This window comes from Arvicola amphibius, chromosome 9 (genome assembly GCF_903992535.2).
Source record: "Arvicola amphibius chromosome 9, mArvAmp1.2, whole genome shotgun sequence".
Classification (NCBI taxonomy): domain Eukaryota; kingdom Metazoa; phylum Chordata; class Mammalia; order Rodentia; family Cricetidae; genus Arvicola; species Arvicola amphibius.
The window spans coordinates 62,129,796-62,269,054 of NC_052055.2; the positions used below are offsets into that span (position 1 = coordinate 62,129,796).

Consider the following 139,259-nt stretch of genomic DNA (forward strand, 5'->3'; position numbering starts at 1 on the left):
GCGCACACACACACTGTGGTGAATGTAATCACTTTTCTTTTTTCATAAAAGGCAGAAATTCCAGGAGAGACTAGAAGAAAGAAAATAAGAGAGGCCAGTTCTGAGATAGATAGATAGATAGATAGAGCAAAAAGAAAAGAAACAGTGGGTTTTTGAAGCCCATACTAAAAATCTGTACTGACAAAGTCTTTGAATTTGGATTGAAAAGAACCACCAGCTGAGCAGCATAGTCTTCAAATTCCAAAAAACGTTCTGAGGGGCAGCTTGGGGATCCCTACATAGGAGCCTCTCAGCCCCGAAACAAAGCAATGACATAACATTGTTCTTATTTGCTCTTCATAGATGCTGATTAGATTCCGAGGTACAAATTGTTTGGTGAAGGTGATCTGGAAGAACACTAGGGCAGGGACATTGGACGACTAATAGCCAAGTTCTCATTCTACACAATGTAGACACAACTCCAAGTCTAAGCTACCAGATGCTCTCACATCTGTAGAGCCCACTTCCTGTCTAGCCAAAATAGCAGACAATGAAAGATGCTCCTTGGAGGAAAAAAGGCAGGAGCTGTTTCCCCAGGGGCAAAGCCACCCTGCTGCTCTGTCTGACTCATGAAAACTTGGTGAAGTCAATCTTTCAATCCAATAGAGAAACTATAATGGATAATGATGATGATGATGATAATAATAATAATAAAATTTAGAGGCAGTTATCTACCTTTTAATCAGATTTTTAGGGTTGTGTTGATTAAACTTCATTAGAAATTGAGAGTTGATGTTAGGGAGCTACAGAAAGTAAAGTTTCAAAAATCAGGACAATGAACTGGTTCTGTTGAGAACAAAATCCCACCTGTATTTTACTTTTCCCTCAACAAACGGGATCTACCATGTTTCTATTTCTATGTGAACTCTTACTGTGGCTTTATGTGAAGAGTCAGAAGAGCCTAGATCTAGTTCTGTCATTTAAGTCATTTTCTCTGCTCTTAGCCTCTGATTTCTGATCTTGCAAAATGTGTTTAACAAATACAACTAAGAAATGTTCTGAGGGGGAAAACCTTTATGTTTACCACTACTCAATCCTCTTCACTTTTATTCTTATCCCAGAATCATCAGTTTTTCAAACCATGATTTCATCTGTAAGGGTAAACAATTGAAGATGCATCCTTTAAATTTTAAATCCCTTTTAACAGATCATACTGCTAAACTGAAGTTGCTTTTTTCATATTAAAGAAATATTGGCTTGCACAGTGGCAGAGAAACATTTGATAAGTTGAATAGATAATTTTTATGAGAAATTATCACCATGAAAATAACCTGAGCAGACCATTTGGAACCCCTTTCCCATTTTCTTCCTGGACTCTTTATTTCTCTCTGCATTCATTATAACCCCCTACTTCCCCTTTCTGTATAGTGGTCCATGAGTCTCAGAGAGAGAAAGAGAAGAAAGAGACAGAGAGAGAGAGAGAGAGAGAGAGAGGAGAGAGAGAGAGGAGAGATCTAGGAATGACAGGAAGTGTAGGGAGCTGCTTAGACAGCAAGTGGGATGCTCAGCTCTCAGCTCTCTGCCTTGGAATGTTTCCTCTGTCTAACAATTCCAAAGATCCATAGAATGAAGGAGAAACCCCAGATACTCAGTCATCAGTGTCACCTGAAGTCCAACAATGACAAGGAAAACGATGGGGGGCTGAACTATTCACAGAATCTCCCTCTCACTGCAAGAGCCCGGCTGGAGAGTGACACACTATTTTGAATTCCTGTGGATGCTCCAAGCCTGAAGAAACTAAACAAGCTTAGGGTACCAGGGTGTAGATTTCTTTCAGTCTTGGAAGAACAGAAAGAGGAAGGTTGGAACCGAATTTGTTCTTTTTGGTGAGATTTGGGTATTGACCTCTTCTTTTGGGAGATCTGATTCCCTGCATCGAGGCAGGACCTCCTTCCTTGGTTCACAACACTGGTCCCACATTTCCAAATGACTTGATCCCAAGCAGTTCTGGAATCATCTGATAGATTCTTCTCGACATTGGTGAGTCAGGTCCATAGTGCAAGGCTAGGTTAGTTCTGTTTTAACCCCTCAGCCTAAGGGCCCACTCAATGGTCTGTCCCCTGTGCTGACCCTGCCTGCATGCTCTCCTCAAAACACCAAAACAACCTAAGTCCCTCCCTGACAAGAGGGAATACAGGGGTGTAGGGGACTTGTTGTGCTAACTGGATGAAGGGAATTTTCTGAACACTAAACACTCCCACTAAGCATGACCAGAGGAGGACTTGGAGTTACCATCTAAGGAAGGGTCCAGGCTTCCAATAAAGGTGGTGTGCAGAGCCATGGTGGGAGACTGAGGCAATAGGAAAAATCAGTAAATACAGATCTTCAGGTTACTTTTAGTGACATTTATCGTGACTTTTTTTTCATTGTTTTGATTTTCTTTTTTTATTAAAAATTTCCGCCTCCTCCCGCCTCCATTTAACCCACTCCCCGCTCCACTGCCCCCTCCCTCTCCTGTCCAAAGAACTCTTTTTTCTTTTTCAGTGTCTTAAAATATTACCCTTGATTACTGAGGTTTAAAACCCCCTTCTCTTAAAGTTTGTATATAAAAGGAGGCTTTGTACCCAGTGGCTTCATTTACTTCGTGGCCTTACTAACAACGGAGGTACTTAAGATTAGGGAGGCCTCACCACACAGTACAATCTGGCGTCCCAGTTTGCCCCCTAGCATCCCCGGTGATCCCTGGCCACCCACCTCACTGCCTGCTTCTCTCTTCCCACCCGCCTAGATGTGGTTCCCTACAGCTGAAGTAAGCAGCTACGGCGCGGGCGCAAGAAAACGCGTGCCCTACACCAAGGTGCAGCTTGAAGGAGCTAGAAAAGGAGTACGCAGCCAGCAATGTCATCACCAAAGAGAAGCGCCGGCGCATCTCAGCCACCACGAACCTCTCGGAGCGCCAGGTCACCATCTGGTTCCAGAACCGGCGGGTGAAGGAGAAGAAGGTGGTCAGCAATCTAAAGCGCCTCATCTCCACTCCACCTGACCGTCACCAGCCCGTCCGTCTATTTATGTCGCCTCTTTGTACCATAAAAGAATCCACCCAAGGACGCTGCAGCACTCGGTGCAGACCACTATTTAATCTTACCGAGAAAGAAAAAATAGCGCGCCGCGCTCTGCCTTACCCTACTCCCATCCTACCCCCCTAACCTCAACCCCCTCAAACTGTAATCCCCTCAGGCATCTGCAACTGTAGAGGTGGGTTCGGATGGGTTGGATGGGTGGCGGGAGGAAGACCTTCTGCCTCTACACCCCTGGCTTTCATGGTTTGTCCCACTAGAAAGCTGAGTGGCCAGGAGATCCCAGTCATTCCTATCAAAGCAGGGCTGGGGGATTCCAAAAGACTCAGTTCTTGGCCTTTTCCTGAGCCTCGGCTTGTGGAAGAACCTCCTTCAGGCACATGGCTGCGGGGGGGTGGGGGGGGGGGGCTGGATGAGAAGTCTGCTTTCTTCCTGTTCCTCCATTTACTATCGCTTCCCGCACTTCTATAGGCAAAGTTTTCCCACTTAGGATTTTTTTTTCTGTGCATCTTTTAAAAGTCGTCTTAATATTGATTATAATCTTAGGGCCTAGCAGCGTGACTGGAATTGAGACGAAGCTGGGAGCTTGTAGCTTTTCTTTTTTGTTTCCATCGGTCTCAACATAAGCTGGACTTGGTGCAGCCCCTGGCCATATCCTGACCCAGAAATGATTTCCCAGGAGGTGCCTTTGACCCCACTGCCTCCTCTGCCTTGCACTCTCAGTCCTTTGGAAACCTAAGGAGGACAAAAAATCTCCAGCTACCAATACTAAGTGCATCTGCTATCTCTCTTTCTCTCTCATGGTAAAGTTGGGAGCTAGGCCAGGGCTTAAAATCAGAACTTATTAAACTTGAAAAGAGCTGAAGGATGAGTCCCTTAGAAGGTCCTCAGTCCTGTCTTCACATAAGCAGTAGAAGAATATCTATATTGGAGAGACCACCATACTTTCATTTTCACTGATTTCCCAAGGGTAGCTTGAGGAGTTGACTGAGGAGGTTGAAATCACTGGCTCTGGAATAAATGTAGATGCTGCCTAATTTCTCCCTACTCAAAGGCCAACTTGGTGCTGTGGGGCCCCCTCACCTCCTCCCTTTCGACTGGCTCATTACAAAACAGTGTTCTTTTGAAATGCCCATACGAAATAGGCTCTTTTTTTTTTAAATGTTGTGTATCTGTATATAGTATTGTGATGTCTGGCAATGTAATTGAATGCAAGAAGAAAAACTCCAAAAACTTGTTTTTAAAATAAAATATCCTTTTGTTTTTGGCCTTGATTTTATTGCTCGGGTTCCTCTGAAACCTTTGTTTCCTGACTCTTCAGAGCGGACTATAATGACCCAACCCAGTCTTTCAGGGACAGAGAAGAATACAGACAGCGCAACAGTAGATCCCTAACCTGGATTTCTCTCCAGGGAAGTTTTGGAGCCATTTATTTTTTTTCTATTCTGTTTAGATATGAGAACATCACATCTTATTACCCAGCCTTATATTAGGAGTGGGAAAGACATGACCTGCCACTAAAAACGTCTGAAAGCAGGTAAATGGGAAAGTTCATTGGTGAATAGTTTGTAGTTAGCTTGGTGGTAGAGCTCTTATCCAGCATGCTTGAGGCCCTGGATTTGCTCTCTAATAATGGGGGGTCTGTTTCTAGAGTGTTCAGAAGGCAGAAGAATTACTGGAGACCTGGTAGTGACTGTGGAGTGGTTGGTTGGAGTTCAGTTCTCGGCTGTACTCCTTTCTTTGTTCCATGGACCTAAACTGAGAAGTCTGAATGCCAGGATCCTTGGTCCTTTGGTTTGTCAGGCCAGCTCCATTTTTAGTCTCTAGAATTCCTGAGAACCCATCTTCCAGGAGGTCTGGAGCCTGTGTAAATGCTGCCACTAATTTGTTTCCTTGTCGTGTCTGTGCCTATCTTCCTATCTGGTGCAGTTAATGAGATCATTAAGTTGTCAGGTTAAGAGACTTTTAAAAAGCAATATAGCCTAAAACAATGTTATCTCAGATTAAATCTTTACTGCAACAATTTTTATTTATATATAATATTTTTATCTCCTGAGACACAGAAAGACTGGAGGCATTATGTTGGAAATTAGAGTCCATCTAGATCCCTTTGCCTGGTGAAACTGAAGCTTTTAAATTTTAATGTAAATAAATGTTTTTTGGGGGGAACACTCTCATGCGTGCTCACACACCACACACACACACACACACACACACACACACACACACAAACCACACTGGAGTCTGAGAGACAACGACCTGTGAAGAATTCACCTTCCCTGGAGTCTATGCTACTGAAAGTGACTGCCAGTCCCTATTCTACCACACCAACTCTGTGCGACTATAGGACAACCCACACTCCGCAAGTGGAGATTTGAAAGGGAAGAATAAAGTGGAATATCTCCCATGGACAAGAAAGAGTCACTTGTTAATTCTTATTTCCCTTCTTCTCCCCACCAACCAACCTGAATCTCTCTTCAAAAGCCCCTAGACCACCTCTCCCTAAGAACAAAAAGAGTTATTTAGACAAAGGAAGCCACCTGGAGAAGAAACTTAGGCTCTTCTTTATGGGCTGGCAGCTCTCTTAGACATCCTGATACTTGTTAACACTTTGTAGACAAATGAAAGACAATTTTAGTAGTTCTCCAAGATAGCTTCACTTCTGCACACAAACCTACATTTAATCGAAGGGTCAAGTCTTAGCTGGTGAGGGTGGCACACCTGAAGTCTACCCTGGGGTTGAGGTAGGAGGATTGATTGAGCCTTGGAGTTCAGGGTCCACCTAGGTAACATAACCAGATGACCCTTTCATGCAGGAAAATAAGATATTCCTATGATGAAGGAAACCCTCCTAAGCTCCCAGCAGGTGATGAAGAGGAGAAGCTTTGTGTGGGCTCCTGAGCACTGGGAAGGCAAGCAAGGTTTGCAGGCATTCCCTGTGTCCCAGAGTGTTCAGGGGTTCTTTGTATTTTCAAGCACTCAAACGAATATATCAGCTTGAGTTTTGAGGATGATTATACCTGGGTCAATTTTGGAGATGCACCTCTAATCAGAGTGAATAATACTGGTATAAAGGCTGTGTGACCTTGGACTCTAGGGAGGCAAAGGTGGGGAAATGTATTCTTCCCTGGCTTGAACTGGCTCCTCTTCCTTTCTTTCCTGAGATAACAGCATCACATCATGGTAACTGGGGATGCACAGGCGCGCCGGTGCCTTTGAGCAGTGGAGACCTTCTCCTGCTTGCACGTGTGTGAGTGTTGTCAGCACACTCATCTCAAGCTGTAGAGGAATTTTGTCTTTATTTACATCCATCAAAGAAAAGCTTCCTCTTCAAGAACAGTCTCCTAAGAATTGTTTGGAGTAAGGTTTTTTGTAAGCAAACCAAACATAAGGGCACCTCGGTATGGCAGCAAAGGGCCTGTGAACACAGACGCCTCCTCCTTGGTAACAGAGGTCCAGTTCTCATAATTCCACGGAATCCACAGCTTCTCCTCCAAGTCCCAAGGCCAAAGGCTGAAGTGCCTAGGACCACTGTGGTTTCATAGTACTCTCCTTAAAGGTCACTTTGCCAAGATAACAGATCGGACTTGGGATGGTCTTTTGGTGTTAGGGGAGAAAGCTCTTCCCTGCCGACAATATTCACGTCTAGTGCTAGAAGGATGGGTCTTCCTGGCAAAAGTCTCAGAGTCAGGAACCCACCTGAAAAGGCCATGCAGATATGTCCATGACTGCTCGGAAGACCATCTTCTCCTGAGTTTAATCCACGGGCGTCTAAGTCAGCAACTGGGACGAAGCAGTGGGTAACAACCCACGTAGATGCCTGGCACTGTCATCTCTGTAAAAGGCCCTCTTGCTGGAGTGGAGGGCTCCTGTAGCAGCCCCCCTCTGAGCACCCATCGTGTTCAAATGAGAATTCTCCCACCCAGAACCTGCCTGAGTCCTGGCATGGTACACAGCCCACCTTCAAGAAAATTCCAAGAGCAAATGTGTATCTATCAGATGTGCGGGTGGTGGAGAGTTGAGGGCCCTGAGGAACGAGGGGCTCTGGAGGAGGAGGAGGGGACCAGAGCTTTTTCACAACCAACCAGACTCTTCCTCTTTTAGCCTTGACCGTGACTAGGTCTTTCTGACCTTGACATCACAGAATCACGGGTGGGAGGGGTGGTGGAGAAGGCCTTGATCCTTCCGGTGGCCAGAGAAAAGGGAGGGCCCGCTATTCCCCTAGACGCGCCATCCCTTTTTCCAGCCGGAGCCCTCCGCCCCTGTTTACACACGGAGGAGGTGTCGTCTCCAGTCTAGACAGGGGCGCTAATAACGCCCAATAAAAGGCGGCCTCTCCTGAGAGGCTCTGGTAACTCAGCTCCTGGTCGCCTGCTGCTGACTGCTCCCTCCGCCTCTGGTGCCCCGCCCCTCAGATACCTTGGCGGAGCCCGTGGGCCGCGGTGGGTGGGGGGTGGGGTTCCAGAAGGTTTCTAAAGGCTGATAACCCCCTACCCCTCGCCCTTCAGAGTCTCCTCTGTCTCCAAAGGTAAGTGGACCTCTGCGCTCCCAGCCCAGCCAGTATTTGTGTTTGGGGGTGGTAACAACATTCTCTCACCCCAACAATCTCCGGAGCTTACTGCTCCAACCTGAAGCATACACTCTCTAGGTGCATAGAAGCTGAGTTTTTTGGAAACAGCTGAGTAGCTGCATCTGGCAGAACCTAAGCATATCTCTGTCCATATAGGCCCTCTCCAGGGCTGGGGCCTAGCCAGTGGGCACTATCACGGACAAAGGGCCAGGCTGAGGAATGATGGAACAAGGAGTAATTCTCTTGCTGCCTCCCTAGCCCAGCGTTGAGGTGCATGCGACCAGGCCCGGGGCTCTCCCCCTGGCTACAGCAGCAATGGGTGTGGGCATTTATAGGCTTGTTTTTTGCTTTGATTTTTTTTTTAACTCGGTCCCCACACCTTTTCTGACACTCAGTATTCACTAGGCGAGGAGATCCTCTGCTGGTGGAGGGAGAAAATGTCAGAGGTCCGACAGTCTATTTGACCTGTTAGCACTAGAGGAAAGGCTCTGAGCAAATCAGGATGAGCTGGTCTCTCATAGAGGGGCTCATGCTGGGGGAGTCCTCCAAACGTTCACTACCAGGGCTCTCAACCTCCCGGTTTTCTGAATGAAAAGGCGAAAAAGCGAGCTGGAGCTGGGAAGTTTGGATGGGAGGGAACCCAGAGGAGGCCTGAGCTTGAACGCCTGCTCTACACGAGCTTCCAGTGGTTAGTCCAAGCCGCAAGAATCCCTAGAAAGCAAAACAGTACCAAGCAGGCGAATCTCCCCAATTTGATGCTTTGGTTTAGGGTACTTGCAGGAATGATGGAGGCCAGATGGACTCCATCCCCTAGAGGGAACCAGTGAAGAGTCCAATTAAGAGAGAGGGAGGTCCCTCCCTCTACCCTATCCCATAGTCTTATCTGAATGTGAAAAAGGTCCCATCCCAAGCCTGAATAGTCCCAAAGGGATGAGATGCGGGGGCAGGGAGTGAAGAGAGCCCTTCCAAGCCATCATTTTTCTTCTTCTTTAGCAGAGCTTGTACTTACATCCCTACAGGGGCAGGGCCCTGCCTCATTTGCATATGCTGTCAGCCCCTTTCTTCAAACTAGGCAAGTGACCTTGAACCGGTTTCCGCGGCCTCAGCTCACCAAAAGGAAAGCGCAAAATCCAACCAAATAATCTCAGTTTAGGATTAGCAGAAGAGCTCAACTTCAAGCCTCATCACAATCACTTGCCTGTGCCACTAGAGTCTGAGGAGATTTTATAATTAACTTCTTCCTTCCCACAGTAGAAGAGGCAGAGGCCAGTAAATGTAGGTGGGAGGGAGGCCCAGAGAAGGTATGAGGAGGTAGAGGGTCATCCTGATGGTAAATGAACCTGAAAGAGACTAGCTGCTCTTTCCGGGTCTTCAGGGGAAACCTTGGGCTATATCTTTATCTTCAGTTTTAGTTAACCCCTGAGATGGTGACAGAGTGGGGGGGGGGGGGGTTGAGTCTGGCCAGCTTTGATGGAAGCTAGTGGCCTAGCAGAGACATGCCACCCCTTTGAGCCCTGTGATGTTGATGAAGGCATGGAAAGAGTTTGGAAAGCATCAGTGGTTCCGCTGTTGACTTATGGTGATGATTTCGTGCGTGGGCAGCACAGTGAGGGCGGATTAAAACCAGACTAAAAGCAACTACCAGCTACCAAAAGCCTTGGAATGGCCATAACCCCACTCACTTGGCATCAGTGGGGCTCCTGGGGAACAGCTCTTGATGAGCTTGGATTTAGAGTTGAAGCTTTGCAACCCTACCCTCCCGCCGGGCCTGGAGATCCGTAGTGTTTTTGGTCCGACCCCCGGTTCAGAATTGGGCGTCTAAGCTGCGCGTGCTGCCAGGTCACCTGGAGACGTACAGAGCTATCGTGATGCTTAGTGAAACCGGACCGCTTGGATCGCCAGGGTCCCTCAGCGGGCCCGGAAAAACCCCTAAATTTACGGAGTCCGTGGAGAGTAGAATTCTGGAACAGGAATTTTGTTGAGGACAGTCGTCAATCTGATATAAATTAGCATGTGTTGGTCCCAAGGGAATAGGGTTTTTGTGCATGGGCCTGTGCCAAGTCTGAAACGGAGGAAAAGGTTTTGTCAGGGTCGAATCATGCTGGGAGAAATGGGTCTCTGAAGAAGGAACCCCTCTCATCCCATTCTTATTTTCACTGGCGCTGCATCTGCCGCCCTGTGGCCAGCGCTGAAGTGCTCTGCAGTGTGACCCAGGAGGACAGCGAGAAAAGCTCCTAGCCTGAGATTTTTTCTTTTCTTTTTCTTTTCTTTCTTTCTTTCTTTTTTTTAAATCTGTGGAAAGATGGGGAGAAGCTAAGAACTTCCTCCTGAGGTCCCTTTTCATGGAGATGGAGCTTTGTCCGAAGGGAAACTAGAATAGGGAGACGACTCCACCCCACAAATGCTAGTGGGCAAAGCCAGCTCCGCATCCCTCACTGCCACAATAGCGGCAGAGAGCCGAGGCCTGGAGAGAACCGGGGCGGAGACCACGCTGCCACAAACGCGGTGTTCTAATTGAAATCCGCAATATTGAATCACATACCCTTTATCTTTAGAACCAAAATGACCCTCAGATAATTTTTTAAAATTAGATGTTCATAGCATGCGCAATGAATCTTGAAAACGGAGAAATAAATGAAATTCGGGATGTTGTGACACTAGAGCTATGGCTAAGGGATAGACACTCTTTTGCAGCCTTACGGGCCCCTTAATCAATTAACGCACAACAAAAGACCACTGCAGCAACCCGGGTCTCTTTCTGGTTCTGAGTGAAGGTTGACTGCAGAGACTGGCATCCCACCCACTGGACCTCGGTGCTTCCAGCTTGTGGGCCAGGGCGCTGGGCGGGCTCCTGTGGACGGGTGGGGCCAAGCAGGGCGGCCAGGAAAACCGGCCAAGCGGGGCGAGTGGTGGGCGCCAAGCTGCGGGGCTCCTAGCTGCGCGGGGCAGGGAGGCGCCCGCGGGGGACACATTTCTGTCGAGGTGTGCAGCTATGGTTTGGGATATGAAATCGCTCCGGGAACAGTGGAAGTCGAAGAATCTTCGTTTCTTTCTGCCGCGTCCTGCCAGAAGAGAGGGGTGGGAGAAAGAAAAGAGGGAGATGAAACTCATCTGCAATTCGGTCTAGCGTTTTGTAGCTTGGCTAATTCCCAGATATTTCACTTTCATCTACATTCCTTCATATTCTCTCCTCTCATCTCTCTCTCTCTCTCTCTCTCTCTCTCTCTCTCTCTCTCTCTCGTCCTCTCTCCTCCATCTCTCTCTCTCTCTCTCTCTCTCTCTCTCTCTGTGTGTGTGTGTGTGTGTGTGTGTGTCCAATTCTCTGAAAAACATCGTCCTGATGTTTTTAACAACTGAAGCTCAAAATAATCAGAGATGGGAGTTTCGATGCTATAACTCTAATCAAATGCATTTGATTTGAACTTTTTTCCCTCTTGATGAGCTGTTTGGTGCCCCAGTTGAAATACCAATGTGGAATTGCGGATGGTCATTGTCATCAACCAGCACTAGCCTTCCATAAACAGAGTTTTGAATCTCCAACAGGACACTTCTCTGCGATTTTCCCTCACTCTTGTCCCACCTCAGAAGGCAACCTGGCCTCTGCACTGCTCCAGAATGGCTCCAGAAGCCAGCCTGCAGATTGTAGGGTGATCTCCTTTGCTGTAGGAATATGCAATCTTTCAAGCCATCCAGTTTCTGCTGAGTGAGGACAGCCATTCTGTCACAAAGACCAGGAGACTTCTAGAAGCTCCTCAGTCCCTAGAAGTCACACCCAAAAAGTAGTTCAAGTCACTCCCTCAGATTTTCCAGATCAGGCAAATGGGTTCATACTGAGCTCAACACTTTCGTTTGTTCTTCTCTCTGTCGTTGCTTTCTTCTTCTTCCTGTGAGTGGAAGCTAAGGTGGCCCCAGGCTGGGCTTAGGGTTACAGAAGAGATGGCATTATCAATCACCCCTAAACCTTTCTTGTGTGAGAGAACCCCAAACAGCTCTTCATATCCTAGAAAGAAAAGCGCAACGGAGAGAAGGCAGCAGCACAGCAGGGCTGAGATAACCGCAGGGAAACCTGTTTTCACCCCCACTTCGCCTCTACTGTAAATAAACCCAGAGCCAAAGGGCTCATCCGTCTCCTTAAACAGCCAGTAAACTTTATATGACACAATATCTAATAGTAATTTATTGGGGAGATATTGTAAATTACAACGGTTTTAGTTAATAAAGGAGCTAATTAAAGAGGGACGGGTTGTACTCGGCCAGCTGTTGGTGATAAGATAATACACGGTGGGGGGGGGGTTGCAGGGTGCAGAGGTGTGTATGTACGGATATTTTTGGTGTAGCATTTTGGGTTTCGCCCCGTGTCGGGCGTTAAGGTTTTATGTGATTAAAAAAAAAAAAAAACAACAACAACAACACAAAACAAAAAAACCGAGAACTAACGAATATATCTGCTTCTGCCCTTCTCTTCCCCCCCCCCAGGATTGGGGAAGGGAGAAGTTGGAGTTAGTGGGTGGAATGTGGGTGGGGGGGTTCGGTTGTCCCCACCCCTCCCCCTGCTGTAGCGCCCACGTGAGTAAGGCGGCCAATGGGTGGCTGGTGCAGGTTTAACTATGTTTAATGTCAGATAGCAATAAAGTAGAAGCTGCTGGTCGGGCCCCGCGGAAATGGGCGAGCATAATCTCCTGAATCCTGGGTTTGTGGGGCCGCTGGTGAACATCCACACGGGAGACACCTTTTACTTTCCCAACTTCCGCGCGTCAGGGGCTCAACTCCCGGGGCTGCCTTCGCTGTCCTACCCACGCCGCGACAACGTGTGTTCGCTGCCCTGGCCGTCGGCCGAGCCGTGCAATGGCTACCCGCAGCCCTATCTCGGCAGCCCGGTGTCTCTCAACCCTCCTTTCGGCCGCACGTGCGAGCTGGCTCGCGTGGAGGATAGCAAGGGGTACTACCGCGAGCCGTGCGCTGAGGGCGGCGGCGGGAGCCTAAAGCGAGAAGAGCGCGGGCGCGAACCCGGAACGGGGCCCGGAGCAGCCCTGCTGCAGCTGGAGCCGTCGGGGCCGCCTGCGCTTGGCTTCAAGTACGACTACCCGGCGGGCAGCGGTGGTGGTGATGCCGGTACGGGACCCCCTCACGACCCACCCTCGTGCCAGTCACTGGAATCTGACTCCAGTTCGTCCCTACTCAACGAGGGCAACAAGGGAGCCAGCGCGGGCGACCCTGGCCCTCTGGTATCGCCGTTGAACCCAGGCGGCGGGCTCTCAGCCAGCGGTAAGGACCCAGCCCACTAGTGCGGCTTCCTCTGACAGGACGTTTTGCCTGGGCCGGGGAGACCAGAGCTGGGGCTGCCTAGGGTGACAGAAGGTGTGGTGAACTAGAGCTTCTTTTAAAAGAAGGGGGACCCTATAAACATGTAAATATCCCCATAAAAGAACTAGAGAGATTTCCTTTTCCCGCTCCCAGTGGCTGTAGGTGTCTGGAGTTCCAGAGAACGGGGATCCTGATCGGGACTTCCCCAATCCGGAGGGGGCGGGGTAAAGAGGTGGAGGAGATTACATTTTCCAGGACGCATTCCATCCTCTTTCCTATAGCCTCCACTGCCCACATTTCTTATTTTAAGAAACACATCCAACATAATTTATTCCTTACTGCTTGTCCAAGTCTTTTCTAACTGATGGGGATCTGGTAGTCCCTGACGATTTAAGGAGACCAGGCCAGGAAAATTAAATAATAATAACAATAATAATGGAAGAAGAGAAGGGAGAAGAGATTTTGGAAGAAGTAAGGAGCTATTGAATAGCTGTAGATAATACTGCGGAAAGTAGGGTTGAGGCTTAGACGGAAAGCGGGGAAACTGATGAAGTGGCAGATTGCTGAGGATAGTCTGGGTTTCAGGATGCCTAGAGATGAGAAGGGAAAGGAGTGATCTGGTCCGGGTGTGGGGCCAGGGTCTGGGAAAGGGCCCAGGCCACTGAGTTAGTCACTCCTGATCCTCTGGCCAACCCTGCGGTTCATCTCCACCCAGGCGCGCCCTGGTACCCGATCCACAGCCGCTCGCGAAAGAAGCGTAAGCCGTATTCGAAGTTGCAGCTGGCGGAGCTGGAGGGAGAGTTTCTGGTCAACGAGTTCATCACACGACAGCGTCGGAGAGAACTCTCGGACCGCTTGAATCTTAGTGACCAGCAGGTCAAGATTTGGTTCCAGAATCGGAGAATGAAAAAGAAAAGACTTCTGCTGAGAGAGCAAGCTCTCTCCTTCTTCTAGGAGTCAGGACACGCGCTAGCCCCAGACTGAGCTTGCTTTGGTGGAGCAAGAGGGGGCGGGCGCAGCCTGGAACCCAGTCCCGCTTACAACGCCTGGCCTCTGGCAGGCTCTCCCTGGAAGTCTCTTGTCTGTTTTGTTCGTGGTTCCCTCCCATACACACACAGCCCCAGCAGGCCTTGCTGGTCCCTGAGAGAAGGGAATAAACCTAGTCAGAAGCCCAGGAGAGACAAGGGAAGGCTGGGACGCTGTGGAAGGGTAGCTAAATATTTGAGGTAGGAATGAATCTGCCGGGCCTCCCCTTGAGGTAGTGGGAAAGCAGCACACACACACACACACACACACACACACACACACACACACACCTTCCTCCACTTCCCTTTCTGGTCTTCAGCCTCTATACTTGGAGGAGCAGACAAGGTTGTGATAGTGGAATCAAGGTGCCCAAACTCATAGTCGATGGAGTTGGGAGTTGAGAGGTGAAAGCTAGAACTGAGAGATTTAGTGGAGAGAATTGGAGACAGAGAGCTGTGGTGGGCTTAAAAGAAGCTGGTGACCAAGGAGAAAATATGGTTTGAGAGAATGGTCCTGAGTCTGCCCACTTCTGAGTCCTCCAGGCCTGAGTGCAGGGTTGGCTAAAGTGCCTGCATTTGGCAGACTACCCTGAAGGAAAGGAAACTAATCAGCTTTAGATACCCTCCAGGTCGCATCTGGAATATTCTCAAGGTCCTCAGCTCACTGCTAAACTACCCCAGTTTGTCCCAGGCAAACATAGCTCGCAGGTGTGCTAGCCACTTGTCACTTATGCGGCTGCGGACAGGAAGCAGCAAACCGGGACCCGATAATCAAACTCACACACACACAGATTTAGTAGCCACCTCAGAGACTCCACCTGGCCCTCCGGGAAGCCCAAAGACGTGGCGGAAGGGATTGTGGAGAGCGGCATTGATTGGCAGGGAGTGTTTCCGGCCACTACTGCAGCGGTCCCGCTGATTCTCTCTTCCCGCTGGCGTTCACGGTCACGGCCGACCGGAGGCTGGACCGGCGTAATTTACGAGGCGGGAGGAGAATCTGCCCTTAAAGGGGCTACGACCAGCAGAGGCCCAGCTCGACCCGATTCCCAGGCTAGTAATAATGAAGGAGGGGGCGCTGCAGTTCCCCACCCAACTCCTTTCTCTCAATCCTCTACCCGCCCCCCCAACATCGGCCTTTGTCTCAGGATCCGCTGCCTCCGCCTCCCGGCCAGTCACAAAGTACAGGGGCCAGAACTGAAGAAGGAGGGGCGCATCTCTAGGTCCAGTTGGAGGGCAAAGAGGAAGGCTTTTTATGCATAGATCCTTTCAGCCTCCAACCCCAGACCCAAAGTTCTGAGACTGGCTGGCTCTGCAAAGAGCAGTCCAGATAAGCCCCAGGCCTCCTACACCCTGTTTTTACTCTTCTCTGCACGAGCCTACCAGCTTCCCATCTGTTGTCTCACTCCTGTGGAAACACAGGGTGGAGAAGCAGGAGATTGACAGAGTTAATGCAGCTTGGGCAGTGTGAAAGCTCCCATTGAGGCATCTTTCACTCTCCGAGGACAAGCCAGAGAATATTGGGCTCCCCTAGTAGCATGCCGCTTCAAGTTTGTTTCCAGGGTGGTTCAGAGACACAAGCTAATGCACATACACCCAGATGAGCCCACCAAAGCATTGGGTCCAAACCCTCTTCCTACTATACTTGCGGGCAGCCAGCTTCTTGGTCTCTGGCTCAACAGAGAGGAGATACAGTCACATCCTTTGATCCTCCATTGGGCACCTGACACATCTTGCCATCTACTAGATATGTTCACCTGTGTACAAGTTCCCAGAAAACATGTCCACTCCAGCTGTCCACACAGTCTCCTGTGGGCTGGCCATAGGAATGAAGTACCAGTCTTCCCACCCCAACTCCCACCTCCTTCACCGGTCTGTATCCCCTCCTCCAGTGACTGGTGGACTCTAGAGTGTTGAACTCAAACTCCATCACTCTGATATGATTCCTAAAGCCTGGAAGGAAAGAGACTAGAACACTCCGAAAAGAAGGGGGCAAAGTTATGCAATATCTACTTTCCTTTGCTTTAAACTTGATTTCTGTGAGCTTCTTTGTCTGTATCTGTCCTGTTGACCTTGTCTGTCTCTAGTACCTACTGTAGCTCCTGTGGTAGTCAGCATCCTCTACCTCTGTCCCCAGATCTGTGTTGTACTGTGTGTGCTTCCCCATTCAAGCATCTGTCTCTAGCACGTTTTCCCTTTATATACTCCTTGTACACAGCTGCTTCATCAAGTTAATATTAATAATTAAAACATGGATTATGATGATGCAATGTTTTGAGAACCATTTCTAAGACTGGCTTCCCCACACAGAGTCTCTTCCAAGAAAGAACAGGAACTCTGGGCCCTTAGCTATTTATTTTATTTTCTCCATTTCAGGCAAATGACAAAAATAATACATACATAATAATAAAGAAAGAGCAGTTGCATGGGCAACAAAAATATATGACCAACCAAGATCTGTTGATGAGCTGCTATAGCTAGTCCCAAGAAATTACTGGCGGAGAGAAAATTGGGGGGCGGTAGACTAAGGAAGAAGAGGAAGCTCTGAAATGTCACTGTAAAAATTAATGTGGGGGGAGGGAGTGGCTTCAGAAAAGAGGTCTGCATAGCAGGAACTGAAAGAAGCAGAGCCAGGACAAGGAGGCAGTGAGAGTGTCCTGGGGGCTGGCATTTGGTGATTGATGGGCCTAGATCCGCAACTCTGCAGTTGCAACTGGTAACTTCACTCTGGGAAGATAGTTTGTGCACTGTGAAACAAGACAAGGAACAAAAGACTCCTAGAGCTGGTAACATAGTTTCCAGTTCTTGAAGCAGGCAACCCCTCAGGGCCTTTCCAGAGCCAGAGATGCTCAAAGCTGGGGTGGAACACATTGTTCCCCTGTAGCAGCAGCACCTCAACCCAATTCTTCCTTTTCTAGGAAATGCTTTCCATCTGGCTAGACACTTGAACCTGCCTCTTGCTCTCAGTTACGCTTTCTAAATTGTCTGACTCAGATCTGGGAGTCTCCAGATTCTGCCACCTTCTTTTCCAGGCCTCTAATAGCAGGTTCCCCTGTGGAGTCAACTATGCCTCCAGTCCTGAAATCTCTCTCCTTCTCCTTCCTTACGTCCTAAACCAGAGAGAGTAACACATTTAAACCAAATCTCTTTCTCCCTTTACTCCTAATTCCCAACTCCCTTGTAGAGCCTGGACACAGGCAGGAAGGAGACTTTGGGGTGCTCATATAAAAATTGCCTCAGAGTGAAGCTGGGGGAAGGGCTGCTGACTGCTTCTGGATCTTAGTAAAGGGGAATGGACCTGAAATCCAGTAAATTCAGGCAAATGACTATTATGACATATACATAGGAAGGGTCAATGGAGGAAGAAGTTCTGGTCTAAACTGGAAAGTAAGGGTGTTAAAGAGATCATGAGTAGTAACTGGTCTTTAATTTATTCCCTTGACATATTCCCAGACACTTCCAATATGAAACAGAGATCACCTTGTTGGACGGTGTCAATGCAGGCTTCCAGATTCAATAAACTGAAGAAATTAATGAAGGAAAAAACTACAGCCCTCTTCTCAAACTAAGAAGCAATACTTGAACCTGTCTAGGTGGGGATTGTATCAATGAGAAACTGGTTGTCTAAACTCCAGTCTAATTTATTCCAATGTTAAGACAAAGCATCTTGTGCCTGTAACTGGGTCTTGATAGAATTGCTTAAATAACCGAGGTAGGAAAACGATTGCTCTGTTGCGTGTATGTAAATTTCTACCATCCCAAAAGAGGTCTGCATTGGGTCTGATCTTTCACGAAGTTTTGCGCGCTGGTCTGCATTTGCTGAAGTCACTATCTAGCAGGCAGGAGATGGACCCTGGCTGGAACCGGGCTCGTCAGTCCGGGTTCCGTGGATGTTAATGTAGCCGGAAATGCAGTTCACGCAGCTCCTTGGATCTATGACTCAAACTCAGAGTTAAGCAGGAACCGCCGGCCCAGATCCGCAAACAAAGCAAACCCCCCACCCCCGACCTTGTCTTCCGGCCAGGCAGAGTCCCCCACCCAACTCACACGCCCTCCCTTCATGTGTAGGAAAGCAGGGTACGGTTGGCAGGGCCCTGGCCGCGGGAGAAAGGCACCTTGGAGCCGCCGAACCTCTGTACAGAGTGTGCCTGGGGCCGCGGAAGGTGGTGCAGAGCGTGAGGCGGGTTACCCGGCTGCCTGCAGCGGCCGCGCACACGCCCCGCCTCGGTCTAAAGCGGACGCCTTTTTGCGGCATCGGGCGTCCAGATTTCCGCGCCAGGGACTACGTCCCGGAGCCCTTTCCCGCTAGATCAGAGCATGTTGAGCGGTTGAGCGCTGCTGGCCTACTCTTTGCCTCTCCAGAGCAGGCCTGAGACAAAGACGCGTAGCCGCTGACGGATGACACAGGCTACTAGACCTACTCATACCTCCTTAGTGCTCCGGCTTGGGGGTATTGACCAGGGAGAGGGCTCTGAGACCTCCGTCTAATCTTGTCACTGATTCACTCCTGGGAAGAAAACTGGCGCGCTCCAAGTCCTGGCTGTTGCCGGCAACTCAACACCCAACGGAGCCGGCAGCTCTGGAAGCTTCCCAGGGCTGACAAGCCCCAGGAAGGACGGGATGACCCCTGCTGGCCAGAGCTATGGAGACTGTCTCTCTGGAACCTGATGCGACCCCTGAGTTTTCAGGGGACCTTGAAGAACAGCCTGTGTCTGAGGTACTACCTGGGCTGCTGGAATTATTTAGTTTTCTTAGCCAAGCTTGTCATTAGTGGTTCTCCTAAGGTTTATATCCCAAGCTAAAGCTTGGCAAGGGAGTCAATAAATTGAACCTCAAGGAGACCCAATCTTTAGCCCGGTTCCAGTGTGTAACTTTCAAGTCAAAGTCTTCTTACTGAGAGGAATTGGGGACCAGTCTTCACATCCTGTTTCTGTGATCCCCAATGGAGAACTTCCTTCAAGGACTGGTCTGTGTGGATGGAACCTTGATTGGAGAACTGTTTGTGGGAACATAAAGTCCACTCGGGAGTATGGAAAGATGGTTCATAAAGTGCACCCTTAGCTCTGTTGTGGCCGTAACTGTTACATGTAAAGAGCCTAAAATGCACAGATATTTCCTTTTAAAATATACACACGGAGGCACTTTCATCAGCTGCATGGCAAGTAGTATACTGGAAAAAGATGAAAGATAGCCCCTCAATTTACAAGCAAAAATTTATTTACGTATATAAACAAGACACATGCATATATCCTACACAGGGAATGTACTATTCTCAGTTCATTTAGTTACATTCCGTAAAATGAAGAAGTATTGCATGAAAGTTCATCCAGATAGTAATATAGCAGTAAAACCTGAGTAAAAAAATGCATCATATTCTTATATAAATACAAAGTGTGTATCTACCCAATATATGGAGAAAACGCTGTACATTATATTGGCACATTCTTTGGACTCATTTTATTTATTTTAAACATTTTTTTAAAAAATATGAGAATCAGAGCTGAAGACCTGGGAAGGCAGGAAGCCTCTCTGCCTTAGCTGAGTGTAGAGACTAGAGCCAGGTTTAAGTGTGTCATCATCAAAGACCAGAAAGAAGTGCTGGCATTGGCAACAGCAATCTCCACAGGCTTTCTTTTTTTTCTGTCTAGTATTTCTGTCTTTGAAACAGCCATGTATGTCAACCAGGATTATTTTATAAGTGGTCCCTTTTCTGTCCGCCCCCCCCATCTCTTGTCTGAAGTGGAGTTTGTTGAGAACATATCCTGCTTAGGCAGGATCCCCCATATGGACTTGTTAGAGCTCTCTAATTAGGTCCTATCGTGTGTGTCACAAGATGCACCGTGCCTAATGCAAATCTGTCACAGCAATCCTCTATGCAGCCAGGTAGGAAGGGGTGGACAGTGTTCTGCAGAGGTGTGTAAAGGGGCCCATGGGCTCCTTTAGGTTAAGGTTTGTCCGTTTAAAAAGTATTTTCTAATCTCAAGCCTAGGCAGCACCATGAAGCAAGGCCTGAGCCTAGGCCCATTCTGCTCTCAGGCAGGGCAGAGGCTTCAGGCCTTCTCTGCTGGGCTCTGATTTTGATCCTAACACTTGGCCAGTCAGAAGCCAATCTCTGGATCTACATAAGCAGCAGAAAAAAAAACCCATCCAATAACACAAACTTTTGAAGAATCATTTTCCAACACTGAATGGTGTTGTGGCTTTTGAAAAAAAAATCTTATTTGAGTCTTTCAAACCCTGGATGGATTCTTTAAGAAACAGTGCACTCACACTCAGCAGAGACATTGTGAGTCCGCAGGTTCCGCGTAGAAGCAGCCATATTTTCCAGTCCAAAGGAATCAATTAATTAGTGCCTCCCAGTGTCGTCCTAGTCCTCCCCCCACCCTGCCACCCTGCCAGCGGCTTCAGGGTTGCATGCTTGTGCCGTGGAGATAAATGAGCCTGGCCAGCTCGCTGGTCCTGTTAACAAGCCTCATCATAAAGATGAGAATGATAAGGAGAGCAAAGAAGCTCAGGAGACCTCGAGGAGGGCTTCTAGTTCCTAGTCTCCTGAAACGACTGCCTTGGCTCCCACTCAGGTTTGTTAAAAGTTCTTCCTTCTGGATCGATCACATTGTGAGCTAGGGCTAGGATAACTCTTCCTGTCCTCTGGCCTGAATTTTGACTTTTCTTCATTGAGCTCTAATTAAAAATTTAAAAGACACCACACACACACACACACACACACACAGAGAGATGAGAGAGAGAGAGATGAGAGAGAGAGATGAGAGAGAGAGAGAGAGAGAGAGAGAGAGAGAGAGAGAGAATGCATGAACCTTTCTCCAAACCCATCTATTTTTCTTCTGTCGGTGCTGGGGACTTCCACCGGCTCCTTTTCTCACTTTTCTGGGTGGTATCCTTTGGTCTATGCCTGGTACTCTCTTTGCTTCTTCAGCTCAGCTCTTGTTCTCTCTGCCCTTTGCAGTTGCTTTCTGCTGGGTTGGTGTGGACTCTGGCTCCAACGCGCTTGTAAAAAACATAAATATAAAAGTATGCCCCGGTTACCTTGCATGAGAATGGAGAATGAGCACCTCCATGAAACCAGACCCAAGAAAGAAAACAAAACAAAACAAAACAAAAACATCTTGGGTGTAATTGCTGGTTTGGGTTGTAGCATTTAATTCTATTTATTCTCACTGGTGTGCATACTTAACAGAGAGATATTGATATTAAAGGACAAGGGGGAATTAATTTTACTTTTATAGTTATCTATTAAGAGCAGAAGATGATCTGAGTCTCCTTTAAAGGGACCAGAAAAAGGGGGGAGAGAAAGGGAGGAGGAAGGGAGAAATATGGCTGAAAGGGAACAAAGATCTTTGCCTGAAGAAACAATGTAACACTAGACAGAACTATAAAGTCTGGGAATGTAAGAACCGGGGACTCTCTCAGCTCCCCCTCCTTGTGTGGAATCCAGTCCTCTCTACTTTCCCCTGAAACCACTGCCCTAACTACACAGTGGTGTTCAAGGAAGAATTCATGCAATTATCCGGATAATTGTTGGTAGAGAGAAGAGAATTTCCTTTTTATTGTCTGACCCTCTCTGGAGTCTGTGTAAAAGAGAGAGAGGAGGGGGCAGGTGGTGTGGGGAATATAGAAAGGGGGAAGGAGAAGGCAGAATCTCTAAATATACCCTAAGTCCTGCAAAATAGTTACTCTTAAATCAAGGAGGTCCCAGGCAAGGGCTTGCAGGTCTGAAACACGGTAGAGAAATGATAAGATCTGGTTCAAGTTCTCGGATCCAGTTTCATTTTCATTTTGGATATTAACTTGGATTCACTTTGTCTGCATAGATCTGCCTCCTCTAATACTGTAATCATCACAAGTAAGCGGATAATAGATAATTATAGGGTGTTGATAATATTATTTTATAACCATACAAGATATGATTAGAGTTAACGTTGGAACCTTTGTTGGAAGCTGGAGGCAAGGCAGAGAGGCCCTAGGAATCTTTCTCTTTCTTATTTTTACATGTAAAGGAATCTCCAGAAGTCTCTAAGACTCTAAATTTCTGTCTGGATTTTTAAAGGGAAATCTCTAGGATTTTAGAGGATATAAAGTCATAAAACAAGATGGGGAAACAATAATTTGATACTCAGCCCCTCTTACATAGTCTAGGGACGATGGGTGTTGCTCTCACCTCAGTGGAAAGCATGGTTCTCAGTACAAGGCCACTAGGGTTATGGAGACTTGGTGGGTGAGGTCCATTAAACAAGACAGGAAAGGAGTTTATAAGAATCAAGTTCATTGTCAACCCCAAATGAGAACTAGGCCCAGAGTGGAACCTTCTTTTATCCCCAGTTTGTCTTTCCTGGAGTCCACTCCTCAGCAACACTTGAGCAGAGGTAAATGCCCAGCTGGAGCTAGGGAGGCCAGTTAAAGGCAGGAATCAGGGAAGATAGTAAATTTTTTGCTGTTTCAAAAGTTGAGCAATCTGGAGACTGTAAGAGAAAGGACGGACGAATGAGATGGCCACAGAAACAGAAACAGAGAGGGAACCATAGTGCTGAGAGCAGTTATGAACAAGGTATAAACAAAGAGGAGCAGCGAAAAGAACCAGGAAATAAAAGATGAAAGGTTAGAAAATGGGAAGAAAAATGCTAGAAGAGAGAGAGGCACAAAAAACATAGAGGCTCCGGTCAGTATCTGTTCTGACTCCGCAGCAGTCTGGGTGGGCGGGAGTACCAAGACAAAGTGAAGGTCAAGTTAGCATTGTACCTTATAAGGAAGGCGTCGGTCCTCTGTTTCAGCTTCTCTCTCTAGAAGGACTTAGCACTGGCATTTCTGGTCTTGTAAACACAAGACTTAAAAAAAAATAAAGCTCCCCTCCTCCCTTTGTTGGGGGTAAATTTTACAGACTCAGGAAGCTATGGACAGGGAAGTCAACTAATGAATAGTCCAGGAAACTTTTCCCTTGTTTTCTGCCTCTGGCTCCGCTCTCTGCCAGCTGGGTCTGCCCCCAACGTCTGCCTGTCTTCTGTATCTTCCACCATTATTTCTAATCCTGGGCATGACTTCTTTCCTCCCCATCGCCCCTACAGACTTGTAAAAACCTTTTCACTCTACAACAGCCAAGTGGAGAAGAATTCTAGAGAAAATTAAGCGTCATAAAGGAAACTTCATTTACAGCTTAAATGTCTGTCTGGATATTATGGTTTTCTTCTGAAAACAAAGTGAAATATTTGGTAAGCAAGAATGGGGTCACAGGGAGGGGAAGGGCTGGTATAGTGGTAAGCTTGGATTTCCTTATTTCTCAGATCATGAGGTAGAAAGGAAGGGAGAGGAGAGAAGTGAGAAAGACGCATTTAAATTATCAAAGAAGGGTGCAGCTGAGGAGTCTGGAAGCAAAGACCTGGTACTCACCCCATCCCGACCTTCCGTGTGGAGAAACAAGCTTATTTGGTCCTTCCTGGTTTCAGAGAGCTAGGAATCAGGAACGGAGGAAGGGCAGGCTCGGGAGAGTGAGGCAGAGCCTGAGACCAGCTTTGAGATACTGAGAAGCCGCAATGCAATGTGATCCGCAGGCACTCGGTAGGCAATCCGTGATGGGTACAGCTGGGAGGAAGGAGAAAGGATTCTTTCCTTCCTTCCAGGGCATAGCAAAGATGAGGAGTGGGGTGAAGTTAGATGGGGATTGGTGTAGGGTACCTATGAAGAATTTACCTCTTTCCCCTGAATCTCACTGCTTGTTTCTGGCTGCTCTGTGCTCATGCAGTCATCCTAAGGCCTAATTATTTCTTTTGAAATTGGAATTCTATAGTAAGTGGAGGGAAGGTGCTTGGATGCTTGAAGAGTGTTGGTGGCTAACCCAACGCTGTAACACTCCTCCCTTGTTTGTTGTCACCTCTACTTTACCAACAGAACAACTGACCTCTAAAGCTCCACTCCACTCCACCTACCTGGTCGGAAATGTCTCCAGATACCTGAAGTGGGGCTGAGGTCTGGGTGGCAGCATCCAGGAACTGCAGACAGGGTCAGCAGATAGAAGGATCAGGCCCGCTATCTTGATGCCTTCCTACCCAGTGTCTTATATGAAAAACAAAAGGGCTCGATATCATTGTTTCTGGTGGTGGTAGGGATCCTGGGTTTTCCACAGATGTCTGTTTCTGGGCTCTGAAGAGATAAGTGTTTTACCCATAGGCAAGGTGCCACTGTGTCTCAAAGTGCCTGAATTCTTTGGATAGGAGCTGAGGGTAGCCACATAGGGGACCTCTGCCGTCAGGAATCCTCACAGAGGGAGTGGCAGACCTTCTTTGGCAGGGCCTAGAATTCTACTCAAAGTATTCCAAATGTTTGAAATGGACTGAGAAGGTCCTTTCTTCAACTTGTGAAGGGGACCCTCAGGAAGTCAGGGGGTTCTTAGTTGAGATGCTTCCCCTTTGGTGTGAAAAAGACAGCCATACCCAGACCTCAACCCACAGCAGTGTTTTCCATGCCTGTAACAGAAAACTGGCAGGCTCTTCGGAGAGTTGGGAGACTGGAAAAGAGTGAGGAAGAGCCAGACACCCTGTGAAGGTTGTGACTGTGGTGGGAAGGAGAACCTGAGGGGGCTGAGAAGGGATCACCCCAAACCATTTCCCCAGAGAAGCCAAACATACACAATAGACTCTCTCTGATACTGAAAAACAGCAGACCGATCTGCTTGGAAGGGGACATAAACCAGCAAGCGGATGCAGGTTAATAAAACCCGAAAAAGCCCAGACAGGAACACTTAAAATGCCCAGAACAAAGCACACCATGACCAATTCTCACCCAACACACAAGTACACGCACCAGAATATTCCCAGGCCAAGAGAAAAAGAGACCTTTCTCCCGTGAATACTTAGATATACCTGCACAGCTCCAAGAACAAATTTGTTCATGCTTCTAAACTGACCCAAACAAACCCCCAGTGATCGCCCGCCGGCAGGCACCGGCTGCACTGCACACACCACGGAGACAGTCGGTATCCCCAGAGCCTCACTAATGCAAGATCCAGATCCATACCCAGAGATAAAAGTCTAGACAATAGACGGCTGTTTATGACAAGGAGGCTCTCCAAGTCTGGGGCCAGGCGATAAATCTCTGGCGAATCTTCCTGTAACTCAACTTCTGGCTTTAGTAAAGAGAGAACCACGGAGAACGAGCAAGCGCGGAGGAGAGGAGCAAGAGGGGGGATACTTAAAGCGTGAACAGAAGGCGGCTTCCTTGTGCAGTTCTAGGCCGTAACCCTGCCCACGTGAGGCGGTTCCACTGTGGGAGCTTCGGATGGAGTTTCCTAGCGCAGGCGAGTCAGGGCTCCTCTCTGTCTGCCCTGGCATTAGTACTCAGAAGTCGGGCCAGTGTGCTGGCAGAAGGCATGGCCTGGAGGCTGGGACAGACCCACAAACCATTGTTGCTGGAGGCAAGGGGTCTTTTTGGTGGGTGACTGGGATCTTCTGTGTCAACTTATTTTTTATCCTCCCCCCCTTTCCCCTCGCTCTCTCCCTCTCCCTTCCTCCCTCCTTTTCCATTTTGGATTGAGGAGCTGTTCCCTTTTGCATTTTCGACCCAGGCGTCTGATTACAAGTAAGGAGCCACTGAAGTTGATCTCATAAAAATGCCGCGAGCTCACTTTGATCAGCGGGGACTGGGTCCGAGCCTAAGTAGGCTCTAAAGCCAGGGAATGGCCCCTCCAGCCAACCCAACTTCCGCGGCTTGTGCTGCAACAGCAGCGAGGCAGGAGATCCCGATGGCCTAAGAGGGCAATCTGCCACAGAAAATACCTTTTCTGTGGAATCGCAACAAGCTTTGGAAACTAAGGCCCAATGGCAACAGCTTCATCTCCAGTCTGCTTTTTAGAGAGGTTTTTCATTTTAGAGCGGGAGTGGGGTTGGGGGTGGGAGCGGTGAAGCTGCCTCACAAAATGGGGCTTTTATGGGAGAAATGGGGTCGCATTGCTAGCCTCAGGGGGACAACTTCTCCGGGGAGGAAGCTGGATGGGGCGGCGGGTCGGAAGAGCCTCTGACTTTGCTCTTTGCTCCCCTACTTTGTCCATGGACCCAGGGCTCCTCCAGCAAAGGATTACCCGCTTTGGGGGCCTAACCTGAAACCATGGGCTTGCAATGCTGACCTGGGCTGAGGGGAAAACAGTCCTAGGCTTTCTAAATCTCTGAGAACTGGGTGAGGTGTGGATGTTCCGGGTTCAAAATAAACCTCTTGCTTGAAAAATCCCAAAGCACGCTAAAGGTTTATACTCCTCCTTGTAGCTCCTAAGTGAAAGAAAAATGAGCCAGGAGATGCAATCTCTTCTAAGAGCTCTTCTTCGCCAGTCCAGCCTGGGAAGAAGTGAGGGTGCCCATTTGTAGGACTTCCTTCTTTTTACTGACTACAGGAGAGGTTGAATTTAAGGCCTCCTTTTTCCTCCCAGAGTTTTCTTCCTGGCTCATGGTCTGTGGGGTGGTCCCTTTTTCTTATCAAGGGGAAGGGCAAGGAGGAAAGGCTCCCTTGAGTTGTTTGCCGGAGGCTACTCTAGGAACCTCCCAGGACAGAATTCTGTGGACAGTGCCCCCTTCTGAATTTGACCCTGTTGTTCCCTATATGGGAGGGAAGGCTTCTGGAGTCTATCCCAGTTCTACCCAGACCACCGAGGCAGCAGCAGCCCTGACCACAGAGGCCTGTTAATGGCCAAGCTAACAGCAACTGAGCCCACCAAAACCCTCAAGGAGGTAGGGTGGTCATCACACAGAGGATTTAGGTGAAAGCTGGGGTTCTAAGTGGATGAAGGGATGGCTGGCACCAACCAGATGAGGAATTAAAACAAAAATAAACAACAAAAACAGCTGCCTTTAGTAGTAGTGCCTGCAAGTGATGGAGTTAGGGACCATAGTCATGTGTCCCTTCAACCAAATGCAGAGGATGCTGCTACCAGACACCCCAGACTGAGAGGGCACAAACCCAGTGGGAGCTTCCAGGTAGTCTGGACCCAAAGCCAGCCAGGTAGGCCACTACCCCCACTCTAAGCATTCTTGCTAATCAACAGCTAACTAACCACAGGAATCAGGGCCTTCTCTCCTTGGCCCCAGCAGTTATTATCAGTTGCTGAAGGTTTTTAAAGTTGTTTTAAACGATTTGAAATACCAACACCAGAAAAAAGAAAAGCTTCATACTTTGCTTTTATGGAGCAGCATATTCCTTTCCACAGTCTGTGGGAGCACCCTCAAGGCTCCTAGCCTCGTCTCCTTGACACCCTTCTTGCCTTCTTTCCTTTGGTTTCAAGAAAATATGACTGCTCTTTGCAGCCGCCTGTCTCACTTTTATGGTGGCCCAGGAATAAACTTTGGTGGTCAAATTCAAGTGCTCAGGCCCACAGCTGTCTTCTCACAGGAAGCAGTAACACCCCCCCCCCCACCTCTCTCCTAGGCTGTACAAAACGGGACTTAGGGGATTGGGCCCCATACTGCCCAGGAAATTAAGAGGAAGAAGGAAGCAGAACCTAGTAGAAACATTGGGAAAGCTGGAGCTGAGATTGCCCTCATCCCTGCAAAAGATGGGGTACCTCTGACCTCCCTTTTTCTGACTTCTATCACTGTTTGGGGAGCATTTTGCCTCCAGTAAACTCAAGTTTATGAGGTCAGCCACAAACCCCATAAAAGCCACAGTCCGTAGTTCCCTATCATTATAATTAAAAATGTTGCCTCCAGCTCCTCCCATAAAAAAGGGAAAACGCAACAGATTCTTCTGTTTCTGGTCCCCTTCTCTACAGAGATACTCCTGTCTAGTTGTTTTCCTGCAGTTAAGATCGCCCAAGACTAAAATGTACACGAAACCTTGCCTAGCACTAAGTGTATAGACATTGGAGGTCTCTTCTGCAGTATTTCAGGACAGTGTGACCCTCCCAACACAGAGACACACACATACACACACCAGAATGGAGACCCATTGTGGTGGAGGCAGATTCCATCAAGTGTTGTTCTAAAGGCGGAGTAAAATTGGACAGGTAGAAGAGTTGAGGAGGAATGGGTTTGGGGGGCTGTATTTGGAATATATTTGTACCTTCCCTGTCTGGTTAAGGATTTCAGTGCCTCACCCTTCAACAAAGAAGATCAAATCAAGCACACTTTTAAAAGGAAAACCATTTTGAAGCTGGCCTTAAGGATGCTAAGATGATTTGAACTCCCTTTAGTTTTTCCTTAAGAGTACAGGGCTGAGTTGTTGGGGACATCGCTCTTCTTCTTTAGCACACTCTGTCCTGATAGCTCCTGCTTAGGACCAAGGTTACTGTTACTTTCTGCTCCTGCCAATTGTTCTGGCCCCTTGGACTCAGTCCAGAAGCTTTCAATAAATTTATTTTCAGCTGCCCAGATGTGTGCTGTAATGGCCAAAGGGATGGGAGGCTAGGGAGGGCAGAATCACTGAGTACTCCCCTCTGGATACAGCAGTCCAAGAAGGCTTACAGATTTGGGAGAGGGCAAGGCTGGACTGAGGAAGGAGGCAGAAAAAAGAGCAGTTAGAGAGGGACTTCTGGCCCCACCTTGCCCACCTTGAGATCAGTTTATTTCACTGTCCTGTGATTGATACTGGAGATAGACACCTTGCCTCTACTCACCTAAGCTCCCAAAGTCATTACAGAAAACAGGACCCCCTAATTTGGTTCCCTTAGCAGTGGACCCCACTGCAAAGCTTCTTTTCAGTCCTTTAGTTGAATCTGAGCTACCAACTTGAAAGGCCTCAGATAAGGAAGACAGATGATTCTTATTCTAATCTTTTTCTTTGAGGTTTGGGATTTTAAAATCCACAGTGGTTGTAGCTTTCTGCACATTGATTGACAATAAAGGCAGGCATGAAATATTCACCCAGGGCCACTCTCTCATACTAAATATTTAACACAACATTAGAGAAGGTTTTTCCCAGACTTCGCCAGGCACCGACTGGGCGGCTGGCATGCAGCTCACCACTGGTTTATGACTAATAGGAGTCCCTAGCCAGTGGCAGCACAGCCAGCTAGGCAAAGTTGAGACATCGGCTCATAGCTAGGCTGCCTCACCTTTGGAAAACTTCAGATACTCTTCTTGCAACCCTGTCCTATAAGGGAGTTCACCCGGCTTTGGCCAGGAAAATAATCTAAAAGACTTCTTCAAACTCTGTAAACAGGCTTCTTCAGGTAGAAGGGTAAGAGTTCCTGAGACTTGAAGAGAAGGATTCAATATTCCTAGGGGAATCAGGTAGGAAAAAGTCCTTCCTCTCACTCCAGCAGATCCAGACCCCCTAAACGGAAAGCTCTCCTCCTTTCCATCAATCCTTGGGGGGGGGGAAGCAGACGCTAGGAAAAAATACAATTACCCCCTCCCAGCCACCGCCCCCGCCCATCCCACCGCCCACCCCAACCCAATTCTCTCTCTCCTCCTTTGCTTGCCCTGTGGAATGGAGAGGAGGGGAGTGACGAGAGAAAAACGAATACAAATCTGCAATTGATTTTCATAATGTTTCTGCGGTGTTTGCAAACCAATCGCCTGAACGTCCCCGATCTTACCTAAGAGAGAACCCCTCCTACGTCTGCGAAGTGCTCCGAACTGATATATGACAATATCTACTTTGGATCACGTGCTCGGAGAGAGAGACTAAGACGGATAACGCGTCATCTCGCCTTCCCAAAATTTCCCCCCTCGCTAGACCGGGTCCAAAATCTCCATCCGGAGCAGGCAGGAGAAGAGAACGATGTTTAACTCGGTCAACCTGGGCAACTTCTGCTCGCCTTCGCGCAAGGAGAGGGGTGCTGACTTCGGCGAGCGAGGGAGCTGCGCCTCCAACCTCTATCTGCCCAGTTGCACTTACTACGTGCCTGAGTTTTCCACCGTCTCCTCCTTCCTGCCCCAGGCCCCCTCTCGTCAGATCTCCTATCCCTACTCCGCCCAGGTGCCCCCCGTCCGGGAGGTCTCCTATGGCCTGGAGCCGTCCGGCAAGTGGCACCATCGAAACAGCTACTCGTCTTGCTATGCGGCCGCCGACGAGCTTATGCACCGAGAGTGCCTGCCTCCTTCCACAGTCACTGAGATCCTCATGAAAAATGAAGGCTCCTACGGCGGCCACCACCACCCCAGCGCCCCGCACGCGGCCCCCGCCGGCTTCTACTCCTCAGTCAACAAGAACAGCGTCTTGCCCCAAGCCTTCGACCGCTTCTTCGACAACGCCTACTGCGGTGGCGGAGAGGCGCCTTCCGAGCCCCCCTGCTCAGGCAAGGGCGAGGCCAAAGGGGAGCCTGAGGCGCCCCCGGCCTCGGGACTAGCGTCCCGGGCAGAGGCTGGTGCTGAGGCCGAGGCCGAGGAGGAGAACACAAATCCCAGCTCGTCTGGTTCTGCCCACTCAGCCACCAAGGAACCGGCCAAGGGAGCCGCCCCCAGTAGGTAGCAGCGGCCGGGAACCCGAGGGCAGCGAGTTAGGGAGCAGAGAGGGAGGGCTGGAGTAGAAGGTGGCGGGGGTTGGGGGAGGCCAACGGAGCGCGGACAGAATCGTGTTTTGGGTCAGTCCGATTTTATGTGGAGTTTTATAAGCATTCAAAGGATTTTATTATAACCTACAAAGCCCTCTCTCCCAACGACTCGACTTTTTACGATAGAGAAGGGGTGGGGAGGGAAGGAAAGGGGCTCTTTGGAAAAGCCGGGTGAGCCCCCCTCCGTTATCTCCCTAGGTCTGTGAAATTTTTTAAAGTGCCACCATTTCGGGCGATATTAACTTTGATCATGAACTTAGAGGAGAGTTTAAGAAAGGATGGGGAAACTGGCTGCGCGGGGGGGGGGGGGAGGGTAGAAGGGAGGGGAGGGGTGATGGGGGAGAAAAGGGAGGGCGAGGGAAAGACAGGGAGAAACCCAGAGAGGGAGAGAGGTAAGGGACAGAAGCGAGGTGGCAGAACTGGAACCCACAGAGGCGCTCCAAGGTCCGCTCCGCTTCCGCTTCTTTTTAAAACGACTTTTAAAACAAAACATGTTCAAATTACATGCTCTTATGGGTCTTTGAGTAGAAATCCGGGCAAGCCGGGATTTGGTGGTGATGGGAGAGTGTGGAAAAGATCAAAGCTCCCTGCGCAGAGGGTGTGGATAGCTCTCCAGGGTCTACGGTCTCTGGGCAGGCCCTGCCAGGCTGTGTGCGTAGCCTGGCAGGCAAACGGCGGGGCGTCCCGGGGCGCCAGGGCCTGACAGGAGGCTTGGGATGTCTAGCTACTTCTGCACGCTGGTTTCCTCCCTGATTCCCCACTACTACCGCCTAAACTCACTCCTTCGCGCCGGTTCTCCGTGGTTCCCTCCGGTTTCTGGAGGAAGGGGTGGCGGATCGGTGGGCTTGGAGAAGCTTTGGGAGGGCCACTCGGAAGGTGCAAGAGCGGCGAGGAGTAGCAGGCAGGGCACCCCAGGGAACGCACGTGGCCCAGACAGGCTTTTCTCCAAACGCAGGCCCTGTCAGCTAGGGCTCTGATCTGAGGGGCAGGGGACACCAGGTTTCGGTGAACCAAGCTAGACCTGGCAGTAGGATCCGCTACGGAAGAGCCGCCTGCCTAGAGGGAGGGCTGCCGGCGGCGGCGGGACTGGGATCTGCAACGCGGCCGAGCGTTCAGTGGCTGGGGTCCGCTGGGGTCGCCTGGGGTCTCACATGTCTCTCTCCCCTCTCCTCGCACTTGCCCCCTCCCCTCCCTCCAGACGCCCCCCGCACCCGCAAGAAGCGCTGCCCTTATTCGAAATTCCAGATCCGGGAACTGGAGCGAGAGTTTTTCTTCAACGTGTACATCAACAAAGAGAAGAGACTGCAGCTGTCCCGGATGCTGAACCTGACTGATCGACAAGTGAAAATTTGGTTTCAGAACCGAAGGATGAAAGAAAAAAAACTGAGCAGAGACCGGCTGCAGTATTTTTCCGGAAATCCGCTGCTGTAACTGCAGGCGGGGGAGGGAAAGAGGGAAATTTATTTTATTTTATTTTATTTTTATTTTATAACTCGTCTTTTTCCGCGGGTGGAAAACTGGACTGTGGCCAGGGCTGGCCCCCCACTGCCGTTACTGGCACTTCCTTCCAGAATCTCCTTCGCCTCGGGTCTAATTCACTGTAGGGACAGAGACCCGGCCTGGAAAAAGGAGTGAGGGGAGTGTCTGACCCGTGACTAGTGGACCTTGTTGGCGCCAAGGCCCCAAGACTGTTTATTTAAAAGAAAATACACCTTGCAACAAAGTCTTGCTGCTGGGATCGGGTGAGGGGGAGGGGCGAGCACAGTGGGCGCCAGAGCCGAACAATCCTTGAACTCGAAACCTTCCCTAGCCCGAGTGAAAAGAACCGCTGAGCCACCTTGTCTGCAAGTCCTCCCGGGCTCCCCACCCCCACCCCATCTTCCCCACGCTTGGACTGCTAACTGTGATCCTGCCTTGCTGTGAAATTCCTGTACTTTTGACTTGGTGTTAGGTGTGCAAAGTCCAAATCCTACCTCCGGCTGCGCCTGGACCCGCCTCAGCCTAGTAGTTCTCGCCCTAAATGTGTAGAGCCCTCTTTTGAAAACTCCTGACTGATGCATTGAGGTGTCCTAACCTTTTCCAAAGCAGTGCCCCCCCGAGATTGTTACCTCCTTAAAAAGAAACAGGATTGGGGAGGAGGAGGCATAGGAAAATGGGACTGGGCCCCTCCCTCTAGCGGAGGCTGAATTGTAAATATTTCATAACCCTCTTTGCCTGTAGAGGAAAGGGGGAGGCTGAACCGGAGTAAGATTCTAATCACCCATCTCTGTCCATGTGCGTGAGTGCGTGTGTCCATGTGCAATCCCCACTCTACTTCTGTCTCAGAGGGATTGCTGTGAATTTTTTTGGTGGCAAATAAAGATATTTCATTCTGTTCAATATTATTTTATTTGACCTTTTTATTAACCCCTCTCCTCTTAAAACCCCCTGCGTTCCCAAGACAGCAGAGGAGGAGGTGATGGTGGCCCTGTAAGAGGAGGAGGAGAAGGAAGAGGAGGCTGTGGCAGTTGGGAGAGCCTGCTAGTGGGAACCAGGCCGTCTGAGGGGAAGCAGGCCAGTGCTGGGGCCACTGGTGCTCAGCTCCACGGGCTGGGGCAAGAGGTGGCCAAAGACTGCGCCAGCTCTGGAGCAGAGGGCATTCTATGTTTAGTCCTAAACTCCCTTTCCTCAGGTGCAACTCGAACTCTGTCCAAATGCCCAGCAACGCTTGTTTAAGTACATGTTTGTTGTGGAGTTAATTGTAGCCATCATCAAATTTAAATTTATAGGAATTTTCTTGGCTTCACCATGGCCCTCCTGCCAGATGTCTCCCTCTGCTGCAGTCAAATATGTAGAGTTGAGGATAGGGTTCTCTCTCTCTCTCTCTCTCTCTCTCTCTCTCTCTCTGTTGTATTGGAATTTAAATACACAGTTTTAAAGGAAGGAGGCATAAGATGGCAAACCAACCCCTCCCTGTCGTTCTCACTGCTTCTCCGGGACAGGAAGGCGAGGCCTATTCCTTTTCTCTTCCCCTTCCCCTTTGCCCAAATGGTCAAACTCATTCAGACAGAGCCAGATGCCTAGACCTGGACCACCCAGACTTTCATACATTGGATGTTCCAGTATAAAAAAGCCCCAGAGATGTGTTTTGTAGGATTAGCAAAAAGAAGGGCACTGGGAGAGAGAGAGAGAGAGAGAGAGAGAGAGAGAGAGAGAGAGAGAGAGAGAGAGAGAGAGAGGGTGACATATGGGAACATTCTTCACAGCAATCTATATTTGCTGCACGCATTTCTTCTGTGGAAAGTTAACTAATCCCTTCAGTTCTTTCAGTAAAGACATTCACTCATCTCTTCAAAATTTGTTATTTGAGGGAAGAGGTTCAGGAACAATTCTTTCATCTTTCTTCTGTCTTTCTGTCCCATTAGAATTCCAAGAAAATATTTTCATCCATGATACATTGTAGGATGAAAGGTGAAAGCATCCTGGGTCTCAAGTATAGATACTACTCTCTGTTTTGACAACAGGGATTCCTGCAGCTTAGGTATCTGCTGAATCTCTAATATTTAAGTGTGGCTCTTTGAGATTTGCCAACTTTGCTGTATTTTGGCTCACACTCTTTGATGTGCTCACCCAAGAAGATTTTATCATTCAAAGCAGTGTCTTTATGTGTGCACTTGAGGAGTAGTATGGCTTGTGCACTGCATGGAACAAGTGTGACCTGACATACACAGCTTCTGTCCTCCCTGGTGTGTAGACACTGTCAGTATTCAATGAATGTGGACAGGAATACAACCGAGGGTCCTCTGTGTGTGCATGGGAGGGGGTAATTTCTCGAGATATGATGTTTATCCACTATATCCAGCCATACCAGTGACTGTTAGCATGCGGATATATTTTCTATATAACAATGGACAACCATAAAACAAACCTATTTAAAAAATTATTAGCATCCAAGGACTCCTGATCTTAGAGAAAAATATTTAAAACTTGCAGTTATCATTTTCCCACAAATACATAGCCCAGAAAAGAACCTCTCTTCCAAAGATGAGAGGAAAGTCACCATGAAAAAACAAAGGCTTGTGTGATCTGAACCCAGGAACCTGACTTTCTGTGGTGACCTTCTTTAAAAAATAAAAAAAGGAGTGTCTCTAGCCCCTAAGCAAACCCATCTTCAAACTCCTGGGATGTCCAACCCCCCTTGCTGGCAGGGACACTCTGGGCTCAACCCCTTGGGGTAATCCCCTCCAGCCACAAGGCGGCCCTGGAACAAAAGATCGCAGTCTAGACGCCGCCATAAAGCATCCGGAGCCTCTAAACCCAGTTTCATTTCGCCCTTAACGACCCAGTCTGGCCTGTGTTAGAAAACGCTTCCGTTCTAAACAGTAAACAAACCCCCAGTGGATGGTCTTGGCTCTTCCAAAACACCCCAGACCCCTTTTCCCCACATTTCCCTTCTTTCCCTTCAGCCTTTCTCAGCTCCCAGCTCCCCACCCCCCAAGTAAATAAACCAGAGGCCGAGTTCAAAGTTTCCTGGAGCTAAAGGAGGAATGTTGGTTGTAAAAATCCAAGTTTATAGCGCACGTGGGAGTTTACAAGGGTATTAAGTGGTGTGGACTGAGAGAGCTCTCTAGGCCCCACCCCCTTTCCACTATGGGCTTTAGAGGTGCAAGGAGAGTCAGGGGTGCTTCAAATGAGAAATGGACTGGAGGTAGCTTTGGATTTGGAGTTTCTTTGTCACTCAGACCCTAGGTGACAGGTGAAATGCAAAGCAGAGCCTTGAAGGTGGGACTACCGCCCCCACTCTGAGTTCCTGATCTCCCAGACAGAAAGACTGGAAAGCTTTGCTGCAGTGGGGGCAGGGGTGGAGGTGGGGTGGAGTGGGGGACTGGAAGGTGCAGACCAGGTGGCTGAAAGTCAAGAGATCTGGAGTTATCCATAACTAGTTAACCAGAGAGCTGAAGTTCCCAAAACCAGTTAACCAGAGAGCTGCAGTTACCCATAACCAGTTAACCAGAGAGCTGGAGTTACCCATAACCAGTTAACTGGAGAGCTGGAGTTACCCTTAATCAGCTAACAGGACAGCTAGAGTTACCCATAACCAGTTGGCCAGAAGGGCAGGAACAATTTGGAGAAGGCAAACAGAAGAGAGGCCTTTTCTCAAAAAGGCAAAGGAGAACTTTGAACTTCAAGGAAGTCAAGGGCACTACCCCTTCCTCCCTCATCCCAACCCTCCCGCCCCTCTTAGGAATCTATAGGGTAGTTCTTCTTCAGGCCAGCATTCCCTGAAGTGGGGAGTGCCAAGGTTTTCCTGGTGCCCTGGGAATGGATAAGGCCCTATACTAAGCTGTTCTTGCACAGAGCTGGCCAATGTAAGTGTGCACGCGACGGCACTCTTTATTATTCATATAAACCTTTAGAAAAGGCAACGCCCTGGAAGTTTTTATAACTTTGTTTGGCATAAAAGTTTTACAAGATTCCCCCTCCTTGAAGGAAAAAAAAAAAACAGCTTAGCTCAGGTCTTGACACAGGATAGAATCCTTGAGAAGGGGGAAAGATGAGCCTTGAGGCTTCATCATATGTGGGGGGTACTTTTCTTTGTGGAAGGCAAAAGGGCTTGAAAGTCAGACCAGTCCTTTCTGAGGTCTACCCTGGACCTGGCTTTGGGGCCTTCCAGAGAACAAAAGCCACAGGCATTCAGGAGAGTTCTGTCCACCATGCTTTTGACATGTACTCTTTACAGATGCACACAGTGTGAAATAATGTCAGCCATATGACAAGCCTGACCCATTAGAGCCTGCTTTATTGTAGGCCTCTCTCTCTCTTTCTCTCTTCCTCTCTCTCTTTTCCTCTCTCTCTTCCTCTCTCTCTCTCCCCCCCCCTCGTGTCTTTCTGTAACTGTCTCTGTCTCTCTCTTTCCCACACACATCCCTTCTACCCACTTCTTGGAGAAGAGAAGTCCTATAATCCTGACTCAAAATCCTAATTTGGGGGTAGGGGCTTTGGGATTTAAGAAAAAATCCAAACTAGCAGGATATTTGTGCCTACAAGTTGCAATTGTTACAGAATCAGAGACAGCAAGGGCCCAGAGGGCTCCAGTTCTCCTGAGTCTTCTATGGACAACAACAAAAGTACTCATGTAGTGACACAGCCTTGGAATGTCAACTTGCATATAACTCCTTGGACCTGCCTTCTACTGTCATTGACAGACCTTGCCCCTCTCACTCTCCTAACCCTAGTGTTGAAAGCACAAACAAGCTCAACTTTAGTCTGTTTAGTGCTCAGTTCTGGAGTCAAGGGAACTTTCCTTTAATTATGGGTCTGGAAGACCAAGTTTCTTCAGTGTGATGGAAATGGGAATGACCTGGGACCCCTGGAGCCTGGCATTTCAAGGAGCCTTTGGCATTGGTGGGGAGGTGCCTCTGAATCGGCATTTCCTTTCCTCTAACCGCGACTCTGAGGCCTGGCCACCTCCGCTGCCTGTTGTACACTTCGCCTTGTGAGGAGCTGATCTGAGGCTGAAGGCAGAAGGTCAACTTCAAGCTGGAGCAACAGGAATGAGGAGGCACGAATCCAGCCTGTCGCTTCCCCACTCACATAGCCCAGCACAACAGAGAAAACTAAGTAAGCCACCACAAGCTGCAAGCCGGGGAGGGGCAGCAAGGAATGGAAGAAAGCAAGGATAAAGAAGAAAAAAGGAATGGTGGGAACAAGAAAACGAGTTAAAGTCTTAGGGAAAAAAATAAGGGATAATTACAGAGAAAAAATAAGGAGACAATAAAAAATAATGAAGAAAAAAGAGGAAAATGAAAGAGAAACAAGAGGAAGGAAGGAAGAAATAAACAGAATAAAATAAGCAACAAAAACCTTTGAAAAAAATTTAGTTGGCGAAGGAGGTTCCTGTTTTTTACCCTTAGGAGCAAAGCATCCCAACCAGCCTACACTGACTGGAAATCTGACCTACGGAGGCAACTCAGAAAAAAACCATTAAAGTGGGGACCAGGGCCTTCCCCCCAAGACCTCCTCCCTTTGGGCTCCTCCTCCTGACGCTTCTCTCTGAGGTCTGTGCGGTCTGGTTTCGATTCCGTAGGCAAGGTTAAATAACTGGTTTCAGAAGGGCCCGGAAGCAGTCGAGCTGAAGCCGACAGAGAACTTCAGGATTTAAGGATTGCAGGAAGCGCTTTGGGTAGAAGTGAATACATGAGGCTGTGTACGTGCAATTAACTGCAAGCTGGACGTGTGGATAGACGCTATGCCCGACAGCCTCTGGGTGCAAGTGTGCACAAAATCTAAGTGTGAGAGCGAGTCCGCGGCGGCGCTGCCTGCCCGAGGGGCTGCAAAATCCGAAGTAGAACAGAAGCCGTCCTCAGCCTCTCACCTTTTCTACCTGTTTGAAACCTTTCCCCTCTGAACCTCTGAGTGAGCATTCCACATTTTGTTTGGAGTTTCCCTGCTCTAGATTCAAGCAGAGCTTGGTGCTCTAGAAGAAAGGCGAATTGTTCCTTCAAGATTTGGGGAAAGAACGGTTAATCTCGGCCTCCAAAGCAAGAAGATAATCCCAACAGTCAATGGTGTGATCTTGTTTTACATTTTTCCTTGAGATTTCAGTATGCAATTTTAAAAGCTGTATTTATTTATTTATTTTTATTCCAAAAGAAGATATTCTCTTCCTTCTTTTTCACCATCTTCAGAATTCCCCAGATCATCCTTGACCTCTCTAAAAAACTCCGATAGTTTTCAGAGGAGAGAACTGGGTGCTTCTGGGCCTCAGTCGGAAAGAGCTCAGCCTCATTTCTATCTATTCGCAGGGACACTTAGGGTATCTGCCCCCAAAGAACTTCCGGGCCCTCCTGGAGCCAGCCAGGAGCCCCTGAACCCTCTTCTGCTCCTTTGCTCACGGACCCAAAGACCGGAGCAGGCCCAGGAGGCCCAGTCCGGTTTAACAGGACTGCCCTTCGGTGTCTGTATCGGCGGGCGGCGGGAAGAGTCAAAGAAGCCTGGGATTTACTTTTAGGGCGGGTGGGATTTGTTGAGACACAGGCACAGCCTGAGCCCCCACTTTGGCCTGCAGCCCCCGGAATTTTCACTTTCTTGTTGAGGTAAGAAAAGGGGGAGACCCAGAGTAAGACTTAGGTGCAGGGCTCTCTGCAATTGGGGAACTCTAGGAGATAGCCTTTTAAAAAGCAATGTATGGGGTTGACTAGCAACACAGACTTCCCCTGGGGCTCAATTCAGTGACCAAGGGTGGCCTTTGGGTAAGGCCAGTGGGCTCCGGACAGTGGCAGCAGACCGGGTAGCTAAGGCGGCATGCGTGCCTTTGAACGCCAGGCCCGGACAATAGGACTGAAACTGCTTTCGCTCAAGGCCTCAGGAAAGGCGAGTCCAAGGGGGCAGGGCTTGGGACCCAGACTAGACAGGACTTTTCCTCGATCCACACAAATGCTCTCTACCCGGGGCCTCGCTTTCACTTCTTTCCTTTTACCTCCATTAAGACAGATCCCAAAGTCTCGGAAAAAGCCAACAAGTTATTCACATCTGCGTCCGAGCAAGCCAGCGGGCTCTTGCTTAACAGCGCTGGGTTTTCGTTTATCTTGAGTAATTAAAGGCAAACATTTGTCCCAACGGGGGTCCCACTAAGGCTGATGAATTTGATTTCTGGTTTCATTAATGGGCCGTGTTTATCATACTTCTAATTATTTCAACTTTAAACACTACTCGTTCTTGTGAGGAGGTGGGAGTTGAAGCAGGAAGCTTTTCTCCTGAGGGTATTATTTCCACTGATAATGGTAAGAAACTTGAAGTAACTCTCTTCCCTTCATGACTGGGGTTGGAGGTGAGCTTGGAGGAGGCAGGGGGTATGGCTCGTCGGGGAGAAAGCCTGGGTGACTTTGCTTCTCTCTCTCTCTTTCTCTCTCTCTCTCTCTCTCTCTCTCTCTCTCTCTCTCTCTCTGTCTCTCTGTCTCTCTCTCTCTCTGTCTCTCTGTCTCTCTCTGTCTCTCTCTCTCTCTGTCTCTCTCTCTCTCTCTCTCTCTCTCTGGTTTTTTGAGACAGGGTTTCTCTTGATAGCTAGCCAGTTTCTGTCTGGGGGGTGTGTTGTTTGAGGATTATTCTAGAATTTGTCGACTTCAACCTCCTCTGACTCTCTCATACTGGGTTCCAATTCCACTGTCCCCTGCAAAGCTCTTCCCTCAAAACCTTCTCTCTAGCCAGCAGTTAAAGACACTGCCCCTTCCCCAGCTCCTATCACTGAGGTAAAAGTTGGGAAGAGCTAAGGTAGTCCAGCCGCACCTGGCTGTTAAAGAAAGGGCCCTCCTAGACTCCAGAACATGGGACAAGGGCAGGGTTTTGAGAGGACAGACTCCAGGGACGTGGAGGAAAATAAAAGAGATGTGAAAGAGGGGGAGGAGCCCCCCAAAGCCATATAGTTCTCTATTGCTTTGGTCTTTAATTTCATCGTCCCATAAATGAGGAAATATCAGTTCCCATACTAAATTTTTATCCCCAGATGATAAATATGACGGGGAATTTTCTTTGGGTCCTCGTAAAAGGGAACGGTTTCGATCAAACTCATGGGGAAAGACTTATGCAGATAATACAAACAGAGTGGCCATAAAGTCTCGGCTGTTTCCCGCGGGATGGGCAGTGGGACAAATGGCTCCCCAGATTGACTGCTGCTGGGAACTGTCCCAAGTCTGGTCTGGGGCCTAAACAGCCTAACCTTGCCCTGGATAACACACAGGCTGAAGCCAGGGCGACCCCTGCAAACGAAAACACAAAATTATTTCAAATCTCCCCTGCCGGCCTGCAAACAAGCCGTACATGCCACAGATTTTTCGATTTTTTTTTTTACCCTGGAATTAAGGGACCCATGGGTCTTCTTCTCCACAGCTGGTTGGGGGAATTCGGGGCAGAATTCTTTCCTTAGTCCACTTCCATTATAGCTGGTTAGGGCCTCCAGCTTCTTCACTCGCTCACACCGGTGCGCTTGACCCTGGGACCCTTTCTCAGCTCTGGTCTTTCAGAAAACGGGAAGCCTCTGCCTCTGCCCAGGAAAGAAATTCAGGACTACCAGAAAGACAAGTTATTCTCCGGATTCCGTTTCCTGAGGAAGGGGTGGAGAGTTTAGTTCTCTTTGGAAGAAAAGTGAAGGAGAAATCGAACAAACTATTTTAAACACACATTTCCCCCTACTTATTCGCTTTAGTAAACACATACACACACACACACACACACACACACACCAGAGCCGCCCCTCTTCTTTAAAAAATACTCCCAAACCAATCGCAAAAAAAAAAAGACCCTCTTCTCTGATGAGGTTTAATTGCCTCTTCCACTTCTTTCTGGCATGTATGCGCCACTCCAACCCAATTAAGGCCTGCAAGTTTGGACTTTGTCTCCAGGAATATTCCTTGTTTTAGGGACAAGGTCAAGCAGAAAAGAAGGGCTGCCAGGGCTTGGAGCAAAACACTCTACCAAACCCGCTTCAATGCCAACAAAGCCCAGAGACTGGAGATGTTCATTCAGGAGGGCCCAGACTGCAACTCCAGGGTTGGGGACAGGATACCTCTAGTCTTCACCTTCCTCCTCCAGTGATCCCTAAGTCCACTAGGATCCTCCTTTGCCCAGAATCCCTTAAATGACCGTGACCTGTTCCCAGCCCACTCCAGACACTGGAGATTCCCAGTTAATCCCCACAAGAAACTTGCAACCAACCTCCAAGACTGGTGGTCCGAAGCTTGCAGGCCCGAGGGCCAAGCTGGAAAAACCAGGAGGCAGGAGAGCAGAAACTTTAGTCCTGATTTGATTCTTTAACTTTCTCTTTAGCCCTAAGCCCACTAGAGATCTTTCCCGCCTCCCCCAAAGCATCACCCGGCACCCAGCCCAAGAAAAGAAACGGTGGTTTGGGGTGAGGAAAGTGGAAGGTGAAGAGATGGGAAGGAATACCTGAATCTTGTCTTGACCTTTTAATTTGAATTTGACTGTTTGGAGCCCTGGTTGCCTCACTCTCTCCCGCATTTTCTCCCTCTCCTCCCCCCCCTCTTCCCAGGAGTTACAGGCTGGTTCTCTAGTAAACAAGCCCCACTCTTCCCAGAACATCCCCTCGTCCCTCCACCCATCCCACCACCACTCCACCACCACCCCACCGCCCCTGCAGCCTGGGGGGCGCTTTCTTTGTTCGCCAGGAAGGGCTCCCGTGCCCCTACCCCGAGGCAGCTGCTAGGTGGCGCTGTTACTCCACGCTGCGCGCTCCGCCCGCCGACAACTTGACCCCACTGACGTCACGGCCGTCTGAATCATCAAGGCCATTTTCAAATCCCATTGGTCTAGCCGTCACATGGTGAGGACCGAATGCTCGGATAATTATGGAGCTGATATTTCCCCCTCCTCTTCTTTTTCCTCCCACCCCTCCAAACGCCCCCCCCCCCTTCCCAGATGGGGGAAAAAAGATGTCAGCTCCTTCGCTGTAGTATTGCTCCTTAAAAACCCCTCTCTCTGAAAATGACATGCCCTCGCAATGTAACTCCGAACTCGTACGCGGAGCCCTTGGCTGCGCCGGGAGGAGGAGAGCGCTATAACCGGAGCGCAGGAATGTATATGCAATCTGGGAGTGACTTCAACTGCGGGGTGATGAGGGGCTGCGGGCTCGCGCCCTCGCTTTCCAAGAGGGACGAGGGCAACAGCCCCAACCTGGCCCTCAACACCTACCCGTCCTACCTCTCGCAGCTGGACTCCTGGGGCGACCCCAAAGCCGCCTACCGCCTGGAACAACCTGTTGGCAGGCCTCTGTCCTCCTGCTCCTACCCACCTAGTGTCAAGGAGGAGAATGTATGCTGCATGTACAGTGCAGAGAAGAGGACGAAAGGTGGTCCCGAGGCAGCTCTCTACTCCCACCCCCTGCCGGAGTCCTGCCTTGGGGAGCACGAGGTACCTGTACCCAGCTATTACCGCGCCAGCCCGAGCTACTCGGCGCTGGACAAAACGCCACACTGTGCTGGGGCCAACGACTTCGAAGCCCCTTTTGAGCAGCGGGCCAGTCTCAACCCGCGCGCTGAACATCTGGAATCGCCTCAGCTTGGGGGCAAAGTGAGTTTTCCTGAGACCCCCAAGTCCGAAAGCCAGACCCCCAGTCCCAATGAGATCAAGGCGGAGCAAAGTCTGGCGGGCCCGAAAAACAGCCCCTCGGAGAACGAAAAGGAACGGGCCAAGATCGCAGACTCCAGCCCAGACACCTCGGATAACGAAGCTAAAGGTAAGGCCGTCTGGGCCCCGGGGCCGGCTAGGACGCTGGGGGCACTGGTCTTGTGTTCAGGACTAAGGTGGAGAGGGTTGAGCAGAGGCCTAGGGGACTCTGGGGTTCTGAAAATACCTGGGTTTGAGGATCCTGTTTGCCAATCGCCTGGGTGGTGGGGTGTCATTTAGCAGGGGAAGGTAAAAGGCGACTTGGAGGTGCCAGGCCAGCCCGGCCTTTGGGTGCATAAGCGGAGGACATGAGTATTACAGGCAGCCTGCGGGTACCCTGTGCTGCACCAGATCCGTGGTCATTCCTTGGCGCGTGATGGCTTTGGTTTGCTTTTTCAATGAGGGTGTCCTGGGGGCTCACTGTCCCCAGCTAAGGTCAAAGCACACAAAACGCTTAAAATGGCGATCCTTGGGCAAGGGACGAGAGAAGGCTTAGAGATGAATCATTTCTCTTCAGTGCATTTTCCTAGTTGGAAAAATGTTTCCTACGAAACACAGTTTGTTGTTTGTGGGTCAGATTTGTGCGTACAGTTTGCACCCCTGCGATTTCTGTCTCGGCAGGGGCCTTAGGCAGTGAAGCTGAGGCCGGAAGGGGTGGAGGTGGAGAGCTGCCCGCCACATCCCTCCCTCCTCCAGATGCTTGGCTTGAGGGCTTTGGATCAGGGCATTGGAAATGTTTCTTTCCTTCTTTCTTTTTTCTTTTCTTTTTTGATCTTAAAAAAAATTCTTTTTTTAAAAAAGTTATGTTTTTCCCATTGGTTTTCAAAAGCTGCTTAATAAATGAATGCTGGAAATTTTCTGTGTGCGTGGCAAGCGGTTCACTCCTGAAAAGGAGTGAGGCATTGGTTGGATTTCTTTGTGATTTTTGGTTCAAGAAAGAATGTTCAGCCAGAGTTCAAGCTCAGGGTTCAAGATTCATTTCTTCTATAGCTGGGGGCGCCAGGACCCTTCGCTGCTATCTGGTGGGAAAATACAGAGTTTGAAACAGGAACAGGATTGAGATGCTGAGGGCAATGACTTTCCCTGAAAACTTGGAGCAGAAAAAAACATTAGAAAAGTCCCAATAGGGAGGAATAAACCCGCTCCTCAAGACGCTGGCTCCTGGTGGTGGTGTGTGAGGCTGACTCCTTGGTGTAAAGGTAGATGAACTGAAAGAGCATTAGACTGGGGATGCCCTGAACCTTGTGTGCAGTGCTTTGTATATGGACACAACTGCACATTCATGTCTGCCAGCAACCTGTGCCCCCCCCTCACACACACACCTCTTGTGTTCCTCACGTACTCATTCTCACACACACATGCACTCTTTTAGCTCACGAGGGCAAAGCCTTACCCTCTGGGGTCTGCTCTGGAAAGATAGCCTTGGTAAATCAGTCCTTAGAGATTTTGGCCAGATGATGACCATGTCTGTGCTTGTGAAGACAGGGTGGGGGGGGGCGTGAGGCACTCACATCACACACATGCCATTATGGAACATATATAATGCAAAGTTTAATTTTATCCACTCACCACAAGTCCTGAGCTGGACTGGGGTAGAGGACTATGGCAGAACAAACTTCGTCCTAACCACACCAAAAAGCAAAGTCAAGGTTAATAAATCTACCGCCTAGACCCAAACGACAATCACTTTGATAGACTCCCCCTTCTCTCCTTGTCCCCCTCATACCCCAAGCTAGCACCCAGAGGTTGAACTTCCTGTTCTCCTTTTTCTTCACCCCTTTTTGGTGTTTTCACCAGGCCAGAGGGAAAGAGCTTTTGGCTAAGGTCCATTTGCAATTTCTTTCCTCCTCTTAAAACCCAACAACCCCAATAAAAAAATCAGTAGGGCAGAGTTAGATGTGGAGAGCCAGTAAACAGTTTGGCAAGAAGCTGCAGGTGCAGACTGGAGAATAATGAAAGACGCTGACATTTTTGGACTATAGCTTCAAGTTTGCCTCCCCCTTACTCCCACCCTCCACCCCGACTGTTTCCTGGTTGCACTAGGAAACTCTCCTCACCACTGATCCCTGCAAAACCCCGGACCCAGAAGCCTCACTTGACATAAGGAAAAAAGGAAGCAGGGTGCACACATAGCTGTCAGCAAAGTTATTTGCTAGGTATCAATGATTCCCTAGTCTTTAAACTCTATATTTTCCTCTTTAAAGGGTGGCTATGTTCCTTTTTGTTACCTGAAGATCAAGGTTGATCCATTTCAGCAAAAATACTTCTGTATACAGGTGTGTGTGTGTGTGTGTGTGTGAGTGAGTGTGTGTGTGTGTGTTTGAAAACATACACATCCACCTACACACAGGGGACTACAATACCTTAGGATGTATTCCTTGACCTTAAGTCCTCGCTGGTCAGAGGAAGTTTTCTGAGAATCCCTCAGTGCCTCAAAACTGTTGACCCTGCCCCCTGCTGCTCAGACAGGCTTTTCTGCCTGTGCTATACCTGAAGCAGATGGCCAGGAGAGAAGGAGGTAGCTTAAGTTCTAAGAAGACAGCAATCTTGTGGCAATTCAGGTGGGAATAAGAGTTGGGAGCCTAGTGCAGGCAGTCCTGAGATGTCTTTGGCTGCAGAGACAAGGACAGAACCCCTTCACAGAGTGAGGGATTAAAGCTCTCCAGGAAATGACTCTGAGCTTCGGGGTAGAGTGCATTGGAGATTTTTTTTTTCCTGTCTGACTGGAATTTTTGAGATCTGGAGCAGAAAAGAGCTGAAAGAAAGCCTGGAGAGGTTTAAGATAATCACCGGGATCAGGAGAGACATTCAGAATCTGTTAGGTTAAGGTGAGCTTGACTAATTTAAATTTAGTAAACACTTTGAGGGTAAGCGCCTCCCATCTTTCTTCCCTCTAAGTCTGGACTCCTAAGGATTTCCAAAAGCCCCAGAGAATCTGCCCCCAGGCCTGTATGGGTTGATTAGCATCTTCATTCACCCTCACCCCAAGCAGGCTCCCAAAATCTGCATTCCCAGGGCTTGCTCTTCCAGGGATACTTATGTAAATAATGTTATTTTTAACAGAGGAGATAAAGGCAGAAAACACCACAGGAAATTGGCTGACAGCAAAGAGCGGAAGGAAGAAGAGGTGCCCCTATACTAAACACCAGACGCTGGAATTGGAGAAAGAATTTCTGTTCAATATGTATTTGACGCGAGAGCGCCGCCTGGAGATTAGCAAGACCATTAACCTTACAGACAGACAAGTCAAAATCTGGTTTCAAAATCGCAGAATGAAACTCAAGAAAATGAACAGAGAGAATCGGATCCGGGAACTGACCTCCAATTTTAATTTCACCTGAGCCAGCGTCATCTCCTCCCCTCCCCATCTCTCCTTTCCCCGCCCCTCCTCCCTTTGTGCCTGGTGGTATTTTTTTCCCTCCCTGAGTATAAATGCAACGCGCCTGAAAAAAAAAAAAAAGGCAAAGACCTCAGACTCTCCTTCCAAGGGACCTATGGTTTGTGCTGCAAGGATGCTTCCACCTAAAGCATGAGAAATGGGGTGCTGGGTTTTGGGGTGTTGTGTGTGCCCTCAAGGATGGGGTGGGAGTGTGGCTGGTGTGTGTGTCGTGTCAATCCCCACTCACCCATGCACTCACAGTCAGTATTCTGCTCCCCATGCAAGCTAAGATAGAATCCACCCCATTATAGAGAAAAGAAAGGGGGGAAATCAACCAGAGAGGTTCTGTAACCTCAGAGAGCATAGTCAGATTGCTCCCTCCTTGCTGCACTTCCCTCCTTAGAATAATAGACAGTCTTTAAAATTTGCCTAGTATTTGTGTGTTTGTCATAGCACCCAGCTTCTACACCCAGCCCTCCCTGTGTCTTTCCCTTCCAGTGACTCTGAGAATCTGCTTGAAGTATTTGTGCTGCCTTCTGCTTTCCTTCCGCCCCTCCCAGCACCCTGTATCCCCGATTTACTAACATCTCAGAAATTCTATCAAGAACAAAAAAAATTAAAAATAGAACATAGCAGAGTAAAGACACCCCCCCCCCGGAGTTGTCCTGTCCCTATCTGGGAGTTGTGTTATTTAAAGATATTCTGTATGTTGTATCTTTTGCATGTAGCTTCCTTAATGGAGAAAAAAATCCTAATAAATTTCCGGAATCTTAATACTCAAATGGGTGGTTTTTTGTTTTTAGTGGCTTTTTTTAAGCGACACCCCCTCCCCCCAAAACACTGAGTGTGTGGATATGTGTGTGTTTTGTGTTTGACTCATCTACAGCCTTTCCAGAATGTCTCTTGGCGGGTTTAATGTAAGTGAGAGACCATAACGTTGATTTAAATATTATCCAGGTGACCACAATAAGTCAAGGTCATAAAACAGTAATGTCAGGACGGTCTTGGTGCGCGCGAGAGGTGGATTTTATGATCTGCAAATATAATGTGGTGCTGCAGTAAAAGATGCATTTAAAGGTGACTGGAGGAGGAAAGAGGCAGAGAGCAAACTGCAATCTTGAGGAGCAGATGGATCTGATTGCCTTCAGTACTGGGGCTGGGTGCACCCCACCACTGCTGGGGGGCACCTCGGAAACCCCCACCCATCTAAACAGAGGAATAAACTTAACCACCGAAGAGGCACTAGGACCTCAGCCTCCCCCCCCCCCCCCCGCCCCTCAGCAGCTAACAGAAGCGCCAGTGGCAGCAAGAGAAGGAGGATCGGCGACAAGGTAAGAGAATCGGTTTCTTGTTCTTCTCTTGACGGTGGATTGAGGACTAGTGGCGTCCCCAGGTGACTGGCGAACAGCGGGTAGAACAAGGAGGAAGGTGTTTTCGGGCATCTGTGTTTGCTGAGAGCTTCGGATTTGTCTGTGGCCGCTGTCAGTGGAGGGCAGCGGCTCTGAACTCCCTCTCCTTCTCTCCCACTGCCTCCGTGGGGTTTGGTGGTTAAAGGGGGGTAAATTGGTGGTTTTGGCTTCTTTATATTTGCAGGCACTTAGGGTTGTTTGGAAGTCCACCCATTAATTAGTTTAGGTGTTTCTCGGTCTGGTTGTATTTTGGGGAAAGTAGAAGGGTTGGAGCTTGAAGCTTAGGTTTTCTTGTTTTGGCTGGTGTAAGCGTGAGCCTTGTCTATGTTCTTGGTCCTTGTGTTTTCTAGCTGTAGGGCTGTGCCAGGCAGTGACCTGACTGGAAGGAGCTCCAGAGCACAGGCGCTGTGGTCCTGGCACCCCTGTTTGCTGAGAAGTCTGAGGCACAGGGAGTCTGAGAGGAGAGTACAGGGGAGCCAGATGGACAAGACAGGGGACCTAGCTCAAGAGTGGAAGAATGGTCCAGCTCCCTGCCCCCCCCCCCAGGACCAGGGCCAGATGCAGGGGCATAACTCTACTGCAGTACTGGGGGTGGGGCAGGTATTTAGTGGCTAGAGGCCCCATCTCACCAGATTTTCCAAATGCAATTTGCTTATACCAGAAACTAATGGAGGCAATCAGATCCTTTGCCTAGCCAGCCACCCAAAGTCTGCTCTCTAGTCCTAGGGAGATTGTAAGGGTGGAAAGGGGATCGGGCTGAATTTTTTCCTTCGCTAAGCCCCTTCCCTTCTGCTTTGGATAGATGCAAAGCCGAAACTCCGGCCCTGTTTGCTCAGCTGATCTGTGGCTTAGGTAGTTTCATGTTGTTGGGATTGAGTTTTGAACTCGGCAACAAGAAACTGCCTGAGTTACATCAGTCGGTTTTCGTCGAGGGCCCCAGTCCACCTCTCCTAACCCTGCCCTCCCCTGTGGGACTGCCCCACCATCCTCATTCCAGATAGGGCAAAGTGGGTGCAGACCGAGGAGGTCAGGCTGTGAGCGGAGGCCATGGGACAAATTCTGGACAACCCAGCTTTACAGCCGTCTCCTTCTCAGCCTGCCCCAATGTCTGCAACTGAGAGAGAGGTTTTTTCTTTCTCCCCTGTAGCTATTGTCTCCTGGGTCCAGCTGATAGACAAAGAAGGTCCAGCCAATTCCAAGGAAATACTGGAGTTTACCTTTGGCCTGTTGGGTCATTTCGGTTGGGTGTGGAAGAGTCGATAAAGGAAAGAAAAGCTCATAGAAAAAGGAGAGAGTCCCTGAAATGGTTAGTGTCTCTCCCTGCCACCTCTAGAGAGAGGGCAGGGCTCCTTAGGAAAGTGGGGGTGTTGTTCTAAGAGTTAAGGAACTCTGAGAACTGTGGCTTCCCCTAACCTCAATATCTCCATCTCCAGGGAAAAGACACATATGGGAAGTGGGTAGGTTAGTGTAGAAACATCAAGTCCAAGTAGAAGCCTTCCCAAACACACCCCATGAAGGGTGAAAGCCCAGCTCTGGTCTGTCTAGTTGCCTGTTGCCGCTAGGCCTTGGTCTGTGTGGCTGCTAGTCTGTGGCTGCTAGTCTGTGGCTGCTAAGCATTTGCCTGTCCTTGTGTTCTGTGGAAATGGCTGGGTAAACATAAGCTGCCAGCGCCCACTGTAACCATATTGTTGGGTAGGCTGATGTTAGGGGGCTGCGGGGAGAAGAATGGGGCAGGGGAGGTCTGAGCAGTGAGAAATTTAACAGGTCTCCTCCACTGTCTTCCCTCGGCTTTCTCAATTCTGGCCTTGGTTTCTACAGAGAAGGATCTCAAAGAAGGTTTCTTGGTCTTCAAAAGAAAAAATTGGAGTCTGGGGAAAAGGGAGACAGACAGCTCTGTTTCCAGAGGCTGGAAAGGAGATCTGGTCCTAGGTACTCTTTCCATAGCAATGATCATGAAAGCAGAGAATACTATGTACAATCATGTCTCTAACAAACTATCATGGAGAATTTTGTATTCTCAACATGGTGTCCAAGAAAACGATGTGACCTTACATGCATGTAGGTTTTTTCCTATCTGTACCTTCTAGGTTTTTTGGTATCTCTATCTCTCTCTGCCTGTCAGTCTCTCAAATTTATTTTGCCTTTCATGGACATTGGAGGAGAAAATGACCTAAACTCTCCCTTTTCCAGCTGAATTTTCGGTCTGTCTGTCCTCCATTCCTTTGTAGGAGGAAAAGTATTCAAATTTCTATAGCTCCCAGAGAAATAGGGAGATTTCCAGAAAAAAAAAAAGAATAGGCTAATAAGTAGTGGAAGATACATAAGGAGATCCCTTGGTTTGGGAACCAGTCTTTAGCTTCAGAGATTATTTGGGTACAGAGAACCTCAGGCTGGAGCAAGGTGTTCAAGATCACTTGGCTAACAGAAATCGCCCCGATGGGCCGAAATTCATCAATATAGGGTTTCTGTGCCTTGAGTACCTTTGACCCTATTTCCATTTCAAAGATGATGGGCTTAAGGGAGGTGGTCAAAAAGTCAGGGGTCAGAGCATCCCCTCCCTAGATCCGGAGAAAGAGAGCAAGGTCTCATAGGGCCAAGGTGAGGGCCAGTCTTATAGTCAGAGTCCACCCCGGGGGCCCTGGGGCTGTGGATCATGGCTAAGGCGATGTAATTATTTATTCGCTTCGCTGGAAGGGAGTCTTCAGAAGTAACAGCGTGAAGAGGAGGGAAAAAATTATCTCTCTCTTCTGAGGATATTAAGATGGATTTTTATTTCTTAAAGGACTCTCCCCGCCGAGAGCACATAGCGTAAACTTAATATATGCTCCACAACCCAACTCTAGAAATCGCAATAAAAGTTAAAACCTCCCCTACTGGTTTTTTTTAATTATGATATGGGAAAGGGGAGCAGGATTTATAGAGCTGAACTCTGGCGTGTGTTTGAGACTTGCGGGAGCAGGAGGAAAAGGCAAGAGCTCACCAAGGAGAGCCTTGGTCTCTGAGAAGTCTCGCCGGCTGTGGGGTCTCAGGCTCAGCCCAGCTTTGGCCTCAGTCCTCTGTGGCCTCCCTGGGACCTCACTCGTGCAATCGGCCTTGCCTCGGTTCACTCGCTGGGAGATGCAGCCCTTTTGGGGAACAGGTGACGTGAAGGCGGCAAGCAGGCATGGGGGGGGGGTATAAATGAGAAGACTAGCGTACAGAGCTTTGTGTGGGTCCCTTGTTGGGGACGAGGTTTGCCCAAGTGTAACCCAGCGGATGGCTGGATTCGGAGGGGTATCCATCCGGGCGGGTGCGAGAGCAGGGACAAGGTGGACTGTGTGTGGACATTGTCTGCAGACTAAGCAAAGCAGACTCCTGGGCTGTGGTCAGCGGCGAGCTGGGCAACCGGATGTTGAGTCTGTAGGAAGGACCTTGAGGTCTGTTGGGTGTTTAGGCTGCCGGTGGCGGCAGCCCGGAGTACCGGGGGAGCGTGCTGTGTGCCCGGCGCGGCGGTCATCCTAGGCGAGGCTGTAGGCCCTGCACACCTCTGCGGGCGGTTACTGGGCTGTGTCCCGAACAACTAAACTAAGATCGGACCAATGAGTACAGCATGAAAATAAATGTAGTTTGGGTCCTCCCCCCCCCCACCTCTTTATATAAGCGGTCCTTTCTTTTTTTCTTTCGGAGGTACCTGGATTTGGTCCAGAGCAGGTTGCCCGCGGGAGGGCCCCGCCAGCGGCAGCGTGCGAGGGAGGGAGGGAGGGCGAAGTAGGGAGGGAGGGTAGGAGGGCGGGTGGCGGCGGTTGCGGTGGTCAGGGCTTCCCTCCCTGGGCGGGAGGCGGCTGTCCTGCGTCTGGGACTGTGAGGAGCGGAGGAACAGGTAACCGAGGCTTCCCAAGGCGGGATTGGACCAAGCCTAAAGTACCAAGCCTGGGGGGCGGGCAAAGGGGGCTCTGCCTGAGGTCCTGGCAGGAGAGAAGGTAGGGAGATCGGCGCCAGTCAGGCCTGGCAAGGAGGCCTTGGGATGTTCAACCTGTGTATGATTTCAGCCTCACACTCATGTTGTGAGTCTGTCTGCCTTGGGAGACGCCGCTTGCCTGTCTGTCTGAGACTTCTCAAACCCGGACACTCCTTCCAAAGGAGAAAAATTCGTCGTCGGAATGTGTACTTTCATTCATTGGATTCTGTCAACTCGGCGGGGCCGGCACCCCCAAGTTGGGAGTTTCTTCCTGTTTTCTGGACGCGGAGTTCTCTGGCTCCCTCCGCCACGGGCTGAGTTTTCCGGTTCTAGGTTCGCGAGTCGCCCTGAGGTTTGAAGCTAGACAGCTCCTAGTCGGGCAGGGAGGGCGGGGGGTGGGGGGGGGTGGGGAGAGGCCCGCGGCTCCTTAATTGTACTTCGAGCTTGTATTGTCTCTCATTTCGCCACCTACGCTTCCTCAGTCTGGGCTCCAAAGTCACTGCAAATTTCCTTGCGATACATACATCACACAAAAGATCAGGTAACAACGTGCTCGGAGTCAATGAGAGTCTGAACACTGGGCAGCCCCGGCTCTGGGGCGGCTCCCCATCCAGCCACTCCCCAGGCTGGAAAACCGGACTGTGACGGGGGAGCCGGAAATAACACCGTTTGCTGCGGAGCGGCAGGGCGGGGGCGCCGGCGCGAAGGCAGGCCGGCAGGCCGTGGCGTTGAGAGGGCCACGTTCACAGGCCCTGGGGGTTTCATGCTTGCTGAGCTTGGGGGCCTGGCTCCTGGTGTGGTGTGCAGGGATCCCAGATACCCACCTTGAGTGGGGGTAGCACGTGGATCTCCTCGCGGCAGGCAGGAGAGCTCAGTTTCTGCTTCCAGTGCAGGCCTTAGCTAGAAGGAGTTGTGTGTGGGTGTGTTTTTCTCAACAAAGAGGGATCAGGAGAGATGGGGGGGGGGGTAGAAAGGGAACCAGGGAGGGGGCGGGGAAGGGGAGAGGGCAGCGGAGGGATGAAATGAGCCCATTTCATGGGAGAAGGAAAATGAAAGCAAACGGCCTTCTTGGTTCTGAGCGGCTGCTGAGGAGCAGTAAGCGGGCTCCCTGCCTGCGGCGGTTCGGATGACCCGCTGGGGGCACAGAGGAAAGCCTGTTTTAAATTTAATCCGAACTTGACGGTGTGAATTGAACCGGAGGGAATTTAAATCATTAAAAGGGAGACACCCGGCAGGGGGAGGGGGGGGATGATGACTCCAGCCTATCTGTTTGTCTGTCCTTCCCACGGTGCTAGCTTGATTGTGGTCTCAGTTGCTCAGGTTTGACGGGATAGAGGAAGTGTGCCCCTCCCCCCTCATGGCACTCCTCTCCTGTGCCCACTGAAATCTGTTGGATGTGTATGGTGAGCGGTAGGATCTCCAGCGAATACAGAACTGTCAACTAGACCTGGGCTTTTCCCTCCCCAACAGTTACTCCCGGCATCCTCAGGTCTCTCAGGTTGCTCCAGCTGTGCTAAGGAAAATGGAAAGGGAAGGTGTGGATGAGAGAAAGTCCTGGAATAGAATAGAAGATTCAGCAGGAGCAATTGAACCCCAAGATGAGAACTTCCTTTTGGCATCCCCACATCTTTGCAAGCCTGGATTTAGAGAAAACCACTTCCCGTCCCTGATCTGCTAGCTTTTGAATGTGACAACCCACACGCAGGACCTGGGCCTAGTGGGCGCTGGACTCCCAGTGTCTACCAGATCCCTTCCTTAAGGCTTCTTCTTTCTGAGAAGCATAGACAGAATGGGGCATTGGCAAGGAGGGGCCTGTGGGCGAGGCCTGCTTCCCAGTCTACAGCTGAGCCTGCTTCTGAGTGGGGAGGGTCTGGAGTTCTTGATCCCAAAAGGAAGGCAAGGCAACTGTCTCTCTTCTGCTCTTCTGTTTCCTGGTGGATTTGAGGGAAGCAGGGGTCCCTGAATGGTGCTCCTGAGTGCCCAGTTGCAGCAGCCTCTGCAGGGTAGGCAGGCTGCGTGTGTAGGCTGGGTGTGCAGGCTGGGTGTGCAGCCTCTGTAGGGTAAGGCAGGCTGTGTATGCAGCCTCTGCAGGGTAGGCAGGCTGGGTGTGCAGGCTGCTCAGGAGTTGAAAAAAAAGGTTGTGTGCAAAGGGAGCAGGAGAGAAGGGAGGTCTCATTACAGTCAAGATATCTAAACAGGGGCTCTCTCAAATAGGTGAGAGTTCTTAAGGACTTCTGTTTAGGAACATTGGGGTAGAGAGGGACAGGCCCTGGCGCCCTGTGAAGATGCAGAGAAGAGCAAGCATGGTGTCTCTTCCCCTTCTATTTCTTCCTCTTTGACTAGAATGTGGCTTAGCCCCCAGCAGCTGAAGTGACTGCGTCCCAACGGCCTAGTATACCCACCGGAGCAGGTCTCCCAGAGGGGGAGGAAAGGAGGCCTCTTACGCCATTGTGTCCAGACAGAAGTGGCTGCCGCGCCCGGAGCGGTCCCGCGGCAAAGCCCGGGCAAGCAAGAGAACTGCACAATGCCACGGCTGCTCCTGCGGCTGCTCTGGCTGCTCCGTCAGCCTGCGCCCAGCCCCATCCTGCCTGTGCCTCACTGCGCCTTTCCCTTCGTTGTTTTTTGAGATCCTTCCTTTCCTTTCCTTGTTCTTAGGTCTCTTCATCTTGCCTGCCTTCTTTTCCTTCTCTCTCTCTCTCTCTCTCTCTCTCTCTCTCTCTCTCTCTCTCTCTCTCTCTCTCTCTCTCTCTCTCTCTCTCTCTCCTTCCCTCATTATCCTAACCCTCCGGTTCTGTTTTTTCTTCCTCCAGTCTGGAGACCTGTTTAAATCGGTCTGTCAGGCTCTGACTTCCTTAGGCTCTGTCCCTTGATGTCCTCTTGGCCACAGTCTGTCCCGGGGCCCCACTGAAGACTAAATGCTTGTGCTCAAGGCTGCCAGCAACTACTCAAGAGTCAGGCTGGGTCCCCAGTCACCCATGTCTGGGGGAGGTGTTGACTATGCTGGGGCTTTGGAGAAAGCCTCTGCAGAGGACCTGGAACCTCCTGTGTGTTCTTGAACTAGTGAGGGAGATTTTTTTTGATTGACAGCTAACATGACTGCATCAAGGCCAAAGAGATACTCTGTTTCTTATTGTAATTTGGATTTTCCAGCCAGTCCAGCCCAAAGGAAAAGACAGTGAGTTCTGAGAAATAGTCTCAGGCTCTGAGTGCCTTTCCCTAACCAGACACTTCCTTGCACACCCACCCTGTGCCTCAAAAAAAAAAAAAAAAAAAAAAAACCAGCTCTGATATACCAAAAAGCGAAGAAGGAGAGGAGGGGGCCCACAGGTATTAGGGAGGGCTCCTGCAGCTCTTGAGTCTCTCCTAAGAGCTGCAGTTGTACCCCTCCCCAACCTTCTCACCCTCTAACACACATACCATCCTCTCTAGCACTTCCTCACCTTGAAGAGATAGAGGGAGAGAAATATAGGAGAAAACCAGCCCCCACTCCCATACTTAGAGTTTGGACTAGTCCTGGTGACTGGATAGAAGATGGTTAGGCTAGGCTGGATCTAGGAAGCCACAGAACCTGCTTCCTCCAGAACTTGCTCCCTAGCCTCAGTTCCTGTTTGTTTAATTCCCTTCCTATAGACTTTTTCCTCTGACCCTGAGACTGCACCCTGATTCTTCAGATCCTTTCTGTTCTGCCTAGGTGCACCACCTGTCCCTTCATCCCAAAGCATCCTCTTTGCCCCCTCTCCTGAACCCTTACTGAGGACTTTTCTGCCTCTCCAAAGCTTTCTATTGCTAAACCACCATGGGAGGTCTGTTGAGAAGCTGTGCATGCAACAAACCCCAAATTCAAGGGGGAGGATAGCAGTCAACTTATTGGGAGGGTGGAACCCAAGTTGTCTTATAATTGCTTTCAGCCACACAGTCACCTCCTGAATTCTTCCATCCGACCCCAAAGATATTGCCTTCTCCCATCCCTCTGTTGCTTTTTTTCTGTTCCAAAAACAGCCTACAATTTTATTTAATGAAAGACACATTTATGAACAATCAAATGATCCTCATAAAAATTTTATTGAAGGACGTAAAAACAAGCTACTTGCCCACGACCGAGGTCGCTCTCTCGCTTTGCCTGTTCTCACCCTGGCTTTCTGCAGGCAGAACCTCCGAGTGACTTCTCTTTTTGGGGTGTGTGTGAAGGTGTCACAGAGATGAACCCGGGGGGCAAAGGAGAGTGAGCAGGCAGACAGGATGGGGATGCCCCACTTAAGTTGTATAGTTCTCTCCTCCACTTCTTCAAGCTGGCAGAGAAACAGAGACAATAAATTTAAATAAAGGCTTATATATCTGTGCCAAAGCAAGAGGAGACTTGTGAAGCTGATGATAAAGGTGTGTGAGGTGGCCAAGTTCTGCTCCTCCCACCCTACAGACCACCTTCACAAGCTTCCCATACACACCCTAGATTTGGGGAGCTGAGCTGGCCAGTGGCAGAAGAACTGTCCCCTTTCCTTCCTTCCCTCCCTCTATCCCAGCTTGTTCAGTCCCCTCCCACCGTCCCTCCCTCGCCGCTGGTGCTGCTATTGCTGAAAGAAATACATACATACATACACCTTATTTTAAAAAGCATCTTTAAAAGCTACGTTCCGAACTGACAATCGCAGATCTCCGCTCACTCAGAGACTGCAGGAGCTTCGGGGCCGACAGAGATAGATTACGTCAAGAAATAGTTCCTCCACCTACCTCGTCCAGCCTCCCCGCCCCTGTGGGGCTCCCTAGCCCAGCTCAGCCCTTGGGGGTCCAAGAACCCTGGCTTCTGGAACTCGCATTTTCACCTTGGTGTTTTTTTTTTTTTTTTTTTTTTAATTCTCATGGTAGGGGGAGCCATCTGCTTTTGGCTGCACATGGTAAAAGAGGGGGGGTTCCCTGATGAGATATGAGTCGTCCGGGGTAGGGTGTCCGGCGCCTTGGGTCCAGAGCTGCAGATCGCAAGGAAAACGCAGGTCGCGGGGATCAGCAGAGAGAAGGGGGTGGTAAAGGGGGGAAAAAGCAAAGGGAAAAAAGCCCCTGCGCATTGATCCGCGCCGTATTTTTGGGTAAATACGATCACGTGGGGGCTGGGGAACCAATGAGCTGCCGGGAAAAGGCTGGAAAAATAATTACCTGCCTTGATTGTTCTGTGAGCAGATAAAAAGTACATATACAGTTCATACAATAATCTTATGTATGTAAAACCCTGTTACGATGTCGGCGACGGGGCCCATCAGTAACTATTACGTGGACTCTCTCATCTCTCACGACAATGAAGACCTCCTAGCGTCCAGGTTTCCGGCCACCGGGGCTCACCCTGCCGCCGCCAGACCCAGCGGCTTGGTGCCGGACTGTAGCGATTTTCCGTCCTGTAGCTTCGCGCCCAAGCCGGCCGTGTTCAGCACGTCGTGGGCGCCCGTGCCCTCACAGTCGTCCGTGGTCTATCACCCGTACGGCCCCCAGCCCCACCTCGGCGCCGACACGCGCTACATGCGGACTTGGCTCGAGCCGCTGTCCGGCGCCGTCTCCTTCCCCAGCTTCCCGGCCGGGGGCCGTCACTACGCCCTCAAGCCCGACGCCTACCCCGGGCGCCGCGCCGACTGCGGCCCAGGCGACGGCCGCAGCTACCCGGACTACATGTACGGTTCGCCCGGGGAGCTGCGCGACCGCGCCCCGCAGACGCTGCCCTCGCCCGAGGCGGACGCGCTGGCCGGCAGCAAGCACAAAGAGGAGAAGGCCGACCTGGACCCTAGTAAGTTGGGAGCAATTTTCCTTTACAACCGGCACAGGAGGGGAGGGGAGGCCAGGCGGGGGCAGCCGTATTACAGCCCGTCCAGCCGCGCGGGCAGCGCCGGAGAGAGGCGAAGGCGAGGGGGCGAGGACTCAATAAAAACGAATTACCTTGGGGAGCTAGCTCTCTGGGGCAGGAAGGTCTGAGAAGAGGGCCCAGGCAGCCAGGTTGGTCAGGGGAACTTCTCTTCCAGAGGCTGGATTTGAAGGAAGACCCCTGAGTCGTCCTCTTAACTCAGGCTTTTTGATTCAGTGGTCACTTTCGAAAAATAAAATGGAAGCAGGGACAGGAGCTGGGCTGAGGGCCTGTGGTTCATTTTGTTGTTTGAGAAGGGACAGGGCAGCAAAAGGAAAGAAATTATCCCTACCTCTTAGCCCGCGTGGGGGTCTTCATCCCACTAGAGGTTTATAAAATAAAAGGTCCATTGAGTTCTCCTCCCCCTAGAAGGGTCTGAGGGGTATGTAGCCTAGGAACTTAGGCCAGGACTTCCAAACAAGTGGGAGAGAAGTAACGTCCGAGTCTCCTTAAACTTGAAAACCCACTTTTAAGTATCTGCAGGAGAAAGTTGCGAATGGGGATTAGGAATATGGAATGCAATAGGTTCTACAGATTAAAGAACCACTTACGCGCGCGCCCGCGCGCACGCACACACACACACACACACACACACACACACAACGAGAGAGAGAGAGAGAGAGAGAGAGAGAGAGAGAGAGAGAGAGAGAGCCTGAGAGACTCTAGTAGTCAGGGAAAGAACATTCTGAGTGTTGCATAGAATGGGGGGGCTGACTGGGGTAGGTAAAGAGATGGGGGCAGGTGTAAGCTACAGGGTCAAAGAAAGAGGGGGGAAAAGAGGGAGAAACAGCAGGGGAGGGGTGTAGACCCCTGAGTGTGAGGAAGTGTCTGGGGGATCCCCAGGAGGAGACTTCAGGAAATCTTTTCCTCTAAGCTCCATAAGGGGCCAGGGCCTAATTATACCCTCTGAAGACTCCCTTCCTACCCTCAGCTGCTCCCATAAACCTGAAATTGGAAGCTTGGAGGCTTGTCTCCTGCAGAGTCTGTCCTGGAGCTGGCAGGAGGGGGGGCAGTGGAGACCAACAAGAGACTTAAGATGTGGGGGAGCCTTTCTCCAAGGCCAGCAGCTCTCTGAGGAGTGGGGAGGTTTAACCCTGACAATTCGCCTCAGCAGGGTTGAATTCTGAGCAAGAGATGGACCCTGGAAAGTGGTGAGGGTTTAGCGACTCTCAGGGTCAGGAAACAGCTATGAAATTTCAGGACTTGGTCGTGGGCTGTGAGGAATGGGAGGGGCAGAAGAGGAGGGAAGTGGAGAGGAGAGGGACCTTGCTATAAAAATAAAAAACAAGAGAGAAGCGTTTATGGGCCTATGAAACAGTTGGGAATTTGGACGTTTTATGAGGATATTCTCGAATTACTACTCTTGAAGCTGAAGACCAGACTGTGGGGGCTTTGGTAGCTTTAAATTTCCTACAGTTTTAGGTGCGGGGAAACAGGACAGGGAGGGCACGTGGAGAGGAGGATAGTGCAGAAGGAAAGGAGGAAAATGCCTAAAGTAAAACGTGTCCAAATTCAGGTTCAATCACTGAGCTTGGGGAGCTTGACAAAGCCTGGGGATGGGATAGCAGAGGTCCTGAGCTGGAAGGAGGCTCTACTGACCCTTGCCTATGTTTGGCCCTCCAGGCAACCCCGTGGCCAACTGGATCCATGCCCGTTCCACAAGGAAGAAGCGTTGTCCCTACACCAAGTACCAGACGCTGGAACTGGAGAAGGAGTTTCTCTTCAATATGTATTTAACCAGGGACCGACGATACGAGGTGGCCCGTGTTCTCAATCTCACTGAGCGGCAAGTCAAAATCTGGTTTCAGAATCGGAGGATGAAGATGAAAAAGATGAATAAGGAGAAAAGCGACAAGGAGCAATCCTAAGCCTGCCCCAGCCTGCTGCCAACACAGCCAAGGAAAACACAAAACCCCACAGAAATGTCCCAGCCTAGGCGGGATAAAGCACGACAAGAAAAGGGAAGAGCAAGATAGAGAAAAACCCACTGTCTTAAAAAGAAAAAAAAGGAAACTCTGGCGATGTGGGAGGGTTCAGTGCTGAGGAATTGGTGTTTAGAGGTAGTTCTATCCAGCGACCAGGAGGCAGGAGAAACCGCATTCTCTTCCCCCCAGTGCAAGCGAAATAAATGACACACACACACAAATGTGATTTTTCCCTTCTTTCTTCAAAGAAGCCAGTATTTGAATCTCTGTGTGTGTGTCTTTCTGTCTGTCTCTGTCTGTCTCTCTGTCTGTCTCTCTGTCTCTCTCTGTCTCTCTCTCTGTCTCTCTGTCTCTGTCTCTGTCTCTCTCTGTGTGTGTCTCTGTCTCTCTCTGTGTGTGTCTCTGTCTCTCTGTCTCTCTCTCTCTCTCTCTCTCTCTCTCTCTCTCTCTCTCTTGTATTTGGTCTGGGCCATTTCTTCCTGGGCCTTGGGAGCTCTGTGGGCAGATTTTGTACAAAAAGACACACACACAATGATGGTTCCCAGCCAGAGCTGAGGGATGATGAGAGCCCGATCGTACGGCTGGGTCAGACTGCACAGGCAGACTGCTTCCTCAGGCTTGTACAGAACCTTGTTCTTCTCACCCCAGGTCCCTCTCCAGTGTCTGTCCTGTAATGTGCTTCTGTTTGTTACAGTAGAGCAACTCTGTTAATATATCGAAGTCATTTAAAAAAAACCCAGAAATTCAACTGCATCTAGTTCTCGTCGTCATTATTTCTCTTCCCCAGTTGCTCTGTGGAGGAGGCAAGGGCTTAATCCTCTAAGGGAAGCTGGAGACAGAGAAGGGGGTACTTCTACCTCCAAAGGGCAAATGCCAGCAGCTTCTCTCCAGGCAGGGCAGAATGGGAGGGGGGCTCCTGGGAAGGGAAGGAGGGGAGGCTGCTGAGACAGAGGCCTAGCTTGCGCCTGCCCCGGCTGGCTGCCTATGAGTTTTCTAGTGGCTTGATGGAGCGTGTGGGGAGCACTGCTGGAATGGTTTTGCTGGCTGTAATTAATTGTCGTAATTTATGAGTACATGAGATCGAAGAGAAGAGATAGGTGAAGATGAAAGTTGGGTGCTGGGTGAAGGCCCAGGCTGGCTTCTTGCCTGGTGGCTTTGGTGCTGTGGTGCTTTCAGGGTTGGCTGAGAAAGAAGGCTAGCAGGATGCTTAGCTAGGGGGAGAGGCCATGCAGGCCTCAGGAACACTGGGGGACAGGCACTGAGTACTGAATGAGAAGGGGGGAGGAGGAGAAAGGAAAGAAGAAATAAAAATACAAGAAAAAAGACAAGAGGGGGAAGAAGAAAGGGAAGAAGGAAGGCAGGAGAAAATACTGAAGAAGGAGAGGAAAAATGAATCACAAAGTCAATATAATAAGAATTAATTTCTTTTCAGTGAATTCATTCCCAGCTCTTCTCTCCCCTTCTAACCACCCCACCATGTTTCCTTTGAATGTTGATGAGTGTTACTAAGGTCATGCTAAGTAGTTCTCCTAGGGGGTAGTGAGGCCAAGGTACAAGGGGGAGGGTTAGCAGTTACCTAGCCATGGGGTGCTCTCTGGTGACAGTTGGACCCCAAGCACAGAGGTATGGGGATATGTACATAACAGTCTGGTGGGGCTCTCTAGAACCTTCTCTCTCTGGAGCTAACAGTTTCATGGGCTAATCAGAAGCAGACAGAACTGCTGGGTCCGCCTCAACCCAGCACCCCTTTTCTCGGAAATCCCCCAATCTGGAAACTATTAAAATTGGACTGTTTGAAATATGGCCCTTTAACATCTCAGGCTGGCCACTTTGCCAAAGCATCCCCTGGCAGGACTGGTGGGCACTTGGAGTGACAGCCTTTGCCACATTATTTGCATCTTCTATCCTCTTCTTCCAATTTGGGGGATTGGAGGAAAGTGAAAAGGGTTGAAATTTTTGATTCTTTAATATTGTGGGGGGAACAGCAACCAAGTGGGCAACAACAGACTTAGCGGCCAAGCCATTAATGCATTCCCTATTCCCTACTTAGCAGACCACTCCCACTCCTGAGCATTAATTCCTTGGTCTTTTGGAAAAGGGCTTCGCCTTCTTTTTCTCACAACCTTACTCTTCCCTTTGGTCTTTTTCCTGTTCTGTAATCCTGGCCTAAATTCTGCACTTGATGGGAACCAAGACACCCTTTTCTTGCCTTAGGACTATCAAGAGGGAGGATGCCGGCTTCTCTTCCTGCCTGAGCTCAGTGCTCTTGCCGGGCTTCCACCCCACCCCTGCTCTAAGGTCTGCTTCCTGAAGCCTGCCGGCTGAAAAGGGGGCCTCAGAGCTTGTAGGAACCAGAAGAAGGTGGGATTTAGAGAAGGCCCACTCTTTAATCCCAGTTTCCAGCCTCCAGATCAGGGTTAGATTCGATTTTATTCATTACTATTTGTGAATTAAAACAACACGACACACATCTGGGGAGAGAAATGAAAGCAGACCAGGAGAGGGTCTGGCAGACGTTCTTTTCCCCTCATGTTTCCTCCCCCAACTCCTCTGCTCCTTTGTCAGAATCACAAAACCCTAAAGGTTGTCCTACTTGGGAAGGCAGAGATAGGTACATTTGCGTAGCCCAGAAATGCCACTTTTATGGCCCTGTTTGTCTCCCTGCTTTGGGTTCTGAATGGGGCCCGAACAAAACAGCAACGCAGAGCTGGCTAGACGTCTGGGCTTAATTGTTTTATGGTTTAAATAAAGTGGACACTCTTTCCTTTGAAATCGGATTATAGGAATGTTTTGTCTATAGCCCACAGAGATCAGGATCTCTCTGGCTGAGGGAGAGGTGAAGAGCGTGCACGCTAGGGAAGGGCTACAAACCAGGGGGTGGGAGCAGCCTGAAGTCCGGCAAGCAGCGGGTGGAATAGGCTGTGCAACCCGATAAGAGGGACTGAGAGTGCTGGGAGCAGAAGGTCCTGAGAACTTCGGATGGGGTGGCGCACCCACGAAGGCAAAGGCAAAGTGGTTTCTAGACTAGAAAAACGTCTGAATGGAGGAGATCACAGATATTCCTTTGCAATGTCTCTTTATTCCAGAAAGGAGAGTTACAAAGAGAGGAAAGTGTGGAACCCTTCACATGGTTTATTTCAAGAATTTAGAAAAACAAAGAATAGAGGCAACTACCTTCCTGGGAATCTCTCTCCTTTACACCGGTTTAGAGGCTTCTTCCTCTCAACTTGCTACCTTTCAGTTCAGCCTAGGACCTCTGCTGGCTTTTCCTCACTCAGATTGCATTGGAGCAAGTGGACACGAGGTGGCGCTGTTGCTCAATGTTAGAAGCGTCTCTCTCTCTCTCTCTCTCTCTCTCTCTCTCTCTCTGTCTCTCTCTGTGTCTCTCTCTCTCTCTGTGTGTGTGTCTCTCTGTGTCTCTCTGTCTCTCTCTCTGTCTCTCTCTCTGTCTCTCCCTTCCCCCTCCTCCAACCCCACCCCCACCTCCACCTCCACCTCCACCCCAGATCAGCCTGGCCTACTGACAGTTGAGGCCAAATTGGAAGCTTTGGCCAGAAAGCCCCTGGCTTCTGCCGGCTTCGGTCCCACTGCCTCTGAACAAACCAACCCTCTCACCTGCGAGGTGTAAATAATTCGTGAGTGGCAGCAAGAGATGGGCCCCCGCTCTATCCGAGAGTTCAGGAGGCAAAAGAAGGCAGGCATCAAAAATAATCGCTGATGGAGATAAGTGAGGAGCAGGTAATTAACACAAAAAGGCGGAATGACCCGAACAAACGAACATAAATCCGTGGTACCTAAGAGGGTGGTGCAGGCCTTGGGCAGAGGGAAAGAGCGGCCCGGCGAGGATGACTGCTTGCGGCTCCTTTATTTCCAGGCTCAGAGAGCAAAATAAACCAGAGACGGGTAAAAAATAAATTAATAAATAGATAAATAAAATAAAAGATGAGAAAAGCCTTCAAAGGGGAAACTAAGTCCGACCAAGGCTTATAGAACTGATGGGTTCTCCGGACCGGCGGTGGTAATGGCACGTTCAGGACAGCCGCATTCCAAGACACAAAGGCCCAGAAGAATAGCTCTCTTGCAGGTTTTTTTTTCTGGACCATAAAATCTGGAAATAGATTTCCCCACCCCTTAAAAGATAAGGCACAGGCCCCAGAGAGGATCCGGACCCTCTGAGTCTCCTCTTTCCAGTCAAAAAAGAGAAAGTATTTATGACAGCCCCCATGGTCAGATGCTAGGAATCCAGAATCCACTCTGTTCAGCTATACACTGAGCAAATTCTCTCAGATGGAAAAGGCTGGAGCCAAAGACGCAGCGGGCTATGCTGGGGTGGAGATGCTCTGGGGTTCCTTGCACTACTCTGGACCCTCGTGAGAGCCACAGCCCTGACACAGCACTTCAGGAACCTCCCCTCCTGCTGCTTCAGAGCTAGAGTTGTCTCTAAGAGTTTGGGCAGTTCCTAAGTTCAATAGCGGTGAGTTCCCTAATGCAAAGATTCTAGTATAGAGTCTCTTGCCCGAACACCAGGAATCTCCTTTAAGAATTGGGCTGAGAGTGGTCATTTCCCCAGTAATTATTTAAATAAAAAAAGGACAGGGGAGAACTGCTCTTTCTATCCTGTCTTGCCCTGCTATCCTGTCCTCTATGCCTAGAGCCAGCCCAGAGCTGGTTCCAGATTAGGGTGAGAAAGGAAGAGATCTTGCTTTCTAACCACACCCTTCCTTGCCCAACCCTGAAACCCCAGGATGAGGAAGAAAAACAGGTATATTTTTTCTTGATGCAAAAGCTTACAAATACATATTTCTCAAGCATTTATATTAATCAAGCCTTCTGTGCATGTGTCTGTTGCACTCATGTATGTACAGGTCAGAAAGGCCACTTTCAGAAATGTGTATAGCTAGTGTAAAATGAATATACACTGATATGTCTCTGAGTAAGAGAATAGTACAGCATCTATATATGTACATGTACATATATATATATACATATATATACACACTAGACACATATATAAGTATACATACTCTATATCTACATCTATATCTATATCTATAGTGTGTGTGTGTATGTGTGTGTGTGTGTTCTGAGTGTGCTCCAGGATGGCTTTGTAAGCCTCACATACTGTGGAGGAAGAAGACAGAAAAAAATCATTCTTATTCGTCTTCATTCACGAGCACAATAGCACACATTCACACACACTGCTCTCATGCTTTCTTCTCTTTTCTCCCTGCATTAAGCCCACTGTAGACACTATGGCTAGGGAAGGGGGTTGAGGGACCAAGGTTATTTTTTTCCATTAGAATTAACTTGAATTTGTCCAGTCTTGGGCATGGGGATATGTGCCCCCTCCCCGAAAGTGTGGGTAAATATTTAAAGAGTGTCTGTTGACAATTCCCATCCACATCCTGGCCTGGGAAGCCTGCCTGGAGAAGAGGGGGGTGCAGTGAAGCCTGAGGGCCCCTGTAGATGGAGCTGGCATTTCCTATGGGGTGGTGGTTTATGAGAATCAGTAAGAGGCCTACTCCTGCTGCCTTCAGCCCACTAATAGTTTCATAAACAGAAATGTCTTGGATTAGGCTAGGCAGAAGCCTGGACGCACAAGCTGTTTCTCTTGGTCCCTATAAACAGCTTTGCTCTCAGAGTCTCCCAGCCAAGCTTGTTTGGGTTTCCTACTCCTTGGAGGAACTGCTTTCTGAAAGGGTATTGTGGTCTTGCTGGGGTACATGGAGTGTCATCCCCCCACCCCCGTCTCTACCTATAGTAGTCAAGGGACAAGAGTCTCCCGGATGTAAAGAAGACAGGGCAGCTTCAGACCCTGGGGAGAGTTCAGGGACCAGAGGGTCTGCAGCCTGAAGGTCCAGGTACACGCTGTGCTTCTTCTTGAAGTCCCCAGACTTTAGGAACCCCCAGATAACTCACCTTTGCGGTTAAAGGCTCAGCCCCGACTTACTAAGACTCACCCCTGGGGTCTTCTACCTGTTGAGGTAACCTGAGTTGACCTGCTGGCTCAGGTATCTCTCAAAAAGGACAGAAAAGGGGTGCACCTTCAAACAAGAGTACATACTTTGAAAAAGCTGGCCTGGCCATTAGCTGGGGCTGGCTGGCCATCCCCTACACACACACACCACACCCCCATCCCTCCCCTCTCCTCCCTCCCTCTTCTCCAGGTCCCCCCAGCCCCGAACCCCTCAAAACCCCTCCCCCCCCCCCCCCCCCCCCCTCCCTCCCTCCCTCTCTCTCTCTCTCTCTCTCTCTCTCTCTCTCTCTCGCTCTCTCTCGCTCTCTCTCGCTCTCTCTCGCTCTCTCTCGCTCTCTCGCTCTCTCTCTCTCTCGCTCGCTCGCTCGCTCGCCTGTCTTCATGTCGTGGATTGATGAACGCGAATCGCGTGTAAGCGCCGCCACCGCCGGGAGTCTGAGGAATTCGCCTGGGCTGTTAGAGGAAAGAGCTAAGTGAGAGCGCGCGCTCTACCTACCGACAGTGAACAGAGCCGCCGCCGCCCGAGCTCTCAGCCGGCACCGCGCCCCCACCTGCCCAGCCCCCAGCCCAGCAGTCCAGCCCGGGGGAGCCGGCCAGCTTGGGGGTTCGGTCCCGGGGGGAGGGGAGTTTCGGGGATACCGGGCGGGGGAGCGTGAGCCAAGGGGAGGGGGCCGCGGGTTTTCATGTGCCCAGCATGAGCTCCTACTTCGTCAACCCCCTGTTCTCCAAATACAAAGGCGGCGAGTCCCTGGAACCGGCCTATTACGACTGCCGGTTCCCTCAGAGCGTGGGCAGGAGCCATGCTCTGGTGTACGGGCCCGGAGGCTCAGCGCCCGGCTTCCAGCATGCCTCGCACCATGTCCAAGACTTCTTCCACCACGGCACCTCCGGCATCTCCAACTCGGGCTACCAGCAGAACCCGTGCTCGTTGAGCTGCCACGGAGACGCCTCCAAATTCTATGGCTACGAGGCGCTCCCCAGACAGTCCCTTTATGGGGCTCAGCAAGAGGCGAGCGTGGTGCAATATCCCGACTGTAAATCCTCCGCCAACACTAACAGTAGCGAAGGACAAGGCCACTTAAATCAGAACTCGTCTCCCAGCCTCATGTTTCCATGGATGAGACCCCACGGTGAGAAGCTTTTTCTCTTTCCCCCTTGGTCTCCCGCGCTCCGGGGTCTTCCCCCTCCCTCGCCTCCTTTTTGTCTGTCCTTACTTCCCTTCCTAGCTTTGGGGGTCTCTCCCACCCCACTCCAGTGCCTGGGTGGGTTCCTGGAGGTTAAAAAGGTTTGGCTGGGTGTGGGGCGGGGGGGGGCACCTAAGATATTGTGAGTGTTGGGGTGAAGGTGGGTGCAAAGGGGCTAAAAAACGTTTCCTCCATTCCTTCTCTCTCTCCCTCTTCCCATCTCTAAAGTCAAAGTTGGGGAGGTGGCTGACAAGAACACCCTAAGTAAACTAGGGTTATTAGCCTTTGGGGGCGGTAGCCAGTTTTCCCAAAGACAGAAAGACAGCCATTCCAAGACAGAGGCCAGACATTGGGAGAAAGGAAGACCCTTTACTGTCTCCCTCTAGCCAGAGAGAGGGGCAAGAACCTAAGGACAGGCACTCTGACTCTTTGGGGTCTCCACTTCTTCCTCTCAAAGAAGCAACCTGAAGGCCATCACCCCAACTTTTTTTTTACTTCCTCCTGTTGGAGAGAAGACTGAACGCCTGAGCAGAAAATCAGTGCTCCAGAAGAGAGAGGGGCTATACAAAGTAGGGGCCTCTGGGGTCCAGGGACTAGTGCTATACAAAGTAGGGGCCTCTGGGGTCCAGGGGCTAGTCAGTTTTACCCCTCCCCCGTCAAGATCTATGGGGTTTCTTGGAAAGCTGCTCAGGTCATGAGCCCTTCCAAGGGTGGCCCCTCAAGGCCCAATTTCGAAGTACAGGGGGAAGCAAAAACAACAGTTCAGGCAGGGATGGCCTTTGATTTATTTCTTGGTCTCCAGTTAGCAATCAGGCAGAGCTGTGATACATTCCAGGAGATCAATTATTTCTCTTATTGGAAAAGCATTAGGCAGAGATAGGCAAGGCGGTGGCGGTGGACAGAAACCCCTCTCCTCTAACCCGGGCCCTTTTCCTTTTTCTTGGAAGCAGATTGTGTCCCTAGGCTGCCTTACTAAATGCCACTCTGTACTTGTAAACAAAGCTGTAAGGGCCAGGCTGGAGGCCTGAAGGACCCTGCAAGGTTCCCTTGTCCCCCACAAACTCCTACTTTTCAGACAGCTACCTCCCTGCCCCTCACCTTCACCCACCTCCTAAGGTGAAAAAAAAAGTCAAACGAAAACCTCTATGGAAACTTTTCCTGCCCTTGCTTGCCTTCTGCTGGCAGACTCACCGGCAAGAGGAAAAACTAAGAAGTAGTGGGGGGAGCTTTGTGGGAGGCAAAGTAGTTGTGTGGGGGGGAATGGAGCGCCCCAACCAGATATAACCAGACTGGGGTTCTATTCTGTCCAGCTCCTGGGCGGCGCAGTGGACGACAAACTTACAGCCGGTATCAGACCTTGGAACTAGAGAAGGAGTTTCTCTTTAATCCTTATTTGACACGGAAGCGCCGGATTGAAGTCTCCCACGCCCTGGGACTGACGGAGAGACAAGTGAAGATATGGTTCCAGAACCGAAGGATGAAGTGGAAAAAGGAGAACAACAAGGACAAACTGCCTGGAGCCCGAGATGAGGAGAAGGTGGAAGAAGAAGGGAATGAGGAAGAGGAGAAAGAAGAGGAGGAAAAGGAAGAAAATAAGGACTAGGAAAAAAGAGAGAGAAAATCTTCCCCCCCAGCAACTCCCTTGAAGTTTTGTTTTATGGTAGCAGATAAATTGAGAAGTTTACGACTGTCATTTGCTTTTATAGAGAATAGAATGGCACTCACTGCTCTAACTACCTGTCAGATACTTGCAGCTCTGCTTTTATTACCTTTGGACTTCCCCTGCTCTTTATCTGTTTGGGGACCAGGGGGTGGGGAGACCTAGACACAAGGAAAAGTTCTGCTCCACTTCATGCCCAGCACACACTCACTTGTCCTTGCTTCCAGCTTCTGAGCCCTTCCTGAACTTTAAGGTCTAAGCCTTCTCACACACCCCACTTCTCCCCACCCTCCCACTCATTGCTTCTCTGGTATTTATTTTAAAGGGAATCTGCCTGAAGATGTGAACGATGGTTCTTGGCTTGGCTTGTATGCTAGGAATCAGAATACTGAATTAACTTCTTTTTTTGAAAGAAAAGGAAAGAAGAAAAAAGCAGAAGAAAGGGGAATGAAAGGGGAAAACTGTTAAATAAAAGATAGCAAAGAAGATTCCCTCCCTCTCTGAGGCTCCTTCCTTAGAAAACCCTTGGCTTTCTCCAGGAACCTAAGAATCTATCCACCCCCTTACTGAGGGGTAAAGAGGGGCCTGCAATGGTCTCTAAAATCCTACCTATCCGTGCCATAGTCACTTGGGCCCAAGCCTTCCTTGCCTGTCCTTGCTGATTGATTTCTGTTCTTAGGGCCCAGCTTCCTCTGAGCTGTCTTAGTGTTTGTGCTCAGAAATCACCATAATCATGAAGATAACATACTGATAAAAAACTTTAATATACTACCTAAAGGGAACCTGCAATAATCTTGGGGGAGGGGAGAGAAAGAAAAAAAATCCTACTAAAGGAGGTAAAAAGAGAAAAAAAGAAAAAAGAAAAAAAAACAAACCTTCAATGTATTTTATCACTACCTATAGAAAGAAATCCTGCTTTGAGAGTATTTGTAATGCGGTTTTGTTGTCGTCTGTTGCTGCTTATTTCACTAAGAAAAAAACCCCAACAACTGAGACTGCCTAGCCCGCTGGTCTTGTGCGCTTTCATTGTGCTTCTAACCCCAGTAGAGTAGGACTAAACCGCACTGAATGCATAGTTACTCTGTCTTGAATTCTCTGTTTATGCAACGTGCTCGAAAGGAAAAAAATGTTAAAATATATCTATAATAATAATTTTTGGTCATTTGTCTTTATGTCCAGCTATGAATGTAGATTTTGTGTCCTGAAAGCCCTGTTCCTGGTCCAAGTACTTTGTATTGTATAAGTGAGTCATAATAAAAAAAAGAAAGAAGAAATTAAGCTGGAAAGACTTGCTGTTTCTCTGTAACTCCCCCCCTTTTTCTACTCCTCCCTCCTTATTCCCTTCCCCAGCTCTGCAAAAGGCCTACTGACTGACTTGGGTGGTGGAACTTGGAACTCACATAGAGAGAATAGGGAATAGGGTGGAGAGAGTAGGGAGATGGGAGGGCAGGTGACTGACCAGTTAAGGGGTTAAGGAAAAAGAAAAGTCTACTAGAAGGAAGATTCCTTAACTAACACTAATACCAAACCAGAAGGCTCATAGGTGCTGGGACTCCAATGGGAAGACATTAGCCCCTTCATTTCTGGGCTGGGTCCATACAAAGAGTCTGCCCCATGCTCCTCCTGTGACTATGACTTTTCTTCCAGGGGTTTGGGCTAAGGGTGAGATGGTGGGGTTCTTCTCTTGCTTGTGACCACCCCTTACCATCCAGTACTTTACACTGTAATAGTGGAGAGGATGGGGATGGGTGTATGTGAAGCTAAATGTAGCTGAGTAGTCAGGAGAGTTTGGCTGACAAATGCCAAAGTGTGGAATGAGGAAGCTTCTGCCTGGTTCAGAGGAGAAGGGAAGGACAAATGAATAGGCTGGTATACCAGTCAGGGTCTGCATCCTGGAATTCAAATTCAACACAAGACTATCACTGCCACTCAGCCCCCTTGTGTCCACTTAGCTTCTGTTCTGACTGTTTCAAGCCAGCTCCTGGCTTCACTTTTACAATTGGGCTGCTTGCCTGGCTACCACAGTGAGGACCACTGATTTGGGAAGATAGGCCTGTTGGGTGGACAGCCACCACAGCAGGGTCAAGGGAATCTTTTCGTTTTCTAAAATAAAGAGTTTACTACCAGGATCTCAGCCAGCAAAGGGATCATTCTGTAGGGTCCTAGGCAGACAAATCTGTTTATGCCCAAACCATTCCAAATTCCAGAGATAGAAGATGTCTGGTTCAGCCTGGCCAGAGGAAGAGGGGAAGAAAGGATTTCTGGTCTTCAAAAACAGAACCCTAAAGACAGATATTTTTGAGACCAGATCTCTGGGGTCAATGATTTTTAACCTAGGCCCAGGCCAAATGTTTCACCAGGTACTAATCTCTGGCTCCTATAAAAGGGGTTCAAGATTTGTCAGGCAGTTTTCCTAGGGGCTGAGAAGCTGCTGAGGGGTGGAAGGACAGGTTGGGGATAACTTTAAGTAGGAGGTGGGGGATCTGTGGAATTTGGGGTCCCTGCTGACAATTAACTGATCCCGTTTGACTTCGGAGGCATAGGCGGTTGGTCAGGGAAGCCTGAAAACAGCGTTTCACTTCCTGTCTGACTCTGTGGGATCACTGAGGGAGAGCCATTTCATTTTTAATCCTGAGGTGATGGTTGCTATTGGAAAAAAAAACCTTCCCTAAAGCAGAGCGAGATGAACCCCTTGTCAAATGGCTCTGAGGCGCCTCGCAGCTCCCCTCAACACACACCAACCCCCCATTCATCCCTGGCCTGCTCTGTAGTGTCCATGGCCCTAAACTGTCGCGTCTGAGGGCGGGTGCGTCTGACGCCCGGCTTCTCTGGAAATGTCGGGCAGCAGGAGGGTCAGACCTAAGGAGCCCCAGCGTCCCCTCGTGCATGCTGTATCCGCTCCCCGCTTCCCTTGTCCACCTCTTCTGCTTTCTCGTTTGGAAAAAAAAAGGAGCTTAAAAACCCATTTTATGGGGGAATGTAATTGCAAAAGCGGGATGTGCTCTTTAGAAATGCGTGCTCCTAAATGTTGTTGCTGCCGTCCCATTACCGAAATGGGTACCATTCGGCTGCTGCAGATACGACTTTCTCCCATTCTTTACTTTTTTATTAGCCAATCAAAGTGGCTTCCGAAAGCTATTTGTGATTTGTGAAAAATAGTATCTTTCAAAACGCTGAGTTGAAGCATCTCGCTCATTTCGCCTTGGATTTATTATTCTAATCTCAACGGTAAAGACAGGATGGTGCAGCTGTTAGACTGGGGGCAAATTCGTTTCTCGGGATTAAAAAAAATATCGCCTCATTTTCTCTTCCCACTTTTTCAGTGAATGTCCAAGGGAGATGGGGGTCTTGGAGAAATCTGGGGCGTCAAAGAAATTAGTGTGCCCCTGAGAGACTCCTAGGGGACCCCTTGACGGAGAGCATGGGTTGACCTCCACAATTTCATATTCCTGGTATGAGATGCCATTCCAGAGAATGCCTGAAGGTTGAAAAGTTATCCCTAGCCCCAATTAAAGAGGATTCAGGACAGGTTGTGTGTGCCATTATCTGGAAGGAAAATTTCCGGTGAGCTGCCCGGCAGTGCTGTCCCATTCTCCCACTGCCCATTGTGAGAAACTGGGCCAGCGCTTCCTCGCCGCCGTAATTTTTAACTACCTGTTATAAAGTTTATGGGTGGGTTTGTAAAAGAAACGAGGTCTCTGCATCCGGCTGAGGGAACTGCTTCACTGGGAAGTTTGGGGAGGGGATGAAGGGTCTCTGGTTGGCTGGTTGAGCACTCAGCCCTTGAGGTTCCCTCGCCAGCTCAATGCCGACAAGGAAAGATCTCCAGTCAGTGGGGAGTGGCTGGGCTAGAGCCTAGCAACCAGTCTCTGTGAGGTAGCCTATTCTGGCCTCCCCACTGAACTTACTATCAAAAATTGGTGGTCTGGGAAATAGGGTGCATAGATTTTTAGAGCAAAAGGCAGAATTTGAAGCAGTAAATGACTCTCTTACGGGCCTGCGAACTTTGAAATCAGATCTCAGTTGCCCAGATACTGAAGGAGAATTTTTTTTTTTTTTTTGCCTGAAAAAAGACAGGTGTTTGGGCAACCAGAGAGGGTGAAAAGGTTTCAAAAGTACCTTACTCCTCAAAAAGAAAGAAAGAAAGAAAGAAAGAAAGAAAGAAAGAAAGAAAGAAAGAGAGAGAGAGAAAGCTGGACCAAAATCTTAAACGTTAACATTTTTTTTAATTCTTTGAGTCTTGCAAGTTGCCATTAGAAACTAGGAAATGAGAGAACCTGAAATGGAACTAGGAATGGTCTCGAGGGGGTGGGAATGTCCTTCTGTCAGAGAAAGGGACCACCTGGGGAATGAAAGTCATTTTAAGGGTCCTTGAAGCTGCCCAGGAACTGTCACCCTCTGCTGCCTCAAAGGACTGCCAAACTATGGTCCAGCTCTCCGCTTTTTAGACCCCATCTACTATAGGCTTGCTTGGGAGGGCAGCTAGCGTCCGGAGACTCCAGTTCTTGTCTGATGGGTGGGGAGTGGGGGCTTGCCTGGGGCACTGCAGTAGAAAAGATGTGCTCTCTTTCTAGAAAACAAAGGTAGGAGTAGGTACCTTATTCATTTTTATTTCTTTCATCTCATCAGCCTTCATTGCCCCAAGGCTGCAAGACCTCTGCAAAGCTTTGATTTTCATCAGATCCAACATTATTACCTTCATTTATTAAGAAAAGTATTTAAAATTCCAGACAGCAAAGGAGGCAGCCGACCTTCAGCTTCTGAGCCCCCTTTTCTCCCTTCTCTGCTAGCCCTATCTGCTCTTGCTGTGTTAGTCTGCGGCAGCCGGTCCGTGGGGAGTGGGCGGTGGGTGAGGGTGGGTGGGGGTTGGGTGATGCTCCCTTTCTGAGAGAATTGGGTAAACATGGCGACCGTGGCGCCCATTTGCACACGCTACACAAATGCATCGCATTCCCGGTTGTTTGCAGAAAATTTACAGCTGAGTAATAAAAGTTTACGATCGACTCACAAGTTGGATTGGCCACAAGAAGTCATGTGGATTCCATCCATGAACGTGAACTTTTTATTGTGGTTTGTCCGTTCCGAGCGCTCTGCAGAACAGTCCTCCCTGTAAGAGCCTAACCATTGCCAGGGAAACCTGCGCTGGGCGCTCTGTTCATTAGCAGTATTTTTTTTTTTATTAATCTGATTAGTAATTTTTTTTCCTATTTAATTTTTTTCCTTCCAGGTGGAGTTGCCGGAAGCTGGGGGCACCTGGGGAGGGCGGGGTGGAAGGGGAGAGGCAGGAGTTGAGAACACCTCTCTCCCTCCCTCTACCCGACCCTCAGGCCCCCAAGGGGCAGGAGATACGAGGGTGTGGGAGCTCAGATCCAGCGCTGAAGACGCCTCCACCCCTCCCCTCACCCTCCTGCCCCGTGCAACTCTCCTTAATTTTATTTGACTTTTTTAATTATTAGGACTTTCCTTTTTTCTTTTTAAATTTATATAAAGTATATGTGTGTGTGTGTATGGAGCTGAGACAGGCTCGGCAACGGCACAGAATGAGGAAAGACAGAGAGTGGGAGAGAAAGACAGAAAGAGACAGAGAGGGAGAGAGGGAGAGTGACAGCAGCACCCGGTAAGTGTTTCCTTATTGGTTCAAATATGTAACTAATGGTCCGTAGCTGGGTGGCGGTTTCATGATAAGGACAACAACGGCTTGTCTTGGTTAGAGAGGAGAGGGGGCTGGTGAGATGGTGGGATCGTGGGTAATTAAGGGGAGGTAAAATGGGGGGACCGGGTTAACGCTGAAATACTGGTAACTGATAGTGGGGAGAAAGTGTTGTTCTGATTTCTCTGTGCGCCGAAGTTGGGGTCCAGGGTTAGAGAATCTTGGCCCTCGGGGCTCAAATCCTAGTCTGGGGCGCGGGGCCCTCTGATATCAGCCCACAGTATCATACCTGCTCTTTAGAGAGTTTAACTGATGGAAATGGGTCGTGGTGGCCTGGAAGTTCAAACTTCAAGACAGTAGAAAGAATCTGTAGCCTGGGCCCATTGCTCCCTAAGCAACGACAACCCCTCAACCCCAAACAAACTTTCCAGCGCCCCCTCCCCGTTCAGCAGCCCCCTCCTTCCCGAAGAGCTAGAAACCAGACCTCACACATGCGCAGTGTGAGCCCAGGGCCGGGCCGCGGAGCAGGAAGCGGGCGCAGCAAAGCGGGCGGCAGAGCCTGTTAATTGACAATTAGGGGGGGAGGCTGGTGGCTGGTGTGCGTCAGCCAAGGGGAGAGAGTCTGCCCACCCCTGCTCCCGCCCCCACTCTGGCGCATAGAAGGATGGGAGGCGCCCTACGCTGGGGGATGGAAGGGGTGGGGGTGGGAATGCAGCGATTAAAAAAGCCATCTAGTGCTCCAAGAAAGCTACCTATCCACCCCCTCCCGCAAGTCCGGCGCCCCCAGCCCCCACTTACGCCCCCTCCACCCGGGATGCCACACTAACTTTCTTGCGCACCCTGCAGAGCTGCTCTCGATTAGGACCTGGCTTGTCCTGGTGGAGGTGGGAATGAGAGAGTTTTCAAACTGGGCGGGTGTAGACCAGGCCTTATCCGCAGGGCCTCGAGGGTGCTGCAAGCCCTTGTGCACTTTATGGGTGGGGTGGGTGGGGTTTCCTCGGTAAGGGAGTCAGACTAAGGTGGCCTGGAGAATGCTGGATCTTCCTCATAATTGGTGCTAATGGCGTGTTGTATAGTCTTAACTTGACACATATGGTTTCATAACACAGTGGCTTAATTTCTTCCAAATGTACGTGGCCCTGACTGTGTTGCAGTTTGATATATGACCCCGCCCTGCTCCCAGGCCTCGGTCCCAGGCGACCCTGTTAAGTGTGAGATTGTGTTTATAAAGAGCGGCTAACACACAAAATGCTTACACACCCAAACAGACACACCTTAGTACTGGGAACTCGGCATTTTCCTGGCGAGGGCCCAGACGCTGAGCCAGACTCACCTTCAGTAGGGTCAATTCCCCCTCGTCTTCTCCCAGAAGCTCTACTGAGAGAGCCTTAGCCTAGCAGTGTGGGGGAGGGGATAGCTCGATTTCCTGTTTAAACCCAGACCGGTCGCCTGCCTGCGCGGGGGTGGGGTGGGGTGGGGCAGAGAGGGTAGAGAACCCATTTTTATCAAATTGTTAAAAATACAGTTCGACTTCTTTCAAACCAAATCCCTGGAGTTGAGCCTATGTTGAATCCTCTCTCTCCTCCCCCCACAATCACCTTCCCTTCCCCAGCCCCCCCAAAATTCCTCCTTTGCAGTCAACATAAAGGCCTCTGAGGTATTCTCCCGGGGGAAGAAATGGCATTTTCTCTCCCCTTTCCCACCCCACCCCCCAACAGGACTGGTGTGTCGGCAGAGGCGTCTGCCGAGGGGCTAATTTCGCGTTCCTTGTTTACGACCGAGAAAAGCGCTAGGCTCTCCCCAAATGGGCGCAGCCTGCCTCCTGCTCCGCTGCCGCTGCCGCGCACTCTGCTGCCGCTTGAGCCTGGCCCCGAGGCGGATGCCCGGGGGAACCAGGCTAGGGCTGACCAGAATGAGAATCTGTGGGACGTGAAAAGGGCCAGGGGCGTGCGTTGAGACAGTGGAGGGGCCCTGGAGGCCCGAACGTGAGCCCTTTTCCTGGCGTACAGTGGGAACCGCCGATCGGTGAGGCCGCTATTTCTCTCTTCTGCCTGTATTTTTGTCGGACCTTGTCCCTGCTAATGGCCGCAATGACGTGGGAGGGGATGTTCAGGGGCACACGTCTCCTTTGTTCCACCCCAAAAGAAAACCGTTTTGGGAGAAGGCTGTTCAGGCCAGAGTGGATTCCTTCACCTGGGATGTTAGAGGCCCCCTCCCATTCGAGGGGCGGGCCTGGGCTAGGCTGGGGTATTTCTCCAGGCCTAACGAGGATCTAGCTGGATGTGTTAATAGCCATATCGATGTGCTAGGGTACGAGAGTTCCCGTCAAAAACACCAGCTTGAGGTGTTTTTATATTTTTATTGATTTCCTGTTCCTTCTTGGCTATAGCCCTGTAGACTTCCACCCCTCACCCCTCCTATACCCTTCACCCCTGGCCCCCTCCCTTGGCAGGTGGAGAAGCAGAACGCCAGTGACTGGCCCTGGTTTTCAAGTTTTCCCGACATGGCCAAGGGATAAATCAGACCTCAACACAGCACTCTGCTCGCCAGTTACTTTCGCTTTTCTGCTCCTTGGTTCTTTCCCTTTCTGGCATTCCGGCAGAAACTCAAGAGGGGCACCAGTGGCAATCCTTAACCTCCTTGCATGCCAAATTCTGTGTGAATGTGGCTCCTCACTTTAGGAGAGCTCCTCTGACTAATAGTCAGGGAACTAGTAATAGAATTTTGCTCAAGGACTCTGCACACTCAAAGCTGAGGCTAGGCAGTCACTGGATTCTGTGGATAAAGGCTTGGCAACCTCCCAAGAGCCTGGGACCTAGTAGCATTCCCTCTGAGCTCACTTTTTGGGTACACTCAGATCTGCCCCTTAAGAGGCTTTGTAAACCCTGCCATCCGTTGTGTTTCCTGCCAGGTTCCTAGCAGAAAGGGGCAAAACAAACACTTTCTCCTCTCTGTCTGACAGTTGTGATCCCTACAGAATTTGACCTTGGTTGGAGAAGGAACCTTGCTGAACTGGCTGTTGTGTTGTGAAACCAGGCTTAGTGGAATTATAATTATTATATAGTCTCAAATATACCAATTCAGATTCTGGGAGGAATATAAAGAGACTTGTATTTTCTTGTGCTTTTAACTATATAACCATGGCTATATTTTTCAACACCATGTTATGTGAATGCAAAATTTTGTTAGCCTTCTCTGGCTAAGAAGGCTTGGGCTAGGAGAGAGATGGGCACAAGGAGGAGGCCCTCTGGGCATCTCTGGTGGAAATATGTGTGTTGGAATCAGAGTATGTGGCTTGCAAAAATCCAAAGAAGCCACAAGGGCTTGGGCTTATTGCTTTGCTATCCAGTCTCTAGCCTGAGAAATACTACATCCTTCTGCTGTCTCTCTTTATCTCCCTAAGAAGTCTGCCATCTCACTGGTTATCTTCCAAGGAGAACCCAGTCATCTTAAAAGTGAAGTCTTTGGACTCTTTTATAGTTGTTGTGAGGCTATGAGCAATTCTAAGCAGCCAGGACTGGGCCCTGGAGACTGAAAACCTCCATAGGGATGGATGGCAAAGGGATTATAGTGGCTAAGATGATTTCTGGGTGGGGGTCTGGATGGCTGCAGTCCAGGGTGATTGGAGGGCATGTGGAGAAGGTAAACCTGCAGGGGCAAGGGTGCTTGTGAATAGCTCCCTCACCCTTTGCCTCCCTGGCTTGTTTCTTCATGCCCGATTTGACTGTCTGAAGGGCTTATTAGTTCTGGAAGGTCCCAGATCTGGAAACTGATAGGGGTACATTTTAATCTTTTCAGTGACCTTAACCAGAGAGGCCCACTAGGAGAGAAGATTGGTAGAGGCATCTCTAGAATACAAGCTAGGCCCTTTGGCCTGTGTGCCTGGAGCCCTGAGTATGGGCAACTGTTGGGAAATAATTGGTCCCCTTTTGCAGCATTTCCAGGACAGACAGAACTGAGAGGAAATATGAATGTCAGTGGAAAGCTCTGTGAATGAAAGTGAGGACAGGAGCAGGGCTGGATGGGGCTCTGAGGTGCTCCCAGGGCACTTAGGTTCCTCCCCAGAATCTCCTGCCCAGATTTGTGGCACCAGGAGATTCACAGCCTTTCTTCCATGCTTCTTCCTCAATAACAGAGGGTGACCTCAGGCCTTCCTGCTCTGGTTACACCGACTTTTGGGTGACACTAACCCAGAATCTTGCCCCTTAAGTATCCCACAGCCTGTGCCAATGCTGTCAGACACCCCTGTTTATTGTGTCTGTGCCTTGTTTACTTGTTTTGTCTGCTGCCACCCTGCGTCAGAAACCCGCCAAACCAGCAAATTAGCTCGGGAGAACAAAGTGCAGGGCTCTTTCAAACTCCCTCCCCCTTTTAACACCCTTCCCTCTCGCCCTTAAGCACTCCCTCATTTTCCCCTTCCAAAGGGAGGGAGCAGAAATTGTCCTAAAAAAACGGCTGCTGTTTATGGGACAGGGGGATTATAGAGACACCATAAACCTCTGGGTGTCCTGGTGTTGGGGAGATTTCCAAACCTTCCTTCTCTTTCCTGTGGCAGCGTTTCTTCCTTCAGCTTGGTAACTCTTTGGAAAGGGACCACAGACCCTGAGCCCATTCCAGCTCCTCTGCCCTCCTCCTCCTAGCTCCTCCATTCCTTTCTTCCTGAGCTTCTCTCAGACATATGTGGTTGGATTTTCAGTCAGGGTAATGTTAGTAGAATCACAAAACTAGATAAAGCATGTCTCCTACCCCCTCTCTCTTCAGCCCTCCAAAATATCATTGAATTTATGCAAATCCTACAAAAATTAAATTTCCCCTTTTGTAAGCGTCCTATAAATCCCCAATCATATCAGGTGTAGAGTCAGAAAGGTCGATGTTTGTCTTTAATTTTGCTCCTGGCTATCAACTCTAAAATAGTATCACTACAGTAATATTCTTTTTTTCTGAAATGATCTTCTCTCCCCATCTCTCTCCTTCTTTCACCAGGATGAATTAAATGCCTCTTTCAGATCTGCTGACAATAAAGGATAAGCTTATTTATAGAGAAATGACGATGATGTTTCATTGTTGGCTTATTGTTTTAGAACATAACATTTTATTTCCAAGTGGGAGAAGTTAGGCCAGGAGAAGAAACGGTGTGGGTTAGAGGGGACTTCGTACTCATATATACAACTCTTGCCATACTTTTATGACTTACATAATTTCCATATGGCAACTCACTGTGATATCATAAATGCCAAGTTCCCAAGTTTTAAATTCTCATTAACCTCCAAAACATTCCCAAGTAATAGTGTACATTCAAAGGCCGAGGAAGAACCAGAGAGCTGAGACTCCTTTGGACTAGCATAGAATAATACATTCCTCCTTGTCTGTGCTTCCTCACCTGGCAGCCTCCTGAGGCTCTATTTGGGCAATGCAAAGTACCCTAAGTATTCTGGGTCGTGATTTTTATTTCCAGGCCAAGTAAGGCCACCTGCTTTGCCCTCCTGAAATGTTCCAAGGCAACTGAACTCTCAGTAGGGATGAGATGCTTTTCACAAATCCTCTCCTCAGCTGATATTTCTGCTGCTTTGGTATCAAGGTGGGAGACTTGAGGGCCTAGTCTCTAAAAGTCAGAAATTATTTTTTTCCAGATGAAGCCTGAAGGGGTCTCAGTGTGATGGGATCTATTTTACTTTTGAACTTTAAGTCAGTGTTGGAGAAGCCAGATATGGAAAAGTGGGTTTTGTGTCTGCTGATGGCAGTAGCAATAGCGTAGTAGTGGTAACCGGAGTGTAAATTAGGAAAGGTCAGGCAGAGATTCACAAAAACAGAGGAAGGAGAGAAAACAGGCCATCAGTTAGCAGGGCTGCTCTGTATACCTTTCTCCTGTGCTGACTTGCATAAAGACACATCAGGTCTAGAAGGCTCAGAACCTATTCTTAGTCCAGAAGGCGGCGGAATCACAGCACAGGCCTTAGAGTTATTTGGGCAAGTTTTCAGAGCTGACCCTTCTGGTCCTTTTCTCCTTCTCTCCTTACTCACCAACGACACCCCAACTTCCTTCAGCTGGTGAGCTCAAGCCTTGTCACCAAAGATCAAGTTCTCACAACTGAATCTGTCTGAGTTGGGTGTGTCAGTTTCCAATCTTCCCAGTGTGTCTAAGCTTGACCTTTGAAAGCAGCTTTCTTTTTTGGAATGCACAGTATGTACAGAGGGTGTATGTGTTAGGAAATCTTTCCTTAGCACGTCTAGAAAAATCTGGGAGCCCTTTGGGTGAGCCACGTTTGGCATTCCCAAGCAGACCAGACCTCCGTTCAGGTTCTTTGGCGGCCTGCAGCGTTCTTTGCAATTCTTTTCCTCCGAGGTCCACAGAGATCAAAGGGGCTTATTCACAAAACACCAGACATTTGGAATAGGGTTTTTTTTAAGTTTTTTTTTTTTTAAATTTAACTATAAGCCGGTAGAGCTAGCTGAACTCTAGAACAACAAAGCCTTAACCAAATAGTGCGATTGTGAGGTGAGCTGAACAATTATTGAACTCAGCTTTCTCTGCAAAAGGGATTTCAGCTCGCTCCCAGTGGCACAAAAGGGGCTGAGGAGGGTAACCATTCTGTGTTGCTGGAAATCAAGAACTGGAGGTGGTGGAGGGGCAGTGTCCTGCAGCTGCGGTATCTTTTAGGCTTCCAAGAGCCCAGGCAGGCAAGGGAGCTTGGAGTCTCGCGGTTCCCGCTGCCGCGTTGGAGTGAGCTACACGGAGTTAGGCTCGGAGGCCAGGAATGGAGTACGTCAGTGCTAGAGACAGTCACAGACATCTTTGCAGAGAGGTGGGGAAGATCTAGGGAGAGAAACCTGCAGAACACAAAGGAGGACATTCCCGCGAAGAATATCCCCGAATAAAAATTCCAGATCTCACCAGGCTCATCTCAAATGTCTGTACACACAAAATTACTTTATTTGCCAGAGCAGAGAAGAAAGCAGAGGCAGGTAAGGTGAGGACTGCCCATAACATCATCCTAGAAATGAGTCCCAGTTTCCCCTTCCTTTTTCCCAGTTCACAGCCATAGGGACCCCCTACCTTTCTCCTGGCTTAGACTCTCCCCGCAAGACTGAAATCCGGGGAAACCCCTAACGTGCAGCCCTCAGCCTCCAGGTCAGTGACTACACCCACTCAGGCCCAAGAAGCAGGCAGTAAATTCCTCTCCTATAATTAGTACTTCTGGAAAGCACATTTCTAATGGAGGGTGGGCGACTGGAGTAGCCAGTGGCAACTTTTCCCCCTTTATTCCTTTTCTGAGATTTTTAATGTTGTTTTTAAATCCAGTAATTACTGCTCCCAAAGCGAAAATCTGCTCTTGACACCAAGTCTCCTCTTAATGCCTAATTCAGAAAGCCGAAAGCCCATGTACGGTACGGCATAGACCGGGCAGGCGGCCAGGCGGGCCTAATGGGGGGCTGTTCTGATTCTCCAAGCTTGTGTTTTGATGGAAACAAAGAATGGGAGTCTCCCTGCTTCCCAAGACTTGTGCATATTTACCGAGCTGCACTACAGTTTAATAAAACATCTGTTCTTTCTTCTGCTGATGAGCTTCCATAATTATTTTCAGACAGATTTAACAGGAAAATATAAATATATTTAGAAAAACTCAAGCCCCGGCCCCTCCCCCATAGACAGCCAGTCTTCCGCAAAGGGAGGAGAAAGCAAACTAAAAGGAAAAACTATTACCCAGTGGAGGGAAGATCAACTCATCTGATCTGCTCTCCCCCTTGTAGTGAATTCTCCGAGTAAATTTTAGCAGCATAATTAAAGGTCTAACTAAAAGAAATGGGATCTTTTCCTCCTTTAGGAATAGAAAGGAATGCAGGAGAGTGTTCTGGGAGTTAATTTACCCCCAATGTCTTTAGATAATATTTAGATAATATTTGTATTTCTGCCTTCCCTGGTCTCCACTTTCCAGCATTTCTGTTCCTCCACCCCTGCCCCAGGCAGCTGGTTTCTGTTCATTATAAATCGGCGAGACCTTTCAGTCTCTGCCTCTGTTTTGGGACGTAATAAAACACTTAACTTTTCCGGGCCTGAGACTTTACACTCTGCTCCTAGGGTCGCCCACCCCTGAGCCTACCACCTTTAAGCCCCAAAAGAGAATCTCCCCAACTTTTGGGCCACTTTCATCTCTGGATATGATTGAGGGGGCTCTAGGAAACTTGTTAGCGGACTGTAGCAATGCTTCCCTCAAAGTCCCTTCTTTCTTTTAAGGTCACTTCCTCCCCCAACACATCCATAAAAGAGATTTAAAAATACACAAAAATCCACACTTATGGAAAACAAAACTTCATTAAGACATCCTATCTTCCATCATTCAATTTGTTTTACATTGCAACAATTTAATATCTTGAAGGAAGTACCACTGACATGATTTATCCCTCTTGCAATCTCATTCTGAAATAGAGGGGAAATTTACTCTTTCTTGCTGTGGCTTCTACTTGTTACACCACTACCCCCAGGGCAGACAGGAGGCTGGGAACTTTGAAAAGAGGCTACTGGTGTCCAGGAGTGCACTGACTTGTTCCTTAGCTAAGCCCCAGGGTACCCTCCCCTCAGTTAGCTCTTTCCCTTCCTCTTGCCCTCCAGGGGGACTGGAGACTCAGCTAGCTGTTGGAAACCTCTGCCCAGACATGCCATGAATTCAAGTACAGATGGATTGGGAAGCAAAGAGCAAAGCACCAATGTCTGTGTTTGGGGGGAGCAACTGCTAAGCTACCCCAGATGAGATAACTTTTAAAATCTTTCTCTGCCTCCTCCTGTGCCTTCTTCATCTTGGAAAGAAAATAGTATAGTCCAAGGGATAGAAACTTCCATAATTACAGGGATTTTTCTTCTACTCTCCTAAGTTCCAGCCAGTTTCCCTCCTTTCCAAATGCAGAGGCTGGATTTTTAAAAAGCCAACACAAATTGTCTGGCAGGAAGACTCCTCAACTCCCTAAAGAGTTTCATGTATTAACTAACATTTTGTCTGCACTAGTTCCTACACACTGTCTGCTTTTGGGTTCTAAACTTTACCCCCCCCCCCCCTTGTGACACTCCAGGGAAACCTTAACATTACAGAAGATGAAGAAACGAGTTTTTTCCCCAGTGTAGTCGCGTTTATGGCTTTATTGCTACCCATTGATTACTCCGCTTTGTTACACAGAAGGAAAAGATCATAAAACCCAGCGACATCCGGGTTCTTGTTATAGTCAGGCTAAAAAAAAAAAAAAATACTGAGGGGGAAAATGTGAGTTTTCCCTCCTTCCTTCCTGTGCCTTGCCAGCCTCCCTTTGTCAGCTCCAAGTATTTCCAGCCTATGTCGATATCAAATTCAGTTTGGACTAACCAGAGGGAAACCCAGCTGCACACCTTCTGCTGTTTTGGTTCACTTCCTGCAGTTCCCTGAAGCCCTACAAACTGCTCTGTTCTAATCTTCTCCTTTTCTCAGTCTCAAGGTGGGGAGGAAAATGGAGGGAAGGGCTTCTGAGTGCCTAGAGGTGACTGGCTGGGTGAGAACCCAAATCCCCAGGAGTCCTTTCCCAGAGTCTTCTACCCCTACTGCTCAGGTCCAGGGCTCCACTCCTGAATCCAGAGCAGACAGGGTTTTGTGACCTGGGCAGTGGCTGGAGTCTGCTGGAAGATAACCAACTGTTCATGGCAGTCCCTTGCTCTTTCAGGCTGCAGAGCATGTGAACTATCCCATTGGCCTGAGCTGGTTCCAAATCATAAATTCTCACCAACATAAACAGGAGTTGATGTCTTTAGAAAGAATCTCAGAGGTTTTCTCTCTCTCTCTCTCTCTCTCTCCTCTCTCTTCTCTCTCTCTTCCTCTCTCTCTCTCTCTCTCTCTCTCTCTCTCTCTCTGTGTGTGTGTGTGTGTGTGTGTCTTAATGTATTATTATACATATTTTCTTTTAAGTAAAAATGTTGCAGGAGTTTCCCCAAAAAGGGTCCTGGGGAGGAGCAGTAGGCTGGGAGGCAGAAGAGAGTAGCTACTTACTTCAGGACCCCACTGTACCCCAAGTTTGACCCTTCAGATTGACTTGTCACCCTTCAGATGGACATACCCTCTAACCCAAGACTCAGTGACACTGTCTTCCTCTGTGCACCATGTTTCAGGAAATCTTCCTTTCCTTTTGATTTTTTTAATTATTGGAAAAATATGCTGTCTAGTGATGAGGCTCACTTCATGAGTGGCAAGCTAGAATGTCTTGTAGAATTTCTGGGACCTTCCTCCCACTGCGAAGGATCTCCTCAGATGAAGCAACCAGGATGTAATGTTAGAAAGGGGGCAAATACAAAAGATGAAATCGAACTGAAAACACAAGGATTTCTCTCGATCTGCATTTGGCCAGAGCACAACAAAGTTAGCTGGGACAGAGATTTCCTGTGACTAGATCTTTCCTTCCGCAGGGTAGGGGCCCTGCTCAAGGACCCGCACCCCAGCACCACCAGTTCCCTTACATATATATATTCTTAAAGGAAATCCAAGTCTTACTTTCAAAGCACACACTTAGTCTCAACTAGGGAATCAACAGAAGCAGAAGCGATTTTTTTTCCCCCTTCTTGACATCTTGCTTGCGATTGGCTAGAAGGGGGTCAGCTGACTTTGTCATTTTGTCTGTCCTGGATTGGAGCCGTCCCTATAACCATCTAGTTCCGAGTACAAACTGGAGACAGAAATAAATATTAAAGAAATCATAGCCCGACCAGGTAAAGGCAAAGGGATGAATTCCTACTTCACTAACCCTTCCTTATCCTGCCACCTCGCCGGGGGCCAGGACGTCCTCCCCAACGTCGCCCTCAATTCCACCGCCTATGATCCAGTGAGGCATTTCTCGACCTATGGAGCAGCTGTGGCTCAGAACCGGATCTACTCGACTCCCTTCTATTCGCCACAGGAGAATGTCGTGTTCAGTTCCAGCCGGGGGCCGTATGACTATGGATCTAATTCCTTTTACCAGGAGAAAGACATGCTCTCAAACTGCAGACAAAACACCTTAGGACATAACACACAGACCTCAATGGCTCAGGATTTTAGTTCTGAGCAGGGCAGGACTGCGCCCCAGGACCAGAAAGCCAGTATCCAGATTTACCCCTGGATGCAGCGAATGAATTCGCACAGTGGTGAGTTTTACAGCTCCGAGATATAAATTAAATAAACTGAACTGGCTTTATGACCGGCTTCCCTAGAAGAACGGGCGGAGAGAGTTTTTTATGGCCCCATAAAAACAATCACGCTCGTCTCCTCGCCGACACCGAGACAGGGCCCCCTCTTCAGCCCCCTCTGCTCACCTCCGCGCTGGCTCTCAGGGGCCTGGCCCCCTCGGTCCCTGACGGATTGGAAGGCTCCAAGAAGAGCTGAGGGGGCAGGAACAGGGCAGGGATGAGGGGAGGGGACAGATGGTGGGGAAGCCCCCCAAAGTCTCTTTAGGTTGGAGAGAAATGGGGGGAGTTAGGAGAGGGCAGAGAAGTGGGGAAAACTTTTCAGGGAACCAGGAGTTTGGGGAAGGTGGGGCGAAACCCAGTCCTTGAGAGATGGGGCCCTTATCCCCAGTAGTTGGAATTAGAAAAAAATTAGAAATTAAAAAAAGAAAAAGAAAACTTAGCTTTTAGACATGCAGCCCCGCCCCCCCCCCCGCTTTCTTTGGGACACACATCTCCCACCTTGTGGGAAGACTGAATGAAGTTGGGGTCCTGGCTGTACCCCCAGAGGGGGTGGGGCAGAGTAAAAGGGGGAAGGCTAGAGACTGAAAAACCTGCGAGTTGTGGGTCAAGTAGAGAGAGTCTGGATTTTGCTAGGCAAAAATGTCTTCAGAGGAGGCCTTGTTGATTGTTTCTAGTGTGTTTTGTGCCCGGATCTCTAGGGGTCGGTTACGGAGCAGACCGGAGGCGCGGCCGCCAGATCTACTCCCGGTACCAGACCCTGGAACTGGAGAAGGAATTTCACTTCAACCGCTACCTAACCCGGCGCCGGCGCATCGAGATCGCCAATGCTCTGTGTCTGACCGAGCGACAGATCAAAATCTGGTTCCAGAACCGCCGGATGAAGTGGAAAAAAGAATCTAATCTCACATCCACGCTTTCGGGGGGCGGCGGAGGGGCAGCCGCAGACAGCCTGGGCGGGAAAGAGGAAAAGCGGGAGGACACAGAAGAGGAGAAGCAGAAAGAGTGACCAGGACCCTGCACCCCTCTCTCCTCCCTTGCTCCTCCCAGCTCCCCGAGTCACATACTCTATATTTATCACTGGCACAATTGATGTGTTGTGACTTCCTAAAAGAAAATAGGGAGTCAGACTTGGACCTGCAAGTCAGCTCTGGACCCCCTCCCGCACTGCACAACTCTTCACAGGCCTCCTCCTCTAGCTCCCCTCGCTAGCTCCTTCTCGGCTTGTCTGCAGGCCCCTTCCCTTGCCCAGGCCTTGGGGACACGTTCCCTGAACCATGCTTCAGACTCTACTGACGTCCCTCCAATTGAGCCCCGGGCTCTCTTCTCCACCTCGAGGCCCTGAACTCTCGCCCCCGCGCAGATAGCGGGCTCCTAGGCCTGGGGCCTCCACTCCAGGGCCTCAGGGACCGGCCTAGCAGCCGGAGGGCGGGAGGCCTCAGGAGGGCGCGCCTTGGTCCTACAACATCCCCCACCTCCACCCCGGGCTTCTCCCCAGTTCCTGCACAGCCCCTCTACCCCAGCAAATGCCCAGTCCAGGCAAATTGTATTTAAAGATTCCTGGGGGTCATTATGGCATATTACGAACTGTGACCGTTTCTGTGTGAATATTTCTAGCTGTATTTGTGGTCTCTGTATTTATATTTATGTTAGTACTGTCAGTGTTCCGATTTCATTTTAAAAGGATTTAAAAAAAGAGGGAAATAGCAAAAAGAGAAAAAAATGTGAATGACGTTTGTTTAGCCAGTAGGAAAAAAGAAAGAAAGAAAGAAAGAAAGAAAGAAAGAAAGCCCCTCGTGTTATCCTTCTGTATAAATCCGACCTCTGGATCCGTTCTCGAATATTTAATAAAACTGATATTATTTTTAAAAGTTTATAATCCGCCTGTCTGTTCATTCACCCGCCCGCGGGCCTGCAGCAGAGCTCCCCACGGCCTGCCGCCAGCCCTCCACACTCGCCTGCCCCGCAGCCGGGCGCCGAGCCTCGGTCTCTGGGTTCTCCTGGCTGTGCTGGGGTGCTGAGAGGCCTCTGGGACCTCCCCTACGAGGAGCAACACACACCCCGGAAAAGAAAAGGAGGAAAAAGGGCCTCTTGGACTTTCTCTGGGGGCGGGGAAGACTGAGTGAGCCGGTTGGGCTGCAAGCCCCACGCGGGCCTTTCTTCCCGCCTGTAGGAGCCTAGAATCCTCGGCTTCTGAGCCCTGAGCCCAAAAGGCGATAAAAGGAGCCTGATCCGAGCACCAGGGTCGCCCCCCTCCATCCCGCCTGACAGCAGCGTCAGAAGGAGGACCAGCAAGCAAGCCCCCCAGCCCGCCAAGCCGGCTGTTGCAAAACGTGGCTGAAGCGCCCTGGCAACCCAAGGACTGCGGTATTGGAGTCAGTCCGCAGGGACTGAGCACTGATCCAAGGACATCTCGAAAGAGAAAGACTGGAAACTGAGTTCTGGCCTGTGCCGGAACTCCTGACCCGACAGACTAAATTCCTTCTTCATTTCAGCCCTCGCCTATCTCGTTCTTGCTTCTTTTCTCCTCAAATCCTCAAATCTAATGTGTGTGGGGAGGGGGCGGGGGTGGCAGCAGGACCCTAACTGTTTCTAGACTCCAGCCTTCTTTCCCCAAGCCTCGCCAGAGAAATCTGAGTGAGCCTAAAGGGAGAGGTGGGGGTGGGAGGTCTTCTGGAGGGGAAAAAAATCCTCCTGAGTTTTCCAGACTCTCCACATCCCTGCCACCGCCCTCACCCCACCAGCCTCCACCAGCGGGGAGGGGCACTTCTGGCAGAGCCAGAGAGATTCTGGGGAAAGGCAGACAGCAAAGAGCAAGATTTGGGATTAAGAGAGCAGGAGAAAGGAACCAAAGACTGAAGAAACCCTGGCCAAAGATTGTCTAGGTTGCCCAGTCGCCTGGACTGCCCACCCTGTGCCTCTGAATAGTTCAGAAAATTTCTAGGGGCCTTCTAGATTGAGGTTGCTGAGAAACCTGGTCTAAGGGCCTACCCTTAAAAGATTACAAGCAGGTCATTATCTGTGCCTTGCTCGTAATATTTGTAGCGGTTTGAATCATGCTCTCCATGCCCTAGAGGGTCGTCTGTTTGCTGTCTGAAATTCTGGGCATCGGTACCCACAAGGATCACAGCTATAGGAGGGTCCTCCAGCCCACTGTGTCTGGTTACACGCATATAGGGTTCCTAACTCAGTGAAGTCAACCCAAGTCCATCTGGCCCCTCAGGTCATATCCCAGAGAGTCCTCAGGACTCTCAGCCTCAGAACTTCTCTGGCAGCTTCTGCTCACTCAGGAACCCTCCTTCCTTTTGGGTATCCTGCCTACCTCCCAGAGGCTGAGTTCATTTTTCCAAGCTGAGAAGACAAACTTATATTCAGCAGAGCTTAGTCCAACCCTCCCAAGCGAGAGCTCTGGATCTGTAGTGTAGGGAACCAAAGCACACCCTATTGGTTCTCTAGCCTAGACTTTAGCTACCCCAACCCCCTTTCTCTGTCATCTTTGCAGTTTGGAAGTCTCTGGGGACAGGGAACTGGCACTATCCATTATAAAAACCACCTTCGTAAATCTTAAATAATGCCTCATCTTTTCTCAAATTTAGACAAAATTTTAAGGTCAGCTCAAAGGTTAGTTTGTCCGACAAGCAACTTCTCTACAATCCAGCCGCCAAGAGAAGCTTCAGATGCAATTCCTCCAAGTAAGCACCAGGTGTCACTGTGAGCTCGTTGTCCCGACCACCCCCCAATTCCAAGCACCATTTTTTTCTCCCCCTTGCTTCCCTTTCTCTCTCACTCACCACCCCCCCCCCCCCTCACACCCACACACCCGGGTTGGGCTTTGCCAACATATCAAGATGCGTTTCGCCCGCTTCCATCACTAACCTCCCGGAGGTCATCAAGCCAAATTTATGAGTGGCCGCTCCAGTCACGTGACTCTATTTAAGGCTCCCTTATTTGGGAAGAGCGCATAGGATAAAGAAAGAGATATCTCCACCTATAAATTGTGCACTTTGGAGAACAAAAAACCCCTCAACTTCAAAGAGTCACAAATCACCCTTAATCAAAAAGGGTGCAGAAATTTTTTTGGGCCCTCCCCGCCATGAGCTCCTACGTAGCCAATTCATTCTATAAGCAGAGCCCCAATATCCCTGCCTATAACATGCAAACTTGTGGGAACTATGGATCGGCCTCAGAGGTGCAGGCATCCAGGTACTGCTACGGCGGATTGGACTTAAGCATCACTTTCCCACCGCCTGCGCCTTCCAACTCTCTCCACGGGGTAGACATGGCTGCCAACCCCCGGGCTCACCCCGACCGCCCCGCCTGCAGCGCCGCGGCCGCTCCGGGACACGCTCTGGGCAGAGACGAAGCGGCTCCTCTGAACCCCGGGATGTACAGTCAGAAGGCGGCTCGCCCAGCGCTGGAGGAGCGAGCTAAGAGCAGTGGGGAGATCAAAGAGGAGCAGGCGCAGACAGGGCAGCCCTCCGGACTGAGCCAGCCACCGGCCCCGCCACAGATTTACCCGTGGATGACCAAACTGCACATGAGCCACGGTAAACTTTAGGACTTCATTTTGCGCGCTCGGGTTCGCCTGGGTTTTATAGGCCATGCGGGGCAAATAAAGAAAAAAAACCTGCGGCCATAAATTTTACGATTCAGGCATCAATGGCTCGTAAAACTGTCCACTAAAAGGCTTAGAGGCTGTGTGCGCCCAAATTTACGACGACATAATTGGATCATAGGAACAAAACGTGTATAAAAGGCAATATTCAATTTTGGGGGGAGAGGGAGGGAGTTAAAAAAATAGAGGGATCCAAAGGGTGAGGAGCACTGGGCTTCAGAGTGGGGATCCCCCCCGCGGGCTCCCTCCCTCCCCTGCGGAGCCCGGCCGGCCGGTGCTCGCGGCTCCGGAGGATTCCAGCGACTCGGGAGGGGCGGGAGGGGGGTCCCCGGTGCTCGGATCTCGAGAGTGTTTATTGTTCGGTCCGAGCCTGGGTCTCCCTCTTCCCCCCACCCCCCCTCAGCCCCTCCGGCCGCAGAGTGAAGGCGGCGGTGGAAAGTTTACTGCCCAGGCGGAGGCTCTTCTCCCGAGGTTGGGCCTGTCCGCCTAAGGCCCTTCTGGCCTGTCCCACCGCGCTCACCTCCACCCCCTCCGACCACGGGTGGGAAACTGCGACTGGGGTGGGACGCTGAAGTGTTGCATAGTATTCAACCCTTCCTGGCTTGGGGGGATTTATGTTCCAGAGACGGATGGCAAGCGGTCCCGAACCAGTTACACGCGCTACCAGACCCTGGAACTCGAGAAAGAATTCCATTTTAACCGCTACCTCACTCGCCGCAGGCGCATAGAAATCGCCAACAACTTATGTCTCAACGAGAGACAAATCAAGATCTGGTTCCAGAACCGCAGGATGAAGTGGAAGAAAGACTCCAAAATGAAGAGCAAAGAGGGTCTTTAGAGGAAGAAGGGAGCCCTCAGAGAGCACCCCCGGTCGGCTTTTGATCCCTGCTCCCTTCCTTTTCGGTTTTCCTCGTTCTAGATTTTGGGGCGGAGGCTGGAGCAGTGGCTCCAGGCCTCCAAACAAAAGCGCATTTCCTTGGCAGTCCGAATCCCCATCGACCCCGGGTTCCGCAGGACCGCCTGCCCTGCCCATTTCACCTCGGCTCAGCTGAACACCCAAGCCCAGGACACATTCTCGTAGGGTTTTCCCAAGGGCTGCGGGGGTACAGCGGGCCAGTGCTGGATGAACCTCAACCTGGGCTGCCCCTCCGGCTCCTAGCCCTGGCGAGGCCAGCCTGAGTTAAGGTGAGACAGACCGGCCGCAACCCCTTTCCCCGACCTCCACCTCACCCTCTTCTTTGTTCCTGCTGGCCAGGCCGCTGAAGGCTGCTTGTGCCAGGCAGAGGTATGACCAGACTCGGGGTGCCAGGCAGAGGTATGACCAGACTCGGGGTGCTTTCCTATAGCAACTAACCTTTATAGTTTCTAAACTCGTCCTTACTTATTAATGATTTGCATATGAAAGGGGGAGATGAATGAAAGTGGCTGGTAGCCCCTGAGGTTGTCTGTGTTCTCTCCAAACCTTCTAACCCCTCCCAAAGCCCGGGAATCTCCCCAGCCTGGCCTGCTGCATGCACTCTCAGGTTCACAGCCCCAGCTCAACTATTGGGGTCTCTTGCCTTTGGACCCCAGCAAGTGGTTCTTGAGGCTTTTTGCTATCCTGAATTTCCTGCCATGACTTTCTCACCCTCCTGCCCATTGTAGTCGCCCAACTATTTATTGACTCCAGGTCCTTTCTGAAACTATATTTTGTCATATCAAATAAAAACGAAGAAGAACAAGATTAAAGATGCAATGACTTCTGTCTGTTTAGGGCATGCATTAAGCAGGCGTGTCTAAATAGGTTCTGAAGTGTATGGGAAGGCCCAGTCTTTACCGAATCCCTTTAAAAATACTTTAAACACTTCTAGGAGCAGCAAGAATAGGGAAGTGTAACTGAGTTCCAAAAAGGGCCTCCTGGGGTGAAGGGAAGGGTACTCCTTCCTGTATTGGTGTTTGTATTGGCTCCTGTATTGGTGTTTCCCCAGACTTTTCTATGCCCTATTCTTACCTTGACTAAAAAGACTTCTAGACTGTCTGTCGTTGGTACTTAATGCCAGGACTTAGGAACTAGTGACTCGGCTGACTGAGACTCAGGCCTTTCTGGATCTCCAGATCTCTATTCGGTCTGGGTCATCCCTGAGGGGCCTGACTGGACATAGAGGGAAGGCTGAGTCCTTGGTGTAGGGCTATGTTTGACCCCAGAAGGATTCCCAGCAATAGTTGGTGCTACTTGGTAAAAGAGATGCGGGAGAAGGGTCAAGGTTTGAGATATAGTTCACTTTTCTAAGATGTGGAATGGGGTGATGGGGGGCTAGGAGGACAGGGAATGCAACCTGCCCTGTGTGCATTTCTGCCTCAAAGAAAACATACAAACTGCTCCCTGTCTTCTAGGTTCTAAGCCAATGAAGGAATGTTAACTGGATCCGAGCTACATAGACCAGTGTGGGAGTCAGTCTGTTTGCTATCATTGATCACAGTCTCTGAAATTTTGATGGAGGAGGAGGGGGCACAGCTAATTCAACTGGGGCTGGCCTAGGCTTCTGCTCTGCTCAGCTCCACTCCAAGTTCCTGGGATGAGTTGGAGGAGGAAGTACTTTATAGTAAAAACAAATGTGGAATGGGTCCATAAAACTCTACTGCATTTCCTCTCCAGCCTCCCACAATGGGATGATTTCCTGGAGCCAAGACTAGGCCCACCATACTGGAGGTGTGGGGATCTGAAACTGAGCTAGGGGCTACTTTATACTAGGACAGAAAGGGAACAGAGTGGCTCTGAGGAGAGGCAGGGAGATTTCTTTTTTATGTCCATTAATGCTGATACTCCTTGGATTATTAAAGGACTTACTTTACTGCTTCCCACTGCCTAAGCTATTGTGTCTGTCCCCATCCCATGCTTAGCATGTAGGAGGTCTCTGGACCCATTACCTCCCTTCCCTTCCTGTGTGCTCAGGTAATGTTAAAGCACTGCTAAAGTCTCCCCTCAACTTCCTTAACTTGCACCCTGGAGGCTGGGCAGCCCCCCAACTTACTCTCTTCCTCTCCCCTCTCTCTCACTCTCTCCTCTCTCTCTCCCCCCACACAAAGAGAGAGAGAGAGAGAGAGAGAGAGAGAGAGAGAGAGAGAGAGAGAGAGAGAGGTGATTTTCTTCAGGGAGTTATTTTAATTTTTTCTACATGCTGAGTTAGACTATTGGATGAGCATTGAAGCATGAAGAAGTGCTGGCAGCTCAGATGGCTAACACTTAAATAAGGAAGAGGTTATGGTGCCCAGACTCACCAGTTCCAGTCTCCCAGGCTTCATAAGGCCCTGTGTTTTCTCCCCAGGGGGACACATCAGGACTTGATGAACCCAGGGATAGATGGGGACTGGAAACGGGATAGGAGTGATGCTGACCAGACCTGCCTGGCAAAGTCCAACTGCCCTTTAGTGGATTGCTTGCCTCCTCCAGGCAAGTCCGAACTTCTTTACTCCCTGGAGGAGCTAGCTGAAGGACTGTTTCAGCTTGCCCGGGTTTGGAGGGAAAGCTGTGCCTACCAGCTCTCCTTTTGGTCATGGGCCTGAGCCCTTGTCCAGCTCCAGCAGTGCTGCTGGCAGAGGCAATCCAGACAGAAAACACAAAGCCAGAGGCCTCAGACCTCTCCTGGACTGGGAGTGGGTGAGGCCTAGGAATCCCTTTTCTCTTTGACCAGAAGCTTCTGCTTAAAGTCTACCCCACCCAGCTGCCCAGGGACCAACTTCCAAGTTCCAGCTTAGCATTGCTCGGGGAGAGTAAATAGAGGGGCTCCTTATTTCCAAAAGGTGGTAAGAGAGCCAGAGCCCACCTCTCTGTTTTGCCCTAGAGCCCACCCACTCTGACAGCAGGAAAGAGGGGAAGAACCTTGACTTACCTTCCGGGGGAGTGAGAAGAGGGGACACGGCTCACTCTGAGCAATTAGAGAGGAGAACAAAATAGGAAGAAAATATCAATAGGACCTTGAGGGCATCAGGTCCTTGGAGAAATAAGTAAGTAAGTAAGTAAGTAAGTAAATAAGATCCATTTTCTCCCCCCTTCCCACCCTGCAAGGGGGTGCAGGGAGGGGCAAAGGAGCAGCTTGAGGGCTTTTTAGTATAACTGAGCATTAGAGGAATAGAAAAGGCTTCTATGTGAATTTAGGAGTTTGAAACTTTTGGAGGTTATTTATGTGAATGGCCTGAAGGCAAGCCCGTGAGTGGCTCTTGGGGGACCACGTGATGTCATTAAACCAAGTTTTATGGTGTAGGGAGAGCTGACAAACCCACAATATATTTACATCATATAATCTTAACTGTCCAGCCATGCAGCTGCTGGTGAGGTTTAATGCTAGGACAGAGGGCCTGGCAGTTAGAGGGGATTACGGCGCTGGGGATGATGGTGAGAGAGGTTACATCTTCGCAAATGAATCCCTGGCGATCGCTGTAAGTTAATTCTCTCCCCCCTTTCTCTCTTTTAGGCCCTTTCTCTCATTTACCTAACTCCCTCCCCAATTTGAAAGAAGAGGATTCTCACTCATTAAGGGGAGGAAGAAAAAGGCCTCCCTAGACTTCCCCAGGGCCAGGTGGGAGCATAAGGGGAGCTTCTGGAATGTAGGAAGATGGAGGACCTTTTCTCCCTAGACCAGACCTCCCTTCTTCACGGCCTGGCTGCTGCTAGTCAGCTGGGTTAGAAAGAGGCCTTGCTCTTCAGAGTTTTGCAAGGTCTTTCTGACCCTCTGTGGGTTTGGAAGAAAGCCAAACCAGGGATAGATACATGGTTGTTTGCTTGTGGGGTTGTACAAATTCTAAACATGAGGGCAAAGTGCCTCTGGGGTCCCCTGTTCCCCCTCCCCAAGAGGCCATGAGCCAAGGGTACACACAGGGTAGGAAGTTGGGGAGGAAGACAGGGAAGGACAGCTTTGTGGTTTCTGAACTCAACATCTCAGCACTAGGCTTGGGTGGGCAATTACTCCAACTTCCAGAGTCCAGGACCTGTGTGTGTCTGGGGCCTATAAGGCTCATATCTTCCCCCAGTCCTAGCTACTAGGTCCCTTCCAGCATCCCCAGCCTTGCCTAGGTAAAGTCAGGCCCTGGAGACCTAGAGTTCTCTGGTTGGTGTGCAGCAGATGTGTGTTGGATGTGCTTAAGCATGGAAGCAACTTATTTGCTAGACTCTGAAAAACCTACCTACCTATGTGGGGGTGGAGGGAGAAGAGGATGTGGCTCCCTAGGAATGGAACTAGCAGGATCCTTATTGTGCAAGGCACCCTGGGGCTCCCTTCATGTTTCTATCAAGGAATACGAAAGGAAGCAGAAGCAGAGGACATGTGTCCACCACACCTGTGAGGTTCACCTCCCTGGGTGTTGGTAGGTTAATCCACAAAAGTGACTTGTGAACTCCGAATTCCCGGTGCTTGCTCACTGGCTGGGAATAAGGAAGGTTTACAAAGACTAGAGGTCAGGGGAGCTGAGGGGGCAACCTTCCAGAAGAGAGGACTGCAGTGGGAGAGATGAGTCTGGGGTCTGTGCACCTGTGCAATGGGAAGGACATGCGTGCTGTGAGCACAGTCCAGGGTGCCCTGCAATAAAGCAAGAATCAGCTGAGCAGATCTTGGGAGAACAGAGGCCAAAAGGCAGGGGGAGGCTCAGCCAAGCTCCAGCTTTATCATACCCCATCTGTGCTTAAACTCTCAGGCATTAAAAGCGCAGGCCCCAGTGTGCAGGGCTCCTCTTATGCACTCTCTCAGGACCCCCCAACTTGCTGCCTCTACCCTTTGCCCCAACTTCTCTGCCTTAGACTCTCCAGGAGAGCATTCAGAAAGCTTTCTCCTTACACTCTTCCTGCCCTCTCCCACTCTCCTTCCATTGATTCGTGATTTTGAGGGTTTCTGGAAATTTACTGACCTAAACATCAGAAGATGGGAGTTTCCATCTCTTAGGGACTCTTTTCCTCTTGGGCCTCCCCAGGGCCTTAGTGGAAAGCCAAGGGTCTTGAACCAAAAATTTAGTCTGGTCAAAGCTGCACTCCCTTGTAATACTCCAGCACCCTCCCTGTCCCACCAGTCTCAGCTTTCTCTTCCTCTCCCAGTAGAGGGTGTGTTTTATGGATTCACACAGCATCTCTTGGGGTCATTCAACACTTCTCCACCCTCCTTTTGATCTTCAGGCTCAAAAGTTCCATTTCACTATCTTTTCTTCTCTTTTTAACAATGGGACCTCTCTCCCTTCATGCTTTGCTTTGGTCAGGTCGATATAAGTACTGTGTGTGTGTGTGTGTGTGTGTGTGTGTGTGTGTGTGTGTTTAATGTTTTGCTGGTCTCACCTGGAAAGGAGCAAACACAAAAGGGAGTTGAGATTCTTGGTTTTCCCACCCTCTTTTCTGGACGAATTTGAGATGGGGGGATGGGTAAACAATCAGGTGCCAAAGATGCCCTAGCCTACCCAAAAAGCTTTTAATTCTGTTCCTATGTCTTTAACCCCCAAAAGGAGCAAAACAACCAATCAGCAAAGAATTTAGCAGAGTCACCAACCAATCAGCAAAAAAGTGCTTGGATCAGGGTCTGGATCTGGCTCCTTCCATTAGTCTTCTCTCCTTCCTCTTCAGCAAGGCCTTAAGGACCAGGGTGTTCAGACCCAAGCAAGCATGGAGGGGAGGTGCTATATTAAGCAGATTGCAGTCCCCGCCTTCAGTTTTAGAAGCTGTTCTAAGGAGTCTCTTGTATCCCTAGTTTCTAACGAAGTTGTTTTTTGGAGTTCATTCACAGTTTTTTGGGCATCTGGAACCAGTCTTGTTAGCTGGTGTGACCCTGTTCGATTCTCTGGCTGAAGGAGGCAACTCTGAATTAGGCTACAGAGCAGATACTAGTGGAAGGAACCACAGCCCAGAATCCAATTCTGCCTTGCTTCCCACACACTGGCCTTTCTTAGCTTTTGGAGTTTTCATCCTCCTGATAATCCTCTTAGGTGCAGGTAGGACAGTGAGAAGATTAACTTTCTGGAAATGCTCCAGAAACAATTAACTTTATCACAATGCCTCAAGCATATGTGGTTGGACACGGTAGCAAAAGTAGAGATGGTTTTTGAAGGTTACACTTGATACCTCTAGTTTGTCAAATGTCTTTAACCCAGTCGAGGGGAGTCTCTTCTAAACAAGTGAGTGGACTCAAAGAATCTTCTTCCCGCATACTCAACAACTGATGGGTTTCTGGAAGCCACTTTCCCTTCCTTTCTTTTTAACAAGATATAATAAAATTGACTGGAGCATGTAGCTCAGGGGTAGAGCATTTGCTCAGCATACTCAAGACCTTGGGTTCAAAATATACATGTGTTAATACATGTAATGATAAATTAGATGATTGTCTGTGTTTATGCTACCAGAAGACACAGTCACTGAAGGTGTGCATGTACTTTGATATTGTATTTATGTGGATCAAACCAAGTAGGAAATCAGGATAACTTTTGACTGACAGTTCTGGATGGCATAGTATGTATATCCAAAGGAAATACTTACGTTCATGGGTACTTGGACACTGGTGTGTCCAGCCTGGGCATTCTTTTCATATCTCAGGGTTTTGCTGGATGTTAGTTTGAAATTCTTCTGCCTTCTCTTCGCCTCTGATCTTCTGCATTCCCTGAGCTAAAGGGTAAGAGCTCCCTGGGCCTCTAAGCCCTCTTCTTCAGGTATTGTGGATAGGAAGCAAGAGTGGATGCCCTGCCTGATTGTCTTCTGGGTAAGGTTCATTTGGAAAATGCATAGGCTAAGGGGAAAGATTAGAGTGAGAAACCAGAAACACAGACCCTCTTCTAAAGCACAGGGTTCCATTTGCCTCTTTTATGAAGTAGCATTAAAGCTCATTTCCCTAGTAGCATCCTGTCTAGACCAACCCTCTTCTTCAGTGTGGCCCTGTCACACTGGGCTCACCAGATCCCATGATAAGCCAGGAAAGACAGCAGACCTGCTGGGTCCCCACAGGCCCCAGAAAGAGAGATTTCTCAGAGTGATCCTTTCTTCTTCAAGTCCAAGTATGCTGTCTCTCTTAATCTTGTTAGAAACTTTGGGATGTTTTTGAAGGGGAAAATGCTGAATTATCTTTGCTTTAGTTTAATGTCTTTTTTATTTGTTTTGTTTGATTTTGATCTGGGTCATTTAATTGGGAGGACAGCACTGTCAGTCACTCTGAGCCTCCTCCAAAGTGCAACTAGAGCAGCTGAAGCCCTCGGAGTGAGAAGAAACTGTGATTAGAATGCCAAGCTAGGGCTTTTGGGTTAGGACTCTAATAGATGTGATGTTAGAAAGCTAAGAAAGTCAAATACCTCCCCCCAATTTTTGTAGGATCCTTGCAACTCCTAGTGGTGTGCTTGTTCTGATAAAATCTCCCCGGACTTCTTTGATGGAGTTTTAGGAGATAACCCCCCCAACTGCAGGTAGTGTGTAGACCAAGTATCATATCAAAGTGATAGATCCCTTTGTTCTTGAGTCTCACAGGATTCTGGAACCCTTGTCCCACTTTTAAGTCTAAAGGAATGAAAAGCTAGGGGGAGATTCTCCTCTGTCTCTGTCTCTGTCTCTCTCTCTGTCTCTGTCTCTGTCTCTGTCTCTCTCTCTCTCTCTCTCTCTCTCTCTCTCTGTGTGTGTGTGTGTGTGTGTGTGTCTATGTGTCCACAATATAAAACTTAGGAAAGTTGGGCTAGAATATTTGTTCAGGACATTGCTCAGCCTCTAATTGACCACCATTAGAAGTTATGGTGAAGTCACACGGAAGGATCTGGGCACCTGTGAGACAGCACAGGAAAGAGGCCTGTCTCTCTAGTTCTACCATGATATGAGAAGGATGGACAGTGGAATGGGTAGGATCACTTCCCTGGGATACTTTCCTATTGCACCATAGGTGTCAGAGAGAACAGACTAGCTCTGCCCTCTAGGGAGCCCTAGTTCTCTCACCACCTGTCCCTGAACACAGAAATATACGTATATATCCAATTATACTTTGATAAAGGTGAAAAGTTTGGTTGGGCACAATAAACCAGCCTGCAGCCAATTTCCCAGTCCTTCTTTGCCTTTTCTATCTTCCTGCTAGCCCCAAGCTAGAAACCATTGTCCACATCCCACCACCCCTCAAGCCCTCAACCTTTGGCTTACTTTTCTTCTCCAAGCTCTGGAAACTCAGACTTTAGAATAGCTCCCAATGGGTGGTAGCCATGCTCTTGGTGACTCTCAGTATCCTGTTGTCCTAGATTGAATTTTGAACTATGTGAAGATCCTGGAGCAGGGAGGGGGGGATTAAAAAAACCAGACTCTTATGTCTTATGCCTTCTTCTCCAGGCTCAAAAGTTTCTTTGCTCAGACATTAAAGAAAACAAAAATTAAGAAAATGCTTCTTTAACTTTAAAAAGTTGACATTCTTGTTGGAAAACTCACTCTGTCTCTGTTTCTCTCTCTCTCTCTCTCTCTCTCTCTCTCAGTGTGTGTGTGTGTGTGTGTGTGTGTGTGTGTGTGTATGTGTGTGTGTGTGTTATAAGAGGTCAGGTCTTTTACAAAAGATTGTATGTGTTCCCCTCCCCTGTGTAGGATGGGGGTGGCTAAGGTTTTATTGGGGGAGCTTTTCCTGTTGGTGGCAGAGTTGGGTCATAAACACCTAAGGAGGCTGTTTTGATCTGGTGAAATCTCAGGAAGCAGCGTCTGAGGTTTTGCTTTGTAAATCACTCTTCTCCCAAGAAGCCTGCTAGACCGGATTGCACTTCCCCAAACCCACCTAAGGCCTCTCCTAACCTCCCTTCTCCAGTAAACCAAGGAAGAAAAATGAAAGGACTTTCAGAGTCCCCCAAATCCTTTGCCTCCAATAAGAAAAGGGTCAGTTAGTTATTTCTCCCTGCCCCCAAAACACACAAAGTTTCAACTGTAAAAATCAAAACCTTCATATCTTTTTTCTTCCATGCAAAACCCAATCAACAAGACCTTAAATCACAAAAGAGCTAATTCCGAAGACAAACAGCTTCAGAGCCTGAAAGGGGAGCTCTCTAGGCTCCTGTTGTCTCTGTGAGAGGCTCATAGAGATTCCACCTGGTACTGGACAGAGAGCTGCAATGGAAGGTTGTTCACAGCTTTCACACAGATCTTCCCACCAAACTGAATACATTTTACCTTAATGGTTCTATCTTATGGTGATAATTAATGACTCTTCAGGTATCAAATACACCCCAGCCTCCACAGTTCCCTTTTCTGAGCTGTGAGTCTACTGAGCTAAAGAAAAAGATTACCTCTCTCTTAAGTATGGACAATATCTTGTTTTGTTTTGCCTTCCATAAAGACAGGGCTTCTCTGTGAAACAGCCCTGGTTGTCCTGGAACTCTCTCTGTAGATCAGGCTGGTTTTGAACTCAGAGATCCACTGGTTTCTGTCTCCCAAGTGCTGGAATTAAAGGTGAGCTTTAGGAGAAACATCTTATCTGGACACTTAGACACTTTCAGAGCTTCAGGCATCCAGTAAAATGCCCTTACACATAGGAAATAAAGGCAAACGTTACATAAATTCCTAGAGCCTTTTAATATTACAAAGCTTTGCCCCCATCCATTTCTCAGAGAAGTTTGGGCAGTATACCCCAAACCTACAAGCACCAGGGAAACCTCCTCATTCCTAGAGCAGATACAGTACAACTCATGCGTCTTCATGGAGAGCAGATTGCTTCTAGAGCACACATGACAATGTTCCTTTAGCTTCTTCTGTATGTTTCACATCCTTCTCCGCTCCACATTTGTATGCAGAGTTAGAGATCCACAGTGAACCTAACGGTCTTCTGTCAGATTCTTGTGTGCATATGACCGATCTTTCTCAATAATGGTTGGAGGTACGTGCTGGGATGTGTTAGCACAGTTCTCTCTAAACAGCTAAATGACTACTGTGAGTCTTTCCTCCTTAGAAAGAGTTGTGCATGTATGGCTCAGTTTTTACTTTGAAATTTTTGTCTAGATTTATTCGAAGTTCTTAACCAATAAAATAGCTACATATTGAAGCTATGTATATGAAGTGTTTATAGGTGTTACCGTATTTGTGCAAATTTAAAATATTTGAACATCTGTTTAGAGATAGTTCCCACAATGCCTCTAGATGTAAGGGCATAGATTTCCCCCTAAAGAAAGTTAACATTCTACAGCTGTCTGTCCCCTCCCCAAGCACCTTTGTGACCTATAAAAAGATATCTAGTGAGTAGAGGTGGGGACCCAGTATCACTAGAATGTGTTGCCTATTAAAGCAAATGATTTTATCCACTACCACCAAGATTTTCTCCAACTCTAGTTCAGCTGAGTCATGGGACTTGTGAAAACTCTGCAAGGGTATCATAGCCTCCTTCTAGTAGGTTGTAGCTAAGATCCCAACTCTAGCTTCCCATTTTCAGTACCACCCGAGGAAGCAGCCCAGAAGAAATCCAGTGTAGTTCCCTCTGTTCATAGGGGTTTGTAGGTGCACACACACACACACACACACACACACACACACACACGATATTTGAAACTTGGAAGAAAAAGTGTTTAACTTCTAAATATTTTTGTAGGTGCCCAAATGATGCCAGGGTCACTGTACAACCACATTCTCCCTTCCCGCGTTGTTCTTGGTACCCGGGGCCCAATTAAGCTGGCCGCCTAGCCGCAGCAGGCCGCTCTTATCGGCGGGATTGATGCCTTCTCAGCTCCTGTATATCATTTCCAAGATTTTTTCTGTCCAACTCCTCGGCTGCTTTGGCTTCGGCGGCTTTGACTAATGATTGCTACGGATGCCAGCGTCTCCAGAATCCTAATAGCCAGGCAGAGGGACTCTTATTTACCCGACGACTTTACTGTGCAGAAGGAATGGGGGTTGAGGAACTGGGGCGTCTTAGGTCAGGGGGCAGGGAAGAGGTTGTTATTAACCCAAGCTTCGCTGAACTTCCACAAGAGAGAGGTGTCCCGACCCGGTCCTCTCTCTGTGGAAAAAAAAATCACACAATATCAAAACAAAACAAAACAATAAAAAAACCTTGCTATTAGTGACTCATCAAAGAATGAACATGACTATGGGAGAGGAAGAAGAGAAGGTTTATTAGTTGTAAATAAGGAGATTGAGCGATTGAGCAGAAGCCCAGCAGTTTGGGGAGGTTGAAAGTTTCTCCTTCCGGATGGGAAAAGGGAGCAATAGGTCAGTCGGCTTCCTCCTCAGAAGTGGCAGAGTTCTTGACTCTCTAGTCCTCCACTTCCATCCCGACCCTAACCCACTCCTCTCTAATTTAACACCCCTACCCCCTTTCCCTTCCTTGCCTCACCTGCAACGCCTGCAGTGAAGGAGGCTGAACCGTGGTCCCGGGCTCGGGTGGCCTGAGCCACCCGGAAAAGACGCTCTCTGCTTCTGGGATGGTCAAGTAGAGGGGCCTCCTAGCTGTGGGGTAACAGTAGGATCCCATCGCCTGATGCGTGTTGGGATCCGCAGCCGGGACCTCAGGGCCTGCGGTCCCAAAGGCGCCTTGTAGTCGGATTTCCTTCCCTGGGTTGCTGGTCGCCCGCCAGCACTGAGCCCAGGTGTTCACCAGGCAAAGGGTCCCGAGCCCGCATCCTGCTTCCTCCGGTCTCAGTCCAGATCTTTTTACACTTTCTTGGGGGTAGAAAAACAAACCCACAAAGCCCGGCTCCCAGGCCAGGCACCAGGGGACAGCTCAAATGGGGAGGATCGCGCAGCAGAAAGTGACTCGGAGGCGTGTGGGCAGGATCACATCGTTGCAGCCTTGGCACGCCCGGGACCCTCTGGCCTGACCATTTCCTTGGAGTGTAAGGCGAGGCGGCCTAGGGACTCCGGAACGCGCCCACGGCCAGTACTCATCGGAAGGACTCGGGAATGCGAAAAGGGAGCCCAAAGATTTAAACACTGGGAAACAGAGTCGTCCCGAAGCAGCCCTAGAGAAAATCAATCATGTAATTAACACAGGGAGGGGTGAGACTTGGGCCGGGGAGGTGAGATGAGCGGTCCGGGGTTCTGTGGCCTGGGTGCGGAGGGCCGAGGTGGCCGAGGTGGCCCGCCCGCCCGTAGCGCCCCGCCGCCGCGGGAAGTTCAGAGCTCCTTGCTACTGGTCCCAGCTGGGCTAGGAAGAGCAGCCTGGGACTCTTCCCAGGCCGATTTGGAGACTGCCACAGCTCTTTCCCAGGCTTCCCTGTTTTTATGGGGTAAAGACCGCCAAGTGGCAGTTGAGGCTGCTTCCTGATCTCAGTGGATCCCACGGATCTTTCCAGGCAAGTTTGACAGAAAACCGGGGGTGGGGTGGCATCTAACTCCTTTGTGTTTAAGCTGAAGCAGGTTGGTAGTCCCCCAGTTTTTCAGGCACCTATTTATCCCCTTTGGCCTTATTTCCCCTAACCCACGATCCAAGGCACACCTACCTTTAGGATGACTCCGGTGATAGACTGAAGCTTGGAAGGAGGCGGCAGGCCACGGGACTTTACTATAGGGGAGATTGGGGGCTGAGCACTGGGGCCCCTTCAGTAGGGCAAGAGAAGGAAAGGCACACAGAGAAGAGAATAAGGCGCGGGGAGTTCCTTTCCTTTCTGTAGAAAGAAGATGCACGATTGTTACTGAGGTTGATAAAGGTATGGTCTGCTGTGACTGGGTCAAGGGTGCACAACTGTGCAGTGCGGTTCCTTCTCACAGAGATCTTTGGGTGTCAGGGATTCCCCCCCTTGGCTGTGGTTGGAAAGAATAAAATGAAGCCTTCCTTATCTTACTATGACCTTTCTTCTCCCATCTCTAAAGCACTCTAGAAAAAGAAATTCTTGTAGTCTTCACCCCTCAATTGCCTCTGCTTTTTCCAGTTCACTGGTGTCTTTGGTCTTCCCTGGAGGAGTACCTTTCTTAGGAAGGAGTAGAGTTCTTTGAGCAATTACCCAACCAAGTTCCCAAGAGTCCTGCTGTGATCCAAGAGCAGACACAGGATTCCCTTGCCCTTCATGAAATAGTCCCTCTAGCCTCAGCCTTTGCTTGTCTGCTTGTCTTGGTCCTGGGTGCCTAATCTCTCATGTGGCTGGAAGCTCTGAGGCCAGAAACACATCAGAATACCTTGAAACACCCCAAAAGAGTTTCGGATTTTCTCAACTGTGGGAGTCATGGAGCCCTGATCTCTAGATCTTCTCAAGACATATTTAGTTTCCTTCGAAAGTTCTCTTAACAACAAAGTTCAGGTTTTGAACCTCCAACAAAGCAAACTTCCTCCATCCTTATGTCAGGGTTTACAACCATATTACAGGTCAGGTTTGCATCAGAGAGAAAGGGATACCTCAACACAAATCTTAATGGGACACATAATCCAGCAGCTTTGAAAGGGAGTGGGGTTCACCCAAACTGGGATGAACAGAGGGTGGGGAAATTCAATCTCTAACTAAGAATTTCTCCAGCATAAAAATGAAGCATCAAATTCGTTAGCCCAGGGCCTTCATTTTCCCTTCCACATTATAACTAGTTATTGAACTCGCTGGAAGATCTAAAGGCCATTTGCGAAGAGACAAATTTCAATGGAGTTTCCCCATCAATAACCCCATGGCAGTGACCTATTGGAATAAGTCAAACACCAGAGGTGAAATGCAGGTCACTCTGTCTAACCAATATTAAAATGTGGCCACTTTTAAAAAAGCCACTTTAAACGAGATTTGAGGAAAATTGAATTCCAAAGAAGGCAAGATGGAGAGATTCACAAGAGCACCATGCCTGTGGTCTCCAAACAAACAGGAGAAATTCATCTTTAATATTTTAAAGGAGGGAAATTAACATCTTACGATTCTCCCCCCCTCGTGATTCCAGGAGGGAGAAAGGTTGAGTATTTTCTAGTGACATGTTCAGGTTATTAAAATCATTTTAGACCAATTTATTACTTTTACTGACAAGAGATTTAAGGAAAAAATCAATTAAGCATTTGCATATTCTTTTGCATACATTAGTCCTGCCTGCTGGCGTTAAGAAAGGAAAAAAATACATATACACATGTACACACACAGAGATACACAAAGGGAAGAATAGTATAAAATCTTGTTTTAGTTTGGGGTTTCCAAGTTGCCCTGGTTGGGGGGGGGAGAGAAAAAATCAAAATGAAATGAATTGCCTGATTGCATGCCATCTAGAAGTCAATTTATTTGAGAAAAAGAAAAGACACATGCTGTAATTTTTAATCCCTAAAGCAATAACAAAGCACATACATTAAAAACAACAGCAAGCAACCTGTACTTCAGAGAGTGAGAAAGAGCGACCCTCATTTTCCTTCCCTTTACAGTTGAATCCTGAATTGTTTCTCTCATTAATTCATTTAATTAATTTATTTTTGTTCCTCAGAAAATCCAGGGAGTATGAGGTGGGATTTTTTACTGCAGCACAGAATCTGTGGAGCCGCTAGGGTATCTCAGCCAGCATCTTGTTACTGGGGAGGGAGGAATATGGGTTAGCCAACGGTCAGTATGGTAATCCAGGCACAATAAGGCCTCTCACAACAATGGACACATATTTTTCTTCAGTGGTGTCAGAAGGGAAGCGCTTTGTACTGAAACGTGTTTCCGAAAGAGAAACCAGATCGAGATTTAGAAAGGAGATGGGGTGTGGGGCAGCATGCAGAGAGCATTTGGAGGCTGGCAAAAGATGGTCAGAAAGCGTAAAGAACAAACTGGGACCAAGCGGAGAAGAGGGCAGAGCCTTTGGGAGGCATGAGGAAGGGAAGAAAAGTACAAAATATGACAAGACCAAATACAAAAATTCACCACTGGGGAGGGCCTCTTTAGTTCCACACACAGGCACAACATTTCAGCCCCTGCTACGTGCGTGCAAGAGCCCGCTACAGGAAAAGATTGCCTTGTTTGTAACAATGTCCAGGTATTGGTATATGTACTGAAATATTTAACCCATCTGATAGTCAACTTCCTTTCGTACACTACAGGAACACCCAGAAAGTTTTTGTTTGTTGTTTGGTTTTATTTATTATTTTTTGTAAGTTATGCAGATAAGAGTGAACACATTTGGGGGGATTTCATAGACTTTAATTTCTGTTTATTCACGATGAACTAGCTGAGCAAACCCGGAATGGGAACTCCATTTATTAATGACTGTATAAAAGATATTTGATATTTTAACAAATATTAATAGCATGTATAGATATGTATTTGTTAACCATGAGAACCAAAAACAAACTTGGCATTAAGTTTGAGGAATCTGTTCATTTAGACTGGCTCAAGGAGAGTCTCTTAGACTCACCTATAGGAACTAAGGAGTTTGAGAAGCGCAGGGGCATGTGCCATGCCTTGGGAAGGATGCCTTAGTGAGTTCAAGAGGGTTCGACACAAGGAAAAGAGGGTTGGGGTGGGAGAAAAGGGGGGTGGGACTGGGAAATCAGGAAGCAAGCAGACCCCTCACCTGTGTAAGAGAGGAAGAGAATATTCCCAGTTGGGGCAGAGTGAGGCAGCAAGGCAGGTGCAGACCTAGAAAGGGTGAAGGCTGAAAAAACTTTACTTTCCCTCACCCTTCCCACCCCACCCCTGCTCTCTGGGGCTTTGGATTCCCTGATGGGACAATTGGGACTGTTGCTCTTCCCTTTACCAACTTCCAGCTACGTGTGGTTCAACGCCTCCCCCATACCCCAGCAACAGAGAGAGAGGAAAGGAAGAGAGAGAGAGAGAGAGAGAGAGAGAGAGAGAGGAGAGAGAGAGAGTAAAAGAAAGTTAAAATTTTCACAACTATTCAACAAACACTCCCCCACCAGGGGACACTTTTCCCCAGCCCACGGGGCATGCTTTCTGGCACTCACAGGCTTGGAGCTCCTCTTCCAAGCACACTCGGCCAGTCCTCATACCCAGGGTTCAGGTCCAAGTGAGCAAGGCTTCTTCAGAAGCTTTGGGAGTTTGGGAGTCTCCTGTGAGAGATGACTCACCTCTAGGGAGTTCCTTTTCCCTGGGGGTGGGGGGGCGGTGTGCTGGGGGACAAGGTACCTAGGACTTAGAAGCACCAAGTCATGGGAACCAAGCCCTAGCAGGCTTGGGCTGGGACTGAGGCCCTAAGCATTGGAACCTGGAAGGCAGCCAAGGGCCCAGGCCCAATCTGTCTCTTTGGGTTTTGCTTGTGGCTCCCATCCATTCCAGTCCTCAAAGCGAACCTTAATTTGGAAGTGGGGACCCTCTCACATATCCCAAAGGTGGTGAAAAAGAACATTGGGAATCTCCTCTTTTCAGTATCTTTCTCATGGGGCTTTATTATTTTTTCTCTTCCCCCTCCTCATTCCCTTAATTGCAGATGTTCTAATTAAACCCTCAAATAGTTGTTACGCTGTTTTAAAAGGTACTTATTCAAGTGTCAACCAGGCTGGGCTGGGAGGAGGCAGCACGGGCGGCGAATTAAAGGTAGATTGACTAATCACGGCTGCGATCATAATAATAAAATCAGAGGGGAAAAAAATCACATTATGACTTTTTGTAGAAAGGAGGGAGCAGGCAGCCAGCAGCCGCCAGCTCAGTGCCTCCGACACAAAGAGTGCCGGCGATTCTGCGAGACTGATTTATGACGTTTTACAGCCCTATAAAAGCTGTAGCGTCGAGGCAAGCGCTCCTACCACCGCTGGCAGATTTAGTCTAATAAATAAAACATAAACAGTTAACTTTATGTGTCACTTTTATTGTTATCAAGTAAAATATAGCCGAGCCCTGGCAAGCTATGATTTTAAACTATAATTGTTATCAAGCACAACACGGGGACCTGGCTCCCTCCCTGGGCTTCCCCTCTGCTGCCCCCCACCAATTCTGAGTTCTAGAAGATCAGTTAATTGGAGTCCTATGATGAGGCCACTTCTAGCTGAGGAACCAGGGGCTGGAAGAAGAGCCCTTCCTTGTGCCTTGTGTCCTCTCTCCTCTTGGGCTCTGCCACCTCCCCTGGGGGTATTCTGTGGATGGGGGGACAGAGAGAGGGTCAGGGTGAGAACCCTGCCCTGCCGCCAAAGCTCGGGGACTTCAACTCTTCTTTTTGGAAGGCAGCCTGGAGCTGGCTCTGGGGAGTATGTGTTTACATGTAAACACATGTGTTACAGGGCTACAGTCCCTGACTGGAAGCAAGCAGGCTCTACCCACACAGGCCTCCCTTGAGAGTAAGAAATGAAGGGGAAACTCTCAGGGCTTTAGTTGGGCCCCCGCTTCAGAACAGTGACTGCTGGAAGCAGATATCTCTCTCTCCTCTCTCTCTCTCTCTCTCCTCTCTCTCTCCTCTCTCTCTCTCTCCTCTCTCATCTCTCTCTCTCTCTCTCGCAACAGCTCTCATCTCTCTCTCTCATCGTCCTCTCTCATCTCTCTCTCTCTCTCTTTCTCTCCTCTTTTTAAAATTTTTTTTTTACCAGGGCTGTTCCGAGCCTGTCTGGGAGGTGCTGTAAGAAGGCCAGGGAGCCGGAGTCACACATGAGCTACCAGCTACCAGTAGGAGAAATCCTCTGCTCTGGGACCTGGGCCGGGAAGGACAGTGGGTAGCAGGGAGGTCAAGGTTTCTGAAATCTGCTTTTGCCAACCACTTCCTGTCTCTCTTCAGCGGGGGCTCAAGCCCTAGACCTCCAGAAATGACGTCAGGATCATTTGCATCTCGCAGCCTCAACCTGCCTAATACTGCTGGGACCCTGTCTCCAAGGTCCCTTGGCCAAGAGAGGGTTGGGTGAGTGTGTATTGGGGAGGAGAGCTGGACTTTAGGTTCCTTGGATGGCGTGAGGTACCTCAGGCTCTCTAGCCTTCTAACCTCAGCCTGGGCCCCTCCCTATGCAACCTCCTCTGAAGCCTTCATTAAACTTCCTCTTCCTGCGAAAGAGGGGCGCTGCCCCGTGACCTGCACAAACTGCAAAACGATTGCCATAATGGAGACCACTGGAAAGGCCCTGGAGCCGAGGCCCACAGGGTGCACTGGAGGCCGGAGAAGAGACCCTGGGTCGGGGCTGAATCACAGCCTCCCGACAACCCTCAATGCCCAGGCATGGGAGCCGAGCTAGGAGCCTCCCATCTCCTATTGCAGGGGAGGATTGTCAGTCTGGCGGGGTGTGCACTGGTGAGCACCCCAGCTTCTGCCAACCATCTCCCACCCCCACCCCACCCCCAGCAGCAGCAGCACCACACACACAAAAAATTGGATACATTTTGAATAAAGCGATTCGGTTCCTTATCCGGGGACTGGGTTGCTCGGTGTGATTGGCCGGCGGAGTCACATGGTGAAAGTAACTTTACAGGGTCGCTAGCTAGTAGGAGGGCTTTATGGAGCAGAAAAACGACAAAGCGAGAAAAATTATTTTCCACTCCAGAAATTAATGATCATGAGCTCGTATTTGATGGACTCTAACTACATCGATCCGAAATTTCCTCCATGCGAAGAATATTCGCAAAATAGCTACATCCCTGAACACAGTCCGGAATATTACGGCCGGACCAGGGAATCGGGATTCCAGCATCACCACCAGGAGCTGTACCCACCACCGCCTCCGCGCCCTAGCTACCCAGAGCGTCAGTATAGCTGCAACAGTCTCCAGGGGCCCGGCAATTCGCGAGCCCACGGGCCGGCCCAAGCGGGCCACCACCACCCTGAGAAATCGCAGCAGCTCTGCGAGCCGGCGCCTCTCTCAGGCGCCTCTGCCTCCCCGTCCCCAGCCCCGCCAGCCTGCAGCCAGTCAACCCCCGACCATCCCTCCAGCGCCGCCAGCAAGCAGCCCATAGTCTACCCTTGGATGAAAAAAATTCACGTTAGCACGGGTAGGCAACTTTGCTTTTTGCCCCCCTCCCCTCTTCCTGGCGCTCCCCACCCTCCCTGGCCCCCTCTGGCCCCGTCCTCCTTTCTCTCCTTCCCCCCTCTCTCTCCAGGAGCGACTCTGGGTTAGCACAATTGAACTGGATTTACGAGCGAGAATGGGTAATTACATCCCCCATAAATTTTATGGCTTAGCTACTCTGGGCAGTCCGAGCCATGTGCTACGATCTGTTATGTATGTGTGAAAACTATGCTCGCTTTCTAAGGGCGCATAAATAATTCAGTGTCGTTACAATGAGGATTCCCCTCTTATTACACTACAAAGTCTCCAGCTTCCTTCAACTTCTTTATAACCCATTTAGCTTCATGACTTTATTTCCACCACTCCCTCCTGTTCCTCAAAGCTGAGGATGGGGTGAGGGTGGGGGTGGGGGAGCTTGATGCCTCTGAACCCCACTATTTGCTTCCCCTCCCCTCCCCCAGTGAACCCCAATTATAACGGAGGGGAGCCCAAGCGCTCGAGGACAGCTTACACCCGGCAGCAGGTCCTGGAATTAGAGAAAGAGTTTCATTACAACCGCTACCTGACCCGAAGGAGAAGGATCGAGATCGCCCATTCGCTGTGCCTCTCTGAGAGGCAGATTAAAATCTGGTTCCAAAACCGTCGCATGAAATGGAAGAAGGACCACCGACTCCCCAACACCAAAGTGAGGTCAGCGCCCCCGGCAGGCGCTGCGCCCAGCACCCTCCCGGCAGCCACCCCTGGTACTTCTGAAGACCACTCCCAGAGCGCCACGCCGCCAGAGCAGCAACGGGCAGAGGACATTACCAGGTTATAAAACATAACTTACACCCCTGCCCCCACCCTGTGCTCCAAGACCCCCCCACACACAAATTGACTCTTATTTATAGAATTTAATATATATATATTGGTTCTTTTTCTCTTCCTCCTGCCTCCTTGTCAATTCCAAACAGACAAAACAGATAAACAAGCCCCTTGTCCTCCCTTCACTGTTAAGGACCCCTTTAAGCATGTGGTGTTATCTTAGCATGGTACCTGCTGGGTTTTGTTTTTGTTTTTTAAGGCCATGGGGGGGTATTTATTTTTTAAGAAAAAAGCTGCAAAAAATTATATATTGTAAGGTGCGATGGTCTGGTTTGGGTGAGTTTCAGGGGAAACGAAAAAAATGAAAAAGGAAAGAGATTTTAAGTGGATTCTCATCTTCTCTCCTCCTCCTTCCCCCTCTTTCCTTAGGCCTTTTGCATTGAAAATGCACCAGGGGAGGTTAGTGAAGGGGAAGTCATTTTAAGGAGAACAAAGCTATGAAGTTCTTTTGTATTCTCGTGGGGGGGGGTGGGAGGAGGGGGGAGGACAGCAGACAAAGCTAAATGCATCTGGAGAGCCTCTGGGAACTGTTCAGTTTGAGAAGCCAAAAGAAAATAAAAATGAACTTTGGGTTCAGAGAGACAGTCTATAGGTAGATGCTCCCTACCCCATCGTGGTTATTGTGTTTTTGGACTGAATTCAGTTGATTATTGTAAAACTTGCAATAAAGAATTTTAGTGTTGATGTGAAATACCCATGATCAATAATAAACCAGTGGCTGTGAATTAGTTTTACTTCAATGTCTGATGGCTTCTTTTTAATCCCCCTCCTTCTGGCCTGGTGACATCTCACCTTCTCTACAGTCTCTAAGTTCACTCTGAACAAATACACAAACCTTAACATTTGACCTCAGGTATTCGAGGCCTATTGAAAAATCAGTCTGGGGTAAGGAATAAGGCAGACTGTGAAGGGTCCCACTGCCCCTTCTCTCCGACTTCTCAGAAAGACCAGGCCTTGGGTCCTTAGAGTGGAGCTGAGCATGGGATGGGCATCCTTGCTTTCCCTTGGTCAGGTCCGGCTCCCTCTCTTTGACTTCCTTTTTTATACCCCACCCTCCTTGTCCTTCAAGTCTGCCAAACCTGCAGACTAGAAGGCAAGTTTAGGGAAAGGGAGGGGAAAAAAGTTTTCCTCTTTCAAGACTTCTTGGGATAAGACTTTGAGGATGATTTCCCTTCTTCAGTTACATTCTTCTAAAGGGGTGAAGGGTTTAGAGATGCTGGTTATGAAAAGTGACCTGTCTGGATAGCATATCTGTTTGTTTAGCCTTGGGAAAAAGGCTGAAGTGGAGGCAGAGAGGCCTGCAAAGGCCCTTGCATGGGTAGGCCTCAAAGGCTGATGCCTGGAGGTAGCTAGCAAAGGAAGGAAGGACTCTTCTGTTTTTCTGGATCTTCTGATTCTGATCTGCCAGGTGTTAGAGATTCAAGAACTACTCTCATCCAACAATTTTCCATGTCCTGGCAGAATGTAGGCATCTGAACAAGGCTTTGAAGTTGTGGATAGAAGAGTTTTCTCTGGTATGGGGAGGTACACTACCAGGAAAACGGTCTGGAATTATCCAGAGGACTAACTCAACCCAAAGGACCCCAAGTGAACCTATCTGGTCCTGGAGACGAGGCCTTCAGTTTAACCTCCTCATTTTTCTTTCTTTCTTCTTCTTCTTCTTCCTTTTTTTGAAGGGGGGGGGGAGAGGTGAGGGAAGCAGTTAGGAGCTTTCTCTTAGGCAATTTATCTAAACTTCGGGATGGAGGGCATTTAGAAATGGGAGCCAGCCTGGAGAGGATAACTAAACCTCCTTTCTCTACTCTGAATCCTGGTGTGAGAGGGAACAACAGACGGAGAAAGCAAGTTGTGAAAATCTACTGGATGTGTTTTAAATTTCTTTTCTCTTGAACCATTTACTGACTGATCCTGATCCTGGGAGAAGAGGCTATGTTGTTCTCTGGCGTGTGGCTATGTGTTGGGATTCTGCTTAGTCCTTAAGGTCCTCCCTCAGTGGTGCTCTGGAGACAACAAAACATGCTGTCTGCAATGTGAGGAAGCAGAGCCAACAATCATTTGGAGTTATTTTATGTAACCAAGCAAACTAGGGACCTGATCTGACGGTAGCCCAATCATCTAGAGGCTATTGCCATCCTAGGGCTGAGGGATGCTAATGGTGAGAGCCGCAGGTCTGCAGGACAGGCCAGGGTGTCTTTGGGCGTGGAAAGGTGAGATGGAAAGGAGTGGGGTCGCCTTCAGAGCTGCAGTTTCCTGCCTGGCTTTCAGCTTTGGCGAGTTTGTGAGGGGACAACCACTGCATGTGGTTATGAAGGCTGGGACATCTATTTTTCTTTCTTTGAGAGTTTCTGTTTTTTCTTCTTGTGGAACACAATGTCATATCTCTATCTCTTGATCCGGAAAGGGGGGACATCCCAAATCCACGCATTCTTGACAAATGTAGCAAAATTAAAATATTTTGCACTTGGGTTTTTGAAGAGCTGGGCCTCTGACCTCCAGAAACGTCCCTCTTCTTTCTCCAAAGTTTTCCTTTGCTTGGGTCCTGGCCAGCCAGAAAGCTTGTCACCTAGCTGGGCAGGAGGGGAACATGGGCTAACCTGGGTCTGGACTCCAAGCTCTAGAAATCCTGGTCTCAATGCTCCTGATGCTTCCTGCCCTCATTGGGAATTGGAGGGCAAGGTTTTCATTGGAGTTGAGTAGAGTGGTAGGGAAAGGCTGGGGGCGGGTACCAGCCCAGGTTCACAAGAGGGACACAACATTTTCTCTCTCATTGCCTTTATATTCAACAGAGCCTCTGACCTCTCCCCCACTCCCATCCCCACCCTCCTAAGCCCAGTCCTCGCTCAGTACCTAGCCTCCAGATAGGATGTCACAGCCTTTGTAGGACTGGGGATTTCTTGCCCAGACTCATGGGAGAGGAAAGAGCATGAATGCCTGCTAGTCCAGCATTGTATCATCTTCGATGGCCAAGTAAAATGAAGACCTGTGAACTGGGGGCACAAATCTTTTCAAGCATCCTGGATCCCCACAAGTCCCAAATCCCGTTGCTGTGTAAGTAGCTAGCGCTCGATTTTCCCTGGGGTAAGGAGAATAAATCTAAATTCGGTATGCCACTAAATTTTTGTTTTGACTACAGTTGTTTGAGAGGAAAGGTGGAAAATCAAATGTGGATGGAGAGGATCTGCTTGGGGAAAAATGGGAGTCCACACATGGGGGACAGATTGTGAGAAAACAGTTCAAAAATGGAGAGATAACCTAGAGAAAGTAAGATTAGCGGGGAAGGCGTGGGCCACTTTGTTCTTTGAGGATCTCTTGTAGTTTGTATGAAGTTTCCTATAGTTCTGAATGTCTCAGTTTTCTTCTGTAGAATTGTATATTAAAACCGAGAGAGAGAGAGAGAGAGGGGGAGAGAGAGGGAGGAGAGAGAGAGAGAGAGAGAGAGAGAGAGAGAGAGAGAGCCAGTGCATGCATAAGCCATGTGTTAAAGGTTTGCCAAAGTGTGGGCTATGGTGAGCTCTGCTCTGGATGGTTTCTCTGTTTTCCCGGGATTCAGGACTAACCAGAAAGGACCCTTAAGAGGGCACCGTGGCAAGGAGGAGAGGTTCACTGGCCACTTCAGTTCTTTCTCAGTTTTTTGTCAGGTTCTATATTCACAAAGCTACTTCTCCAAGCTTTCCTGAGCTTTGATCTGGCACCTCACCTTTGGGCAGCTAATTCAAATTAAAATGCCTCATCTCCTAGAGGCCTCTCCTAGGCTTGGTAAAAGAGATGGAAGATCCCCTAACTCCAGCGGCCACCAAAGCAGATGGAATATTTATTGCCTCTCTGGATGTCATTACCTAAGAATACAATTTTATGAACCTTCTAATCTGTTAACTTGATTTATCTGGATGGGCAGAAGCCCAAAATAAACATTTGGAGAATTTAGGTGGGAAAAAAATTGTCTTTGTCTCTGACCAAGCTTCCTCATAGAACTGTCTGCCCTTCTCAGACTGCTTTTTCTACATCTAGAATCTCTAACCCCATTTTAATCTTCTTTCCCACGTGGTGTGTGGCAGTTTTGGGGTATGCCTCTTGAGAATTAAACAGATGGGATGCACTATTTGAACTAGAGACTTCTGAAGCCTTGCACACCTTAAAACCTGCCAGGCAGGGAGTGGAGCAGGCAGAAACTAAAGCCAAAGGGAAGGAGATTTGACTATAGGCTTCCCAAGGCCGGGGTCAGCTCTCGCTCTGCTCTGTTTCACAGGTAGGGGCCCCTATCCTGTCCTGTTCTCTTTGGTGTCAACTCTGCAGGACCTAGGGAAACACACATCCATGCAAGCTGCGGGAAAGATCACAGCTCCCTTCTGAGACCCAACTAGCCCCAAGAAAGAATCCGAAGGAAGGAAGGAAGGGGAAAGGATCGGGAAGGGAGAGTGTTACAGTAAAAGAAAGGGTTCATTTTTAGATGTCCTGTTCCCTTCAACACTGGCCAGACCCTCTCATTTGCAGCGTGCTTGGGGCTCTGCTCCTCCTGACCCAGGGGTAAAGGTGAAGCAAAGGCGGGGTTATCTCGGCTCATTTCCTTGTTTTGGACTCTCTCATTTCCCAGCCCGAGTTTAGGGATTGGGAGAGGAAAGTATATTTGGATTTGGTGGTGGTGTGATGCGGATACAGACACCCTGACACAGAGTGTACACACGCCAAACCTCCAGCCAGACCCTAGCCTCTCTCTCCCAGCCTCTGGATGCTTGGGAAACCCCTCGCGAAAGAAATCTGGCAAAAAAAAAAAAAAAAGCGACTGTTTCAGTTGGGACTGGCGGGAGGAGGCAGCTCCTTTTCTCTGGACCGCCCTAGGGCAGGGGTCTCCGAATGGAGAAGTGGGGAAATAGGGCCAAGCTGAGCAAGGGCTACTCTGGGCTCCAGGCTGCATCTGCCCTGGGCACAGTGTCGCCTTTGCCTAGGTCATGACCCCTGAGCTCTAGCTGCGGACAATAGCGCTGGGGTGAGGAGTGCCGGCTTGGGGGGGGGGGGGGGGGGGGCGGGGCGGGTTCACCAGCACGGTGAACTCCGAAGCCTGGAGGTCTTGTGGATCCCAATAACCTTTCTTTTTCCTATCACACCTTCTTTCCCACCCACCCGTTACCTCATGGAGAGCTGAGCAGACTCTCAATTACTCCTTGACCAATACGCTACCACTTAATTACTACCAAATAAGGATATTTCTCTCTCTCTTTTTTTTGCTTAGAAATGGTAGTTTTCTCCGAGTTAACCAACAGAAAATAGAACCCTTTGGAGATCTTTGTGGGCATGGAGAGGGAGGAAAGGTTGTCAGAAAGATCATGGGCCCTCAAATCAACCACCATAAGAACTGCAGGTCAGAAAGTCCTTCTTACAGGAGATGGCTGCTTAGGTGCCGTGACTTTTGTCTCCCTGTCATAGTAGGATTTGGTCTTTATTAAAGAGGGACTCCTTCTCAAACCTCATGTACTTGTTGATAAGAGACTGGAAGGTGAATCACTTAGGACACGTCCCCCAAACGGGTTTATTCTTGTTGGGGTGGTGTCTCCCCACCAGGGTAATAACCAAACTTTAGTATTACTCTGCTCATTTGAGCAACAATGGATCTGTAAGTTTGTACATGTGGAGTCTTTCCACTTAGATGGAACAGATTTAGGAAATAAGATTACAGCTTGATTTGAGTTCTAACTGGAGGGAAGAAGTCAGCGCCTGTGTGAAGGGGGGAATGGGGAAGGACAGCTCTGGGTGTACTTTCTCCAGTGTGGGCCTCAGGACTGTCTTCTGCACCTGGCTCTCACCTGAGAACCTCCTGGGGGGTCTTGGAGAGTCTCAAACCATTTTGGAAAGTGACTCCAGCTGTCTCTTCTTGACTGTCTTTTGCCTGTCTCTCTGTCTTCCCCTCTTCTTCCCTTTCTCTTTCCCAGCAGTTCCCCTGAGACAATCGCCAGCCCTAGCTTCACTCCTAAAAACCCTGCCCCCAGCTGTAAAAGTAGAGGAAGAAGAGCCAAAAGGTGACAACTTTGGAGGCACAGCTGAGGTTCAAATGTTCCTGGACAGGCCTCCAGGCCTGACTGCCTCAAACCGGATCTGAGCACTCTAGAGTGGTCCCTGGGCCAGCAGCAAGGAGAAGGCTTTATAGCAGGGCAGCTGTCCCTCAGGCTCAGCCATCCCTCCAGATCCCCTTTATCGCTTCTCCAAGGCAGAACCTACAATCTCCACTATACCTTTGTTCTTCTTCCGGTTCTCCCTGACCCCTCCTCTTCTGTTTGATCCTCTCCACCACCCCTCCCCAAATAGTTTCTTTAGATCTGGAAGCATCTGTTCCTGCCCCTCCCCCCACTGTCTCCTCTTCATTTTCTTTCTCCTCTACCTCGAGCAGCTGCACAAAGGTCAGCTATACCACCATCCAGATACTGTGCAGCCAGACATGTGTCCCTTCCTTCTCCCAGGTCCTCTGTGCATACAGTGTGAGTCTTGGTTTTCAGGACCCAACCCTTCTCTTTTTGGGACAATTATCCATTAAATTAAGGAAAAAAACTAGGATTCCTGGATGGGAGTCTCTGGTACTGGGTTGTTAGCTAACCAGAGTGTTCTCTGCAGAGCTTTTGTGAGCTCAGTTTTGAGTGTGTCTTCACATTCTGGCTCAGACAGGACCTGGCCTTTCTAATTTCTCTTGCCATACATTTCTATCTGTCTTTCTTCAAATCGCAATTCTTTCTTTCCTCTGTTTATTTCCTCTTCACCCCTTTCTTTTGTTGCAAAGTAATTTTCTTATCAATTAGAAAGTCCCCAGTCCCATTCAGAATTCTTCCGTCTGAAGTGAGGTCAAGGCCTCTCTCAGCCTGCACACTGGGGGCCCTCCCTTCTAGAAAAATTAAAAAGTGTTCTTAAATGGCCCCCTTTACAGCTTCCTTCCTGACTTGCATCCTCAGAGAATATCTTATCTCAGAAGTTTGGAGGAGATGATGGTAGCCTCAGTCAGGTAGACAATAGCCAGTCTCTCCTCTTTTGGTCAGTCTAGTTGTGTGTAGGTCTATTTAAGTCAGGTGCAGCTCTTGAGCACTGGGAGACCCACCTCCAGCAAAGTCAACCTTGTAGCCCCAGGGCACATATTAGAATAATATCAAGGTCCTTGTCCTAATACCTAATGGGAAGGAGTAACCTCCCCCCCTTCAGCTCTGTCGTGAGGTCCAGCCCCAATGGGGTCTTGTCATCTTCACCTCAGAAGAGCAGCAGTTGGTCAATAGCCCCAGACTTGTGCTCCTAGTGGATTATCCGTCAGTTTCTCTATGGGACATAAGGCAGCTGAACTACCTACCAACACACACACAGACACAAACACACAGACACACACACAAACACACACACAAACACACACACAAACACACACACACACATACAATTAGGTGGATCTTGATGGCAAAGTGCCTTTGCCATTCTGAAGAGGGTCTTGTCTGGTTAATTACCCCATAGTCCTTTCTCCCAGCACACATAACTATTACAGGCACACCTTCAAACATGTGATACATACATACAAAACGTCTATTCTTAAATGCATGGGTAGGTAACTTTGCTGAAGGCAGCATATGTGTATGCATCTGTGTGCACAGAAGCCATGAGTGACACAGAGTAACATCTCACCAGGCACTTAGGGAGTGAATTCGTTCCCTTACCACTAATATCCCTCGTAACAGAGGCTGTATTGGACCATGTGGCCTAAGGACTCCTTAGGCCTGCAGTGATTAAAAGGAAGGAGGCAGGAGTCAAGGGGCTGTCTAGAAGATACGAATCCTTACCTATCCCACTTGTTTCAATGTTAAAATTAAATAGAAACCACAAATGCTTATTTACTCTCTAATCCCCCATTTTCCACTCCTGGGTCAGACCTTAAAAACAACCACCACCGCAGTAACACAGCAAGGGCCATATAGCTACGCGCTAGACTGTTAGTTGTCTTATTAGGTGCTGTAGGGATCAAGGATTAATGCTCAAGAAATGTTTGGACTTAGAAGCATTCAGGAGTGTTATCTGTTAGTATGTTAATAGGCATCTACTTACGTACTTGCCATGGACCGGGCACTGGATTAGATCCACTCTCTCATCTGAGCCTTAACATGGGAAGAGCGTGATTACATTCCCACTTGACAAAGATGCCGAAGCTGGCTATGGTGGGCACGCCTTTCTTCTCAGCATTTGGGTGGCAGAGGCGGGAGGATCTATGTGAGTTTGAGGCCAGTTTGGTCTACACAGTGCTTTCCAGAACAGCCAAGGCTTATCGGAAGGAGAGGGGAGAAGCCTCAAGAGGTCAAGGGTGTGCCTCACTAGGAGGGCCCAGAATCCACTTGGATTTGCTTGCCCTCTGATTGGATGTTCATAAGTGTTCCATTTATTTGCTATTGAGGGACAGAGAGTCTGGTGGTTAAAATGAGACAGTGTGGCAAGAAGTCACGGTGAGGCAATGGGAGCCTCACGGAAGCAAGAAGGACCCAGACTAGCCTGGGCTTCGCAACCTACTCTGGCTTTGCCTTGACGGGATCTTATCCCTCAATCGCCTAGTAGTTCTTAATGTATGATCCCAGTATTTGGTACAAATCTTATAAATTATTAGATTTCAGTGTCTCGAAAAAACCAAAAAAATTATTAGAATTCAGGCTGGGGATGTAGCTCAGTTCTGGTAGAGTGCGTGCATAGTCTGCATGAAGCCTTGGGTTCAATCCCTAACACCACATAACAAGGCCTGGTAGTGCAGACCTGGAGACTCAGCACTGAAAAGGGTCAGGAGTTCGAAATAAGTTCCTTCGCATTGCATAATGAATTTAAGGCAGCTTGGCTTACAAGAGACCATTTTTAGAAATTGCGTGTGTGTAAGTGTGTGTATGTGTTAAAATTAAAATTCCAGGGACCAGCCAGGTGGTGGTGGCAACAACCTTTAATCCCAGAACTCAGGAGGTAGAAAGCAAGTAGATCTCTGTGAGTTTCGAGGCCAACCTGATCTACAAGATCTAGTTCCAGGACAGGCTCCAAAGTTACAGATAAACCCTGTCTTCAAAAACAAAAACAAAACAAAACAAAATACCAGGGACCACAGGGCAATGGTGGCACACGCCTTTAATTATCCCAGCACTTGGGAGGCAGAGGCAGCTGGATTTTTTTAGTTCAAGGTCAACTTGGTTTACAGAGTGAATTCCAGGACAGCCAGGGTACACAAAGAAATCTTATCTAGAGAGAAAGAGAGAGAGAATTTCAAGGAGTATTTACTAGTATAGATTATGTCTTTCTAAAACAATATATCTATCCAACAAATGTTCAATGAGAAAATGATCGTTTTTCCAAAACAGACACAATGCAGAGCAAACAATGCTGTCCTCTCACGTGTTTGCATATACCTTTGATTGACATGTCTGCAGTGCACAGCCTCGTCCAGACAGACGAGTGGGGATGCTGCAGAGCTCCCAGAACCCTCAGGGATCTGTACAATCAACAGAGCCCACACTACAATAATTGTTCTGGCCAGGCGTGGTGGGTGCAGTCTTTAATCCCAGCACTCAGGAGGCAAAGGCAGGAGGTGGATCTCTGTGAGTTCAAAGTCAGCCTGATCTACAAAGCAAGTTCCAGGATAGCTAGGGCTACACAGAAAAACCCTGTCTCGAAACACCAGAGGGAAAAAAGAACTCCAGTTTCCAGTCCTCTGGCCCTAGATCTGTGCTCACCTCATCTCAATCCTTTCCCTAGAGACACGGTTGTTCAGAATGTCTTGGGAAGGCAGAGGGGCACATGTGCAAACCATTTCGTGGGAGTATGTGATGTCTGTATTATTTGAATATATCCATGAAGCGAAATATGTCTCCTGTCCTTGCATGCTAAGTTACAGCTCTCCTGAGAGATACAGGGCACCAGTCTGCTAATGTTTTTTCCTTCCTTACCAAACTTCTCCTATGGTCTGGACTGATCTGTGTGATCTCAGGGACTCCTTTTGCTCCCAGGCTTTCCCAGGCAAACACTACATAGAAAGCCAGGCTTTTCACACGAGCACACAGAACAGGCTCATTGTGACATAATCTGCTTTCCGTTGTTTTCCTGTCCGTCAGTTTGAGATACATCTTCCACTTAATGACCTACAAGTGTGTCACTCAGGCAATCGCATCCTGTGTAAATGGAACCCTCAGGAGTCCCACATACCTGCTTAGGTAAGGTATACAAATACACATATACAAATGCATCATAAGCAGCTGAAATCTCTGTCCTTTTGTTAATCAGAGAGGTGTTTATGTTGTGCATTTTGTGCTTTCATGAAGCTCGGAAGCTCATGTTTATGAAGGGTACAATGAGAAAAGCCCTCAGTAGGAGTCTGTAATTCTGAATTTATCTAAGCTTTCTGTTCCCAGTTGCCTTGAGCAAATCTCTTGCTAGGTAAGAGCTTCCACTTTCCCATCTACCTAAGGGGACCGGGGTCATTAATAGTTTTACACAGCACCTCAAGAGAGTGGGAGACTTACAGAAGAGTCCAGACAAAAGTGTGGGGAAAATACTATAATTGGACACTTGTCAGCAACTCTTCATTTCAACAGTGGTTTACCCACAAACAGCCTAGCTCTGTCTCTTCCCCTACCATTTGTAGCCACATATATTTGGAAGCAAATCCCAGACATCATATCATTTCTTTTGAAAGTACTTCTACTGGGTATCTCTAAAAGATTATTTTTTGCAACAGGATTACAATATGATTATGATATCTACCAAATTTTTTAGTAAAATTCTTTGGCTTTAGAGAGTAAAAAAATGGCTTTAGATGCCGAGCCGCTAGCTCCCCTGTGTGTCATGCTTAGAGCGATAAATGTCAATAAAAGAAAATAAAAACAGTGGGAAAAGAATGACATTTTCCATGTTTATCTCCAACTTTAAATCCCAGACAACCACCAACTCCTTCCCTTTCCTCATTGGGTCTATTAGAAATGGGCTAAGAAGAGACCCTGGAGGTTCAGACATGGGGCTGCCAAAAGGAGCTCTTGGAAGATACTGCAGATCTCAACCTGGAAAAAAAATGGACTTGAGCCAACAAGAGTCTGAGCAAAGGGCTTGCCCAACCTTATTCTTCAGCGTCAGAATTCTTCCTTAGTTTGCCAAAAGCTTGAGAGATGTCTAAAGTCACCTTGGTGTTAGTTTAATGGCCCTCCACGTAATAGCAGCTTCACACCAATGCCCAAAGGAAGCTGTATGGAGGCCCAGAAAGCTCCCCTGCTCAGACACATGCAGAGTCTGAGGCTGAGAGACTGAGGCAAATATACAAGTGCCCACCATCAAACTCAGTGAGATACAAACCCCAACACCCAGGGACACTTGCATATGGGGGGATTCAAGCATGATAGTTCTGGAACCAAATGAAAAAGCCAAAGACAGGCAAGTGCACTGGAGCCAAGCCTCTAGTCTCTGGTATCATGAAGTTGGCTTAATTCTGATCAAAGCCGCACTCTAAGGGTTGTGTGGGTGTGAGAGCACACACTGTGTGTGAGCATTCTTTTAATACTCCTAACATCATAAAGGTCTCACTCTTCATAACACCCCAGTAATTACAAATTGCATTTCTCTGACCATAGGAAAATTACCATTTCTTTATGTTTCTGAGTCTTTGATTTGTTCTGTTATTCACCGGCCTTCCCACTGCTCTTGACAACACACATTCTGTATCCCTCAGGCCACTCTCTGGAGGCAGAGATGAGAGTGACAGTGGGGAGTATGTGTGTGTGCCATGGGTACAGGCACAGTGTCCTCCTAAACAAGAGTCAGCTGGTGAGGGAAAAAGAACACTATCCACACACAGGCCTCGAGTCATCCAAGGGAGTTGTTTGGCTTGCACTGCAGCTATGGGCCAGATTGACTTTTCAGTGAATTCTCTGATCCAAGAGGGTGCTTTGACATTGTAGAAATGTGTTTTCTTTGGAGCTGAGGGAGCCTATGGCAGTTGCCTGTGTACATTTTTTTGAAGCAAATGTATCAATCAAAGAATAAAGGTCTAGCAGTGGTGGTGCACGCCTTTAAATCCAGCACTCGGGGGGCAGAGGCAGGCTGATCTCTGAGTTAGAGGCCAGCCTGGTCTTCAAAGTGAGTTCCAGGACAGCAGGGCTGTCACATAGAGATACCTTGTCTTGAAAATCAGAGAGGGGCTGGAGAGATGGCTCAGAGGTTAAGAGCACTGCCTACTGTTCCAGAGGTCCTGAGTTCAATTCCCAGCAACCACATGGTGGCTCACAACCATCTGTAGTAAGATCTGGTGTCCCCTTCTGGCCTGCAGAACACTGTATACATAATGAATAAATCTTTTTTTTAAAAAAAAAAAGAAAGAAAAACAGAGAGAGAGAGAGAGAGAGAGAGAGAGAGAGAGAGAGAGAGAGAGAGAGAGAGAGAGAATGAACATGGGTGATGGAATGGCTGGATTGGGTGGTCGACTAGGCCTTGCACAGTGACAAAGTGATTTTGAGTCAGAAAGGCTAGACAGAATCCGACAGTGCTAAACCAGACCCACAGATTAGAGAGATAAGCCAGTAAGAGGAGCTGGCACTGCGGTGCATGTCAGTGGAAGAGCCCACTTTCAGGATCTCATTTAAAATCAATGACCTCATCACAACCGCAGTCACATTTGAAAGCACTAGAAATTAGGAGTTCAGGCTGGAGAGATGGCTCAGCATTTCCACTGACTGCTCTTCCAGAGGACCTGGGTTCAATTCCCACCACCCACATGGCGACTCATGACTGTAACTCCAGTCTCAGGGAATCTGGCACCCTCACACAGACACACATGAAGGCAAAACATCAATGATAATACAATAAAAAAAATCTTTAAAAAAATTAGTTCAACATATGAGTTTTGAAGGGATAGAGCTGAGCCCATAACCGACACCATGGTCTTACTCCAGCCACACTGTCAGTGTGCCCACATTAAAATGAACAATGAGGCTAATTTATTTCTGAAATAGTCAATTCTGATTTGTTTCTTAGTGCTGGGAATTTGTTGTTTGTTCCTTAATTTTTAAATTGACCCGAGTGTGGTGTGTGTGTCTTTAATCCCAGCACTTGAAAGGCAGAGGAAGGTGGATCTCAATTCAAGGCCAGCCAGATCTATACAGCCAGCTCAAGGGCAGCCAGAATGGTATAATAGAGAAATCTTGTCTCAAAAAAACAAAAATAATTTTTTTAGATTTATTTTTTTATGGTGCTTGGTATTGGACCCAGGACCTTGTGCACACTAGGCAGGCATTTCACTGTAGCCTGTGCTCTCTCTTCTTACTGTTGGGACAGGAGTGTGTGTCCCCTCTCTTCTTACTGTCTGGACAGGAGTGTGTGTCCCCTCTCTTCTTACTGTCTGGACAGGAGTGTGTGTCCCCTCTCTTCTTACTGTCTGGACAGGAGTGTGTGTCCCCTCTCTTCTTACTGTCTGGACAGGAGTGTGTGTCCCCTCTCTTCTTACTGTCTGGACAGGAGTGTGTGTCCCCTCTTCTTACTGTCTGGACAGGAGTGTGTGTCCCCTCTCTTCTTACTGTCTGGACAGGAGTGTGTGTCACAAATCACCCAGGCTGGCTTTGAATGCACTCTTTAAGCAGACCGTGAATTTTCTGTTTCAGTCTCTCAAATAGCTGGGATTCCAAATCTGCTTAGAGTCAACAAGAGATTGAAAAGTGTTTCGTAGTGATAGTTCATTTGTATTTTAATAAATAAAGCTTGCATAAGTTCAGAGAGTAAAACAGCCACACTGATCAGTCAGTCATACAGCCAGGCAGTGGTGACACACACTTGTAACCCCAGCAGCCACTACTGGCCATAGAAATTGGGCGGTAGTAATGCACACCTTTAATCCCAGACTAGAGAGGAATATAAATCAGGAAGAGACAGCTCTCAGACACAGTCTTATTCTGAGACTCCTAGAGGCAGGATCACCATTTTGGACTGAGGTAGAGGTAAGAGCCGGTGACTGGCTGTTTGGTTTTTTGACTTTAGGTTGAACCCCAATTTCTGTCTCTGGGTTTTTACTAATTGTGCTACACATTTCTTGGTATCAAGAGCCAGTGGAAGGCAGAACAAAGCCCAAGGAAGACCTTGTGGCTAGCAGGCACTTTTAAGGAACTCTTTTTTTATTTCTTACGTGTATGAGTGTTTGTAGCATGCACATATGTGCACTGTGTGCACACCTGACACCCACAGAGTCCAGAAGAAGTTGATACTCCTGTAACTAGACTTAAGGATGCCATGAATCGCCATGTTGGTGCTGAGAACTGAACCTGGAGTCCCCTGCAACTCCAACAAGTGCTCTTCTCTATCTGCCGAGCCATCTCGCCATTAAAACAGACAGGTGTTTTATGAGAACGCCAAATTCTAACCACTAGTCAACCAAGACAGGTGTTTTAAACCAGACTCATTTGACTGAAATAAACTCAGTGAGAACCTACCTGAGATGCTCAGAGAATCCAGGTATCTGGCAACTGTTAAACATGATAAGTTTTTTTTCTAGAATGTAACCAGAATTCTCTATGTTAAGCTCAACCCTATCACCTGCCTCCAGTCTTGAGATGGTCAGGTCAGTTGTGTCCAGAGCCGGGCTCTTTTGTCTTGAAACTTAAAGAGGCTCCACAACTTTTTGTGTCTCCTTCCTTCTTCTCAGTCTGGGAGTGGGGAAGTCAGAGGCAAAATAGCTGCCCCACTCCTCCGCTCGGGAATCCTAAGTCACTCTAGGAAAGGGATTGTGGAAGATGGTGCAGACGGCCACAGAAGTCAAAAGTGGACTCTGGTGGGGTTACGGAGTACTGTGTGTGATGTGGCATGTGCCCTAAAGTGGGTACAACCAGGAATGAGGGCTCATGAACCAGTTCCTCAGCAGTGGGAATTCAGTTTCTGTTTGGGCCTCTATGGGAAAAGTTCTAGCAGCTGTCCAGCTGAGCAGCAGAGAAAAGCACCTTCAGGGGAGAGCCTTAAAGAGGATCTATTGGAAGAGCACGTGGTCTCAGTCAGAGCCTCAGTTTCCCTTCCTTCACAGTAAGGTGGTTTGATCAGTCAGCATTGCAAAGATCCTCCCAACTCTGAGATTTAAGCAAAGACCGGAAGATGCTGGGGGCAGGGAGAAGAAATACTCTTTGTAGCAAATCAAATGATGGACTATGTGTCTCTGTGAACCAAACCAGGCACAGCAAACTCTCCATCTTCATTCCAGAGTTGGGGGCGGGTAGGGTATCTGCTGTGTTGTCGCTTCATTTGACGACTTTTCCACAGGGCTCCTTCAGACACACCATGGGGAACTGTTTCCCTGAAGGACCTTACCCTCTGCAGAGAGAGGCCAGGAAAGATGGGGTGGGCAGCTGGGGGTCAGTGTGTCTGTGTGATGCCAGCAACCAGGTGAAAACAGAAAAAGCAGCTCACTATCTGCTTAGCTTCAAATAGGAGAATAAAGGGATGCAATTTTGTTTCTTTCATCTGAAGTTCGTGGATAATGAGATACAGGATCAGCCTTATGAGCAATGCATTTCAGACCTCTGGGAAAGCTCTGCTTCCCCTCCCCAATTATCCTGCCACTGAAATGCCTTATTGTAAGCTCCACCATTAGAGCACATGGTGTTAGGTACAGCTTTCTGCAGATCACAGCTTTAGAACCCAACTGCACCACCCCACCACCGGGAGAGTTTATCACACAGGGGTAGAGCTGAAGAAGCCCTGCTGGGGGAGTCTTGGGGTAGGAGTGGGGGTGGGGATGCTGAAGATCAATCATTAGTTTTACCTGCTGACCCTTTGTGGGGAAGCTGAGCTCAGAGGAGGAAGCAAGAATTCAGGGGGCTCCCCTAGAAAACAGATGCCTGCAATTATGGGTGTATTCTATGTCTGAGAAAGGGGTGGGTTCAAAGTGGTTACAGTGGTGATCAGGCTGAAAAAGGATAGGGCTGTAGTAAAACTGAATTCAGGGAAGCAAAGTATAGATAAATGGACCAGGGACACCACCAAAGAGGCCAGTGTAGAAATGCCTCCAAGTGCCAGGTGGTGGCGCATGCCTTTAATTTAGCACTTAGGAGGCAGAGGCAGGGCAATCTCTGAGTCTGAGGCTGGCCTGGTATGCAGAGGAAGTTTCCAGAATGGCTAGGGCTACAGAGAAAAACCATAACTCAAAATAGCGGGGGGGGGGGCGGGGAGGGAAGCCTTTTGGACACAAGAAATCTATTGCATTCCCATGGTTATTGGCATTTTATGTAAGCCATAAAGCAAGATTTGTATAAAACATAGCAGTTAGAGAACATAACCAGGGTTCAAGTCCTACCGTGTGACCTTGAGCAGGTGCCTTGACCTTCTGAGGTTATATATCTTCATCAGTGCAGCATAAGGAATCTAACACATAGCAATCTTTGTAAGTGGAAACTATTACAGTCATAAGTGTTGAGGGGGCTGCAGGAACACTTCTGTACTTTGGAACTAAATTATAGAAAAAATGAGCATCATGGTCAGAATAAAACAGAATTACTGATCAAGTAATGTATAGTCTTTTTCAATGGATAAGTCCAGGCAACTTGATTTTACCCTTTGAGATCTGGAAACAAATCTGTGCCTTTTCACGTAACCTGCAAACCTCTGAGTTGAGGCAGCACTGGCTCAGCTCCCAGATGGGTGGCTACTATTTAAGGAAAAGCATAAACTACTCTCTCTCAAATTTGTATAATGAAGAATATAGTATATGAAAAAATTACTTTCAGTTAAAAGTTTTTTTTATCTTGGCTTCTGCCATATGGGTATGAATCCCATCACTGCAGTTATTTCCCTCCTTCTGGGCAATGACTTCGGAGGACTTTCAGCCAAAAAAATTGCCTAGGAGAACGTGTGTCAACACGTTAGTGAAGGTTTCCTAATCTGGCAATCTGGCTGTTAACCAGTGGAGAAGAGGAGGCTGGGACTCAGGACAAATTAAGTTTGAGCAAGACTGGAGCTATTAAAGGGCCAGAACACAGGTATCTACTGTCCAGGAAGCATACAGTGGACAGCAGAAAGGCTTAGGGAGATGAAAAGGAAAAAAGACACCAAATGGGAATGGAACCCACCAAGAATGCCAGGTATAGCCACTTCCTTGTGATTTAGGAGGATGTGGATTGGAGTCTGACTTGATATTGACTCTACCTGGCTCTTGAACTTTCCAGCTGCCCTGGCTTCTTCCCAGGGCATGGTCATGTTCTTGGGCTGTTGGTAGAGGCTGAGCCTGGAGATCAAGGATTCTCAGCAGCACCCAGGGGCTCAGTGACCAGGCTAGGCAGTATTGCTTCTGCTGAGACTCTTATGACAGTAGCTATGGTCTCCACCTGGCTGGACTCAGGGAAATGATCAGAGAGTAAGCTCTGATCACTGGGTCTCCAGGAGTTCCTTAACTGGTCTGAAATTCCAGTCAGAATCCATTACCCAAAAGGATGTGTCTGCATTGTAATTTCTGAAAACATACAAATTTATATTCTATAATGCATTATTATGGGGAGGATTGCTGAGACAGGGTCCCACTTTGTAGCCCATGCTGTCCTTAAAGTTTGGCAACCCTCCTGTCTCAACCTTCTGAGTGCTGAGATTACAAATATGAGCCAGCATGCCTTGAAGACATTAATATTCTAAAAGTGTAACTGGAAGCTAAGGACAGGGCTTGGTGGTAGAGTACTTGTCTAGCACATATGAGAACCTGGGTTTGGTCCTCTGCATTGTGATGGGATAGCCACTTTTGGGGTTATATACTCAGGGAAAATACTTATATTCCCAACAAGCAAGGACACATACACACACACACACACACACACGTATGCATGCACGCATACACTTCTCTTCCTCTTTCCCCCGCTCCTGCTCTTTCCTTCCTCCCATTGCAAGAAGAGACCAATAAGGCATGTAGGATCTGGCGTGTCTGAGTCTGACCGGGAAACCTGAAAGGCACTGAGTGGATATTTTCTTCACAGGACTGAGCTAGCTACAGCCCCATACCTGACCCCACAGTCTTCACATCATAGCAGCCAGAGGAGTAAGGAATTATTTCTTCTCCTGACCATTATTGCAATAACAGGGAAACAATATTAATACAAAAACCACAGAGAAAAGTGGATGTCCTTCTGGGCCTCAGCCTCTCTCTCCTTCCCAGCCCTTCCTCCAGAATCCTGGGGATGGCTCCACCCCAAATGGGAGAGAGGAAATGGGAGTAGGGGAGGAGGGTGGTTAGGCAGGTTATAAAACACAAAAGGGAGTTCTGTTAGTGTTCTGCGGGGTGACTTTGTGGATGGAAAGAGAAGGAACTGAAGGGTGGTAATTAGCTTATTATTGGTTCCCCTGGGTGTTGTGAGAATTCCTTAGGAGACACTTGTGAAAAAGCAGAGGGAAAACAGTAAATATATACCTAATGATATGCTAAATAAATTATTATTGTTATTATTATGACTATTATTATAGCAACTGCAACTTGCCCCTGGCATTGGAGTTTCCACTAGATGGGAATTGGTTCCCCTACAGCTAGGCCTCTGCTGCTGCCAATATGCCCCCAGGCACTCCTCCTCCTCAGGAATCAGTTGAGTAATTGGACCATATAGACCAGTCTTCAATTAACAGCTACTCTTCTATTGTCCACAGAAACTAGCAAAGGTCTCTGCCCGGTGCCTGCTCTAGGAAAGAGAGAGAATGACGAGCTATGCTCAGGGAAGGAAGGAACTGTTTCACAACCCCACCCCTTTGGCCCCACGCAGAGACCTGAATGGGAGGGGGAGTTACAGAAAGAAAGGACTTTTACTGGCTAGGAGTTTTGAGTCTAGAAGCCACAGTTTCTAAGGAGCCCCTGCTACCCCAGCACCTGCCAAGGACACTATGCGCTAGTGCATTTTGCTAGTGAGAGAACACAATCTTTTTGTCAGTGTCCCAAAGAGTTCTGAGAAAAAGATACAGGCATGGCCACTCCCGCCCCGGTGAGGACCCAGAGCTCTCCCTGCTCAACCACAGGCCACTGTTTCAGGCATCGGCTTTCGGGCTGAGGTAAGCCTTATTAAGGCCTTATCAGAACCTTGGGATTCTAACGGTTCCAGTGAGTGTCCACCCCCTCATCCTGGGAACCCAGAAAAAAGCACACAAATGTGGCACTTCTCATTCCTCCCTCCTTGCATTCATTCACGAAAGGTAGCCTTCTCTGGGGACTCTAGCAACCTAAGTGTGAGGGGTGGGGTGGGGAGAGCCAGAGACTTAGGCTGGGAGCTTTGAGAAAGGTCCAGGACCCATTCCAGAACCCTCAGCCCTCCCTTTAACCACAGGGCAGGGCCTTCGAGGAGCTCTTAGAAGAAAACAGAACTCCTAGAACACACCCCAACACACACTCTGAACTTCGGTGGGAGACGGGAAGGCTGGCGGGTTCCGAAGATGACCCTTCACTAGATGGGCGTACATTAAATCTTCTCATCCCTTCCCATTCACTGACTGTGACTCTCTCTACCTTAAAGAAGCAAAAAGGGTGAAAACAACAACCCTAAAAAATTAAACATATGAAACAATACATTAGAAGACATTTCTGCATCAAAAGTGAGATTTTAATGTAAAAATGTATTTAGTCTTTAACCATTAATATTTTTAAAACATACACTTGATCTGCTTCCCTATCCTTGGAGCATGGGCTGAGGCATAAAGCAAGGCTTTTCCTTTAGCCAGCCAGTTTTGTACTGATTTATCTTGTTAGTTTGTATATTTCTTAATGCTCAGTGGTGGCCTCCCACTGAGGCCCTCAGGACAGGCAGTTCCATCCCAGCCCACGTCTTGCTTGATATTTATAATTTTATGTATCTAGGCATCTGGGAGCCAGAAGAGTGAGGTTAGGGGGAAAGGAGCACTGAGGGTGACAGAGCCTACATTGGTAACCCAATTTCCTGACTCTGGATGGCTCATCCCTGATCCTGGACTTGGGCCTCTCTCTCAGAGAAGCTACCCACTACCCACCTAAACCCAGCCTAACTAGCTGCCTCTGGCCCTGGTGGCTGGCCACTGTTTGGTTGCTGGGCTAAGTCAGCATGGCCACAGTGGGCTGCAGAACAACCATGAGCTTTTGGGTGGGTTATTCTGTGTACCTCCGTGAGCATGTAATTGAACAAAGAACTCTGCCAGTAACACACAGTGGGCATCCTTGAACTGGTTCCCAGGCCTGTGGCAGAGCTATGCTGAGGTTGCTCAGCCTAGGAAGCTCCATGGTCTTCCTAGCACCCTAGAGATTTTTGGAGGCAAGACTGGCTGGTCCAATTTAGGTCAGGGAGACTAGCCAAGAGGAATTAGTCTGCTGAAGCCGGGATAGGGGGTTAAAGGCTGTGGGGGCATTCTCCAGACCCTGCGAGCAGGCCACCACTGAACCATGGGGGCTCCTGGTCCCAGTCACACACCCTGAGCCCAGGAGACCCGAGAGAAAGTAAATTATCCTTCACTAGGTTTTTCTAGACCTCTGGCTTTGTTTCCAGAAATCGGGGTGGGGGACAACTCCCTTCTGACTCAGTGCCTCCTCTCACTTCTCAAGGCTACTCTGAGACCCAAAAATTAGAGTTCAAAAGAATGGCTGTGAAGTAGAGGGGCAAGACGGTGGTCAACCTTTAGTGTACAGCAGAGGGTCTCCCTGCTTGTCTGGCTAAGGGAACCACTGGGTGGGGAGGGAGGATGTTCGCTGCCCCTCCTAGAAGTCTTAGGCTACATCTGTCTATGGCGGTACCAACCCGCTTTCACCTTTTGGTGGGTGTTAGGTGTTTACCTCTTTCCTCTCAGACTGCTTGAACTGAGGCCCAGTCACCCGCCATTTCCTCTCCTCCTGGGCACTTCTAGGCTGTTGGTCCTTTTGTAACTCCAACCTCCCTCAGGAAAGAACTCTGCTAGCTAGGTTCCTAGCTTTCTAGTCAGCCCTCTGTAGTTATCTCAGTAAACAAGTATCTACAGCCTCTACACATAAATATGCCTGTTCAGAGATAGACTAGCTTAAGTCCCAATGCACACACATCATGAGATAATTACGTCTTATATACATACACATATCTCTACAGAGTTATATTCAAAAATGTCTATTCAACTCTAGAGTCTAGACAGAGATAGCATATACATAGAGAAGTATAATTACTTATGTCTATTTTATAACTATGTGATTATAAATAGATATTGCTATATATAGTGATAATAATATAGAAATATCCCCACAGCCATGTATGACTCTAAGTGGATGCTCTAACTGTTCTGTATCACAATCAATAAGTATATATCTCCTGATACATAATTCTAACAATATACATTTATCTATATAGCTGCTCCAAGATATAAATCTGTCAGGATATCAAATGCCCATAAAGCTGGATGGCTGTAAGAGGGCCATATATTTTCCCATATATAAATCTGCTTCTGTAACTGTTGTATATGAACAAATACAATGGAAATAATTATATTTTCCTCAATCATAAATCTGTAAACACAACTACAGCAGCACATTTAGGTATGGCTAGAGGTAGAGGTATTTTGTAGACATCGCCTGTCAATAGAGCCACGGGTGCTTCCAAACACAGTCATATAGAGGAGATTGTAAACAAGCTCTCCAGATGTGGATGGATTCGTAGAATTAGACAGAAACATGACTCCAACTGTTCTTTTTTCTTCCTAAGACAGTAGTGAAGAGCACCACACCACACAGGGCCGAGGACGAAAGTGCTGGGGTAATGGTATGCCCCCCCACACACACACACAGAGGATCAGAAGTCTCTGGACTAAATTTAGGGAACCAAGTAGGAGTGGGTGGGAGGCAGTGGCGGCCTCAACACAGCACAGAAGCCTCCTGGCAGGTGGCCGAGGCCTAAGAGAAAAAAAAAATGAAAAAGCAAAAAGCTGGCTTGAGTCCTTTAGCCATCTCTTGGGCCACATATCCTTTCATTAGGGAATCCCCAACAGACCTGGGAGCTCACTGAGCTTAAGGATCGCCCAAACTGAGGTTTGAGCAATCGGCTCCATCCTTGCCTGGCCGCTTTCACTTCGCTGCCTGCGATTTGAGATGTGGGCCTTTCTCGGAACACCGCGCACACACAGCTCTGGCTTCGACCTGTTTTGTTTATTCTGTTCCATTGCTATTTTGCTATTTGCTGGGTTAGGTTGATTATCGCGGGATCCTCCACCGGGTGTTGCTCAAATTCGAGGAAGCCAGGCAGGATTCTTCAGTCTTTGCATATGATACGGTGGTTCGCACATCTTCCCAGCTCCTTTCAGACCAAACTGGTCACCCGCTGTTGAAAAGGAACCCAAAACTCTGGGCAGGTTTGTGACTCCAGTCTTTGAGAAGTTCTCCTGCTCCCTGGTTGCAGCCTTTTCTCTTCTCTTTTTCGCTCTTTTAGAGTTGGCTCGTGTGTGTTGTTATATTTTTCCTTTTTCCTCAGCACAGTTGTTTTTCGTTAGACCCGAAACTGCGGGGCGGCTTCGTTTCCCGCGAATTTCGCATCCCTTCACCTCTGACTCCCACTTCCCTCTAATTAATTAATTACTAAAATGATCAGAAAGCTGTACCTGGAGAGAATGAGGTAGACATAGCAGGAATCCAGACCCGTTCTTCCGCTTCCTTTATGGAAATCACTTGACTCCAAGTTCCAGAAAGAAAAATTCAAGGCGCCTTAGCACTCTGTACTTTGTGAAAATGCTCTACTAAGAGAACTTTCAGGGAAGCTGTCGGAAGGAGCTTCCTCCTCACGCAGCGGCTCTCCCTAGTCCCTGGCAGCCATAAATACTTTTTGTTTCCCTCTGGCCTGCTCTTCCCGTGCACCCCTGCGTCCCAACCGCCCCGGACGTGGGCTAACGCCTCATCCATCTCTCTTCCTCCCGACTGGACTGACCCCTTCTCAGGAGCTCCTAAAAGCCACTAACACCCACATGTTTGTGAGGGCCCCCTTTCTGCTTGCACAAAGCCAACTGGGGTGGGGGCAGAAATGAGTGCTCTCCAGATCTTCCTCCCTTTCCCCAGCAAGATGACCCAGTCTGGAGAAAAGGGGTCCCAGCCCCAAACCTTTTAGAGCATTTCAAGAAACTAACTTCCTGACTTCCTTGTCTTTCCCTTTAGAGTCTATGGTGGTGACTCCTTCCTTCCCCTGCCTCCTCTTCTAACTATCCCCTTTGGGTATTTTATTGCTATCCTGCTAAAGAAGGATTGTTTAAGTATGTTTTATTATGTTATTTATTGTTAGTTATCATTGTTAGAAATTTGTTCACTGGGTTTAGGGGGCTGCTGGCCTGGCCCCAGAGAAAAAACCTGCCTGTTTTACATACCAGGGGTGGGGGCGGGCACACACACACACACACACACACACACACACACACACACACACACACACGGGCACACGGGCACACATACCTAGCAGTACACACATGACCAACCAACGCCTGCGACCTTAAAGGCCCTACATAACAATTCAAAGGAGTCAGATCTCCTCCTACAGCCACGCGCACACAACACGCTGCCCCCACACACACCTTCTGATGGAATACCTCCCCCACACTAATGCCCAATCACCACACGAACCGAGCGTGCAAAGCAAAGGATAAATACCTAAGAGTCCCTTCTCTCCTTCCCACAATCTGGAGGGGCGAGTCAGGCCGGGTCTCTTTCCCCAGTCCCTCTCGCCTTCTCTTTTTTTCTCCTTGTTTACAGCTTCAGAGAGCTCAAGGCCCATAAATCTTGAGGGGCCTACGGAGCACAGAGCACATTTGTATGCATCGTTAGGACTCACTAATACCTAAGCCCATTAACGAGCGTGTATGCGCATGGTTTCCGGTGTGTATTAACTTATAGTTAAATTCTAGAGGAAAGGGCATTGTGAATTAACATATACCAAATTTATCACGTATTTTTGTCATATCAGATCAGTCAGCTAGGGCTTTCCGGGGAGCAAAGTGCCTGAGTCAGGGTGTGCCCACCCTCCAAACTTTTGTGCAGCCAACCTGGAGGTCCTGCCCCAGGCCTGGTGGTGGTTCTGGGTCCCCAGCCTGCAGGCTGCACACATGAGCCCGAGTGTGGGGCCCAAGGCAGGCACAGAGAGGTGGGGCCAGGGTAGGGCCGACTCAGGCTCGTGATCGCCCAGCCGCAGGTTTCCGATTTCTGGAAGAAATTCGAAAAGCCAGGCGAGTCGCTGCACTTTAATTAAACCCAAGAGAGGACAGGGGAAGGAGAAGGGTGGTGGTGGCAAAAGAACATCCGCAGAAGAAGAGGTCCGGAGGCCGAGGAAAGAAAGAGAGTCTCGGCCCAGGGGAGCCCCCAGGGACTGAACACTACGTCCCTGAACACGTTTCCTTCCCCTCACCCAGCTACTCACTCGCCCAGTCGGGCGGCTAATCTCTGCCTCCATAAAAATAAACGGATAACGAGTAAGAAGGAAAACGCAACGCAACAAGAAAATCAAATTGCATGGTGTGATTCAGCCAGGTGTTCCCAGTTCCAGTGACTCACACTGTCTTGGAACCCCAAGGATCTGGATAATTGGGCCGGCATAGACAGAGATGGAGGATGCCAGTTGTAGAGGGAGGGTCGAGGAGTAGACGGTCCATCTCTTGGGGATCCAGTAGAAAACGCCAAAGCTAAATTTAAAAAAAGCTAAATTATTGTGTCCGCGTGGATCGGTTTGCCTGTTTAAATAAAGCAGAGCGGCGGGGAAAGAGGGGACGCAGCCGGGCCGGTCTCCCGAAGCGGTGCACTGCGGGCCCAGAGGCCAGGGGTGCGGGCCGGGCCGGGCCAGGCCGGGGGTGTGTGTGTGGGGGGGGGGAAGGGAACGAGGCGGACCCTCCCCAGGCGCTGTGAACTTTAGCTGGGCCGCCGCCTGACAGCCCCAGAAAGCGTTAAAGGTGCAGCAGCCCGCGCCAGCCTCCGCAGCCGCCTTTGTACGCGTGATTTATGACTTCAATCTTGGTTCACCGAGAGTTCACACGGCTTTCGCTGCTGTTGAAGGTTAAAAGATGGTCTTCGCTTGACAAGTGGGACTATTGAAAATTCCTTCTTCTTCTTCTTTTTTTTTTAAAGCGAAAAGCTGAGGCTGGAGGCTCAGGATTGAAAAAAAAATTGAGGAGAGGGGAGGGGACAGGGGTTGCAGGTGGAGCGAAATGCAAAGCGATAGGTCAAGAAGGTTTGTCCCCCTGCATTTTGATTTTTTTAAGCCAAGATTTGAGTGTGCGTTTGTAAAGGGAGTGGAAAAAACCGTGATTAGGGGGTCTGGGAACGAGTTTAAAGATCTTATATTTAGAGGCCAAAGGCACAGACACAGAAGGGGCAATTTCGTGTTTCCTCAGTGAATTGTTTAATAGCATGGGTTACCAACCACAAGCTATTTTCCTCTTGAGACCAAAGCGGGTCAGCTAACCGGAAGTAAGGGTTGCTGGCTGCCCAGTGAGGACGGTGGATGCCTGAGCAAAATGCTTACCTAGGAAGCTAGGTGTCAAGGGTACCCTTTACTTCCAGATGTGGCAAAAGAGTTTCTGGACCCCCTTGTTCCAACTGACTGTATCTTCTGTAAGTTCAGCCTGAGACACAGTTAAATACACACTCAGAGAAATGAAGGTTTCATTAGGAGGTTTGAGGCCAGAGCATTGGGAGTTCAAGACCAACATAAGTTATAAAAGACCCTGACTAGCCGGGCGGTGGTGGCGCACGCCTTTAATTCCAGCACTCGGGAGGCAGAGGCAGGTGGATCTTTGTGAGTTCGAGGCCAGCCTGGTCTACAAGAGCTAGTTCCAGGACAGGTTCCAAAGCCACAGAGAAACCCTGTCTCGAAAAACCAAAAAAAAAAAAAAAGACCCTGACTCAAAAGATAAAAATAATTTTTAATTTGGGAATTTGGGGTTATGCTGCACACAATGTTTCTGTGACTGACAGGATTGGGACTGGACCCTGCTCCCCATGTTTCTTATGTCTCAGGCTGGCCTAGAACTCCTTATGTAGCCAAGGATGATTTTGAGTTTCAAATCCTCTTGCATTCACCTCTTGAGTGCTGGGTACTGGGGACTGAATCCAGGGCTTCACAGATGCTGGACAAGCACTATATCCCCAACCTTGGAAATCCTTTCTAATCGTAGATCATTTTGACCTCGGATCCAGTCCCAGGGTGACCCAGTTCCTCTTCCTTCCAGCACTTTGGAGAGGGTGGCAATGCTGCAGTTCCTGCTGTTAGATAGGAACACAGTGTCTGCTGACGGCCAGAGCACCCTGGAGGGTCGCTGCTTCCTCCCTCTCTGGACCCCTTCCTTCTTTCAGGGAGAAAGTCCTCTGCTGTGAGGGGCCTGGTGGCTCTTTGAGATATTCTTCAAAATTGGTTTAAATCTATCTATCTATCTATCTATCTGTCTGTCTGTCTGTCTGTCTGTCTGTCTGTCTATCTAGTGTGCCTGTGCATGTGTGTTTGTATGTCTGGCTGTGTATGTGTGCATCTTGAGGCAGGAGATCAATGAGAATGTGCAGGTCTCTCCTTCCACCATGTGGTTCTGAGGTCGTTAGGCTTGGAGGCAAGTGCTCTTACCTTTTGAGCCATTTCACTGTCCCCACTTTGAGGTTCTTTAAGACATTTTTTAAGCTAAGCCCAATAGCACATCCCAATCCCAGCTCTGGGGAAGCAGAAACAGGAGGGCCAGTAGTTAAAGATCTGCTGTATGCACACTGTCATTCACAGCTTTGTTTACATTAAGTATCCTGATACAGGAACTTGGGAGGACAGCAGTGGAAAGTGGGTCTTCTGTTGGTTTGCCTCACTACTCCTGGATAGGCCCAGCTCTATCCGAGCTGGTACTTGGGGTAGAATCTAGGGCCTCATGAATCCTAGGTGATCAGTCTATCCCTTAGCTACGCCGCTAATTCTGTAGGTGTGCTCACAGGAGGTCAGAAATAGCCCCTCACATCTAGATTCTGGGAACCAAGTGCTCCATATCACAAAAGGCCTCCCTCCTGTTGGAGAGGCCTCCACTACAAGAAGAAGGCTTCTCGCTGGCAGTCCTTAGAGGAAGGGAGAGAAAGATGAGCCAGAAGGATAGGCATTAGCCCCTCTTGTGAGAAACCCTATATATAATAACAGAGCAAGGAAAACAGAATAGAGAACCAAATGCCAGAAATTCAGAACTTAGGCTCTGAAGTCTCTATGAAGGATAGCCCTTTGACCTCAGGAAGTACAGAAAAGTAGAGTGGGGTTGTATTTAGAAGCACAGGAGTGGGTAGCCCTTAGGTGGAAGGGCCAAGAAAACTTATGAATTTCTTCCAGGTTCTGGTTGGGAAGCATAGAAGTGAACTTAATGGTCTTTGGCAATAATGGCTGCACCAAGGCCCCGTTCTCACCACCTCTGACTCTTCAACCTGGGAAATAATTTCAGTGGCCTGGGCCTCTCTGCAAATCTGAAATAATTATGAATTATTAATTCATAATTAAGAGGGTTGATTGTGACCATGGCTCTCTGGGGGATCTCTTTATTTTCTTCTCCTGTGTGGGGGCAGAGGCACCCTCCGTTAGCCCTTGCCCTCTGCAACAAGCAAACGAAGGCCTCGCTCCTCTTGAAGGCAGCTCTTGAACTTGGCCGTTTGTGGAATGGCTGTCTCATTACTAAGCCAAGTCATGTCTCACCTCACCTAGTATCTGTGCTCAATACATCCCAGCATGCTTGTTCACGAGATGTCACCATGCTCCTGAACAAAGCAGGGACTGGAGGTGAGACTCTGACTGGAAGAGACCCTTGATGGAGCCTGGGAGGGACGAGGAACGAAAGCTCTGTGGCAGACACCAGGTTCCAAGATATCTGGGAGGCAGGTGGGTGTTCTGCCTCCCCTACTGGAGGAAATTCTGTTCTCTCACATCCTCTAGGATCCCTAATACACACCTAGCCTTTTTCTTACCTCCCTTTCTCTGGGTTCACCCCTAACCATGATTTCCAATGGCTGGGGAAAGGAGTGCCCAGAAAGTGAAACTTTATGATAATTTTTATCTAAGTTCTTACCTTTAGCTCACCTTCACTAGCATGGAAGAGTTTTTTCAGGCCTTTCTTTCTTTTCTCCTCCTCTGGAAAGGTAGACAAGGAGAGTTGGGTGCTAACAGACAGACCTAGAGAAAGAGACAAGTGAGAAATAAGTAGCGCCCACGCCTTTAATCCCAGCACTCTGGAGGCAGAAGCAGACAGATGGATCTCTGTGAATTCAAGGCCAGCTTGGTCTACATAAGGAGTTCCAGGACAATCAAGGTTATGTAGAGAGACCCTGTCTCAAAATGAAAATAAAAAAAACTAAATAAGTAAAAATTAAATAAACAGTGGCTAAAAACTGTTCCTCCATTCTTTATCCTGAGCTCATAACCAGGGGAAACCCTTCCAGTGGGTTCCCCAACTCTTCTCTTCCACACAGAGTAGAGATTTTCCTATATGCCTGGGATCAGGCTGGCTCCAAAGCCTTTGCTCTAAGAACAAGATGCTTTCCAAAGGTCACTTAAGGACCCAGCCTTATATGTCTCTCAGGACCTGTCTGGTCAGTATCCCAGTCAGTCAGTGTTCTGCCCATGAGGTGATTCCTGGAGTCAGCCCAGCCTCCATCTTCAAACTCACCTGCCCTTCCCCAGAGCTGCCCCAGCAGCCCTTGGTCATGCCACTCCCCCAAAGAGATAGGTAGGAAGATGGTCCAGGTGGTTGCTTGGAGCACGTTAGTTTATTTTAATGTACTATTTGATTCTCAATAAAGAGACTTGGGGGGAAAGGGGAAGGAGCAACTGTGCCTGGTGTCCTCCCACTGCCCCTCCTCTGGACATCGGCTTTCCAGAGGAAACAGTACACTGTTGTTCCTGGACAACCATTCCCCACCATCTCTGTCCAAAGGGGTTGAGTTTCACCCTCCGTTCACCCCCATTAATCACCTCTGTGGCTAAACATCACCCAGCCCCCTCTAGCTCTTTCTCTTCTGCTTCCCTTAGTATTCATGGCGGGAAGGGCATTCCTCACAGCTGCCGGCCTCACAAAGACCCCTCCTCTGACCAAGGCCCTCCCCCTCTCTATCCACCAAGTCCATAAGGAGCACTGGTCACTGCTTAAACTGTTCTGGTTATCAGCTCCACTCCTGGACCCCAGTGCCCAGCTTTCTCCACTGCTCCTGTCCCATGCACACTCCGGCTCATCACATCCTCCTTCAGAGGGACCTCCTCCTGTCCCATGTCCCACCCACCACCATTTCCTCCTGTTACTCTATCTCCACCCCACTCCAACCCTTTCTACACCCCGTTTGCTTTTCTTTCCTACTTCTAATATATCCCCTACGCCC

General features: G+C 48.9%; 9 protein-coding genes across 9 annotated transcripts in view; all 9 read left to right on the forward strand.

Moving 5' to 3' along the window:
* Positions 1-3,022, forward strand: part of Hoxc13 (homeobox C13) — a 6,102-nt gene extending 3,080 nt beyond the window's left edge. Inside the window, 4 exon segments of the mRNA XM_038344119.1 lie at positions 2,768-2,783; positions 2,785-2,842; positions 2,844-2,988; positions 2,991-3,022. Coding sequence (XP_038200047.1) covers positions 2,768-2,783; positions 2,785-2,842; positions 2,844-2,988; positions 2,991-3,022 — 251 coding nt within the window.
* Positions 3,023-12,287: 9,265 nt separating this feature from the next.
* Positions 12,288-13,884, forward strand: Hoxc12 (homeobox C12). Its single transcript, XM_038344281.1, has 2 exons — positions 12,288-12,891; positions 13,646-13,884. Exons 1-2 carry the CDS (start codon positions 12,288-12,290, stop codon positions 13,882-13,884), a joined length of 843 nt encoding a protein of 280 aa, XP_038200209.1.
* Positions 13,885-29,663: 15,779 nt separating this feature from the next.
* Positions 29,664-32,532, forward strand: Hoxc11 (homeobox C11). The gene is made up of 2 exons (XM_038343313.1): positions 29,664-30,345; positions 31,634-32,532. The coding sequence occupies exons 1-2, from the start codon at positions 29,664-29,666 to the stop codon at positions 31,864-31,866; spliced, it is 915 nt and encodes a 304-aa protein (XP_038199241.1). The 3' UTR covers positions 31,867-32,532.
* Positions 32,533-41,858: 9,326 nt separating this feature from the next.
* On the forward strand, positions 41,859-45,932 carry Hoxc10 (homeobox C10). The gene is made up of 2 exons (XM_038343293.1): positions 41,859-42,661; positions 45,655-45,932. Exons 1-2 carry the CDS (start codon positions 41,911-41,913, stop codon positions 45,930-45,932), a joined length of 1,029 nt encoding a protein of 342 aa, XP_038199221.1. The 5' UTR covers positions 41,859-41,910.
* A 10,613-nt stretch (positions 45,933-56,545) lies between these two features.
* Positions 56,546-59,065, forward strand: Hoxc9 (homeobox C9). Its single transcript, XM_038343462.1, has 2 exons — positions 56,546-57,083; positions 58,821-59,065. Exons 1-2 carry the CDS (start codon positions 56,546-56,548, stop codon positions 59,063-59,065), a joined length of 783 nt encoding a protein of 260 aa, XP_038199390.1.
* Positions 59,066-65,793: 6,728 nt separating this feature from the next.
* Positions 65,794-67,886, forward strand: Hoxc8 (homeobox C8). Its single transcript, XM_038343360.1, has 2 exons — positions 65,794-66,229; positions 67,594-67,886. The coding sequence occupies exons 1-2, from the start codon at positions 65,794-65,796 to the stop codon at positions 67,884-67,886; spliced, it is 729 nt and encodes a 242-aa protein (XP_038199288.1).
* A 16,438-nt stretch (positions 67,887-84,324) lies between these two features.
* On the forward strand, positions 84,325-85,772 carry Hoxc6 (homeobox C6). Its single transcript, XM_038343347.1, has 2 exons — positions 84,325-84,724; positions 85,465-85,772. The coding sequence occupies exons 1-2, from the start codon at positions 84,325-84,327 to the stop codon at positions 85,770-85,772; spliced, it is 708 nt and encodes a 235-aa protein (XP_038199275.1).
* Positions 85,773-88,856: 3,084 nt separating this feature from the next.
* Hoxc5 (homeobox C5) lies at positions 88,857-90,216 on the forward strand. Its single transcript, XM_038343329.1, has 2 exons — positions 88,857-89,310; positions 90,002-90,216. The coding sequence occupies exons 1-2, from the start codon at positions 88,857-88,859 to the stop codon at positions 90,214-90,216; spliced, it is 669 nt and encodes a 222-aa protein (XP_038199257.1).
* An 18,445-nt stretch (positions 90,217-108,661) lies between these two features.
* On the forward strand, positions 108,662-109,934 carry Hoxc4 (homeobox C4). The gene is made up of 2 exons (XM_038343247.1): positions 108,662-109,100; positions 109,579-109,934. Exons 1-2 carry the CDS (start codon positions 108,662-108,664, stop codon positions 109,932-109,934), a joined length of 795 nt encoding a protein of 264 aa, XP_038199175.1.
* The last annotated feature ends 29,325 nt before the right edge of the window (positions 109,935-139,259 follow it).

What these genes read in the sequence shown, in the direction of transcription:
- Hoxc12 (XM_038344281.1), top strand. Translation starts at nt 12,288, where the DNA reads ATGGGCGAGCATAATCTCCTGAATCCTGGGTTTGTGGGGCCGCTGGTG. An exon ending in CGGCGGGCTCTCAGCCAGCG is followed by an intron (nt 12,892 to 13,645) that starts GTAAGGACCCAG and finishes ATCTCCACCCAG; the next exon opens with GCGCGCCCTGGTACCCGATC.
- Hoxc11 (XM_038343313.1), top strand. Translation starts at nt 29,664, where the DNA reads ATGTTTAACTCGGTCAACCTGGGCAACTTCTGCTCGCCTTCGCGCAAG. An exon ending in GGCCAAGGGAGCCGCCCCCA is followed by an intron (nt 30,346 to 31,633) that starts GTAGGTAGCAGC and finishes CCCTCCCTCCAG; the next exon opens with ACGCCCCCCGCACCCGCAAG.
- Hoxc10 (XM_038343293.1), top strand. Translation starts at nt 41,911, where the DNA reads ATGACATGCCCTCGCAATGTAACTCCGAACTCGTACGCGGAGCCCTTG. An exon ending in CTCGGATAACGAAGCTAAAG is followed by an intron (nt 42,662 to 45,654) that starts GTAAGGCCGTCT and finishes TATTTTTAACAG; the next exon opens with AGGAGATAAAGGCAGAAAAC.
- Hoxc9 (XM_038343462.1), top strand. Translation starts at nt 56,546, where the DNA reads ATGTCGGCGACGGGGCCCATCAGTAACTATTACGTGGACTCTCTCATC. An exon ending in GAAGGCCGACCTGGACCCTA is followed by an intron (nt 57,084 to 58,820) that starts GTAAGTTGGGAG and finishes TTGGCCCTCCAG; the next exon opens with GCAACCCCGTGGCCAACTGG.
- Hoxc8 (XM_038343360.1), top strand. Translation starts at nt 65,794, where the DNA reads ATGAGCTCCTACTTCGTCAACCCCCTGTTCTCCAAATACAAAGGCGGC. An exon ending in TCCATGGATGAGACCCCACG is followed by an intron (nt 66,230 to 67,593) that starts GTGAGAAGCTTT and finishes TATTCTGTCCAG; the next exon opens with CTCCTGGGCGGCGCAGTGGA.
- Hoxc6 (XM_038343347.1), top strand. Translation starts at nt 84,325, where the DNA reads ATGAATTCCTACTTCACTAACCCTTCCTTATCCTGCCACCTCGCCGGG. An exon ending in GCGAATGAATTCGCACAGTG is followed by an intron (nt 84,725 to 85,464) that starts GTGAGTTTTACA and finishes CCGGATCTCTAG; the next exon opens with GGGTCGGTTACGGAGCAGAC.
- Hoxc5 (XM_038343329.1), top strand. Translation starts at nt 88,857, where the DNA reads ATGAGCTCCTACGTAGCCAATTCATTCTATAAGCAGAGCCCCAATATC. An exon ending in CAAACTGCACATGAGCCACG is followed by an intron (nt 89,311 to 90,001) that starts GTAAACTTTAGG and finishes TTTATGTTCCAG; the next exon opens with AGACGGATGGCAAGCGGTCC.
- Hoxc4 (XM_038343247.1), top strand. Translation starts at nt 108,662, where the DNA reads ATGATCATGAGCTCGTATTTGATGGACTCTAACTACATCGATCCGAAA. An exon ending in AAAAATTCACGTTAGCACGG is followed by an intron (nt 109,101 to 109,578) that starts GTAGGCAACTTT and finishes CCCCTCCCCCAG; the next exon opens with TGAACCCCAATTATAACGGA.